At 37.8% G+C, this 144,179-nt stretch overlaps 2 protein-coding genes across 4 annotated transcripts; both read right to left on the bottom strand.

Moving 5' to 3' along the window:
* Window positions 1-31,576: 31,576 nt before the first annotated feature.
* Window positions 31,577-102,954, bottom strand: VTA1 (vesicle trafficking 1). 3 transcript variants are annotated; one of them, XM_068985198.1, is made up of 8 exons: window positions 102,843-102,954; window positions 81,431-81,525; window positions 78,618-78,745; window positions 77,872-77,947; window positions 52,379-52,487; window positions 47,419-47,595; window positions 39,908-39,988; window positions 31,577-32,988 (listed from the first exon to the last, which is right to left on the bottom strand). In XM_068985198.1, the coding sequence occupies exons 1-8, from the start codon at window positions 102,952-102,954 to the stop codon at window positions 32,843-32,845; spliced, it is 924 nt and encodes a 307-aa protein (XP_068841299.1). In that variant the 3' UTR covers window positions 31,577-32,842. The 3 variants fall into 3 exon arrangements, with proteins under 3 accessions (XP_068841299.1, XP_068841300.1, XP_068841301.1); XM_068985199.1 differs by having other exon boundaries at window positions 47,419-47,592; XM_068985200.1 differs by lacking the exon at window positions 39,908-39,988 and having other exon boundaries at window positions 47,419-47,592.
* Window positions 102,955-115,703: 12,749 nt separating this feature from the next.
* On the bottom strand, window positions 115,704-117,531 carry GJE1 (gap junction protein epsilon 1). Its single transcript, XM_068984829.1, has 3 exons — window positions 117,493-117,531; window positions 116,645-116,827; window positions 115,704-116,099 (listed from the first exon to the last, which is right to left on the bottom strand). Exons 1-3 carry the CDS (start codon window positions 117,529-117,531, stop codon window positions 115,704-115,706), a joined length of 618 nt encoding a protein of 205 aa, XP_068840930.1.
* Between the last annotated feature and the right edge of the window lie 26,648 nt (window positions 117,532-144,179).

The following is a 144,179-nucleotide window of genomic DNA, read 5'->3' as shown; positions in this document are numbered from 1 at the left end:
TTGACATCGCCTGGTGTGTGATCTTGCAGCTGCCCCCTTCACTGTCCCTCATTGCTGTGGCCACCTGCCAGGCCTCCAGTCTCAGGTCTGGAGGATTTACTCTTCCGGCCTTAGGATTTAAAACTGTGCATCAGCCTGTCAGTCACTCAGTTGTGTTCAACTCTTTGCGACCCCATGGAGTGTAGTACCCTATGTTCCTCTGTTCTTGGGATTTTCCAGGCAAGCATACTGGAGTGAGTGGCCATTTCCTACTCCAGGTGATCTTTCTGACCCAGGGATCGAACCCGCATCTCCTGCGTCTCCTGCACTGTCAGGTGGATTCTTTACCAGTGTGTCACCTGACCTTTCTAGATTTTCCATCTCATTTCAGCCTTATATGAATGGTTTATATACATATCTGTATCAATGTATATCAATTAAGCAATTAGTTACATAAGGTAAAGAAAAAAAAGCAGATTACTGAGGCAAAAGCAAAGATCAGGATGCAGTAAAATAAAAAACAAGAGTGTATCTATGTATCTATCTATCTATCTAAGCAGTCATTGATTATAGTATTTGGTTTCCACTGTTTATAAACCATTCCTTTTCTACTAGCTAAACTAAAGTTAAGAAAAAAAGTGGAGAGAAATCCTTGGCCCTCCAGTGCTTATCACTCTGCTTTAAATGCCAAGGTTTCAGATTCAATACCTAGTCAGGGAACTAAAATCCCACAACCCATGTGGCATGGCCAAAAAAGGAGGAAAAAAAAAAAAAAAGAATAAAGTGGAGAGAGATAATATATTTCATTTACTTGGCAGAGAATCCCAGAACCACAGGAAGATCATTGTGGACACTTACTGGAAGGTACCACCAGCATAAGGGCTTCTCAGGTGGTAAAGAACCTTCCTGCCATTTCGAGAAGAGCTAACACCTATCCTACTCAAACTCTTCCAGAAAATTGCAGAGGAAGGTAAACTTCCAAACTCATTCTATGAGGCCACCATCACCCTAATACCAAAACCTGACAAAGATGTCACAAAAAAAGAAAACTACAGGCCAATATCACTGATGAACATAGATGCAAAAATCCTCAACAAAATTCTAGCAATCAGAATCCAACAACACATTAAAAAGATCATACACCATGACCAAGTGGGCTTTATCCCAGGGATGCAAGGATTCTTCAACATCCGCAAATCAATCAATGTAATCCACCACATTAACAAATTGAAAAATAAAAACCAGATTATTATCTCAATAGATGCAGAGAAGGCCTTTGACAAAATTCAACATCCATTTATGATAAAAACTCTCCAGAAAGCAGGAATAGAAGGAACATACCTCAACATAATAAAAGCTATATATGACAAACCCACAGCAAACATTATCCTCAATGGTGAAAAATTGAAAGCATTTCCCCTAAAGTCAGGAACAAGACAAGGGTGTCCACTTTCACCGCTACTATTCAACATAGTTCTGGAAGTTTTGGCCACAGCAATCAGAGCAGAAAAAGAAATAAAAGGAATCCAAATTGGAAAAGAAGAAGTAAAACTCTCACTGTTTGCAGATGACATGATCCTCTACATGGAAAACCCTAAAGACTCCACCAGAAAATTACTAGAGCTCATCAATGAATATAGTAAAGTTGCAGGATATAAAATCAACACACAGAAATCCCTTGCATTCCTATACACTAATAATGAGAAAGTAGAAAAAGAAATTAAGGAAACAATTCCATTCACCATTGCAATGAAAAGAATAAAATACTTAGGAATATATCTACCCAAAGAAACTAAAGACCTATATATAGAAAACTATAAAACACTGATGAAAGAAATCAAAGAGGACACTAATAGATGGAGAAATATACCATGTTCATGGATTGGAAGAATCAATATAGTGAAAATGAGTATACTACCCAAAGCAATCTACAAATTCAATGCAATCCCTATCAAGCTACCAGCCATATTTTTCACAGAACTAGAACAAATAATTTCAAGATTTGTATGGAAATACAAAAAACCTCGAATTGCCAAAGCAATCTTGAGAAAGAAGAATGGAACTGGAGGAATCAACTTGCCTGACTTCAGGCTCTACTACAAAGCCACAGTCATCAAGACAGTATGGTACTGGCACAAAGACAGACATATAGATCAATGGAACAAAATAGAAAGCCCAGAGATAAATCCACACACATATGGACACCTTATCTTTGACAAAGGAGGCAAGAATATTCAATGGAGTAAAGACAATCTCTTTAACAAGTGGTGCTGGGAAAACTGGTCAACCACTTGTAAAAGAATGAAACTAGATCACTTTCTAACACCACACACAAAAATAAACTCAAAATGGATTAAAGATCTAAATGTAAGACCAGAAACTATAAAACTCCTAGAGGAGAACATAGGCAAAACACTCTCAGACATAAATCACAGCAGGATCCTCTATGATCCACCTCCCAGAATTCTGGAAATAAAAGCAAAAATAAACAAATGGGATCTAATTAAAATTAAAAGCTTCTGCACAACAAAGGAAAATATACGCAAGGTGAAAAGACAGCCTTCGGAATGGGAGAAAATAATAGCAAATGAAGCAACTGACAAACAACTAATCTCAAAAATATACAAGCAACTTATGCAGCTCAATTCCAGAAAAATAAATGACCCAATCAAAAAATGGGCCAAAGAACTAAATAGACATTTCTCCAAAGAAGACGTACAGATGGCTAACAAACACATGAAAAGATGCTCAACATCACTCATTATCAGAGAAATGCAAATCAAAACCACAATGAGGTACCACTTCACACCAGTCAGAATGTCTGCGATCCAAAAATCTGCAAGCAATAAATGCTGGAGAGGGTGTGGAGAAAAGGGAACCCTCCTACACTGTTGGTGGGAATGCAAACTAGTACAGCCACTATGGAGAACAGTGTGGAGATTCCTTAAAAAATTGTAAATAGAACTACCTTATGACCCAGCAATCCCACTGCTGGGCATACACACCGAGGAAACCAGAATTGAAAGAGACACATGTACCCCAATGTTCATCGCAGCACTGTTTATAATAGCCAGGACATGGAAACAACCTAGATGTCCATCAGCAGATGAATGGATAAGAAAGCTGAGGTACATATACACAATGGAGTATTACTCAGCCATTAAAAAGAATACATTTGAATCAGTTCTGATGAGATGGATGAAACTGGAGCCGATTATACAGAGTGAAGTAAGCCAGAAAGAAAAATACCAATACAGTATACTAACACATATATATGGAATTTAGAAAGATGGCAATGACGACCCTGTATGCAAGACAGGAAAAAAGACACAGCTGTGTATAATGGACTTTTGGACTCAGAGGGAGAGGGAGAGGGTGGGATGATTTTGGAGAATGGCATTCTATCATGTATACTATCATGTAAGAATTGAATCGCCAGTCCATGTCTGACGCAGGATACAGCTTGCTTGGGGTTGGTGCATGGGGATGACCCTCTGAGATGTTATGGGGAGGGAGGGGAGGGGGCTTCATGTTTGGGAACACATGTAAGAATTAAAGATTTTAAAATTTAAAAAAAAATTAAAAAATTAAAAAAAAAAAAAAGAACCTTCCTGCCAATGCAAGACATGTGGGTTCAGTCCCTGGGTTGGGAAGATCCCCTGGAGGAGGGCATGGCAGCCTGCTCCAGTATTCTTGCTGAGAGAATCCCATGGATAGAAGATCCTGGCTGGCTACAGCTCATGGGGTCACAAGAGTCAGACATGACTTAGCAACTAAACCACCACCATCACTAGCATAAAGAAGCACTTGAGGGCTTCCCCAGTGGTCCTATAGTTAATAGTCCAACTTGCAATGCAGACAAGTTGGACTATTAACTACACTGGTTAATAATCGAACACTGGTTCGATTTTTGGTCCAGGAAGATCCCACATGCAATGGAGCAGCAAAGCCTGAGCACCCACAGCTACTGAGCCTAGAGACTGGGATCTGTGGCAACTGAAGTTCACGAGCTCCTCAAGAAGAGAAGCCACTGCAATGAGAAGCCCACGCACAGCAAGAGAGTAGCCTTCACTCGTCACAACTAGAGAAAGCCTGTGTGAAGCATCAAAGACCCAACACAGCTGAAAAAGAAAACTTAAAAAAAAGAGGCATTGAGAGGAGGAGAGTTTGGATACTCCTGTCTAGAGGCAAGACCAGGTGGGCACACAGCTCTGGTCTCTCCCAGTTAGAGCTCCGTCCGGGATACGCTGCTGTTTCTTCAAATAAACATTCATAAAAAGCAACATCAAACAACTTGAAATCCATATAACAAAGGCAATGCTTTCATCCAAAGGTGAATGGCTTTGAAAACAATGTGCTGGAAATGGGAACAAATCCAAATTTCATGGGTCCCTAATGTTATACAATTCTTGGAATGCTCTTTACTGAGAAGAATGCATTAGATGTTAAAACAAATATTTATTAGTATATATTAGTTTTTAAGTTATTATTATTTAAACATAACTACAGTTTCTAAAACCTGGCAGCACAAACCAGAAAATACAGGAAAATATTTTACTAATTAACTACTGATACACTGTTAATTAACTCTTGACAATATGGAAAGATTTTGAGGGCATTATGCTAAGCAAATGGACTGAAAGTTTTATTAGGAGTTTATGACTCGATGGACGTGAGTCTGAGTGAACTCTGGGAGTTGGTGATGGACAGGGAGGCCTGGCATGCTGCGATTCATGGGATTGCAGAGTCGGACACGACTGAGTGACTGAACTGAACTGAACTGAACTGATGTTATCTTTGCTAATGTCAGGCTCTGTGTCAAGGATATAATCATTGATGGGAAGGCCAAGGTCTTGCTTGACTCCAATACTTTTTTACTGTATGTTTTTTGGTATATATAACAATTGTTATATTATTCTTTTAGTGAGAATGATAAGAAATTCATAGGTTCCATGATTATGAGAGAGTAAAATTGACAATAATTATAGTTGTTGATGTTTTAGAAAACTTTCAGCTTGAAAACTGAAATGATAATATCATGTACATTTTTAGGGTTCTTATCAAGTTTCCTTTTTCATATACAAGCTGTGGGATTTCTGACCTTTAAAGTGTTCAACAGAGAATGAGATGGTTGGATGGCATCACTAACTTGATGGATTGAGTTTGAGCAAGTTCCAGGAATTGGTGATGGACAGGGGAAGCCCAGTGTGCTTCAGTCCATGGGGTCACAGTGGGATACTACTGAACTGAACTGACTGAACTATTTAGTGACTTATTTTAAATGCTCATTAAATTGCCAACATCATTAACCAGTTTGTTATGGATGATGTCACTTATATTGGGGGCTTCCCTATGGTTCAGATGGCAAAGAATCTGCCTCCATTGCCGGAGACTTGAGTTTGATCCCTGGGTTGGGAAGATTCCCTTGAGAAGGGAATGGCTATCCAATCCAGAATTCTTGTCTGGAGAAACCCATGGACAGAGGAGCCTGGCAAGCTACAGTCCATAGTGTTTCAGAGTCAGAGATGACTGAGCAGCTAGCATGATGGACTGAACATTAGATTAGGAGTTTATGTTATCTTTGCTAATGTCAGGCTCTGTGTCAAGGATAATCATCTTGTCAAGGCCAAGGTCTTGTTTGACTACAAAATCAACGTGTTTGACTCTTAAAGTAGTAGAATTTATGGCCACCATCTAGCTTCATTTGTGAACTCTGTAGGTGGTTCTTCAAGACATAGAAACAAATCTCCCTAGACAGAATCATAGTAAGAATTGCTTGCAATTCGCATTATTTCTTTAAAGAGTGAGGTATCCATTTACACTGTGGGGAAAACACATAAAACTTCTGACTATATTAGAGCATAGGCACTACATATAATGAAAAAAAAAATTCTTTAAATCTTCCTTTTAACTAAAGCCGATGGAGAGAGAGAGGTCTGCATGCTAGAACTTAGGCTATCTCTGCCTCTTTTGTTGGCCTTTTTCTAATAATTGGAATTTCCTTTGGAAATCATTTATTGTAGGTAGTTTCCCTTCTCCAGAATTCTATTCTTAGAACACACTTATTGGCTGTAATTTCTTGCCAGCCTGTGAGTTACTTGTAATGTTTTCCATCATTGAGAATGCCTGTTGTGGTTTATTTTTAATGGGCTTATTGCCTAGTCCCACTGGGAAAATTTTATGATGGAATTTATAGCTACTTAATTACTTTCTTCACATGTTTTATATTTGTAAGCCTTCTGGGGAATAGTGCATAGAAAACATAGATTTGGCTGGGTTTCTGATTTTTTCCCTCTGTTCCCCTGCAGAAGTCTTCCAGTCTACACAGTGGCCAACCTCACCCCCTTCGTCTTTCAGTCATCTGTGCTGCGGCCTCATCCATCAGGAATTTGAGGAAAAGTAAAACTGGAAAGTTCTCCTTTACCATCAACATTCTCAGTTCATTTCAATCTTACTCCCATAGCAACTCTGAAGCACCTCAACTGCTTGGGGAAAAGGCAATTGAACTGGGACTCTTTTAAGACCTGAGCAGATGAGAAATTTTTTAAGGTGTGAATTTTCATTATCTTTAAAAAAACAAACAAAAAAAACACTCACACACTTTAACCCTTTTGAGAAAATTCTTGAAAATTTTCAGATTGAATAATGTTGACATGAAACAAATGTACTACCAGTTATTTCTCCAGCAAAAAAAAAAAAAAAGAGGCGGGGGGAGCTTACTCTGGATGCACAGAGTTTTGCAATTCAGGATATGCAACCCTGGCAAGCCACGTGCAGGTCCCAATGGACAGGGAAGGAGAACTCTTTTATAGAGAGGAAAAGGTAGTTGGAAGGACTAGAGTAAATAAAGAGTTCATGGCTTTTCATTGGCTGAATCACTGCCAGGAAAGAAAAGGAGTCCTTCCTCTTCCTGTTGGGCTCTGCTGAATTCTCAGGGCGTGAGAGTTTGCCCTTCTGGTCTCTCAACTCTGTTTAACTGAGGTTTCTGTTTAATAATTTTTACAATAATAATATAAATTTGCAACTGCTTTTCAAACTAAAAATTTATGACAACATGGATAGCCTTTGAGGACATTATGCTAAGTAAAATGAGTCAGACTAAGAAAGACAAATATGTATCTCAATTATATATGGAATCTGTATATAGGTGAAACAAACAAACAAACAAAAATCCCCAAACCAAACAAAAATCCCCAAACTCATAGATGCCATCTGCCCTCTCTATATTTGGGTTCCTCACCTTTGGATTCAACTAACTACAGCTTGGAAATAGTCAGAAAAAATTTCCAGAGTGCTCCAAAAAGCAAAACTTAAATTTGCTGTGTTGTCAACTACTTGCACAGCATTTACATTGTATTCACAAATATGTGCATGACATTTACATTGCATTAGGTATTATAAGTCAGATAGAAATGATTTAAAATATAGAGGAGGATGGACAGAGGAGCTTGGCAGGCTACCGTCCATAGCATTGCAGAGTCAGACACAACAAAAGAGACTTAGCATGCATGCACATATGTGCATAAGCTTAGCTGTAAACATTATACCATTTTATACAAGGAACTAGGGCATTCACAGAGTTTGCTATTTGTTGGAGGGAATCCTAGAATCACTTTTTCACAGATGCAGAGGGATAACTGTACAAAGAACAGACTATGGCTACAGGCAGGTTGTGGAGGGCTGGGGAAATGAGTGAAGGTGGTCAAAAAGTACAAACTTCAGTTACAAAATAAATAAGATATGGGGATGCGATGCACATCATGGTGACTGTACTGTATATTTGAAAGCTGATAAGTGCCGAAGAACTGATGCTTTTGAACTGTGGTGTTGGAGAAGACTCTTGAGAGTCCCTTGGACTGCAAGGAGATCCAACCAGTCCATTCTGAAGGAGATCAGCCCTGGGATTTCTTTGGAAGGAATGATGCTAAAGCTGAAACTCCAGTACTTTGGTCACCTCATGCGAAGAGTTGACTCACTGGAAAAGACTCTGATGCTGGGAGGGATTGGGGGAAGGAGGAGAAGGGGACAACAGAGGATGAGATGGTTGCATGGCATCACTGACTCGATGGACGTGAGTCTGAGTGAACTCTGGGAGTTGATGATGGACAGGTAGGCCTGGTGTGCTGTGATTCATGGGGTCGCAAAGAGTCAGACATGACTGAGCGACTGAACTGAACTGAAGAGAGTAGATATTAAAAGTTCTCATCACAAGACAGAAAAAGAAAGAAAATTTTGTTTTTTGAAAGATTTAGGTAATCAACTTGTCTTGCAACACAGATGTCCCAAATATGTGTTAGATAACTCTTTAAGGAGCAACCTCCCTCCACTTTTATTTTACTATTTTATTTCTAAAATTAAGGGGCAACTTTGTTATTTATCTGAAATTTAAAAAGAAAACATTGATAAAGATTAAAGCTTCTTTTCAGTAGGATAAAACCACTGACTGCACTAGAAAGTTAAAGATGAAATGGAAGTTAGCAGAGAAGTAATAAGAAAAATGTCAATAATAATAATATTCATATTTTTCACATCTTCAGATTTATTGAATCCTTATCATAGTCTTCACCAAACCACATGTAACCTCCTAGAGCAACCTCGAAATAAAGAACAGGATTCTGCTCCCACTCTTTGTGCCTCAATAACAGGAAAGAGAGAAGAAAAGGAAAGGAAAAATAGTTCATTAAAAAAATGAATGGATTTTTTAAAGGTGGATGTATTTCAAGGTCTCATTTCCTAGAAATTTTAAAACAAGGAAACTTTCTTCATTATTAATGGAAAGTTACAGTCACTTAAGGGACTTAAAATTTTGAATGTATCATTTGGGAGACCTCTCATGAGCAAGAATGTCTCACTCATTTTTCCGTGATATCACTATTGATGGTTGTAGTTCAAGTGCACCATAAAGGTTCAAAGAATTCTTATCCACCAAGAGTTAAGGTCCTGTTTTTCCTGTACACTGAAGAAAGTACATCAGAGCCAGAAGGATATGGGGTAACGGATACAGAACATTATTTCAAGTTTCTATTTTTTATTAATCCCCTGATCCTAGCATTCTTAACCTTTCTCCTCTCCCTCAGTTATCACTAGCAATTCGGAAGTGCTGGCAGAACATCTCATGGTCTTTTAGGAAGGATCTAATGGAACAAGAATAGAGTTAATAACGATCATACTTTGAATATCATCCTCTGGGACAAAGGGTAGTTCAAGTACTGGCCCATTCTGTGCAATTCCTGGGAATCTGGATACAAGGAAACAATTGGATCCTTGATTTTTTTTTTTTTTTTGGCCCTGCCCATGGCATGTGGGATTTTAGTTCCCTGACCAGAGATAGAACCTGACTCTCCTGCCTTAGAAGGTAGATTCTTAACCACTGAACTACCAGGGAAGTCCCCTGGTTCCTTAAGTTTAATTATAGTCACAATAAAGAAATTCTCTTTAAACTGTAAGGCCAATAAGAGAAAAAATAATCCTCAGTCAGAATGTAAAATTAAGCAAGACTTGACTCAACCACTTCTACAAGCCACGTATCACCCAAGGGAAGATAATACAAAACTCCTTGTGAAAGAGGGGGATGGTCAACCAAACTCCATGGCTGGAGTTTGTATTTTCCAACTCTTTGGGAATTCACTTCAGGTTAATAGATTTACCAAAGGCCACTGACATGTTAGTGATGAGAGCTAATACAATTAACAAGACACAGTTTCTTCCTGCTGAGAGCTTGGCGATTGGTTATCTGAGGAACTGAATCATAAAATCTTACCAATATGACTGTCAATGCAGTTGGGTTCACTTGGAGCCTTTTCTTCTGAAGATAAAGCAGATTCAATTTCTTATCTCCCTAATTGTAGGTCTTATAATCAGACAGATAAGAAACTGAATTTTTATGATCCAACATCAGTTGGATCACAGAAAAAGCAAGGGAATTCCAGAAAAACATCTACTTTGCTTCATTGACTACTTGAAAGCCTTTGACTATGTGGATCACAACAAACTGGGGAAAGCTCTTAAAGAGATGGGAATACCAGATCACCTTATGTGCCTTCTTGACCTGTATGCAGGTCAAGAAGCCAAAATTTGGAAAGGAGTACATCAAGGTTGTATATTGTCACCCTGCTTATTTTACTTTTATCTAGAGTGTATCATTCGAAATGCCAGACTGGATGAAGCGCAAGCTGGAATCAAGATTGCCGGGAGAAATATCAGTAACCTCAGATATGCAGATGACAGCACCATTATGGCAGAGGCGAAGAGGAACTAAAGAGCCTCTTGATGAAGGTGAAAGAGAAGAGTGAAAATGCTGGCTTAAAACTCAACATTCAGAAAACGAAGATCATGGCATCAGGTCCCATCACTTCATGGTATATAGAAGGGGAAAAAATGGAAACAGTGACAGACTTCGTTTTCTTGGGCTTCAAAATCACTGCAGATGGTGACTGCAGCCATGAAATTAAAAGACACTTATTCCTTGGAAGAAAAGCTATGACCAACCTAGACAGCATATTAAAAGCAGAGACATTACTTTGTTGACAAAGGTTTGCATAGTCAAAGCTATGGTTTTTCCAGTGGTCATGTATGGATGTGAGAGTCGGGCTCTAAAGAAAGCTGAGCACTGAATAACTGATGCTTTTGAACTGTGGTATTGGAGAAGACTTGAGAGTTCCTTGGACTGTAAGGAGATCAAACCTGTCAATCCTAAAGGAAATCAACCCTGACTATTCATTGGAGGGAATGATGCTGAAGCTGAAACTCCAATATGTTAGCTACCTGAGGTGAAGAACTGACTCATTGGAAAACACCCTGATGCTAGAAAAGATTGAAGGCAGGAGGAGAAGGGGATGACAGAGGATGAGATGATTGGATGGCATCACCAACTCAATGGACATGAGTCTGAGCAAGTTCCAGGAGATGGTGAAGGACAGGGAAGCATGTTACAGCCCATGGAGTTGCAAATAGTCAGAAATAACTGAACAACATTCCTGTATTTGGGTTAATTTTCAAGGGATGTGGTTACTGGATGTTTATGAATTCATGTGTTGCCATTTAGCTTAAGCAATTTTGTTTCTCCTGAGCCTCAGGGCCTCATCATTAAGATTTTATCCTTGTGCTTTTTCAATCAGTTATGTATTTCCTTTTCTCTTTTTCTCTGGTCCTGACACATTTGTCTCCCCCTTTCTTTTTGCTAAGGATAAATACGATTTGTTTATTAATAAATAAACATAAGTAGAAGGACATTACTTCAAAGCTAAAACCAGGTTTAAAATGTTTAAAACATTTAACAGATACTATATACAAACCCAGTAATATATTTGGCTAATAGAATTGGTAGGGAAACAGACTCACAGATATAGAGAACAAATTAGTGGTTACCAGTGTGTGTATTTGGGATTTGGGGAGGCAGTAATATAGGGGTATAGGATTAAGATAAACAAACTACTATATATAAAGTAGTTAAGCAATAAGGATATATTTATACAAGGAAATGTAGCCATTATTTTATAACTTTAAATAGAGTATAATCTATAAAGACATTGAATCACTATGTTGTACCACCTGAAACTAATGTAATATCATAAATCAACTCTATTTAAAAAAAAAAAGAATGGGTAAGGTTACAATACTTAAACTTCATCTATAAGAATTTGTATCTTAAAAAATCTAAAGCAGATATTAAAAAAATGTAAAGCATGTTTCTTTCAAAAAGGCAGATCCATCAGTTTATGCTATCTTTTGAACATTTATTTTTACTTGTTGATTTTTAGATTTTGCACACTTACCTCTGCATGCCAATGCAGGAGATGAGGGTTCAATCTCTGGGTTGGGAAGATCCCCTGGAGTAGGAAATAGCAAGCCATTCCAATATTCTTGCCTGGAGAATTCCAAGGACAGAGGAGCCTGGAGAATTACAGTTCATGGACCACAAAAAGTTGGACATGACTGAGCAACTGAGAACAAACATAAAGTAAAAACATATCCAATCTTTATGAAATAAAATACAAATTTTTAGTCTTAAAAATTAAGGTCATCCTTAAGATTTTAATAACTCATGTCCCCAGCTCATGTCTCCCTGGTTCCATCTACTGCTTACTTGCTGCTCTATGCTTTCCAGCCTTCATACGTGTGTTTACGATTGTTCCCCAGATACAGTGAGACATAGTTGACATATGACATTGTGTAAGTTTAAGGTGTACAAAGAATTGACATGATATACATATATTGCAAAACACTTACCACTCAAAAATTATTTAAATAGGAATTCTCCAATATCACTTTAACTTCACAAGGCTTGAAGGGTGAAAATATCATTGTAACTAACTGAATGCTGTTCAATATGACAGGTTCTTTTCCTCCTAAATTAATTTATTTCTTAGAGATAATTCCCTCAACAGATCTACAAGGTCACAAATCAACCTCTGTTAACCCGTGCTTCTTGAGGTTTGGGCTTCCCTGGTAGCTCAGCTGGTAAAGAACCTACCTGTAATTCAGGAGACCCTGGTTCAATTCCTGAGTTGGGAAGATCCCCTGGAGAAGGGATGGGCTACACATTCCAGTATTCTTGGACTTCCTTGGTGGCTCAGATGGCAAAGAATCTGCCTACAAGACATAGATTGTAACATTTCATTGAATCATAAATTACACCTCATGATTTCAGAGCCTTGTCCTGTGTTTCTGGTCTACTCCAGAATGCTTAGCAGGTTCCCATTCATTTTCCTTTGACTTCTGGAGAAGAACATTTGAGAAGCATCCATGTATTAATACTCTATTTTCAAACACATAATTGTCTGTCTTTTACTAATTACATCTCCCACTTTAAATATTCCTTCCTATTTTAACATCTTTTTCTTAAAATGCTACCATTTTAGATGTCAATGCAATACTTTGAATAGGGAGGAGGAGGATTCTAGGTGTATCTCTTCCACTATTGATCATTGCTGTGTTTTTCTGCTCATTGAGAAGCAGATTTAGAAGATTTTGACACTTTGTTTTTATTCAGATGTAGCTTAAAACTCAACAGGAATTAACATCTCTCCATATACAAGGACACTAGAAAGGGTACATGGGTGTCATGGGAGGGGAGCTATCAGAATTTCCTAGTGATAGGGCTTTTCTTTTTCAAACACACAGTCCGCACTGAAGCTGTGATTGATGTCCCAGGGTGCTCCTCCCGTCATCCCTTTGAGGACTGCAGTCTGGCCTGCCATGAGGAGCCTGAGAGCTGAACAGATCAAACCCTTCTTCTTCCTCTGGGTCTGAGAAGGGTGGATGCCGATGCTACCTGGGAATTTCTCAGTGTGATGGGATGAATGATGATCTTTATTATTTATACATTCTTCTGCATTTTTAAATTTTTTCAAAATAAAAATATATTTAAATTAAGAAATGAAACATTTCAAAAATTCACTCAAGGGCTTATCATACCCTTTAAACAACAAGATGTATCCCTGGAATAAACCCCACTTGATCAAGGTGTATGACTTATCTTTTTAATTGAATTCAGCTCATTAATATTTCATTGAGAATTTTTGCATCTATATTCACCAGTGATTCTGCCTATAATTTTTTTTCTTATGGCTTCCTTGTCTGGTTTGGGTCATACACTATTTTCTATTATATTAAAATTAATTTAAAAATCAGAACTGTCAAGTGCAAAACATTTGCACCACCAATAGGTATTTTCTCCCTTTTGTCATGATTTACCATACAAAGGTATGGTTGGATCATTGAGAAAGCAAGGGAATTCTAGAAAAACATCTACTTCTGCTTCATTGACTGCTTGAAAGCTTGTGACTGTGTGGATCACAATAAACTGTGGAACATTCTTAAAGAGATGGGAACACCAGACCATCTTACCTGTCTCTTGAGAAACCTGTATGGAGGTCAAAAAGCAAGAGTTAGAATCTTACATGGAACAACTGAATGATTCAAAATTAGGAAAGGAGTATAATAAGGCTATATATTGTTACCCTGTTTATTTAACTTAAATGTTTAGAATACATCATGTGAAATGTCAGACTGGATGAATTACAAGCTGGAATCAAGACTGCCAGGAGAAATAGCAGCAATATCAGATATGCAGATGATACCACTCTAATGGCAGAAAGTGAAGAGGAACTGAAGAGCCTCTTGATGAAGGTGAAAGAAAAGAGTGAAGAAGCTGGCTTAAAATTCAACAATCAAAACACTAAGATCATGGCATCTGATCCCATCACTTCACGGCATATAGAAGGAGAAAAAGTGGAAGCAGTGACAGATTTTATTTTCTTGGTCTCCAAAATCACTGCAGATGGTGAGTGCAGCCATGAAATTAAAGACACTTTGCTCTTTGGAAAAAAAGCTATGAACAACCTAGATAGCATATTAAAAAACAGAGACGTTACTTTGCCAACAAGGGTCCATCTAGTCAAAACTATGGTTTTTCCAGCAGTTATATATGGATGTGAGAGATGGACCATAAAGAAGGCAGAGCATCAAAGAATTGATGCTTTTAAATTGTGGGCTGAAGACTCTTGAGAGTCCCTCGGACTATAAGGAAATCAACCTCATCAATCCTAAAGGAAATAAGCCCTGAATATTCATTGGAAGGACTGATCCCGAAGCTGAAGCTTTACTACTTTGGTCACCTGATGCAAGGGGCAAACTCATTAAGAAAAAACCCCTGATGCTGGGAAAGATTGAAGGCAAAAGGAGAAGAGGGCAGCAGAGAATGAGTGGTAAGATAGCATCACTGACTCAATGGGTATGAATTTGAGAAAACTCCTGGAGATAGTGCCAGACAGAGGAGTCTGGCGTGCTGCAGTCCATGGGGTCATAAAGAGTCGGACATGATTCAGTGATGGGACAACAACAACCAGACACTGCACAGTGTTTAGGAATTTTTTAGTTTTATGGAAATAGCACTAAAATGCTGGTCTCAGTTGATGGTTGCTGTTAAAGATGCGAGATATTTTTCAGGTGTGAGAGTATACAATTGTTTCAGTGAAAAAGTAAGTAAAAACTCTAGGAAGCACCACTGAAATGTTTATTGATTTTTCAGCTGCATTTTATCATCACTCTCCTTTTTCTACATTTTAGAACAATCCCTGCAAGGCATTCTGAAAATCTCTTATGTGATAATAGATGTCATTTAATACAACTTTCTGTGGAGAAGGGCATGGTAATCCACTCCAGTATTCTCACCTAGAGAATCCCGTGGACAGAGGAGCCTGGTGGGCTGCTGTCCATGGGGTCGCACAGAGTCGGACACAACTGAAGCGACTTAGCAGCAGCAGCAATACAACTTTCTGTACCTGAGGCAGAGTGACTGTGCATCTCTAATAACGAGAAATATTAGTTTTGAATTCCTGTAAATGTATTGGGGTTCATAAAGCATGGAAAGCAGATGTATCACTTAACTTAGACCTTGCACAGTGGAGAGCTGGCAGCATGATAGTTTTGGCATTCCATTTTGTCCAAGGTACAGATATCATGCTTTACTATACACTGTATTTTCTTGATCTCAACAATACTAGCATGTCTGTCCTTCATTACCCCTAGAAGGGAGTCCTGGGAAATAGTGATTAGATTATTTTATGTATATTTTTAAAGGTAAATTGATCAATGATTTATAATTTTATAATGTTTGCATTGGCAGTTTTAATTTTTTAAGATTTTCTTAAATACCCAAACGTACTCATTTAAAAAGACTGTTACAAGAGCCATGTGGAGGTTGTGTTGATAAGTGTGTTTTAAGATTTTTTGTTCTTTGTTTTTTTATATTTATTTATGTGGCCTTGAGGCTTGTGGCATTTTAGCTTCTGAACAGGTATCAAACCTGCACTGTCCCTCCCTTCCTTGTAAGTCATAGCCAACAGCAGACAAATGAGGCTGCTGTGGACAAAGGTCGGCTTGTTGGTTTTTTCAAGGTGTGGTTTTCCATAACAGAAGCATCTCTTTCGAAATTATAAAGAAGGATTATTCTTTCTTTTTTTTAATTCCAAAACAACAAGTAAGAATGTAGCAGTAAAACTATGTCAGGCATTTCCCTAGAACAAATATCATTATCAATTTTAATTAACAAGATATCTCAAAAAAAAAAAAGATATCTCAAAAGGTATTTACACTTAACCAGTAGGAAAAATGGAAACTTTTAAAAGTCATTCTTGCATCAACACTTTATGCCAAGCTTAGAAACTGACCCCAAGAATTCCAACAAAGGAATTACCAGAGACCCGATCACCTCTGGGAATGGGAAACACATCTCATATATCACATTCTGGGATATATCCTCTTTATTGGGTTTGTATTTTTTTTACAGCATTCCCCTAGCATGATATTTTAGTAGCTGTTGGGTTCATTTGGAAGCTCGTATAGCAACAATGTCAATTAAATGGATAAAGATCACTCTTCCCCTGGCTTTCAGGGACGAGTTTTGTATATGAATGGAATCCAGATACGGAAATGGTGGAATCCAGGAAAAATAAGAGTTGCTGAGAGAGAAAATTGTGAAAAAAAAAAAAAAGCCAACTTTGAACATCTGGACTTGTGATTTTGCTACAAACATTTTTATTGGAAAATTTGAACAATTATCAAAAAACATATATAACACAGATTCACCTTTGGGGTCCTGTAGACATTGACTGGTGTCAGCGTTAACTATCTAAGATTTTCCTTTCAACTATAGCAACAGACACTACTACTCGGCAAGATTTTTAACCTATATTTGCACGTGCCCATCTTTGGTGAAGTTCTCAGAATAATATTTTAAATGAATAATATAAACAATATACTAGTTTTCTATTGTTGCCATAGCAACTTACCACAAACTTAGTGTCTTACGCAGCACAAAAGCACATGTTTATTATGCAACAGGTCTGAAGATCAGAGTCTGACAGAAGTGTCACTGGGCTAAAATTAAGTTGTTGACAGGACTGAGTTCCCTTTGTGGAGGATCTAGGGGAGAATCTGTTTCGCGTGTCTTTTCCAGTTTCTAGAGGCCACTCACATTCCTTGGCTCATGGCTTCCTTTTCTCATCTTCAAAGTCTGCAAGGCAAATCAAGTTCTTTCACATCACCCTTTCTCATCACAACTGGGAAACGTTTTCTGCTTTTAGAGAATGCATGTGAGTAGACTGAGCCCACGAAGAAAACCCAGGATCCTCCCCCTACCTCAAGGTCCTTAAACTTAATCACATCTACAAAGTCACTTTGGCCCTGTAAGGTAACATGTTCACCAGTTCTGGGGATTAGGGCTTGGGTATCTTTGGAAACAATTATTCTACCTAATTAAGATTATGGATAAGATAATTGTGTGGAAATCAGTAATATAAATATATTAAATATATTAAAAGCCAAACTTGTGCTATAATGATGTATATTTAATAATGAGATTTAGAGCAGGTCTAACAATGTCCATAAATTTAAAATACTGGTGAACATAAATGACTTTTTAGTATGTCAGTAACAACTGCAATGACTGTGATTAGATATGAAAATATCTAATTTTCATCGGTAACAGAGTCACTGAAAATGCTCATATTACTGTTTTTTGTTGTTAAAATTTATAATTATAGGGAATAGTAAATTTCACCTAGAGGTTAAACAGTAAACAAGGTATTTTTTTCCTCATCCAAGAGACCCTTTCCTTTCTCATTAATCTGACATTTTATCATACGTTGCCTTGAGATTCTAGCTATCTTTCTTGTGTATGTTTCTTACCATCCTGATGAACTTGGATCTCTGCTGTAACTGTTCACTCACTAAGTCATGGACTTACCCATGGACTGCAGCATGCCAGGCTTCCCTATCCTTTACTATCTCCTAGAGTCTGCTCATACTCGTGTTCACTGAGTCAGTGATGCTATCTAACCATCTCATCCTTTGTTGCTCCCTTCTCCTCCTGACCCCAGTCTTTCCCAGCATTAGGGTTTTTTTTCCAGTGAGTCTGCTCTTTGCATCAGGTGGTCAAAGTATTGGAGCTTCAGCATCATCCTTCCAATGAATATTCAGGGTTGATTTCCTTTAGGATTGACTGGTTTGATCTCCCCTCTGTCCATGGAATTCTCCAGGCAAGAATACTGGAGTGGAAACCATTCCCTTCTCCAGGGGAACTTCCGACCTAGGGATCAAACCAGGATCTCCTGCATTGCAGGCATATTCTTTACCATGTGAGCCACCTGGGAAGCCTTGGATCTCTGGAAATAGAAGTAATACACTTTTTTCCCCCCCTTAGAGGAATTTTGAGAACTTTAAAAGTAGTCCTGCATGCAGCAACAAACACTCAGAGCAGCCAAAAATAAATATTTTTTTTAAAAGAAAGTGAATAGTATCAAACACATGCCTAATAAGATTCACTTCTTCTTGTCAAAAGACTCATTTGGATTGACATGCTATTTCCCAATCTAGTCAAATTATTTCACATGTAGATAAAAGAGGGACTTGTTGGTGAGGTCCTTGGAAACTTTTTTATGAAAGCATTTTTGTGAACTTTTCAACAATTTTCTTAAGAAAACTGTAGCGTCCTAATGATTTAAGCATTTGTCAAACAGTGATTGACTAATTCATCAATTAATAATTCACACTGAATTTACAACATATTTTGGTGAAAATGACAAAGAATGTGTTTGGTAAGTTGAGTTTTTTGTTTTAACTAATCCTCAGAACTTGATATATTATATGAAAAGATTCTTGTCTGTGAGCTAGAGTTTTTTCTTGTTTCCTCTTTAACCAGGTTTGTGATCCTGAGCAAGAAAACACATCCCTCCTGGGGCCTCAATTCCATCCTTAGTAAAATGGGAGGATTGGATTAGATCACCTCTGGGGGACCTACCATCTTTCAGCTCAGTTCAGTTCAGTCGCTCAGTCGTGTCCGACTCTTTGTGACCCCATGAATTACAGCACTCCAGGCCTCCTTGTCCATCACCAACTCCCAGAGTTTACTCAAACTCATGTCCATCGAGATGGTGATGACATCCAGCCATCTCACCCTCTGTCATTCCCTTCTCCTCCTGCGCTCAATCCCCCCCAGCATCAGGGTTTTTCCCAATGAGTCAATGAGGTGGCCAAGTACTGGAGTTTCAGCTTTAGCATCAGACCTTCCAATGAACACCCAGGACTGATCTCCTTTAGGATGGACTGGTTGGATCTCCTTGCAGTCCAAGGGACTCTCAAGAGTCTTCTCCAACACCATAGTTCAAAAGTATCAATTCTTCAGCGCTCAGCTGAAGAATTGTATGTATGATCTCACATCCATACATGACCCCTGGAAAAACCATAGCCTTGACTAGACGGACCTTAGTTGGCAAGGTAATGTCTCTGCTTTTGAATATGCTATCTAGGTTGGTCATAACTTGCCTTCCAAGAAGTAAGCATCTTTTAATTTCATGGCTGCAGTCACCAACTGCAGTGATTTTGGAGCCCCCCAAAATAAAGTCAGCGACGTTTCCACTGTTTTCCCATCTATTTCCCATGAAGTGATGGGACCAGACGCCATGATCTTCATTTTCTGAATGTTAAGATTTAGGCCAATTTTTTCACTCTCCTCTTTCACTTTCAACAAGAGGCTTTTTAGTTCCTCTTCACTTTCTGCCATAAGGGTGGTATCATCTGCATATCTGAGGTTATTGATATTTCTCCTGGCAATCTTGATTCCAGCTTGGGCTTCCTCCAGCCCAGTGTTTCTCATGATGTACTCTGCATATAAGTTAAATAAGCAGGGTGACAATATACAGCCTTGACGTACTCCTTTTCCTATTTGGAACCAGTCTGTTGTTCCATGTCCAGTTCTAACTGTTGCTTCCTGACCGCATACAGGTTTCTCAAGAGGCAGGTCAGATGGTCTGGTATTCCCATCTCTTTCAGAATTTTCCAGTTTATTGTGATCCACACAGTCAAAGGCTTTGGCATAGTCAATAAAGTAGAAATAGATGTTTTTCTGGAAGTCTCTTGCTTTTTCAGTGATCCAGAGGATGTTGGCAATTTGATCTCTGGTTCCTCTGCCTTTTCTAAAACCCACTGGAACATCTGGAAGTTCATGGTTCACATATTGCTGAAGCCTGGCTTGGAGAATTTTGAGCATTACTTTACTGGTGTGTGAGATGAGTGCAATTGTGTGGTAGTTTGAGCATTTTTTGGCATTGCCTTTCTTTGGGATTGGAATGAAAAGTGACCTTTTCCAGTCCTGTGGCCACTGCTGAGTTTTCCAAATTTGCTGACATATTGAGTGAAGCACTTTCACGGAATCATCTTTCAGGATTTGAAATAGCTCAACTGGAATTCCATCACCTCCACTAGCTTTGTTCATAGTGATTCTTTCTAAGGCCACTTGACTTCACATTCCAGGATATCTGGCTCTAGGTGAGCGATCACACCATTGTGGTTATCTGGGTCATGAAAATCTTTTTTTGTATAGTTCTTCAGGGTATTCTTGCCACCTCTTCTTAATATTTTCTGCTTCTGTTAGGTCCCTACCATTTATGTCCTTTATCGAGCCCATCTTTGCATGAAATGTTCCCTTGGTATCTCTAATTTGCTTGAAGAGATCTCTAGTCTTTCCCAGTCTGTTCTTTTCCTCTATTTCTTTGCATTGACCACTGAGGAATGCTTTCTTATCTCTCCTTGCTATTCTTTGGAACTCTGCATTCAGATGCTTATAGCTTTCCTTTTCTCCTTTGCTTTTCACTTCTCTTCTTTTCACAGTTATTTGTAAGGCCTCCCCAGACAGCCATTTTGCTTTTTTGCATTTCTTTCCCATGGGGATGGTCTTGATCCCTGTCTCCTGTACAATGTCACAAATCTCCATCCATAGTTCATCAGGAACTCTTTCTATCAGATCTAGTCCCTTAAATCTATTTCTCACTTCCACTGTATAATCATAAGGGATTTGATTTAGGTCATACAGGAATGGTCTAGTGGTTTTCCCTACTTTCTTCAATTTCAGTCTGAATTTGGCAATAAGGAGTTCATGATCTGAACCACAGTCAGCTCCTGGTCTTGTTTTTGCTGACTGTATAGAGCTTCTCCATCTTTGGCTGCAAAGAATATAATCAATCTGATTTTGGTGTTGACCATCTGGTGATATCAATGTGTAGAGTCTTCTCTTGTGTTGTTGGAAGAGCGTGTTTGCTATGACCAGTGTGTTCTCTTGGCAAAACTCTATTAGCCTTTGCCCTGCTTCATTCCATACTCCAAGGCCAAATTTCCACATTACTCCAGGTGTTTCTTGACTTCCTACTTTTGCATTCCAGTCCCCTATAATGAAAAGGACATCTTTTTTGGGTATTAGTTCTAAGAGGCCTTGTAGGTCTTCATAGAACCGTTCAACTTCAGCTTCTTCAGTTTTACTGGCTGGGACATAGGCTTGGATTACTGTGATATTGAATGGTTTGCCTTGGAAATGAACAGAGATCAATCATTCTGTCGTTTTTGAGATTGCATCCAAGTACTGCATTATGCTATATATTGTCACCCTGCTTATTTAACTTCTATGTAGAGGACATCATGAGAAACACTGGGCAGGAAGAAGCATAAGCTGGAATCAAGATTGCCAGGAGACATATCAATAACCTCAGATATGCAGATGACACCACCCTTATGGCAGAAAGTGAAGAGGAACTAAAAAGCCTCTTGATGAAAGTGAAAGAGGAGAGTGAGGAAGCTGGCTTAAAGCTCAACATTCAGAAAACGAAGATCATGGCATCTGGTCCCATCACTTCATGGGAAATAGATGGGGAAACAGTGGAAACAGTGTCAGACTTTATTTTCTTGGGCTCCAAAATCACTGCAGATGGTGACTGCAGCCATGATATTAAAAGATGTTTACTCCTTGGAGGGAAAGTTATGACCAACCTATATAGCATATTCAAAAGCAGACATTACTTTGCCATCAAAGGTCCGTCTAGTCAAGGCTATGGTTTTTCCTGTGGTCATGTATGGATGTGAGAGTTGGACTGTGAAGAAAGCTGAGTGCCGAAGAATTGATGCTTTTGAACTATGGTGTTGGAGAAGACTCTTGAGAATCCCTTGGACTGCAAGGAGATCCAACCAGTCCATTCTGAAGGAGATTAGCCCTGGACGTTCTTTGGAAGGAATGATGCTAAAGCTGAAACTCCAGTACTTGGCCACCTCATGCGAAGAGTTGACTCACTGGAAAAGACTGATGCTGGGAGGGGTTAGGGGCAGGAGGAGAAGGGTATTACAGAGAATGAGATGGCTGGATAGCATCACCAACTTGATGGATGTGAGGTTGGGTGAACTCCGGGAGATGGTGATGGACAGGGAGGCCTGGCATGCTGTGATTCATGGGGTCACAGGGAGTTGGACATGACTGAGCGACTGAAATGAACTGAACTGAACTGCATTTCGGACTCTTTTGGTGACCATGATGGCTACTCCATTTCTTCTAAGGGATTCTTACCTATAGCAGTAGATATAATAGCATCTGAGTTAAATTCACCCATTCCAGTCCATTTTAGTTCGCTGATTCCTAGAATGTCGACATTCACTCTTGCCATCTCCTGTTTGACCACTTCCAATTTGCGTTGATTCATGGACCTAACATTCCAGGTTCCTATGCAATATTGCTCTTTAAAGCATTGGACCTTGCTTCTATCACCAGTCACATCCACAGCTGGGTACTGTTTTTGCTTTGGCTCCATCCCTTCATTCTTTCTGGAGTTATTTCTTCACTAATCTCCAATAGCATATTGGGCAAGTACCGACCTGGGGAGTTCCTCTTTCAGTAACCTGTCATTTTGCCTTTTCATATTGTTCATGGGGTTCTCAAAGCAAGAATACTGAATACTGCCATTCCCTTCTCCAGTGGACAACATTCTGTCAGACCTCTCCACCATGACCCATCCGTCTTGGGTGGCCCCACACGGCATGGCTTAATTTTATTGAGTTAGACAAGTTTGTGGTCCGTGTGATCAGACTGGCTAGTTTTCTGTGAGTATGGTTTCAGTGTGTTTGCCCTCTGATGCCCTCTTGCAAAACCTACCGTCTTACTTGGGTTTCTCTTACCTTGGATGAAAGATGTCTCCTCACACCTGCTTCTCCTGACCTTGAATATGGAGTAGCTCCTCTCGGCCCTCCTGCACCTGTGGAGCCACTGCTCCTTGGCACTGCACCATCTTTAATAGTTTTTAAATCAAAAGTTTACATCACCTTCATTAGCATTCCTAAAGTTTTGTACACTTCATTAGGACTGAATTCAAGTTCCTAGGATTATTACGCTTCCTCAAGTAGTGTAAGAATTGAAATGCCTAATACTGAGATGTTGTGCTGAAAAATATGGGCTTCACTGGTGTTCCAGTGATTAAAGAATCTGCCTGCCAATGCCCGGGATACCAGTTGGATCTCTGCTTGGGAAGATCCCACATGCTGTGAGGCAACTAAGCCTGTACCCACAACTACTGAGCCTGTGCTCTGGACCAGCAGCAACTACTGAAGCCTGGGCATCTAGAGCCTGTACTCTGCAACAGGAGAAGCCACCAGCCCATGCACCGCAACTAGAGGGTAGACCCCAATCTCTGCAATTAGAGAAAGCCCGCATGCAGCAACAAACACTCAGAGCAGCCAAAAATAAATATCTTTTAAAAAGATATTGAACAGTATCAAACACATGCCTAATAAGATTAGTTCCTTCTTGTCAAAAGACTCATTTGGATTGACACACTATTTCCCAGTCTAGTCAAATTCTTTCACATGTAGATGAAAGAGGGACTCATTGGTGAGGTCCTTGGAAACTTTTTTATGAAAGCATTTTTGTGAACTTTTCAACAATTTTCTTAAGAAAACTGTAGCGTCCTAATGACTTAAGCATTTGTCAAACAGGCAGCCATGGCAACAGAATGGCCAGTGATCCTCTGAGCAGGACTTTAGCAACATTTCATGTCAGTTGTTGGGACTTATAAGAGCTACACCCTTACTTTTGCCTTTTAAAGTTCTGGGTAGAATAGTCCACTCCTTAAGCTGTTTCCCATTTTCCTCCTCCGCTTTATTCTCTTTCTAGCCCTGTCTGGCCCTTTCTGCTCTACTTGGCAAAACTTTCTCTCACTTTGATCTCTAAGTGTCTGAGAGACAATGTCTGGATTAGGGCAGGGTGTGTGAGGATCATAAGGAGAGCTAGAGTTTACAATGCCGGGATTTACAAGTAAGTAGGTACATATTCAGCTTCAGAAAGAATACAAAGATTTCTATTGGAAATTACTTTTCCATCTTTAAGAAATTGTTATCTATCTCACAGGGATCAAGTGACTATATTTACCCTATTAAGCAGTTTCTCCTTAGGACTTATACATGGCTATTAATATTTTGCTGTAATTGAAAAAAGTTATCATGTACTTTCCTACAATTATTTCTCCCCTCAGATGCTTCCCTTTTATCTTAATTACTCACCTTATTTTCTCTATTGGAATAAGGTCACCATGCAACGAAATGTCAGCTCCAGTTCCCTCAGTCTGGAGAAAAAAAATTAAGTTCAATAGCAATTCATGAATGTTTTCTTTCTGGCACTTTATGCTTCCAATTTTCTTTATTTGGGTACATCTGCATCACTAAGTAGATTTTGAGCTTCTAGGGTTCTGGGATTCTGAGACTTCTAAAGAAACTTTGTGCCTTCTGATTACACAACTCAGTACCTTGCAACTTCTTAAGCAAAGCCGAAGAAGCTCCAATACTTTGGCCACCTGATGTGAAGAACTGACTCATTGGAAAAGACCCTGATGATGGAAAGATTGAAGGCAGGAGGAGAAGCGGATGACAAAGGATGAGGTGGTTGGATGCCATCACTGACTCGATGGACCTGAGTTTGAGCAGGCTCTGGGAGTTGCTGATAGACAGGGAAGCCTGGTGTGCTGCAGTCCATGAGGTTGCAAAGAGTCGGACATGACTGAATGACTGAACTGAACTGAAAAAGAGCTTGTTGAACTGAAGTAGACTGGAAACCTGCAATATCTGTTCATCAGCTCAAACATCCTTCATTAGAAATGTTTGGATTGTCTTTCTCAGTCCATTTGGAGGTGAAATAACTACTCTCTAGGGTAGGAACAAAAACTCATTTCCAGTCTTAGCAGATGAGGATAATTTTAATAGAAAAATTATAATGATTTTCTTTGCTTTTTAGATCCAAATAATTCCAAAAATAATTTTCAAAAGGATTACTGTCATTCAATAAACAATCTCATTTGTTTTCTAACATTGTCTTGAAACACTGTTTATAAAGATCCCTTGACTTTCTGTTTTCAAGTCTGTCAACTAAATAATTTGGAAAAAAATGTATTCTGAATCACTATAGTAGAAACTCTCGGATTTTGTATACATATGTAATATATGTAATTATATATGTAATTTATATAAATATAACTACATATTACATAAATTGTTGTTGTTTCATCACTAAGTTGCGAATGACTCTTTGCGACCCCATGGGCTGGGGCTCCTTTGTCCATGGAATTTCCCAGGAGGGAATACTGGAGTGGGTTGTCATTTCCTTCTCTAGGGGATCTTCTTGACCCAGGGATCAAACCTGAGTCTCTAGCACTGGCAGGTGGATTCTTTACCACTAAGCAACCAGGGAAGCGTCTTCAGTGTCTCAAGAAAATACTAAAAAAATAATATATATATATATATATATATATATATATATATATATGTATGTATGTATGTATGCATACCCATTTATAAATAACATAACACACCATATATTTCCCTTTAAATTCAGCATCAAAGAAGGCAGATGCATTGCTTGCAATCTTCACACTTGTAGAAATAATATCTCCAGTTATGAGAAAAAGAGTCAGAAATTCATTTTCATATCATCCTATGTAAGAGTCACTCCAAAAGAAGAAAAGCAAACAGAAACCACTGCAGGAAGAAAAAAGATATATTGATTTGATTCAGGGTCATAGACCAATTTTAAGGGCCATATTTTCTTATTATTCCATCAATTAACAAGATGGGAATTAAAATCTCCAATTATAATTTTGAATTTGTCTATTTCTCCTTGAAATTATGTTAGCTTTTGCTTCATTATTTTGAAGATCTGTTATGTCCTCTTGATTGAGCACCTTTTCATCGTCCCTGTTAATATTCTCCATCAGATTTTTGCTCACTGGCAATCTTTGCAATGGCAGCAGAAAATTCCCTGCCCAGAGGAACAGCAATATTCCAGTAATCTTCCCCTCCACCCCCACCCCCCGCTCCAGGTTTATAGATAGCTGCCTTTTCATTGTGCCCTCACATAGCTTCTCTATGTGTGAAAGTGAAAGTTGCTCAGTTATGTCCGACTCTTTCTGACCCTATGGACTATACAGTCCAAGGAATTCTCCAGGCCATAATACTGGAGTGAGTAGCCTTTCCCTTCTCCAGGGGATCTTCCCAACCCAGGGATCGAACGCAGGTCTCCCGCATTGCAGGCAGATTCTTTATCAGCTGAGCCACAGGGGTTGCATGGAGAGAATTCTGGTGTCTCTTTTCTCTAAGAACACCAACCCTGCGGACCTAGGGCCCCACCCTCAGGGCTTCATTTAACCTTAATTACCTCCCCAAAGGTCATAGCTTCAAATATAGTCACATTAGGAGGCAGGGCTTCATCCTGTGAAGTGTTAGTTGGGGTAGGGGAGGACTGTTCAGTCCATTGCCAGCAAAGGTCCGTCTAGGCAAAGCTATGGTTTTTTCCAGTAGTCATGAATAGATGTGAAAGCTGGACTATAAAGACATCCGAGCACTGAAGAATTGATGCCTTTGAACTATGGTGTTGGAGAAGACTCTTGAGAGTCCCTTGGATTGCAAGGAGATCCAACTAGTCTATCCTAAAGGAAATCAGTCCTTCATTGGAAGGACTGATGTGGAAGCAGAAACTCTAATACTTTGGCTACCTGATTCGAAGAACTGACTCACTAGAAAAGATCCTGCTGCTGGGAAAGATTGAAGGCAAGAGGAGAAGGGGACGACAGAGGATGAGATGGTTAAATGGCATCACTGACTCGATGGACATTGAATTTGAGTAAGCTCTGGGAGTTGGTGATGGACAGGGAAGCCTGGCATGCTGCACCCCATGGGGCCAAGAGTTGGACACGACTGAGCGACTGAACTGAACTGAATGAACATCTTCCCACATGTGCAATCTCACATTTGTTATTTTTGGTGTTGACAGGCCATCTGCCATGGCAACACTAAATTACTCAAATTCCCTGAACTTCTAACATTTTTTTCCTCCATGCAGACACTTATGTTTTAGTTTTGCTAAGTTCTTCCTGCTTCTCTGTCTGGCAAACCTGTAGGTCAATCTCTTTTCCGAGGACTTTTCTTTCTTCAGGAAGAATGAGTATAGTCTCATACATAACCTCCAGTATAGCATTATAACATTAAACTTTAATTGATGGGAGATGCTCAATACATATTAATATTTTTGAACAATGAATGATACTAACATTTTTATAACATCTCTCAATATTGCTGAGCTGTTGAAACCTGGAGTGGGTAGGGGGAGGTCCTGGGGTGGATTTCTTTATTCTACAGCTACTACTCTAGTAGGCAAGACTCAAGACTCCAGCCTCCATGACCTTGTGTGTGTTCCAAAGGGTGGATTCGAACAGTTGGTAATAAAATGAGCAGTACACAAGAAACCATCTGAGGTGCATCAAGATTAGGAGACTGATCATTCCAGCCCTGCACACAACCTACTCTTGTCAGCAACCCCATCTTTGAACCATTGTTATAAAATTTCTCATCAAATCCTCCCTGGTTGAGACACATAAATTATCAAGGCAAGAACCTGCTTTCCCCCTTCACCTGGCAATAAAGCAATAAAGCTATCCTTTTCTACTTCACCCAAAGTTCTGTCTGAGATTCAGTTCAGCTCCAGTGCAGAGAGGTTGAGCTTTCAGCATCAATATGAAGATAGTTCTCTAGAAAGTTGTCTTCATGGATTATTGTTATGCAATCGAGTCTTTCCTCCCAACTTTAAGGGATTACCTAAAGTAAGGGATAGGTGTTCCTGTCTCAGACTTTCAGGCAGAAATTTAATTTGAAGAACCAACTGATAATAAACATTAATTTATTTTGAAGTCCATATATTTGAAATCTGTGTAAGTGATGGCTACATAGTTAGGAAAAATATTTTGTTTAAAATTAAGAAAAACTGGCATGCCTGGGAAACCCAGGACTTCCTAAGTGATGTGGGACTCTCTCCAGGATGACACATAAATTCATCACATCAGTCATCAAATCTGCCTGTTTTCTCCCTGGACTCAAAGTCTATTTGCTTTCAGGTCACAGGCTCACCCACAGTTACTAATAATTGGAACATATTGTCCAGGAAAGTCTAGTTGCTACGCTTCTCACTAATAAAAGGAATTGTCCAGTGAACTTGATAACATCTCGCTTTTCTCACAATTTAACTGATCCTGTACCTACATGGGTGATAATATTATTGTCTGAAATAGGCAGTGTGAGCTTAGAAAATTTCAATACTAGCTGTGTGTATATGTGTGTGTGTGAGCTTAGTCATGTCCGACTCTTTGCAGCCCCACAGACTGTAGACCGCCAGGCTCCCCTGTCCATGGCATTTTCCAGGGAAGAATATTGGAGTGGGTTGTTATTTCCTGCTCCAGGGTATCTTCCCAAATCAGGGGCTGAACCTGCGACTCTTAATGTCTACTGCATTGGCAGGTGGGTTCTTTACCACTAGTGCCACCTGGGAGGCAAATTTACTATCCTGTGGTTGTTTTCTTATTTGTAAAACAGGACTCACCTCTTAGGATCACTGGCAAGATTAAATGAATACATGTAAAATACTCAAATCAGTGCCTGGTATTTAGTAAATACTCAAATGTTAGTTATTATATTCACTATTATAAAAGTGTCACTTGGTTGAAATGTCCTTCATAAGAATACTCCATTAAATGAGCTGTTAGTCTTAGAATCCCACACAGATATCAAAGATTACAACCAACCAGGTACGCTTACCCTCCTTACGAAGGGTGCCTTAAAATTTTATGATCTAAGAGAAAACTTCTCTACTGCTGGAGGTTTACGTACGATCCAAACTAGGTATCTGATCCAATTGCTTTGGAACATAAAATGAGTCAAGTTAAAAAAAAAATGGGAATGGGGTAGAGAGAAAGCTCTGCAGAGAACTATTCAACCCCAAGTCATTGTTCAACACCCAGTTATTGTTCTTTCAGAGGTGCAGATGTTAACACTGCTATTAAGATTTACATTTCTTTAGAAAGGATAGTACATAACCTTTTCTGAACCAACACACAGTAACATCAGATTTCTAGAAGTCATATATAAGTAAATTATATGAACACTAGACCTGCAACCAGGGTCTTTTGCTTGGTGTAATCTTGAAGCCTGTAAATTTCCTTGACCATAGGCTTGGGAACCATTCTTGGCTTCTAGCTCCAGTTCAGCAGTGATTTGGTGAGATGTCTGTTGACAATCAATGTAGACAGAACTTATCTTATTTTTCCTTCCTCCTCTGTCTGTATCGACAAAACAATGTTATCAAGTAGTTTTACTTGGGATGGTCACAAGAACTTGGGAACATTGCATTTCAGCCTTAAATGTCAGCAGAATTCGGCCACTTTCCCCACTGCTATTAATGACTACTCACTCCTTCCAAGCACTTGTTAAAATCTTGCGATCAACCTTCATTCCTTCTATGCCTATGTGTCAGATCCACTTTACCAGAAATACTGTGGCTCTCCTTTAAAAAAAAATAGCCAGAAACCTATTACATCCTATAACCTCCACTTCTATCCTTGATCTAAGCCATTGTGACATCTCACCTTAATTATTACAATACTCGCTTACCTATGGTTGTGCTGGGTCTTAGTTGTGATGAGTCGGGGCTACTCTTGGTTGTGCTGCATGGGCTTCTCTCTGTGCCGGCTTTTGCTGTTGTGGAGCAAGGGCTCTGGAGCATGGGCTCAATAGCCTTAGCTGCCCGTGGCATGTGGAATCTTCCCAGACCAGAGATTGAACCCGTGTCTCCGGCATTAGTAGGCAGATTCTTAACTAGTGGATCTCCAGGAAGTCCCATAATACTTTTAACTCATCTTGCAGTTTCCACCCTTGTCCACATTATGGTCTTTGTCTCGACGCAGTTGGCAATATAATCCTTTTTAAAAGTCTCACCAGGTTACTCTTCTGTCCAAATCCTTTGGCTCCGTATCTTGCTCAGAGGAAAAGCCAAGTTTTTCACAAAAATCCTGTGTGATCCTGAGCTTCTCACTCCTTCACCAGCCTTCCTCACTGTTCTCCTCTTACCTCTTCTCTTGTGACCTCCCTGTGCCATGAATGCTCTTCCTTTCCTTTTTCACTCAACAGTCACCTCAGTGAGGCCTAGCCTATCTTACTTAATTGTGCACAGGCCCACACACACACCCAAGCATTTCCCATTACATACTCTGGTGTTCTCCAGAGGATTTATCACTGTCTAATATGGAAGTTCCTAAAATGTGATTCCAGAACTTTCAAATTCCTGTTGTGAGGCTGATGGGGTCCAGTGACCACACTTTAGGGGAATCTTCCTCCTAGACTCAATCTTTCTGATAGGAGTAGGGGTAGACTACTCAAACTTGAGGGGCCACCAGATTACCTAAAGTGTTTCTTTCAAATGAGACTGGTTGAATATAATATATGATATTCTTTTTTTATCTATTTCCTCCCTATTAGAATACAATTCTGAGACAGGGATTTTTTTTTTTCTTTTCTGTTTTCTGCTGTTTCCTCGTGCAAAGAACAATACCAGGCACATAGCAGCTGCTCAATAAATACATGCTGATTGACCAAATGAAAACTACTTAACCCTAGTGATATATCAGAAAATTTCTTTCTCCTGTCAGATTTTATATGCAGAATCACAAAGTTAAAAAACCTTTATAGATCAATCTCTTCCTGCAAAAAAGCATTTTAGAGTAATGGGCTGCAGAGACAACTGGGATTTCCTGATATTCAGGAAATTAATTATCAATTTCATTATCATTGCAACATTAATGTTAGTAACAATAAACATTTATGGAATGCTACTATTTGCTGAGTATTTCATGTGTAGTATTTCACTTTTCATATTGAACTCTAAGGTGGCTAGTGGTGTCTCCTCCATTTTACAGATAGGAGTTGCTATGACAAAGCCCACTTCTCTATGGTTTTCATACCATCTTCTCCTCTCCATGCGCTCTCCCAACTGGGAGCAACAGGTAGTGTGTGAAATAGGAGGAGACAGTTTTATTCCCAGTGGCCAGACATGTTAGGATCTGAACAAAAATTTGCTGAGCTATACTTTACATTTACCTTTTATAACATAAAAGATCATCCAAGTCATTTTTCTATTTCAATAAAGTTCCAAAGAGCTGTATCAGAACCCTGGAATTGCACATGCAAATGTTGTACTCTACAAATGTTCTAAGAATTTAGCTGTGAAAGATACGAAAATATTTTTCAGGAGGCTTGTTTATGGGGGGCTTGTTTTTATAATAATTTAAAACTGTTTATTCTGCATATTCATTCTATCAAACTCTATACAATAGCACTATACTTATGCAAAGAAAAACAGAAAGACATTATGAGTTAATGATTCATTTTCTTCCAAATAGCCTGTTAGAACAGGGGTCAGCAAACTTTTCCATAAAGGAGTAAGTAGTACGTATTTTGGACTGGCAGGCCGTATAATTCTGCAGTCATGGAAAGCAACCAAGCACAAAAAATAAATAATTCAGTTTCAATAAAACTTTATTTATACAAGTGGCCAGCCCACAGACCACAGTTTGCTGACCCCTATGTTAAAAGATTCCAAATATTAGTGTAATGAATGAAATATATCAGATAAATTTCAGGTAAATCTGCCAAATTTTTCTCATTTTAAAAACTGTCTGACTTTAAAAATGCGACAATTTCAGCATGCAAAAATGATATCTGGCTCTGCAACAAGTCAAACTAGTTAAAAGAAACCTTGTATTTATTTTTTACACAGCACAAATGCAGGTGACACAGTAAGTTCATAATTCCCCACAAAAAACTTATAAACTCAACAACTGAGAATCATGTTCTTATAATCTGCATCATTCATAGCTATATACTCTATGGAATCCATTCCATAGCAGCAGAGAACCTTAACTCAAAAGCACCAAGTTTCCAGGCATTACTACAAACATCTTGTTTTCATTCTCTAATACATGCAGTCAAACTGCCTAGGAAGCAAATACCAATTCACCTTAAGCGTCAATGGGTAAGGGAAAACAGTTGAGCAACCAACATTATTCTTATGTCTAGAACTGATGCTACCTCTTTACGTCATTATTTTTTCCTTTCACGAACATTTTATTTTTTAGCGTAGCTCCATTTGAGTATAAACTGAAATTTGAATACAGTCTCTTTCAGATTCATCTAACAGTTTAGAACATTCGTATCTGTTTAATCTTGAGGAAAACTGAAATATGATCTCTAATCTAGAATATTCTGGCAGTCTATTAAAAGTCAAGTTCAGAATTTTATAGCAAAGTGATTATGGTCTGTTTGCTCAAATTAGAGATTATAAGATTCCTTCATTTATTTAGATTAAGATTCAAAGCTAATTCCCAATACATTTTATAGAAGTGTTTTCATGTTTTGAACAAGCAGGGTTCAGTGGGCATTTATAGGACCTTGCTCACATTAGAGAGCTATACACTCAGAGACTACTGGATCCACTAAATGGACAATGAAAACTGGTTGAGGCTGCTGATGAATACTTCAATAGGAATCTGATACACAGACACAGATTTCATTGTTAAAGTCAATGGAACTGAAGTCTTCCTTAAAACTGTGCTCCTGATAGGCTGAAGATAGACTAGTGGACTGTTAGTTCTTTAAGCCAAAAATGCATGGATGTTGTACAAAGGCTTCATTCTCTGCCTGTAGTCAGTAACTTGAGGGCCTTCTGCAGATTCTGCACTGCAGTGCTGACATCTTCATACTGCAAAGCACTGCCAGCATACTTGCAGTATTTCTGAGCCCTAGCAAAGTCCTCTGGTGTTAGTCGGATATCTCCTAAGAGAAAAATAGAGTAATGAAAACATTTATAAAGAATAGAAAAAGTGTTATTTAGGTTAGGTAAATGCTTACACTCAAGATTACAGAAAATATTTAAGTTTATATAAAAATATGAAGGTCTTTCCCCAACCCTTAGTTGTATCTGAATAAATTTTCTTTATGCTTTTAAATCTAATTATTAATATAAACTATATGTATGCCAATGCATAATGACTTATATGAGCAAGATTTTCTTTCCAGAAGTCATAAACTGGAAGCCTTTATATATTGGCAAATTAACTGCAAAAAATTATATATTCATATTCTGTATAAAACAAGGAAAGCAGCTTTGGTATTTATGTCAGAATTGTTGAGACTCTCTTTTTATGGAACAATATACACAGTCTAAGACATTCAAACCTCATTTGAACTAGAATATACATATAAATAGAAAATTAAGTAACAAACTTTATGCAAATATTACATACATTATCTAAATTTTTTAAAGCATGTAAAGGGTTAAGGATTAACTAAAACATATCATTAAACTACACAATCAAACCTAAACAATTCTTATTAGTTCTTTGTTTAAAATTGATTTTCATCAAGCTTTCTATCTAGATACACATATATTTAACCTGGATAGACCCAGCCAAATAATTTGGGTAAAAAAAAAATTATATTGAAAATATTTAATCTAAGATTTAGATTTGAATATACATTCCTAAAAGTGAAATTAAAAACTTTGTATCTTATCTTTGGAAATAAATATCATTTTCTTTAGAAATTTTTATGAGGATTCTTAAGAACTGATCAGAAGGTTGGGGGTACAGAATACAAAGAAAAGATAATATATTTTGATTCCCTTTCTAAATGAACATATATAAATATAATTGCTTTTCTTTTAGTTGCTTTTAATTTTGCCAGAAAATAAAGCATAAAATGAAAATTTTGACATATGAAGTCCTACTTCAAAGTTATGTAGCAGTTCTAGGTACTCTGATACTAAATTCGTATCCAAATTAATATTTTCTAAAATTTTCAAAAAAGAATGCTGAAGTAATATATCCTAGAGTTTCTAACCCAGTTTTCAGGCACTTGTAAGTGTTGAATAACTTCAATGAATGACTATAAAAAAGCCATATTTACTTTATTTCCCACTTAAAAATATATTAAGTTCACACAGAATTAAACATTAAATTTAAGATTTTAAAATAATGTACTTATACATCTACATACAGTAACTAGACCAGTGTGTTACATATACAAAGCCTCCAAATACTTGTTGAGTATTAAAGATTACAATCATAGTTGGTCCTCACTGTTGTGAATCACAGACTGTTGTTGTTGTTCAGTCGCTAAGTCGTATCTGACTCTGCAACTCCATGAACTGCAACATGCCAGGCTTCCTGTCCTTCAATACCTTTGGGAGTTTGCTCAAACTCCTGTCCATTGAGTCAATGATGCCGTCCATCTCATCTCTGTCCCCTGCTTCTCTTCCTTCCCTCAATCGTTCCCAGCATTAGGGTCTTTTTCAATGAGTCAGCTCTTCGCATCATGTGGCCAAAATACTGGAGCTTCAACTTCAGTCCTTCCAATGAATATTCAGGATTGATTTCCTTTAGGACTGACTGGTTTGATCTCCTTGCAGTCCAGTGGACTCTCAGGAGTCTTCTCCAGCACAACAAATGGAAAGCATTAATTCTTTGGAGATCAGCCTCTTTTATAATCCAACTCTCACATCTGTATCTCAAAATCACTGTGGATAGGGACTGCAGCCATAAAACTAAAAAATGCTTGCTCCTTGGAAGGAAAGCTATGACCAGCCTAGACAGTGTATTAAAAAAGCAGAGACAAAAAAAAAAAAAAAAAAAATGCAGAGCCATCACTTTGTGAACAAAGGTCCATATAGTCAAAACTATGGTTTTTCCAGTAGTTATGTATGGATGTGAGAGTCGGTCCATAAAGGTTGAGTGCTGAAGAATCGATGCTTTCAAACTGTGGTGCTGGAGAAGACTCTTGAGTGTCCCCTGGACTGTAAGGGGAGCAAACCAGTCAATTATAAAGGAAATTAACCCTGAATATTCACTGGAAGGACTGATGCTATAGGTGATGCTCCAATCCTTTGGCCACCGAATGAGAAGAGCTGACTCACTGGAAAGGATGTTGATGCTGGGAAAGATTGAAGGCAAAGGAGAAGGGGTTGGCAGAGGAAGAGATGGTTAGATATCATCACCGATGAATAGACATGATTTTGAGCAAACTCCAGGAGACAGTGAAGGACAGGGAAACCTGGTGTGCTGTAGTCCACGGGGTTGAAGAGTGAAACATGACTTAACAACTGAACAGTCCTCTGTCAAGATCAGATATAGCAACCTTGGAAAGGCATAGTTTTATCAACTGGGTATACAGGGATTTCTCTTTAAACCAAATAATGATTTTGTTTTCTCTAGATTATTTCCCTAACTCCAAATGATAATCTTATACCATTGTTTCTTGATTTATAAGTTTTTCAGTTCAATTCAGTCACTCAGTCGTGTCTGACTCTTTGCAAGCGTATGGACTGCAGCACACCAGGCTTCCCTGTCTATCACCAACTCCTGGAGTTGACTCAAACTCATGTCCACTGAGTCGGTGATGCCATCCAACCATCTCATCCTCTGTCCTCCCTTTCTCCTCCAGCCTTCTATCTTTCCCAGCATCAGGGTCTTTTCCAATGAGTCAGTTCTTTGCATCAGGTGGCCAAAGTATTGGAACTTCAGCATCAGTTCTTCCAATGAATATTCAGGACTGAGTTCCTTTAGGATTGACTGGTTTGATCTCCTTGCAGTCCAAGGGACTCTCAAGTCTTCTCCAAAATCACAGTTCAAAAGGACCAATTCTTTGGTGCTCACCTTTCTTTACAGTCCAACTCTCACATCCACACATGAAAGCTGGAAAAATCACAGCTTTAACTAGATGGACCTTTGTTGGCAAAGTAATGTCTCTGCTTTTTAATAAGCTGTCTAGGTTGGTCACAGCTTTTCTTCCAAGAGGCAAGCGTCTTTTAATTTCATGGCTGCAGTCACCATCTGCAGTGATTTTTTGGAGCCTAAGAAAATAAAGTCTCTCACTACTTCCACTGTTTCCCTATTTATTTGCAGTGAAGTGATGGGACCAGATGCCATGATCTTAGTTTTTTGAATGTTGAGTACTGAGCCAGTTTTTTCACTCTCCTCTTTCACTTTCATCAAGAGGCTTTTTAGTTCCTCTTCACTTTCTGCCACAAGGTTGGTGTCATCTTCATATCTGAGGTTATTGATATTTCTCCCAGCAATCTTGATTCCAGTCTGAGCTTCATCCATCCCAGCGTATCCTATGATGTACTCTGCATATAAGTTATATAAACAGAGTGACAACATACAGCCTCGATGTATTCCTTTCCCAATTTGGAACCAGTCTGTTGTTCCATGTCCAGTTTTTCCTATTGCTTCTTGATCTGCATACAGATTTCTCAGGAGGCAGGTAAAGTGGTCTGCTATTCCCATCTCTTGAAGAATTTCCCACAGTTTGTTGTGATCCACACAGTCAAAGGCTTTGGTATAGTCAATAAAGCAGAAATAGATGTTTTTCTGGAATTCTCTTGCTTCTTCTTTGATCTAGTGGATGTTGGCAATTGATTTCTGGTTCCTCTGCCTTCTCTAAATCCAGCTTGAACATCTGGAAGTTCTTGGTTCATGAACTGTTGAAACCTAGCTTGGAGAATTTAGAGCATTACCTTGCTAGCGTGTGACATGAGTGCAATTGTGTGGTAGTTTAAGCATTCTTTGGCATTGCCTTTCTTTGGGACTGGAATGAAAACTGACCTTTTCCAGTCCTGTGGCCACTGCTGAGTTTTCCAAATTTGGTGGCATACTGAGTGCAGGACTTTCACAGCATCATCCTTTAGGATTTGAAATAGCTCAGCTGGAATTCCATCACATCCACTAGCTTTGTTCATAGTGATGCTTGCTCAGGCCCACTTGACTTCACATTCCAGGATGTCTAGCTCTAGGTGAGTGATCACACCATTGTGGTTATCTGGGTCATGAAGATCTTTTTTTGCATGGTTCTTTCATGTATTCTTGCCACCTCTTCTTAATATCTTCTGCTTCTGTTAGGGCCACACCGTTTCTGTCCTTTATTGTGCCCATCTTTGCATGAAATGTTCCCTTGGTATATTTACTTTTCTTGAAGAGATCTTTAGTCTTTCCCATTCTACTGTTTTTTTTCCATTGATCACTTAGGAAGGTTTTCTTATCTCTCCTTGCTCTTCTTTGGAACTCTGGATTCAGATGTGTATCTTTCCTTTTCTCCTTTGCCTTTTGCTTCGCTTCTCTTCTCAGCTACTTGTAAGGCCTCCTCTCTGCTATAGAAGGTAAAGGATTTAGCCATGTACACTCTTTCCTTCTTTCTTACCCTGTCTCCTCCTAAATTTATTATTTTTTTTTTCAAGTTGCTTAGCTGCTTACTTCTGTCTTATTTCATCAACTCTAGAAAAAATGTCAACATTTCACTTTTGGATACTCCCCCTAAATAGAGCCTTCTTTTATTCCACCTTTCAACCTCTTGAAATACCTCTCTCTACCTTCAACTTGTCAGTGTTGATTTATATTCCGTCTTGAATAAAATACTGTTTGTGATAAGCCTATGCCATTTCAAGGAGAATGTTCTTTGTGTCCAAGTCAAACAAAATCCCTTTTCTTATATTTCATAATTCTATTATTGTTCAAAATCATGGCATATTTCAGTTTGCTTCTTACTTGAAATTTCTTATACAATTTAAAATGTTTTCTTGGATATTTCGTTCTTCTTGGCAGACAAATTCTATGGCTTCTTATCCATTTCTTTCACATTCTACAGCTTTTTATTGTATATACTGCATGGAATCCACTTCAGTTTTCTTAAAGGAGGTTTAAGAAATTGGGTTTTCTAATTTTAGAGCAACTGCTTTTCAAGCCTATGGAAAAGTTGTCAATGGAATTTTTTCTGTTAGGTGACATACGATTAATTTCACCATTTCTTATATCTCATATTTCTTTTTTTGGTTATCACTGTTCTCTTGATGGAGCATATCCTCTGGTAACTTCTTTAGAAATAGTATGTGGTAGGTGAAACTTCAGAATCCTTACATATTTAACAATATTTATTCTGCATTCACGGAGAAGGCAATGGCACCCCACTCCAGTACTCCTGCCTGGAAAATCCCATGGACGGAGGAGCCTGGAAGGCTGCAGTCCATGGAGTTGCTGAGGGTCGGACACGACTGAGTGACTTCACTTTCATGCACTGGAGAAGGAAATGGCAACACACTCCAGTGTTCTTGCCTGGAGAATCCCAGGGACTGGGGAGCCTGGTGAGCTGCCATCTATAGGGTCACACAGAGTCGGACATGACTGAAGTGACTTAGCAGCAGCAGCAGCATTCTGCATTCATACCTGACAGTTTGGTTGGGTAAGATGGCAGACTTAGCATATGTAATTTTTTCTTTTGAAACCATATTAAAATGATAAGGCAAAACACAAGGAAATAAATCCTAAAATTGAAGGAAAAGCAGTTAAGTCAAACACTATAAAAACTGAACAGGTAACTGACAAGAGATTTAAAGAAATTTCTAGGAAACTAGAAATTAAATGGAGGTATGCCGTTAGATGGGCTTCCCTGATGGTTCAGACAGTAAAGAATCTGCCTGCAGTGCAGAAGACTTGGGTTTGATCCTTATGTCAGGAAGATCTCCTGGAGAAGGGAATGACAACCCATTCTAGTATGCTTGCCTGGAGAATTCCATGGACAGAGGAGACTGGTGGGCTACAGTCCATGGAGTTGCAAAGAGTCATACACGACTGAGTGGCTAACACACATGCTGTTAGATAAGAGTGGAAAAACATTCCAATTCAAAACATGTTTATAGGAGGCCTTTATGTGGAGCTTACCTAGAGAAACTTCAGAGATGGTCTAGCTATATGAGGAGTGGGGTTAGGGGTCTTTACACCATCAGTCTAACCTTCCTCACTCTATCACCCTCTGCATACGTGCACATCCTTTGCCCTACTGCATTCCCATCTCTCACATGGCACCCTAGGTTAAAAAGATAGAGAATGTCTCTCTAAAATCACGGAATTACCCTCCTAGATAGAGCTAGGACTGACAAGGTATGTGTGGTACACCCCTTGCCATTCCCCTCCAAGAAAAAATTCTCTTTATCCATGGCTGAGATGCAGGAGCAAGCTGAATAGCCTGTTTTCACAAGGGAGAACAGAAAAATCAAGTGGGAAAACAGACCTGCAGATATAACATCAGGGGAAATTCAATGACAGCTACTGAAAGTAACCAATCAAGGTCTTCATCTTACACATAAAAAGATTAATCTCATCAAACATATGAAGAAAATTCTGAAAAAGACTAAATTAAACAAACAGAACACCCAAGTTGTTCTGTTTCTTTCCAGAAAAGCTAGAAAGATTGGAATTAATAAAGTAATCACTTAGTCTATGAACCAATCAATCAACATAACAATCCTCAGAGACTTCTATCTTCAACTATGGTTAGTTTCTCTCTTCTTAGATAATCTACTAACTTAGTGCAGGTAAAGAAGATTGTAATCAAATCACGAGGTAATCTTGAACTAAACTAACAGAAGCTTCCACGATAGCTTTGGTTACATGTTTGTACCACTATACCCAGCAGTACATAAAAAAAGGAATTGTTAAAAAAAGGGGGGGGGGGGAATGCCTTTGGATTTAAGTATTTTTGATCTAAGAAATAATCTTGGTTTATTGGAGAATTTGGTGAATAAAGGCATTTAAAGAAGTGTATTTCAAATTACCTAGACATTCAGATACAGTCATCCCAAGATAAAAGCACAAAACAATGACCCCAAATAGGAGATACATGATACCTCATAAAACAGCTGACTTACCCTGGGAAACTGTACTGAAGAGTGCAGGATCAATGGCCGGAATAGTCTGTGGAGTAGGCTGGATAGTGTTACTTGTTACACCTGCAAATCAGAAAACCACAAATGAGTACAGAAGTGTTACACCCTCAATCCTCTTAATTATATATTAGGAAAGCACTCAGAGAATCATGGAAGAATCTCATTAGTTCACTTGATTACTTTCCTGAAATCTCAATGGACTGTAATTTGATATACACTTATTTGATGTTGGAGGCTGGTATAGGAAATATGCAGAAAAATATATTTTGAGCATTTACATAGATGTTATGAGGTAATATATATTCTTATTATATATTTTTCATTTTCTATCACATCTACTTCTTCAAGATGCTTCTCAATAAAGCTTACCATGTATCTGTAGAAGTAACAGATTCCCTTCCCATCTTTTAATTTCTTAAATAATTGAATAATTTTGAGGACCAGGTCGGATATAATTATGATTTAGTTTAACTTATGGAATGAGTCCCATTTCATCTCTGTCAATGAAATTTACAAATTACATATTCCAATTTTACAGTTTATATGTTTTTAAGATAATATTTTACATACCCAAGAAGCAATTAGTTATGATTTCCTATTAGAACTTGTCATGAATATCATATTCAGTGGATAACTAGCATTCTTGATTAATGCTAAGTAATACACTAAAGACTATTAAATCATCTAAAAAATTAACATAAACTGTGGAAACTTCCAAAGAGTTTCAATTAACAAAAATTATTAAATTAACAAGATGATTCAATCAACAAGAAAGCAAATGAAGAAGAAAAGCTGATTACTCTCAATCAACAGACTCAAATGGAAACCAGGATTCTGCTGCCCCAAGCTAAGAGGTTCAATCTGCATAGGCAATGTGTAGTAGGGGGCTTCCCAGGTGGCTCAGTAGTAAAGAATCTGAATGCCAAGCAGCAGATGAGAGTTCGATCCCTGGGTTGGGAAGATCCCCTGGAGAAGGAAAGGACAACACATTCCAGTATTCTTGCCTAGAAAATTCCATGGACAGAGGAGCCTGGCTTGCTATAGTCCATGGGGCTGCAAACAGTCAGACTATAACTTAGTGACTAAACAGCAGTAGCGTAAAGTAGTAAAGACACTAGGACAAAAAAAAGGAACAGGAGAGAGAGAGAAAACAAACTGGGAAGTTTTTAGGGGCAATGAGAGTTCTAGAGCTATGGTTTGACTTAAGTTCTCAAATGTATTCTGCAGGCACGAATTTTACTTGAAAGACTTCTTGACTTTGAAGGACCTTATTATTTCCCATCCAACGGAAAAACAGTTTAAACATATACTATTTTATATCATTCAGTTTTGTTTTGGCAAACTAGTTTCACTTTCACAGCCTTGGTGCTATTTTTACTAAGTCATACAAATCTTGCTTTTTAACTAAAAATGGAACAAGAATTTCCAAAGTATGAAGGGGTATGGATGAAAAGTACAAATTTTAAATAGCCAAAGAACAAACAAAACCCCGAAAAGGGTGGAAAAAAGTGAAAAGCTTTCCTCTCATTCTATTCCACTTGAGGGATATCACTATTTTTAGGGCACCCTTCTATTCACATAAAAATATGTGTATTTTCAGACCAGTGTATGCATGTATAATAAAGAAATGTACTTTGCTAAGAAATCTGCTAAGAAATCTGTGTTCTTGCCTAAATCAAAATCTTCTGGTCAAACTCCTCACTCTGTGGAGAAGGCATACTTCAGCATGTGTTATTAATATATTAATATTTTGCTAATGGTAATATGTCTGCATACTGTACTATTCTGTGCATTTTTCACATAATATGCCTTAGCAATAATTCCAGATTAAAATATATAAACCTGCCTTGTTCTTTTAATGGGTAAATATAGTAGTGTTCCATTACATACATGAACACACATTCTATAATGCTATCCCTCACTGAGGACATTTAGGTTGTTTCCAATCTTCTGCTATAGCTAATACTAACCAACAATCTTATATAGTGTATACATATATATGTATGAATTTATTTATAAGAAAAATTATATAACTGCAAAGTCAGGAGACATAAAAATTTAAATTGACCAATTCAACGACTATGTTTTGCTTGATTAAAAAAAATGCTAACAAAATATGCATATGTGTGTGTGCTTAGTAGCTCAGTCCTGTCCAACTCTTTTCTGCCCCAGGGACTATAGCCCACCAGGTTTCTCCGTCCATGGACTTTTCCAGGCAAGAATACTGGAGTGGGTTGCCATTTCCTCCTCCATGGGATCTTCCTGACCCAGGGATCAAATCCATGTCTCCTGGGTCTCCCACACTGGCAGGGTGATTCTTTGCCACTGTGCCACCTGGGAAGGCCCTAACAAAATTTATTAAGTTATAAACATACGACATAATTCTCCCATGAAACTTGAACTTTCAAAGGCAAATAATTACACAATATAATTTTTTTTTTTTTAACTTAGAATGCAAGATTCAACAGGGCTCTTTAGAAACTACCTAGTGAAGTCCAGGCAGTTGAAGCAGCTGAGCATAAAAACACAGGTAGGTGACTACATATATTTTTCACACAGATCTTTAGGGAAAAGAGGGTAAATTGACAACTCTTCACAGATAATCTGGATATCAATGTCATTTCTTACTAAGTAATTTGTGTTTCTGAGTACATTAAAATCCTCCTAACAAACCCCTTTCTCTGTGGAGAAGGCAAGGTTTCCTTGGTCAGCATCCTGCATTAATTTTTAAATGCTTCCTTGCACATCTCCAGATGATTAAGTAGGCAATATTACTGAACAAGAACAAAAGACAATTTACAGAGATGATCTATTATGTATTTTGTGTGTGTGTGTGTTAAGTCACTTCAGTCATATCCAACTTTTTGTGACTCCATGGACTGTAGACTGCCAGGCTCGTCTGTCCATGGGATTCTCCAGGTAAGAATACTGGAGTGGATTGCCATTTCCTCCTCCAGGGGATCTTCCTGACATTGGGATCGAACCTGCGTCTCTTATGTCTACTGCATTGGCATGTGGGTTTTATACCACTAGCGTCACCTGGGAAGACCATTATGCATTATAATAAAATTTTATTTGAGTGATACTAAAAAAAGAAAAACCCACAAACAGTCAGCATTTATTAAGAACTCTGATCAGAGTCATTCAACCAAACCTTGAATTGACAGTATAGGCTGCTCAACAAGTCTTATGCAGCAGTGAGAAGACATGGCTTCTCATCTGTCTCCATGTACAGGGACCAAGGCCTATGTTCTTGGCAGTTACATGTTCCTGTGGGGGCCTAGCACAGAGGCTGAACTAAGTGTATAAATACCAGTTAAATCAGTAAGAATGGTTTTTAGTTTATGTTAATCTATCTTTTTAAAATGCCCTAAGCTACTTATTTTTCCTTCTTACCTCAATTTGTAAAGGTTTCATTTGTTATTCTGCAAACTGGCTGTAGCCTGTTACATTACAATATGTTGGAGTGATGTCACCATAAAAACAATCCTGGGGAAGGCAGAAGTGTGTTGGAAATTTCTATCACTTAACAAAAAAGAAATGTTAACAAGTAACTTCTGGCTAATTATTTTTAGCAGATGGTTTTTACATAGCCTATTTGATGAGATTATATACATTCAAAATTAAATACTTTATGACTTCTAATTAAGTACTAAATTGTTCTCCTGACGGAACTCTAGAAAAAGAGAAATGAGTATTGGTAAGAAAACTCGAGAAGATGATGCAAGAAGTATAATTAAACAGAACCCTAAATGGCAGTAACATTTGAAGAGGCAGTGAAAGAGAAAGACATGATAACTACGAGGAACATTATAAGCAAATGTAGGATCACTGGGTTGAGTAAACTTCAGAATAATCATGGAAAATAGTGCTGACAGAAACAGTCAGCCAGAATACAAAACAGTTTGAAGGCTGGACAGCACAGCTCAAATGCAGTTCTTCTGTCACTTAAAAAAATAATAAAAGAGCTAAGTTTTTGATCTAGATATGAGGTGAGCTGCCTTTATAATTAAAAGGTTTGCATTAATTCTAAACTAATTTTTCATCTATTTAGATTTACTACTGAGATGTTCTTCCTCAATATTTACAGACTGTAGAAAGCATATTTCAAGAGAAGGAAAAGACAGTAGGCTGTATGACCTCTATCTGATAGTACACAGCGGTAAAAGCACAAAGAGCCAAACACTCGGCTGTTTAATCACTAAACCCGCCCTCTTTGCACCCTCTTTGCTTTTCTGTGGAAGAACTAAACACTGTATATTAGTACATACTATTCTTTTCAGCTATCTTAAGGATTTCCCTTTGATAAAAGTACATCCTGGACCTTTATATGAGAGAAAGTAAATCATTCTTGAAGTGAGTAAGAGGGGAAACATCTGCTATATTTATAAACTGAAAATGTTATTTCATTTTCTATTGGGTAATTATGAACTAATTTTTAAAAACTGTTTTAAATGTAATAGAAAAATTTGCCAGCAAACAGGTGATTTCCATATCTAAGCTCTTAAGGAGAAAAATATTATGAGAAATGTAGGTTTTAATCTGATAGAACTTTAGTTTTTCAGAGGAAGGGAAATAGAAGGGAGGTGCCAAAAACACAAAATCTGAAAGACTTGGGTTCAAATTCTAGGACTGTCACTTATTAGCTATGCTAGTATGTATATTTTTTCAGGAAAATGGCTTTTCTTTAGTTTGAAAATTAGGGATAGCACTATCTAATACAGTTCTGTTAGCCTAAGTTTATGAAATAGACACAATAATTATTTAAATGCTAAGTCTGTAAGAACATATACCTGATGCCTTAAAGCAATTCTAAGATTTTCAATTTTATGCCTCATGCTAAAGAACATAAGTGGGAAAAAAAATAAGGCTAATGCCACATTTAAATGGATCAAAATGAACTATTTATGCCAGAAAACTTCCTAAAATAAATAGAAGACTACTTCTTGATATCTATCTTTATGTCTGGATATTCTAAGCAGGAATCTGTTAGTTTGAATATATGAAATTAATGTTCTACCACCTCCGTTGTACAAAAACAGACACGTGGTTTGTGTCTATTCTGTCCTATGAACCATAGTCATATGGTTCAACCTGTTACAACCCTCCTACTAGAAGTATACTTTCCATCTCATATGTTTGATATATAGACACCCTGTAAATACGTAAAAATGGCAACCCACTCCAGTATTCTTGCCTAGGGAAAGCCCTACAAAGTCTGAGCCTGGTGGGTGATAGTCCATGGGGCCGCAAAGAGTCGGACAAGACTTGGCAACTGAACACACACTGTAAATATATGCATATATGCCTATACCATAACTCTGCCCTAAGATACACTGAGCAATAATACCCTTTAGTCAATCTTTTTGTAAGGTCAATACCTTATCCACAACTGTGATACTTTTTCTGATTCACAAAATAATTTTAAGTGTTCATTAACTTGCTATTAAATATCCTTTCTTTGGCACACAAATAGGAAGGAAGGTTAAAAAAAAAAGGAAGCTAATTTGCTGAACACTGATTTTGTGTTAGGCACAGTAATCAATTTTCATAGTTTTTCCTCTTTAATAATTGAAACAACTGTAAGAAGTATGATTAATTTCATTTTGAAAGAAGAAAAACCTAGAGAGAGAAAAGATGAGTAACAGCAGTTTGTGGTTTAACAAGGAGCAGAAACTAGTAACAAATACTACGTGATTCCCAAGTGCATTTTATTTTCACTTTGTCCTTCTGTAAGGATGACAGTGTTGGAGGCTCTAGGTCAGTGTTTAAACTTACTAGCATATTCGAGCAGTATTTATTGAAGGCAAATACATCTAAGTATGTAGCTGGTTTTGCTTAGTTTGTTCTACAATGGAAATACTGAACATTCCTAAAAGATAATAAAATATTTAAAACAATGTTCCATGAAATTTTACTTACAAAACTAATGCAAATTGGTCTATTAATGCCATTACATAGACCATAGTGCAATGAAAAGTCAGGCAGGGTAAAATTTAGAGAATGATGATACAAAAGAGATCAGCATTAAAACAACCATGTTCATCAATAGGCTTAAGACAAAAATGTTTGTGGTATTTACAGATGAAAGGAAGTTGACAGTTTTAAAATAGAAGGGAAGAGAAAAATAGGAGGGAAGAGACTAATCACACACCTACAGTGGTCAAAATAGAAAACTTAAATGTTGTTCAACGCATGCAAAATAACCTAAATGGTTTGGGTAAATAGAAGCTGAAAATCTGGAAGTCAATGAAGTAATGGTGAATAACAGAAATAGTAGAAAGCAAGGCTCAAAGGCAACTTTTATTCTACTAAACATTTTGAAATACATAGTTTACTACCATAGATTACTCATAGGCTGAGATAAAAGTAAAAGTTTAAAAACAATTTTTGGAAAAAAATTTTATTAAAGTTAAGCTTTATTTAAATTACGGGTTTAAACGCCCTTCTATTTGGAAGTAAAGGTGATTCTGTCAACAATACAAGAAAACCAAAGAGTAGCTGTCTGCAACTTTAAACAGTTTATCTACTGACACTGACTTATTCTTGGAGACTAGTTTTGTCAGATTTTTTTTTTATGAAAATAAGGTATATAGTACTAATTTATTCAAAGACAGTAGATATCACTTCTGTGGTTTATTTTTAGACATGTTTGTAATATTTAAAAAAACAAACAAACCTGAAACTCCTCCTTTCACTTGTCTGTAAATCCACTGCTACTGAGGTTCTGTGCCTCAAAGCCGGCTCCTTCATCAATAATACCCATATTGAAGGTAGAGGCAGGGTCTTAGGGAAATGAGTCAAGAGAAAAATGGATCTTGTGATCACAGTAGGAGTCTGACTGACACTCCTATAAATAAGACCCACTCACTTCAGTGCTATTCTTGAACAACAGTGAAAAGGAAAGAAAGGGAGGGGAAGAAAAAGAAAAGGGAAACACACACGAGAAGTACAGGCACTATGCGGCCCGGTGGTGGTGGCACAAGTTGCATCTGACTCTTTTGCAACCCCATGGACTTAGCTCACCAGGCTCCTCTGTCCATGGGATTTCCTATACTGGAGTGGGTTGCCATTTACTTCTTCACGGGATATTCCCAAGCCAGGAATGGAACCTGGGTCTCCAGTTTGGCGGGCAGATTCTTTACCACTGAGCCACTGGGGAAGCCCATAGACACTATACTTATTAATAAAATATAAAGTAAATGGTAATCAATTACACATAAATATTCTGTCATTTTTTAAAAAATTAAAATACAACTAGTATTAAAATTTCAATGAACACAATATTGTAAGGCAAATATCTTTCAATTTAAAGAATATATAAATCAAAGAAAACTTCAGTGAAAAGGATTTACTTTTTTTTGTGGGTTCGCGTGGAATTTAAAGACCACTTCGTGCTTTAGGACCATCATTATGAGGCAAAAATAAGATAAGAGGAGCAGTTGTTATTTATGAAAGGAAGAATTCAAATCTGTTAAGCTTCAACTTCCTACCTGTGCTGTGAGGCACTTCTGCTGGGGTATTAGCTGGAGCGTGGGCACCAGGGGGAATCTGGATTCCAGTATAGCCGCTCGATGGCATGTTGCTTGGGTCATATGTGGAAGATGACGGCTGAAGTGGCTGAGTGGGCAGAGAGGTGGCTCCAGCATCTTCATTTTCCTCAACATCTACTATATGATATACATGAAATGTTAAACGAGGTCCAGACAGTTCCTGATTTATGGTTTTATCTTTTTTTTAAAAAAACAGTAGTGTAAAAGTGATATGGCTTTGGTAGAAACTATACTTTAAATTTTGATCTTTTCCCAGGCAGCGATAAGTGGTATAGTATTCTCTTTGATGCTGGGCAGTGGGAGCCACAGCTCCTAGTCAGCCACGAGATCACAAAGGTAAACAACTGATACACTCACAACCATTCTCTTTTTCACTTTCAGTATACTAGTCAATAAATTACATGAGATACTCAACACTGTATGACAAAATAGACTTTGTGCTAGATGATTCTGCCCAGCTGTAGGTTAAGGTGGGCTGGGCTAAGCTATGATGTTTAGTAAGGTAGGTTATTAACTGCATTTTCAAATCATAGTTATTTCAAATTTATGATTGGTTTATCAGGATATAACCCCATTGTAAGTTGAGGAAATCGGTATTTTGAAATAAAAATGCCAAATATTCTTTTGATATATGAACATGACAAACCTTCAAGTGCAATTCTATTTAATGCAGTTGATAAGCAGCTTCTCTTAAAATAATTGTTCTAATTGTTTCCTTTTCTTACAATACTTAGCTGTCCCTGGCATGAATAACATTTCTTTAAATTAATACTTTCCAACTCTATAAAATCTATGCATATATTTTTCTTAAAAGTAAATTCTTTAAACTCATTCTTAAAATTTATGAAAAAAAAAGAGGAGGACTTCTCAGCAAACATACCACATTTATGCTTTCCGTAAGAGCTCTATTTTCTGACAGCTGCCTTTTACTCAAGATTTATTGTTTACTAGCTATTAAATGATTACCTGTGTGTTTGTCACTCAACAAATTAATCAACAAAAACAAAGGAATGGAATTTCACATTGAGCTGTCTATGTAGAAAGGAGTAATAAGAGTTAGCCACTTTGGGGAATTTTACTAAGTGAACTTGTAGATGTTCTATATACTAACATAATTTTTTCCCATATTAGAGAACTCTAACACAAACATCCTGGGAAGGAAAAAAAAAATCGAAACACTTTTTAAAGACACTGGAGAGTGAACAAAGGACAGTTAGAGTGTTTGGGATAGACATGCACACTCTGCTAGGTTTAAAATGGATAACTAACAAGGCTCAATGTTATGTGGCAGCCAAGATGGGAGGGGAGTATGGGGGAGAAGGGACACATGTGTATGTATGGCTGAGTCTCTTCCTTGTTCACATGAAACTATCACAACATTGTTAATCAGCTCCACCCCAAGACAAAATAAAATATTACCAAAAAAAAAAAGTTGGTAGAAATTAGAATGAAGATGAGCCTTGACAGAAGAAATCTCACCAGGAAAGGATGGCTTTCATGTCGCTTTTCACCTGAGGGCACCCAAAAGTCTATGCAAAAAAAGGAGTTGCAGAGAACTGAGCCTTGAAATGCTTGTATGAACCTCAACTGAATACCTATGTGGCCCTTGAATTATGCAGGCAGACTCAGGGAAGGGTCTAAGGAGCCCTGAAGAAAGCAACAGCCTTAAAGCTGAAAGAAAAGAGGGGCAGTTTAGGCAAGTCAACTGTCTGCTAGAACAAGAATCAAGACTTTTCAAAGGAAGTTAAGTGAATGCAGAGGAACTACAAAGGTTATTGATAACAAAAATTAGAGATATGGGGGGAGGGATGAAAATGTGACCAGAGGCAGGTGAAAAAGAGACATAGGAAAAGACCCTGATGTGACCCAGATATTGAAATTAGTGGAAAATAACTCTAAAGCAAACACTATAAATAAATTCAAGGCCATGGAGAAAATTGTAGTCATAATGAATAAAAGAAAAAAAACCTCAAAATTACCTTCATTAGTTTTTATTGCTGAAGTATAGGTTAATGTTGACCATTTAAAAAGAATACCATTTTGCATATACTGAAACCAAGTGGATGTGGAAACTCAAGAGTTTGAATGTTAACAGATTCCCCTTCAGCTACGCCTAAATTTTTCCTAGAATGCTTTTTTGTATCAATTGTATGACTTCCTTCTGTACTTTTAGACAATATGGTAATACAGTACTGCTTTCAAAAATAAGAATACTTTTTTTTCCTCTTCCTCTAAACTAACAAAGGTATAGTATTTATTTTTTGGCTGCATTGCACAGCATGTACAATCTTAGTTTCCCAACCAGGGATTGAACACATGTCCCCTGCATTGGAAGCTCAGTGGAACCTTCTACTGGACCACCAGGGAAGTTCCTAGTATCTATTATTTTTTACTAGCTTTACTAGACTTACAGAACAACAGAAATTAGACTTTTATTAAACATAGTATCTTTTATACCTAGAATATCTTGTAAAATTTAATAATACAAGGAATACAATGCTACATTGGGAAAAAGAAAAGTCAGTTTTAAAGAAAAGGTTTTGGATACATATTCAGATTTCATGACATCCTTTTTTAGACCCATAAGCCATATCTAAGCAGACACTGTTAGATGTTATGACATTAACACCTAATTATGACACCAGGCTACATTTTAAATTATTTAATAGGTTGAAAGTATATAGTGAAAATATTCTTTTTTATATTTTAAAGGATTATTAGTGTTCTATAGCTAACAATTTTCTACTATCCAGAAGCTCTATAAAATGGAATGAAAATAATGAATAAAAACTATAAGCTCAATTTAAGCTAATTTTGGGAAATTAAAACAAAAATTATACAGTATATATTTAACAATATACAATATTATAGAAGACCTAAAATAACCATTTCAGAACAAATGAGACCATGATAATGATCAAGATGTACTACTTCCTACTTTCAAGAGAAAAGGTTAAAATGTTTAAGATGAGAGAAGTCATTGATACTCAGAGTACCTGAAAAACGAAATTGATCATTAGGTATTTCAATGTGTCTAGAATGATACCTCTGAAATACTACTGAAAAGTATAATGATATGTTTAAAACAGCAAAGATATTTTCATTTTCAATGTGTATTTAAGAATTGAGACATAAATGTCTGAAATTATGAATATTAAATGTCTTTTTACATTTACTACATGTATGTGTAAGTACCTTACTTAAAATAATAGAAGTGCCTCTGCTTCAGTTTCTAATCTAACGCGATTAGCAAAGGTTAAGAAAGGCTGGTTCCATCTTTGCTTTTAATTCTTATGCAATCCATTCTCCCTGGGTTATTCAATATTTTACTTTAGCTTCACTTCTTCCTTTTAAACCGACAACTCCAAAATACCACTTTTAGCCTAGACCTTTCTTCTGAAATCTTGGGTAGAATATCTAATTGCCCTTGAACTTCTTCAAGGAGTAATCACATTAACATCTCACTGGAAACCAAACTGCTGGACCTTGATCTTGGATTTTCCAGCCTCCGTAACTGTGAGAAAATAAACACCTTTTGTTCAAGCTGTCCAGTCTATGGTACTTTGCTGCAGCAGTCCTACCAGACTAAGCCAATGTGAGACAGAAGGAGGAAATAAAGCCGGCAAGGTAGGCTGGTGCCACATCATGGTGAGTCTTTCTTGTTAGGCAAAGGATCTCAGATCTTTTCTCTTGGACAACTGGAAATGACTAGTCGTTCTGTACACAGCGGTACTGACATATACCATTCTGACTATGGAAAGCATTAAAGCAGGGAGAAAAGTATGCAAAACATTCCAAAATATTAAATGAAAAAGTGAGATATGAAGTTGTGGCAATAAACTTTAAAAAATCCAATTTCACTGTTGTGATGTAAGTAAGCCCAAAACTTAATCATACTTTAGAACAGTCCACTTTAAACAGTTAATAACAACTTAGTATTACAGTATTCAGACTGTAGTGTTAGTGAAAAGAGCACAGGACTTAGAGTAAGAACTCCAGTTCTGGTTCCCCTCTCTGTGGGTCGAATAATTAGGACAGCTAAAACCTGAAACCTCAGTTTCCTCTTCTGCAAACAAGAATAACATCAAGTGTCAAAGATTTCTAAGGGTGTGCTATATATAAAAGGCTATCTAAAGATAAACAAGTGTTCTTCAGAAATAGCAAAAATTCACTTGAAATGCTGTATGAAAGCCTGCATCTCTAGAAGAGCTGCAAGAGTTTACATGTAGTAGCTACATGTACAACTATAGTGTTTCTTTTTTTAACTGAATGGTATTATAAAATTCTAAATAAACATCTTAAGTGAATGCGTAAATAAGCCAACCACCCAGATGCATCAATAGAACAGTGTGTATTTTACCAACTGTGTTAAGAAAGTGAGGATATATATTCCTATTTACTAGTAATTTATAAAAAATAATTTCCATAAAGATATACAAAATACTAAAAAAATATTCACTTCTTTTGCTTTCAGTAGAATCTGGGGTGATAAAGACTATGGTGGAAATGAGAAATTCACTTAATATTTTTTACATACTCTATTACAAATTTTGTGAAAGTATTACCTACCCCTCTTTCCCCTCCAAAACTCACCTTATTAAAAAGTAAGTTTTCAGTTTTCTCTATGGTTTGGAAACATTTTATAGATTACAAAAGGACTGCCTGTCCCATGTAGCAATGAAATCTGATCAGATGCAGGAGAAAACCAAGCCATTCTGTTGTTGACACAAACAGATATTAGAGCAGTTTTGCCTTAATTTTTCACTTGTCCCTAAGTTTATAATTTTACTCCTGATTTTGGACCTGATGAAGGAAATAAAATGGTTTCCAAAAATTCTGAATAATAATATATTGAACAGTTATGATTCCACTAAATCATTTTACTTATATAAATACATACCATTATCTTCTTCAATCCCAACAGGCCCTGCTTGAGGGGTCTCTCCATTCTTTAAACAATTATGAATATATGTTGCCTTCCACCTTGCATACTTTCTGTGTTTCACATTCTAAAAGAAATATTTTTATGTCAATGTTAGACTGCAGTAAAGAAGTCAAATAAAACTATACATTATGATGACCTATATCACACTTCTAGATAAAACCTATTTTTGCATGGTACAGCTCTGGAATATTCTGGCAATCTCCCCACCTCATCACTGGATTCTACCAACTGCCTAGGGCATGACAAACTTCATGAAAAGCCATCTTCCTCAAGACATGTAACTTTTTAAGGTTTCATGTTTCAGAAAAGGACTACAATGGAACTATGGGAGTGTCCCTCCAGTGAAACTTGCAACTCTTAATGCCTAGGAGAGAGGTCAAATGGAATTTAAAACTAAATATAAAAGAAAACAATTTTCACTGAAGAAAAACTGATCTGTACAAATCTACAAAAACAAAAACTAAGATGCTATAGTGGCCAAAGCAAACACATGAACAACTGACTGACAGCTAGGCAAACTTTACCTTTCAACTTGGGTTATTTAACAGCTTTAATTATCATAAACCTCAGTTCTAGAAAGGGGGAAATAATACATCATAGGGTAGCTGGAAAGAGAACTGGAAAATTGGTGAAAAAGCTGCTAGTTACCTCTTCTTTCTTAACACTTTTTCTATATTCATGGATCAGTGGTATTGCTATCACCTGGGAGCCTGTTAGAAATGCACTCTTCAAGTCCAACTGAGACCCACTGAACAAAAATCTGTACTCTAACAAGACACCCTCCCCATACCCCTCAGGTGATTTGTATGTACAGGAAAGCTGGAGAGGACACAAGACTTTGTCATGTTGAAAACAAATGTAATTAGTCTGTTGTAAAGATCCATTAAGTCATCAGTAACTACAAGTACTGCATACAGTCCAGATGCTCAGTTGAGTTTCTGTAATGTGAGATTCTTTACATACTGCTATAGATAAGTGCATCTCTGTAGCTAAAACGGTAAAGAATCTGCCTGTGATGCAGGAGACCCAGGTTCGATCCCCAGGTCAGAAAGATCCCTTGGAGAAGGGAATGGCAACCCACTCCAGTATTCTTGCCTGGAGAATTCCGTGGACAGAGGAGCCTGGCGGCTACAGTCTGCGGGGTCGCAAAGGGTCGAACATGACTGGGTGACTAACACTACCCTACACTATAGACTAGTAGTATTTGTGTCTGTGTACTCAGTCGCTCAGTCAGAAGGGACTCTTTGTGACCCCACGGCCTGTAGTGCGCCAGGCCCCTCTGTCCATGGGATTTCCCGGCAGGAATACTGAAGTGGGTTGGTATTTCCTACTACAGGGGATCTTCCTGGCCAGGGATCGAATCTGTCTGGCGTCTCCTGTATTGGCAGGCGAATTCTTTACCACTGTGCCACTTGGGAAGTCCTAGGTAAGTAGTATATAAAAACCTAAAAAAAGGTAACCCTCCAAATAACTGAGTTTGCATATTTAATTTTTCTTCTCTTAGTAATTCTCTCATTTATTCAATTCTTTAAAAAGTTTCATACTTTGATTCTCATTTTCTTCCAGGTGCAATTATATTTTGCTCCACTTTCACAAAGAAGCTTTTCAGAAACATCCATATTTAAAGTCTTCAGTTCTTTATCATTCAATTCACTCCCCATAGTGAATTACTTAATTCACATTACTTAATTCTACATTACTTAATTTTAAGTAGTCAGTTCTACTGAGGAATTGTTCTTGCTAATGTCACCAAAACCCTATTCCACACGCTAGTAAATCCAACCAACACTTTCAGGCATCATCTTACCAAACTTGTCAGCAGCATATTAAACATGAGACCATCCAAACATGAGACCGTATTAAACAGGAGACCTTTGTGAAACATTCTATTTTTGGTTTTCATGACACTATATTCTGGTTTCCCTAACATCTCTTCTGGCTGCTAATCCTTTATCTGATCTCCAAATAATCCTAAGTACCCTGTCCAAGCAGAGACTGTAATTTGGTGGGCTAAATCAATGCTGACTCATACAATTTTAAATATGAATTATATTTTCCACATAATTCAATACTAGAAAAGACACAGAAAATCCAAATTCTTAACTTCTTGTTTAAAAAAAGATCAAATAACATTAGGGCCATATTTATTTGGTACTAATTATCCTAGCAGAGTTTATTTGGTACTAATTATCCTCAGTTCAGTTCAGTCGCTCAATCGTGTCCAAATTATCCTAGGAGAGTTTATTTGGTACTAATTATTCTAGTCGAGTACCAAATATTTAAAATTGTATGAGTCAGTAGAGGCAACCCCTTTCAGATGATGCACATATGTTCAGATTTACCTGTTCTCTCTATAGCACCACCCCCTCCCCGACCTCCCTCTCTAGTTCCATACCCTTATCAGCTGTCATTTATCATCTCACAGTGGGCTGTCTTCATCCATTGCATTTCCTGCCGGATTTCTGCAGGCCTCAGGACTCCCGTCCTACAGCTTATTTTCTTACCTCTCCATATTTATTCTCACGGTTTTAAATACTACCTTTATCTTTATTCCTAAATTTATGTATCTAGCTAGAATTTCCTTCTGACAAATATCCAGTGACTACACCTGGATGTCTCATGTACAACTCAAATTAACTTGTCCCCAACTGTTCTCTTGACCCGCTCCCCCACCCCCAACTCCTTTCTCCACAGAATTTCATTCTCCCAAGTCAGAAGTCTTTGGGAATTAAGTTTTGCACCTTTCTCTTACCCTGTGTCTCTCTACTGACTCCCTCATCTAATTTATCAGGACCCCAGTTGATTATGCTTCTGATAACTATCTACAACTGGTCTTATCTCCCCATTTTCTCTGTAACAGCCCCTTAATCTGTCTCCTTTCTTGTATTCTTGCCTTATCCCCACTACACCTCTATCATTCAGTCTTCAGAGAAGAATGATCTTTCAAGATATAAATCGATTCATGTTAGTTTTTTTTAATGGCTTCCAGTGTACTTAAAATACAAAACAAACTGTAACTCTAGCTGCAGATCCTACTTTACTTGGTACTTGACTGTTCAATTTCCTCTAATGTTCTTATCTGTTCACTTGCCACCAACAAGCTACCCTTGCAGCTTTTCTGTTCCTAAACACATGGGTCCCACTCACTGTGTTCCCTCTGCCTTTTCCTCTTTTCTCACCTAGCTAACTCTTAAGCTCATTCTTTACAGATCAGACTGAACATCATTTCCTCTGAAATCTTCTCCTGATTTCCCCAAAATTTTCTCACATTTTAGAAAATATTATTTACCACAATTTAGTTACATTTAATACGTATGCTTATGAAGCCCCCCACACCACAACAGGCATACTCTAAAATATAAGCTCTTCAAAGGTAGGGTCTATGTCTGTCTGTTGTTAATGATACATTAAGCACTTAGTTTGGCGACTAGCATATAGTCGCTACCCAACAAGTATACGCATCTCAGACACAGGATAGCTTAAATGATTAGGATGGCAGTTATTCTGTTTAATATATAGATTTATTATTTGTGGTGGCATAGTGGCTTCCCTGGTGGCTCAGACGGTAAAGCGTCTGCCTGCAATGCGCGAGACCTGGGTTCGATTCCTGGGTCAGGAAGATCCCCTGGAGAAGGAAATGGCAATCCACTCCAGCACTCTTGCCTGGAAAATCCCATGGACAGAGAAGCCTGATAGGCTAAAGTCCATGGGGTTGACAAAGAGTCGGACACGACTGAGCGACTTCACTTTCACTTTCAGTGACTATTAGGTTTAGGATGTTCAGTTAAATTTATTATATACTTAGGTAGAATGATTTGAAATATTCAGTGTTTGACTATTTTTGGCATATAGAAACAGCACTATCATCTGGTTCAACTTTTTTCCCCCTCCACTCCCATTCTTTCAGAATATTCTCCAGGCAAGAGTACTGGAGTGGGTTGCCATTTCCTTCTCCAGGGGATCTTCCTGACCCAGGGATCAAACCTGGGTCTCCCACATTCCAGGCAGATGCTTTAACCTCTGAGCCACCAGGGAAGCCCTTCAGAATAAGCAATGTGTGTTAAATAAAACCCTGGGTTTCCTCATTAGTTTCACTGTTTCAAAATCCTAAACAATAGAGACTGAAGCTCTGCAAAGAGTGAATTCTTCCCACACTTACAAGTCTCTAGGTTTGCATGTTTACTTGAATTAAGTATCTGTAAAATAACATTATTTTAAAACTATTACTATTAACCTATACTCCAGCAAAAAAGTCAATATATTATTTCTGTTCTTGTTATGGATACAGAATTAAAATATAAATGAGAATTACTATAAAAAATAGAGTAGTGAGGAAGTACTACAGATTTTCTTGGAGTAAGTAAAGCAAAGAGTTCCCTGAATGAAGGAAAAAAAAATGGAATAAAGGATAACTGGTAAAGCAAAAAGTACTTCAGTTTGGTCTTGCAGAATGGATAAGATGTGAAAAAAAGGTAGAAAGCAGTAAGACTATTCTATGGAGAAGTATGAGCAAGGTCAGAAACACAGAAACATACAAGGTGGACAGGGAATGAGGGAGAAGAAATAAATTTTGCCATGGGTATAAGATATATATTAGAGACTACTGGAGTAAGTAAGCTAAATTCAAGATAAGATTAAAATCTTGGGCAAAAGTGTTTAGTCTATAGGTTATAAGTAGGGAAATCCACTAGACCATTCAGGTATGACCTAAATCAAATCCCTTACAGTTATACAGTGGAAGTGACAAAGAGATTCAAGCAATTAGATCTGACAGACAGAGTGTCTGAAGAACTATGGACAGAGGTTCATGACACTGTAAAGGAGGAAGTGATCAAGACCATCCCCAAGAAAAACAAATGCAAAAAGGCAAAATGGTTGTCTGAGGAGGTCTTATAAATAGGTGAGGAAAGAAGAGAAGCTAAAAGAAAAGGAGAAAAGAAAAGATATACCCATTTGAATGCAGATTTCCAAAGAATAGCAAGAAGAAATAAGAAAGGCTTCCTCAGTGATCAATGCAAAGAAATAGAGGAAAACAACAGAATGGGAAAGACTAGAGATGTCTTCAAGAAAATTAGAGATACCAAGGGAACATTTCAGTCAAAGATGGGCACAACAAAGGAAAGAAATGGTATGCACCTAACAGAAGCAGAAGGTATTAAGAAGAGGTGGCAAGAATACACAGAAGAACTGTACAAAAAAGATCTTCATGACCCAGATAACCACGATGGGACTCACCTACAGCTAGCCATCTTGGAATGTGAAGTGAACTGTGCCTGAGGAAGCATCACTACGAACAAAGCTAGTGGATGTGATGGAATTCCAGCTGAGCTATTTCAAATCCTAAAAGATGATGCTGTGAAAGTATTGCACTCAATATGCCAGCAAATTTGGAAAACTCAGCAGTGGCCATGGGAGTGGAAAAGGTCAGCTTTCATTCCAATCCCAAAGAAAGGCAATGCCAAAGAATGTTCAAACCACCATGCAATTACACTCATTTCACACACTAGCAAAGTGATGCTCAAAATTTTCCAAGCCAGGCTTCAACAGTATGTGAACCGTGAACTTCCAGATGTTCAAGCTGCATTTAGTAAGGCAGAGGAATCAGAGATCAAACCGCTAACATCCGTTGGATGACAGAAAAAGCAAGAGAATACCAGAAAAACATCTACTTCTGCTTTATTGACTACGCCAAAGCCTCTGACTGTGTGGATCACAACAAACTGTGGAAAATTAGAGAGAAGGGAATATCAGATCACCTTACCTGCCTCGTGAGAAATCTGTATGCAGGTCAGGAAAGCAACAATTAGGACCAGACATGGAACAATGGACTGGTTCCAAATTGGGAAAGGAATACGTCAAGGCTGTATACTGTCACCCTGCTTATTTAACTTATATGCAGAATACATCATGCAAAATGCTGGGCTGGAAGAAACACAAGCTGGAATCAAGATTGCAGGGAGAAGTACCAATAATCTGATATGCAGGTAACTCCACCCTTACGGCAGAAATCAAAGAAGAACTAAAGAGCCTCTTGATGAAAGTGAAAGAGGAGAGTGAAAAAGCTGGCTTAAAACTCAACATTCAAAAAACACGGCATCTGGTCCCATCACTTCATGGCAATTAGATGGGGAAACAATGGAATCAGTGACAGACTTTATTTTGGGGGCTCCAAACTCACTGCACATGGTGACTGCAGTCATGAAATTAAAAGATGATTGCTCCTTAAAAGAAAAGCTATGACCAACCTAGACAGCATATTAAAATGCAGAGACATTACTTTGCCAACAAAGGTCCATCTAGTCAAGGCTATGGTTTTTCCAGTAGTCATGTATGGATGTGAGAGCTGAACTATAAAGAAAGCTGAGTGTCAAAGAACTGATGTTTTTGAACTGTGGTGTTGGAGAAAACTCTTGAAAGTCCCTTGGACTGGAAGAAGATCCAAGCAGTCAATCCTCAAGGACATCAGTCCTAATTATTCATTGGAAGGACTGATGTTGAAGCTGAAACTCCAGTACTTTGGCCATCTGATGTGAAGAGCTGACTCATATGAAAAGACCCTGATGCTGGGAAAGATTGCAGGCAGGAGGAGAAGGGGATGACAGAAGATGAGGTGGCTGGATGGCATCACCGACTCAATGGACCTGAGTTTGAAAAAGCTCCGGGAGTTGGCGTGCTGCAGTCCATGGGATCGCAAAGAGTCTGACACGACTGAGCTACTGAACTAACTAACTGTGGGTTAAAAGCACTTTCACATGTCTTCCCTTTAATTGGTCCTTACCATAACCATGAAATTTAAGCAGGTTACATTTTACTCACACTAAGGCTCTGAGACATTAAAGCCTGACCCAATGTAAAATACAGATTAACCCAGCATTCAAGGCCTTCCACTTTATGGACATGGCTTAAGTCTCATTTCCTCCCCTTACCCTCACTCCAATTGGGATTCTGTCTCATTTTCAGTCCTTCTCATTCTATTCTTCCTCTAATGAGAGAGGTTTCCTCTTATGTGAAAAGTCTCCTCTTCTCTTAGGCTCATATTCCCATATGACACCCTGTTCCCAGGAAGTCCACAGGTATCTGGCATTTACTCAAGTCATTTACCACGCTAAGTGCTAGAGGTAACGGGATGAACTGTTAGCCACGTGCTTTGGAGTCCAATGTGAAACTCAGGCAAGAACTCCCATCATTAAATGTGATGCCTGAATTATCTAAAGTCCATAATATTTCCTTCATGATTTTCTCTTAGGAATTTACAATTCTATCATCATAAAAATGAGGAAGTGGCATTACAAACGTAAAATGACTCACCTAAGGCCACACTAGCAGTCAACTCAGCTATCCCATTTCAAGGTGCTCTGGTTAGCTACAATTAGCAAAATGCAGTTTGCAATTTAGACAGGAATATATAAAATGCAGGAAAATGGGCTTTTAAATAGTCAAAGGTCAGATACTTAATGTGTATTTATATGGGACATATTTTGGTAAATATAGAAAATCACTGTAAATGAATAAATTGCTTAGGAAAGTTAAGTTACTTTCTTTTGGAATCTTTTAAAAATGAGACATATTTTCTTTGGCTTGAAATAATTTAAAATTGTCTAAAGACTTAGTTAAGTAAGTCATATTGTAATGATTTTAGAAGGTTACTTCATTCCTAATTTCATAGTATGAACAGTATAGAGATATTTAAACCATCTTGGGTTCCTTCATTAGTACGTGAGATTTAAAAAATATTCACCTGAAACGGGGTAATTTTAATAAATAGAGTAAGAAAAATTCCTCCAAAGCAGATAAATAAATACAATAGTTTAATTTTTAATCCGCACTATTTCCAAGGTGCCTCTAGAAACTGGTGGTTACAGTTTGAGCAGATTTTGGCAGTTGTAACGCAAAGCTAATTCACTTTTCAATTGTTTTAAAATAAAGGATGCTAAATATAAAACAATATTTGAAAAGAATTTCAAGATGTCAATATTTTTGAAATCTTTTAATTCCTTTTGGCTGATTACAGACATCCTTTCAGGGAAATAGGAATTACTGGAAAAAAAACAAATTTTTTTTTTAACTTTTGTCCCTGGCCTTTAAGTACCTGTTTTGTGACTAGGTTGATGAGTCGCTGACATCTGCAAATTTTGGCCACTGGAGTCAGCAGTGGTTAAATAAGAATTTTCATTTATTTTTAAATCACTTGTACTTGCTATACTGAAGAATGATTGGTAGCAAACACCAATCATATGTTACAAGAGGGGTTCTCAAATCTGGTGCATACAAAAATCATATTAGGGTATAATAAAAAATAAACTCCTGGTCTAAAACTATAGAAAATCTGATACAAATCATTCTCCATTAGGAAACCAAAAAGCCACTCTGAAAGAAAATGCTTTATATTATCTGTCTACAGTTGCTCCTCTTGAACCCATCCTATGCATGTTTTATCTCCAGTATGCACTGGAATTGCTTTTGTCAACGTTGAGGATTACTCCTCTCTTGCTAAATTCAAAGCTTAAATGTCATCTTACTTGTTCCCACCAGCAAGGAAAGCGGTGCCCCACCACCCCAACCCCCCTCCATTCCTCTCACTCTCGATTCAGCTACATTGTCTTTCCTGTTATGTCTTGAACTTTAATGGGTAACTCTGCTGTTCACAAATCTTGGCACTTTTTCTTGTCTCTTCCTGGAACATCTGTATGATTTACCTCATTATCTTCTTCAGGGCTTCTTAGTAAGACCTTTCCCAAATACCGTATTTAAATTGAACTTCCTATCCCCACCATGAGAGACCTCCCATGGTGTTTATCATCTAACACACTATACATTTTATTTATTTGCTTAATGTCTATCCTTACCAGAGAAATGTGATTCCTATGATGTCAGGGATTTAATCCACTGCTGTATTACTAGTGCCTAGAATGGTGTCTGGAATATAGTAGAGATTAACAAATATTTGGTGAATGAATGAATGGAGAACAGATTCTGGAATCCATGTTTTTTTAAAATCAAGTACTGCAAATGATTCTGAAGCTGTTTGTCCTAGAATGGCATTTTGCTAATGAATACATGTGAACATTAAACTTGAGTGCACAGTTTGACTTGGGCTTCCAAGGAAAAGTCAGGGGATAGGGTGAAGGGTATCCCTGAAACTCCCTAAGTTATATGCAAAAAAAAGCAATACATGTATGGATGGAAGATAAGTCACAGTTTTCATAACATTTCAAAGTAGTTAGCGACATGAAAGAAAGTAAAAATCTCTTAACTTGGTGATATCATCACAGATAATACATTTGCACCCTTAGGCCCACAATTGTCCCAAGTATCAGTCAGTTCAGTCGCTCAGTCATGTCCGACTCTTTGTGACCCCATGGACTGCAGCATGCCAGGCCTCCCTGTCCATAATCAGCTCCCAGAGTTTACCCAAACTCATGTCCATTGAGTCGGTGATGCCATCCAACCATCTCATCCTGTGTCATCCCCTTCTCCTCCTGCCTTCAATCTTTCCCAGCATCAGGGTTTTTTTCAAATGAGTCAGGTGGCCAAACTTTGGCCTGAGGTGGCCAAAGTATTGGAGTTTCAGTTTCAACATCAGTCCTTCCAATGAACACCCAGGACTGATCTCCTTGCAGTTGAAGGGACTCTCAAGGGTCTTCTCCAACACCACAGTTCAAAAGCCTCAATTCTTCGGCATTCAGCTTACTTTACAGCCCAATTCTCACATCCATACATGACCACTGGAAAAGCCATAGCTTTGACTAGACAGAACTTTGTTGGCAAAGTAATGTCTATTCTGTCTAGATCGGTCAGAACTTTCCTTCCAAGGAGTAAGTGTCTTTTAATTTCATGGCTACAGTCACCATATGCAGTGATTTTGGAGCCCCCCAAAATAAAGTTTTCCAGTTTCCCCATCTATCTGCCATGAGGTGATGGGACTGGATGCCATGATCTCCCAAGTATATTATACACAAAAAATAAAGGCTATATATAACTCCCATTAACACTGGACATAGCACAATGAGAATCACTTTAAAAGTACATATTCAACAAATTTACTATCACAATGATTCAAATATTGAAGTTTATAATCACAAATTACACATTTCATAGATTTATTCAAAATTTTATGCCTTTATATTTTTCAAAGCAACTAGAATTTTACAAAAAAACAAAAGAAAAATGAGAATAAAACTGTAGCAAAAAATCTTAACTAAAATATACATTTAAATTTACTCTATTTTTATGATATGTGAAATGTATACTCCAATTAGCCAAAAGATATCCAAAGTCAGCTTTCCTGGTAGCTCTGCTGGTAAAGAATCCATCTGCAATACAGGAGATCCCGGTTCGATTCCTGGGTCAAGAATATCCCCTGGAGAAGGGATACGTTACTCATTCCAGTATTCTTGGGCTTCCCTGGTGGCTCAGCTGATAAAGAATCTGTTCGCAATGAGGGAGAGCTGGGTTCTATCCCTGGGTTGGGAAGATCCCCTGGAGGAGGGCATGGCAACTCACTCCAGTATTCTTGCCTGGAGAATCCCCAGGGACAGAGGAATCTGCCTGCAATGAGGGAGACCTGGGTTCGATCCCTGGGTTGGGAAGATCCCTTGGGGAAGGGAAAGGCTACCCACACCAGTATTCTTTCTGCCCTGGAGACTTCCAAGGACTGTATAGACCATGGGGTCGCAAATAATCTGACATGACTTTCACTTTCACTTTTTACTTTCATCCAAAGAAGGTATGAGCATTAACCATATAAAACCTAGTCCACCAAGGCAGGAAAAGAAGCTAGTATTATTTTTTGGGGGGGAAAAAGAAAACACCTTTCTCTATATATATACAGATATATATGTTTTTGGAAGTAATTTATTTTATATAATTTCATTAAGCTGGAAGAAAAGTTTTTAAGACTAGTATAGAATCTTTCACTCAGATCACCCAATTGTTTACATTTTATCAATCTACTTACATATGCCTGACTTCTTAGTATGCAAAATATTAACTGCATTTTTATCAGTACTAATTTAAGTCACTCTGTCCTCTTACCCTTTCATTAAGCATTTTCCAAGATGAAGGACAATCTCATAGACAACGGTTATTAAAATCAGGAAATCTAACACTTACACAAGAGTACTATTTGATACACAGTCCCAATAAATTTTATAAATGGCCCAATGATGTCCTTGGTAGTTCCTCCCTTGGGTCTATTTATAATAACTTAAAAAGCAAACATTATTTAGTTGTCAGGTCTCTTCAGCCTTTAATCTAGACAGCCTTTGTTATTAGTGTTTCTGGACATTGACATTTCAGTTTGCATTTGTCTGATGTTTCCTTATGATTAGGTTCAGGTTGTGAGATGTTTGTCTTTCTTATTTCAACTCATTAAGAGACACATAGTATTAGCTGGTCCCATTACTGGTTGTATTAAGTCTGATGACTTGGTTAAAGTGGTTTCTTCATTGCTAGCTTAATATTTTTCCTTTTAAACTTAATAAATAATTTGAGGGGAGATATTTAGATACTAATGTAAATATCTCACTTTTCACCAAATTTTCTACCCACTAGTTTTAAACCCCATGAATGATTTCTAACTTTATTGTTATTTCTCTACTTCTTACTTATTAGTCAGAACTCTACTGTAAGAAGCTTTCTCTATCCTTCCATTATTTATTTATTTCATTGTATCCTTCAGTAGGGAGCCATGAATTCTTTTCAATGGGTTACCTATTAATGCCATATTTTGATAGTCAAATTGTCCCTGATACAGACAGTAGGAACACTTTCAAGTTGGCTTCTGGATCTTTCTGATATGTACTTGTGATTATGTGAACCACTTCTTTATTTTCTGGCAGAATAAGAAGGCCCAGCTTCATCTAGGACTTTCCCTGACCCAGCCCAAGAAATTCAGTCCTGTGAGACCCGAAGGGTATTTAGAACCCAAACTCAGGCACTACAGGTGCTCACTGTTATTGATGCATCATTGCTTCTAGGTCCTTTCAGTACAGAGATATGGGTATTATGTTTTATGTGCATGTGTACACAAATCTATGTATATACACTGCATGTACATAAATACATGCATTTATTGTCTATACACATATTTATACATATATAACTATTTATATACATATATCTAGTTTGTCTTATTTGTATATTTAAAAGCATGAGTTAATATGGACATAGCCAGTTTGAACCCAACACTATAACACAATCTAGTCTTCTCCCATCCCCCAATGTACCTTCCTTTCCCAGAAGTAAGAAACCTGGCTCCCTCAATATATTTACTCAATTGCACAATTCTTGAATACAGAGTAAGCAGTTTTAGAATTGCTAACCAAATACCATCAAGAAAAACCAAACCTACTAATAATAGTTCAATATTCAGCATTTTTTTGTATAGTAAAATTAATATACCTTGATATGTACAAATCTTAAGTGTATATAGTTTGCTGAGTTTTCCCAAAAAGATTCATAAGTGTAAAATGTATTCTTATCAAAATACAACATTTCTACTTTTCTAGAAAGTTCTTTTATATCCCTTTCCAGATCAACTTTCAACTTCCCCTTCAGTTCAGTTCAGTTCCGTTCAGTTGCTCAGTTGTGTCCGACTCTTTGCGACCCCATGAATCACAGCACGCCAGGCCTCCCTGTCCAACTTCCCCTTGCCACACACCAAAATACTAATTTTCTTCACTAGAATAAAATTATCTATTGTAATACTTTATATGAAGGGAATCATATAGTTTGTATTCTGTCTTTTTTTTTTGCGCAGCATAACGTCTACAAAATTGAAGCATGTTTTAGGGTATATCAGTAGCACCTTTTTATACCTTAATAACAGCACAATTTATTTATCAGTTCCTCTGTTGGCGGACGTTTGGGCTGTCTCCAGCTTTGGGCTATTATGAATAAAGTTCCTATGAGCACTCTTGAACAAGTCTTTTCTGGACATGTTTTCATTTCTCTTGGATAAACACCGAGGAATGGCTGGATAAAAGGTAGGTGGATGTTTAACTTTATAAAAATCAGCCAAATCTTTTCCCAAAGTGGTTATTACATCTAACATTTTCACCAAGCAATGTATGAAAGCTCTTGTTTGCACTCTCTAGTCAATATTTGAGATGTGGCCAGTCTTTATTCATTTTAGTTAATCTGTTTTAAAATTATTTATCCACCAATGACTGAGAGGATCATGTTAAAATCTCCAACTATAATTTGGATTTTTTATATATTTTCTTTATTTCTATCACCTTTTTTTTCCCCATAGTCTTACTAGATACATAGGCATTTATAACTGGTATCTTCTTAAGGAACTATAACAATTGATGAACAAAATGTCCCATTTTACCTTTGGTAAAACACCTTAAAATTTACCTTATCTAACATAATATGACCACTTCCAATCTAACTTAGTATATTTACATTGATTATTATTTTATCACTTCATTTTCAAAATAAGGATGACTCTTATAAATAGTATAAAGTTAAGGCTTGCTCTTTTATAAATCTCTACTTTTAATTTGGAGTGTTATTTTATTTACGTTTATAGTATGTACTCATACACCTATATGTAGGCTTAAAATTTGCCATTTGTTTTATATTAATTCTATCTATTCCTGTTTCTCTCTATTCCCTTTCTCTGCTCTCTTCTGGGTTTACCAAATATATATATGTATAGTTATAATAATTTTTACTTAAACAGGCATATATTTATTTAAAGAAATGAACAAAAAATATATAGTTTTAAATGTATCAATATTATACACCATATCATTATACTTTACTCCTTCCTATAAATTCAAGTTGTCATCTGGAATCATTTTCTTTCATCCTGAAAAGCTTCCTTTCTGCTGTTTTTTAGTTCTTTATTGCAGAACATCTAGTCATGAATTAATTGATTTAAAAATGCCTTTTATTTTACCTTCATTATTTGAAAGTATTCAGTTCAGTTCAGTCGCTCAGTTGTGTCCGACTCTTTGCGACCCCATGAATCGCAGCACGCCAGGCCTCCCTATCCATCACCAACTCCCTGAGTTTACTCAAACTCATGTCCATCAAGTTGGTGATGCCATCCAGCCATCTCATCCTCTGTCATCCCCTTCTCCTCCTGCCCTCAATCCCTCCTAGCAACAGGGTCTTTTCCAATGAATCAACTCTTCGCATGAGGTGGCCAAAGTATTGGAGTTTCAGCTTCAGCATCAGTCCTTCCAATGAACACCCAGGACTGATCTCCTTTAGGATGGACTGGTTGGATCTCCTTGCAGTCCAAGGGACTCTCAAGAGTCTTCTCCAACACCACAGTTCAAAAGCATCAATTCTTCGGCACTCAGCTTTCTTCACAGGCCAACTCTCACATCCATACATGACCACAGGAAAAACCATAGCCTTAACTAGATGGACCTTTGTTGGCAAAGTAATGTCTCTGCTTTTGAATATGCTATCTGGGATGGTCATAACTTTCCTTCCAAGGAGTAAGCGACTTTGAATTTCATGGCTGCAGTCACCATCTGCAGGGATTTTGGAGCCCCCCAAAATAAAGTCTGACACTGTTTCCCCATCTATTTCCCATGAAGTGATGGGACCAGATGCCATGATCTTCGTTTCTGAATGTAGAGCTTTAAGCCAACTTTTTCACTCTCCTCTTTCAGTTTCATCAAGAGGCTTTTTAGTTCCTCTTCACTTTCTGCCATAATGGTGGTACATATCTGAGGTTATTGATATTTCTCCCGGCAATCTTGGTGGCTCAGACGGTAAAGTGTCTGTCTACAATGCGGGAGACCTGGGTTCGATCCCTGGGTTGGGAAGATCCCCTGGAGAAGGAAATGGCAATCCACTCCAGGACTATTGCCTGGAAAATCCCATGGACAGAGGAGCCTGGTAGGCTACAGTCCATGGGGTCGCAAAGAGTCGGACACGACTGAGTGACTTCACTTCACTTTAATCTTGATTCCAGCTTGTGCTTCTTCCAGCCCAGTGTTTCTCATGATGTACTCCACATATAAGTTAAATAAGCAGGGTGACAATATACAGCCTTGACATACTCCTTTTCCTATTTGGAGTATAACCTTCATTATTTGCTTTGCTCTACACAGAATTCTGAGTTGTCACAGTTTTTTGCTCATTTGTTTTTTCTTTCAGTACATTCAGTTCAGTCACTCAGTCATGTCCGACTGTGACCCCACAGACTGCAGCATGCCTGGCTTCCCTGTCCATCACCAACTCCTGGAGCTTACTCAAACTCATGTCCATTGAGTTGGTGATGCCATCCAACCATCTCATCCTCTGTTGTCCCCTTCTCCTCCTGCCTTCAATCTTTCCCAGCATCAAGGTCTTTTCCATTGAGTTAGTTCTTTGCATCAGGTGGCCAAAGTTTATTTAGTACTTTAAATATGCCAATTTCATTATCTTCTTGCCAGAATGTTTAAAAGAAAAAGAGAAATCAACCATCTTTCAAAGCACTGTTACCTTGTGTGTAATCCGTTATTTCCCAAGACTGCTCCTTCAAGATTTCTTTCAAATTCCATCACTGATATTTACAGGTTGGACCATGATGCTCTTGGGTATGGTTTCTTTGTGTTTATTTTAGTAGAGATTCACTGAGCTTGTTGGATCCATAAGTATTTTTTCACCCAGTTTAGAAAGTCCAGTTATTAAGAATCTGCCTGTTAATGCAGGGGACACAGGTTTGATCCTTGGCCTGGGAAGATCCATATTAGTTCATTGTCAGTTCAGTTGCTCCGTCATGTCCAATTCTTTGAGACCCCATGGTCTGCAGCACGCTAGGCCTCTCTGTCCATCACCAACTCCAGTAGTTTACTCAAACTCATGTCCACTGAGTCGGTTATACCATCCAACCATCTCATCCCCTGTGGTCCCCTTCTCTTCCTGCCTTCAATCTTTCCCAGCATCAGGGTTTTTTCAAATGAGTCAGTTCTTCGCATTAGGTAGCCAAAGTATTGGAGCTTCAGCTTCAGCATCAGTCCTTCTAATGAACACTCAGGACTGATCTCCTTTAGGATGGATTGGTTGGATCTCCTTGCAGTTGAAGGGACTCTCAAGAGTCTTCTCCAACATCACAGTTCAAAAGCATCAGTTCTTCAGCGCTCAGCTTTCTTTAGAGTCCAACTCTCAGATCCATACATGACTACCGGAAGAACCACAGTTTTGATTAGACGGACCTTTGTTGGCAAAGGAATGTCTCTGCTTTTTAATATTCTGTCTAGGCTGGTCATAACTTTTCCTCCGAGGAGTAAGTGTCTTTTAATTTCATGGCTGCAGTCACCATCTGCAGTGATTTTGGAGCCCCAAAAATAAAGTCTGTCATGTGCCACAAAGATCTGTCATATGAAGATCTATATGCCACAGGTCAACTAAGCCCGTGTACCACAACTACTGAGCCCAAGCGCCTAGAGCCCATGCTATGTAACAAGACAAGAAGGCTCTGCCATGAGAAGCCTAGCATGGCAATGAAGAGTAACCCTACCTCTCCCCAAATAGAGAAAGCCTGCAGCAATGAAGCAATGAAGACCCAACATAGCCAATAAAAACAAAAAAAGAAAAACTCATGATTTTGTAAGGAGATGCATTTCTCCTGATCTACCATGGTTTTCCAGGCTAGCAATAAGATTTTACTTAATTCCAAACTTTCCAGTGCAAATGAATACCTTAAACAGACCATCTCCTTTGAAGCCAGCTATTCATGTACATGATCATTCCAGTTATGTTGCAGCTCTGTTTTTTAAGTAGGGAGAGTTCCAGATTAAACTATAAACAGGATTCTCTAGGAGCTCCAATAGAGGAAATGTAGATTAGCGCCAATCAAAATATGGTCTGAGAACCAGAGCTGGCTCGCAAACTGTTTACCGGTTTTGTGACAAGATAGTATAGAAATTGAGAGCATTTAGCAGACAAAACAAATCTGGCTTGTATTTTATATGTCTTCTTTAAGTGCTATTTTTCTAGATAATCATAACTTGTATTTTACAAAACAATCAGTCTGCAACAGAATGGTTATTAAGAGGGAAACAAAAAAAGAGGCTGGACTTTATCACAGAGAGTTTGTGAATACTGTACTGGGGCATAGCATCTGGGCATAAGGAACTTATATTTTCTGAGTCTGTTTTCTAACTGTAATTCAGGGCTGTGAAAGTGAAAAAAGCATCTAAGTACAGTGCCAGATCAATGGTAGGAGTATATCCCTTTACTGTATTTTGCTCTTATTACACCATATATCATCACAATCAGTTATTCTGCTTCTCTTTCCAAGTTGGAACACAAACTCCATGAGGGCAGGAAAACATACCATTTGATTCCCTCAAATTAGCAGAAACTCAACAGATAAAGGCAAAATGGTATCTGCTCCTCAAACATTGCTAGAAGTGAAATAAACCTAAAATACAATAAAAGGAAGTCTATCAACACTGGCCATAAGTAGTTAACACAAGATGTTCCAGTAGGAATATAACCTGTTTATGGTTTGAACATTGCTTGCTTCAAAAGAGAAAAGTAAAAAATTCAACATATACTCTGCTGACTCTACACCTAAAACTGGGACACTGATTCCAAGACAGCTATAGGAATGGTAAAAGTTTACATGACTATAAATTTAATCAAATTCTGAGATGGAATTATATAAAGCACAGTTAAAAGAGTTAAATGAAAGTTGCTCAGTCATGTCTGACTCTTTGGGACTCCATGGACTAAACAGTCCGTGGAATTCTCCAGGCCAGAATACTGGAGTGGGTAGCCTTTCCCTTTTCCAGGGGATCTTCCTGACCCTGTAATTGAACCCGGGTCTACCAAACAGATAGGAGAGTTCAGAAACAGAATAGCAACAGATAAACCATTTTATTTTTTTAAAGCTAAAGACTAAAGAAAATGTAGACTTTTAAAATTTTGGGCAACTATGAATACTGACATCAAATTAAAGGGAAAAAAAGTCAGAAAATAGACCAAGAAAAATTATATCTGTTGCATTTTATAAGAACTATGAAAGAAGTTCTGTGTAAACAAGTCTGAACCTTATCTTCATCTATAGATAGAAAAATGAAAAGCGAAACTAGAGCAACTTTTGAAATAGCTATAGCTAAACAGCTACTGAATAGCTTCTGTTTGTACTCTGAGATTTTAACCAATGTGCAAATTTATAGTTACTGCCAAAAAAGATTTAAGAGTAGAATGAGAAAAAGTCCCTCCTTTGAGGATGTGCAGTATCATTTATTCCAAAATACAATATATAAACCTTAAGTTAATGCACTTATAGTTTAACAATCATATAATCTCAATCATGGAAAATTTGAGAGAATGGAAAAATGCACATAAGGGCTAGAATAATGTAGCTAAGACTTGTAGAGAAGGCAAGACCTAGACAAAGCAGGCTAAAAAAAACCTAGTTTACAACAGTGAAAGCAGAGATGGAGGTAAGCAGATTGGTCTGACAAACGTAAAAAGGGACTTGTAAGAAGTACCAAGAAGGAGCCTGGACTTGCAATACCAGGAAAGGAAAAGTCTCTTTTAGGTTCTTCACTAAAACAATGATTGGGGAGAACATGGAAAAAGAGCCTAAAATAGGAAAATTCATTAGGTTATCTGTAGTAACATAGCTTGTGAACGACTGACCTTTAAAAAAAAGGCTGAAATGTTAAATAAATTTAATTAGCAGACTTCACATCTTTATGTACAAATGCCATACAGATGCCCCAGATGTTCACCCTATTATCTCCTATACTGATAACCCCCACAATGCCATGTCAGGTTTCTTCTCCTTTTTTATTACTAGAGATTAGTTCTTTGCTGTCATCATTTCTGGTGGCTTTACTTTTCATTATCATTTATACAACTTATATGGGTAATTTCTCATCCCTCCTTTTGGAACTTTTAATCAAAAACGATATTTGCTTCTCTCCTCTCCCTTTTTGTTTCCTTTCTCATCCCTGTTTTTTATTTGCCCTCTCCCGTCTCTTCTTGTATGCTTGGCACATATAATCATAGATTTGGATAGCTGCAAAGGACCTCAGAGATCTGCTCAACCATGCTTCCCATTTTATTTACAGAGGAAAAACCAATTCCAGAGAGGTAAAATGACCTCTTGGTTGGGAGTTCAGTAAGGTTTGGCTCTGACAACTACCTTTCTGTTCTTCTCAAAAATTTTCAGAGTTGATAGAAAAAAAAATACTATTTTTTAAACTTTAGAAAATATAATTAAAATGTTTAAAGATAGCATTAAAAATTTAATGCTAATTAAATCATTATCTTGATTATAAAGATGACAAAATTAAAAGATTATTTTTAAATATACAAATAAAAATTATAAGATAATCATGACTTTCCCTTCCCTGTTTTTTGTTATTGTAGGCTTTAATGTTTCTCAACTAGCATTCTTTGAGAAGCAAGAGAAACAAATCTTTTTGAAGAGTTTCAGTTTTATCAAAAAACTATGGGATACTATGCAGTTAATAACCACTACATTTCCTTTATAAATGAACAAATAAAATATATCAAGTCCTGAAATCTACCTACAGGAGTATATATTAAGAAAAAAAAAATCTGCCTACCTGAAATCCTTAAACTCATTCTTTCCCCATCTGTTTCCTGTCTTTGTCTCTGCTAGTGTTTTTAAAGTACAGAATGAACTGAAGTGAAAGTTGAAAGAAGGGAATGAGTTACAACTGTTATAAGTAACCAGTTATATACCCAGTTTTTAAAACATCTCATGGGATTAATAGTTATTCTGAAATAAGAAATGTTCCAATAGTTTGCATCTTGATTTGGGCATTGAGTGCTTAAATCATAAGTTAATAAATACAAGGCTTAGATTTCCTGAGACAACAGTGAGAACCTACAACAGAGAGTTAATGCTGATGATCACCTTATTTATCTGTTTTGGTAGCAGCTGCTAAAGTGGAGCACTGTTTAAAACTGTTTAACACTTTAAATAATTGTTTTGAAAAAGCTATTACCTCAGTGATAATGATGGAGATGCCATTTCTAGAAATGGAAAATGATGGAACAAAACAACATTAAAAGTAAGAGAAAGTAGAATTTGAAACTAGGGTGATCAAACCAGTTGGCTGGGGGATTATGTTACTGATGCATGGACAATCTTGCCAGTATTTTACTTTCCTTGTCAGTTGCCTTTATTTAGTCAATCTTCAATCATGGCCAAAAACCCATTCACTAGTCATGCAAGGATAAGAATTATCGCTGTGTAATAATGGATATGAGAAATGTCAGTACTGTATGCCAAAGAAATTTTTGGTATATACAACTTTCACTGGATATACAAATTTTGCATGCTGTAACAAACATATGTAAGGCAGTGAAAACTACCTACTCATACTGACACATTAATTGTGTGTACATTCCTTTTCTAATTTAAAATGCAGGATTTACATGAAGACCCAAAGAATAAATCTCAGCCCAATAAAACAACTTCAGGGACTTCCTTTCCACGCTGTCCCTACAATGCCTAATTTTCTCTATACTACTTCAGACCACGTCTGATTTCTTGATCCTTTAACCACCAAAACAGATGCTGATTTCCTACTTTAGTGCATATGCAAGGCAAAAAAATTATGTAGCAGGTTAGGTGATGAGATAGGGAAAGAAAATAGTATAAACACTTTGGGAAAATGTTGCTTTCATGCTTATACTACATACATTCTTTAGTATCCTCAGTAGCTAAACAAATCTCCCCCAACTCCTCTTGAAGTCCTACTGTTTGTCCTATTAGGTAGTCCTGGCTTTAGCTGCTACTGCTGCTGCTGCTAAGTCACTTCAGTCATGTCCAACTCTGTGCGACCCCATAGAGGGCAGCCCACCAGGCTCCCCCGTCTCTGGGATTCTCCAGGCAAGAACACTGGAGTGGGTTGCCATTTCCTTCTCCAATGGATGAAAGTGAAAAGTGAAAGTGAAGTTGCTCAGTCGTGTCCGATTCTTCACAACTCCATGGACTGCAGCCTACCAGGCTCCTCCACCCATGGGATTTTCCAGGCAAGAGTACTGGAGTGGGTTGCCACTGCCTTCTCTGGCTTTAGCTACTATGTTCAAATAACTAAGGAAGCAGTTCCTTGTTAAGGGTTCTACAGTTTAGTCGCTCAGTCATATCTGACTCTTTGTGACCCCATGGACTGCAATACACCAGGCTTTCCTGTCCATCACCAACTCCTAGAGCTTTTTCAAATTCATGTCTATTGAGTCAGTGATGTGATCCAACCATCTCATCCTCTTTTGTCCCCTTTTCCTCTTGCCTTCAATCATTCCCAGCATCAGGGTCTTTTCAAGTAAGTTAGTTCTTCCCATCAGGTGGCCAAAGAATTGGAGTTTCAGCTTCAGTATCAGTCCTTCCAAAGAATATTCAGGACTGATTTCCTTTAGGATGGACTGGTTGGATCTCCTTGCTGTCTAAGGTACTCTTAAGAGTCTTCTCCAAAATCACAGTTCAAAAGCATCAGTTCTTCGGTGCTCAGCTTTCTTTAGAGTTCAACTCTCACACTGATACATGACTACTGGAAAAACCATAGCTTTGACTAGATGGATCTTTGTTGGCAAAGTAATGTCTCTGCTTTTTATATATGCTGTCTAGGTTGGTCGTAACTTTTCTTCCAAGGAGGAACTGTCTTTTAATTTCACGGCTGCAGTCACTATCTGCAGTGATTTTGGAGCCCCCTCCAAAAAAAGTCTGTTACTGTTTCCATTGTTTCCCCATCTATTTGCTATGAAGTGATGGGACTGATACCATGATCTTAGTTTCCTAAATGTTGAGTTTTAAGCCAACTTTTTCACTCTCCTCTTTCACTTTCATCAAGACGCTCTTTAGTTTTTCTTCACTTTCTGCCCTCAGGGTCGTGTCATCTGCGTATCTGAGGTTATTGATATTTCTCCCAGCAATCTTGATTCCAGCTTATGCTTCATCCAGCCCAGCGTTTCTCATGATGTACTCTGCATATAAGCTAAATAAGCAGGGTGACAATATACACCCTTGACGTACTTTTTCCTGATTTGGAACCAGTTTGTTGTTTCATGTCTGGTTCTAACTGTTGCTTCTTGACCTTCATACAGATTTTTCAGGAGGCAGGTAAGGTGGTCTGGTATTCCCTTCTCTTAAAAAAATTTCCACAGTTTGTTGTGATCCACACAGTCAAAGGCTTTGGCATAGTCAATAAAGCAGAAGTAGATGTTTTTCTGAAACTCCCTTGCTTTTTCGATGATCCAATGGATGTTGGCAATTTGATCTCTCATCCTCTGCCTTTTCTAAATCCAGCCTGAACATCTGGAAGTTCACGGTTCATGTACTTTTGAAGCCTGGCATGGAGAATTTTGAGCATTACCTTGCTAGCGTGTGAAATGAGTGCAGCATTCTCTGGCATTGCCTTTCTTTGGGATTGGAATGAAAACTGACCTTTTCCAGTCTATGGCCACTGCCGAGTTTTCCAAATTTGCTGGCATATTGATTGCAGCACTTTCACAGCATCATCTTTTAGGATTTGAAAGAGCTTAACCGTAATTCCATAACCTTCACTAGCTTTGTTCATAGTGAGCTTTCTAAGGCCCACTTGACCTTGCATTCCAGGATGTCTGGCTCTAGTACCTAAATGTAAACTTAGATTCTTTTTTCTTTTGAAATACAGATGAATTACATGCTAAATAGAGATATTTATATATCCATTAATTAAAACAAAAACAAAACAAAATCTCCATTAGTCACTTAAGATTTGTGAACATTCTGTTCTCTTTCCTGTATCTGTCACTTTACCTATTGTCTGGGTTCCCCACTGTTGGCAGTTATAACTTCATGGAACTGTGTGCGTGCTTCTGAGATATGTGAGCAAAAGCAGTTCCTCCAAGTAAGAAGTAGGAGACGCCTCTCAGAAGGAAGAGACACTCAGAACGATATGGCAAACCGATCTGCTACTTTGCCTCATTATGACGTTCTCTTCTGACATCTGACATTTCCATCCTCTTCTCTGTGTTTCTTTATTCACTTCTTCCTCTAGCCTTTTATATGCAGGTGTTTATCAGGATGTTTATCTAACCATATTCTCTTTTAAAACTATCTTCTTAACCTGATAGTTTGTCTACTCTCCTAACTCGAATTTTCACCTCTCTTTTGCATATTTCTCGTCTTTTGACTTCCAAGAGTCTTGTGGCAATTTATTTTTGGTTGATATACCTGCATTTAAAATTTTAAATCTAAGTTTAAACATATTATTATTCCTCAGGTCAAAGACAACCCACTTAGTATGAAGTTCCACAGTAATCATTAGCTAGTTCTTTTGCTCAAAGTATAGCTCTTTATTCAAAAAAGTCCCCTTACTGAAGATGCCAGTCTTTTTATCATCTGTCTAATCTGACTTTATTTTTTTGGGCTCCAAAATCACTGCAGATGGTGACTGCAGCCATGAAATGAAAAGATGCTTACTCCTTGGAAGAAAAGTTATGACCAACCTAGATAGTATATTCAAAAGCAGAGACATTACTTTGCCAACAAAGGTCCGTCTAGTCAAGGCTATGGTTTTTCCTGTGGTCATGTATGGATGTGAGAGTTGGACTGTGAAGAAGGCAGAGTGCCGAAGAATTGATGCTTTTGAACTGTGGTGTTGGAGAAGTCTCTTGAGAGTCCCTTGGACTGAAAGGAGATCAAACCAGTCCATTCTAAAGGAGATCAGCCCTGGGATTTCTTTGGAAGGAATGATGCTAAAGCTGAAACTCCAGTACTTTGGCTACCTCATGCGAAGAGTTGACTCATTGGAAAAGACTCTGATGCTGGGAGGGATTGGGGGCAGGAGGAGAAGGGGACGACTGAGGATGAGATGGCTGGATGGCATCACGGACTCGATGGACGTGAGTCTGAGTGAACTCCGGGAGATGGTGATGGACAGGGAGGCCTGGCGTGCTGCGATTCATGGGGTCGCAAAGAGTTGGACACGACTGAGCGATTGAACTGAACTGAACTGAATCTCGCTTATGACTTACTTTTCTAATCAGGTCTCTTTTTCTCCTTCACCCACCAGGTACTCTCCAAAAAAATCCCATGGACAGAGGAGCCTGGCTGGTCTACAGTCCATGGGGTCAGAAAAGAGTCAGACATGATTGAGCAACTAGACAACAACGCATACTGGTAAAACAGGAAAAGAAATCTAGATAAATAGTAACAGGAGATGGGAGCAGAAACGGAGCCGAACATTAGATTTATAGAACCTTTAAAATATAAGTGAGTGAGAAGCATCTCTGATTTTCACACTCCAGGTCTCAGTTTTCTCTTATATTCAGTACTTCTCCATTTCAAGAAAATCTGACAGAAGTGGTCCTCGATGGGCACTGCCCCATATCCTAGAGGGTGTTTGGAAATATCTGCTGGTGGTTTCCAGTCATCTGACTGATGGAGGAATGCTCTGTGGGCAAGGGTCAGGAATGCTTTGAAATAAAAGGGACAGTCACACTCAGTAAAAGGTGTCCCTCATTTAGCAGTTTTGAACTGTACTGCACATTTCTGCCAACTCAAAAACTTAGCTTATGATCATCAACCCTACAGCTTCACTTCATTTTACATATAAACAAAGAATATTTTGCACAGTTTTGATACACTGTTTTATGAAAATGTAAACTATCTCATAGACTGTTTTGTTTGGAATTTTACTCTGAACAGCTAACCATTTTGAAAAAAATCATTTTTCATAAAAAGCAATCTCTCCAGAGATTGCGTATCACTAATAAGACATTCCTCTATCAGTCTCATTTGTAACTCCCTTTTCTTCTTTCTCTTTCTAAATTAATCTCTCTCCTCTCAGAAAACAATTCTTCCAGGTGAATGGTAAAGCCCATTACAGTAAAAAGAACAACACTGGAACTAATGGCAATAAGTTCATCACTTAGCCTCAATTTGCTCATACATAAAATGAATATGTGCTCAACTTATTTCAGAGTGGTTTTGAGAAACAAACTGATAAAATGGATAGGAAGCACCTCATAAAATATCAAGTTATATATGCATTTTACAATAGAAACAAATCTCTAACAATAGTATTTCTGGCAAGAAATAAAATAGGAAAGAAAAAAAAAAACAGTCCTAAAAAGTTTCTCTCTCCAGTAATGTTTACCAAATAACAATAAATAAATTTAACAGCATCAAGGATCGGTACTATTCAAACACTCAATAAAATAAAACTATGAACCTGGGGTTCAGAGACCAATATAGTAGCCATGCACTCACTGAAGTGTTAAAAACATGCTGCATTTAAAGAACCTACTACAAAAAGAGAACATTTACTGTTAAAAAATAATTTCACCTTTTGTTTTTAACTTTTTAAAATGTAGCTAGTATATAATTTAAAATTACACGTTTTGCTTTTACTACATTTCTGATGGACAAGTGCTCTAAATAAACAATGCAATAACAAAACTAATAAAAAGCAACCAATACTGATTTCTAGCTAATAAGGCAATAAAGAATATACACTCACTTCATCAGTGAGTTCTCCAAACACTGTTATGACATCTATTAAAAGACTTGCAGTATAGAAGGACTTGATCATGTTTCTGGAAGAGAAAAGAGAGTTTGTCTAATTGAAATGAAAAATGTAAGATGCAGAATTAGTCTTGTAGCTATGAGAAAAAAACTTCCAATGTTTTAAAAAGCACTCTGAAGTTCACGTTTTCAATAAAATTAGATTTTAGGAACACAATGGAGCTCCTTCTGTAATCTGTATTAGGAGGAAGTGAGAACACATATTACAGGTGAATATGGTACAATAAGGTTTTCACAGTATGCTTTTCTCTTTAGAAAGTGTAGTGACAATATTATCTGAATTGATATTATGCTATGTGTATTTCTTTGTATTTAAGTTTTACTGTAACGACAAATCATTTGAATCTGTGGGGTTGGAAACTTTTAAAATCAGTATCACTGAACCAGGATGTTTTGGCTAATAGTAACTCAGATTTTATTCAACTGCTAAAGAATGGCTAGTTAGAGTGTATTTACTGAGGAAATGAATCTGCTCTGGGTACTTGTCTTTCAGCCATGTTATCTAAAAAGCCAGGATCACTCTTATAACCCAGACTTATTCTAAGATTCAAAAAAAACAGAACAAAACAAACACCTAAATAATTAATCAGGAATCCTGGTACTTTTTAAGAAAAAAACTGGATAAATTCTGGTTATACAGTAATAAAACTTGTCATTTTTATTTGATCTTTCTTTACTTACTTGTGAAATCTCCCAGCACGATCTTCATTATCTGCATACAAAAACATTTTCAAAGCGTAATTCTCCAAATGTGCAGAACCAACTATTTCTTGAGTAATAGCTTCATTATCACCCAACTGTTTCTTAAGCTAAAATGAAATGAGATATAGAACTTATGATTCTGGACTCAGAGAAGTGTATACCAAGTATAAGAAATCCTAATAATCAAATCCAATGTTTACAAAAATTTGAAGAAAGTTACTCATGATAACCTGAAAGTATAATTTAGTTCTAAATATCAAAACATGTATGAGCATGCTCAGTTGTGTTCGCCTCTTTGCCATCTTATGGACTACAGCCCACCAGGCTCCTCTACCCGTGGGATTCTCCAGGCAAGAATACTAGAGTGGGTTGCTATTTCCTCCTCCAGGGGATCTTCCTGACCGAGGGATCAAAATTGCATCTCCTGCGTCTCCTGCATTGGCAGGTGAATTCTTTACCATTGAGCCACCTGGGAAGCCAAAATATCAAAATAATAAAGAGCAAAAAAAAAGATAACATGCCCAACTATCTATGTAAAGCATCAGACAAAAATTTCAAATGTACAAAAAAAATGGAGTTAAGAAATTATTTCTTAGCCGTATAATTTAAATTTTTAATTTACTCCTATTTCAATACCTCCTATCAAATATAGAAAAATACAAAGTATTTCTCAGAGCACACTGTTAAATTTAGCCAAATATACACCTCAAATCAACACAATTTACACCGATGTAAATTTCCAGTCAGTATATCCCTTCCCTACACACAGAAAAAGTATTTTAAAAACAACAAATTAAATTACTATATTTTACTGAGACTGTCATATTGGACTAACATGACCTTCTAGAATATTAGATCTGAATTATCACACAATTGTAAAGAACATTATAAAGTAAAGAATTAAATTTAGAAAAAGCCACAGAATTTTTCATACATCAGCAAAGTAAGTACTCTCATAATTAAGGCCCAGAAGAGACTGAATATTGGAATTTAAAGACATCTGGGCATCCTTACCCCCAAAAGTCCCACATGTAACACTAGTTTACTGTACCCACACTGTGAAATAATTTAATTGGAGAGGCAATTTATTTCTAGAAAAATTTAGTGGGAGTAAGCCATTTAATCTCATCCTTAACATAAAATATCTCTCAGCAAAAACATAATATACCTGAAGTGAACCAAATATAAATATAAACATTATAATACAAGCAGATACGTTCTCACCATGGAATAAACTTCCTTGTTATTTAATGTAGATAATAAAAAATTCCTGGTAAGTCCCTTTATAAATGTGATTTTACATTTTGTGTATTATAAAGAACCATTTAAGTTTTGCCTTATCCATAAGCTATTGTTATTTCACCTATTATTGTTAAGCTGTAAAATTAATAGAGGTTTATTCTATATTAATGTCTGTAAGAGAAGGTATTTTACAAAGTATTGCTACCTGTCAGCAATACTGTTTCATCCACCTCCTAACCTCACTCTCAAAAAGAGTACTCAAGCCTTTTTTGCATTCACAGAAGCAGTGTTAGAAGTACAAGGCCAGACAGGTTCCAAGGGCAGCTGAGTGGTCATCAGTAGTGCCACCAGGCCTACCTTGGGTGGATAATAGCAGAAGATGACAGGGTTCTGGCTCTGAAGGTCAAATACCCATACAAGGTTAAAGAGAACACTCTTATCCATGGCTGCTTCATACAACTAACACTTTGATCTGAATAACTTTCAACATTTATAAAAGGTTCTGGACTGACTGGTATAAGTGTTTTGATTTTTAATGTTTAAGTTTTGTTTCTCTAAACAAAATAATGCAACTGGTCAAATAAATATTTAGGTTTCTAATTCTCATGTTAGGTACTCAGTCGTGTCTGAATCTTTGTGACCCCATGGATTGTAGCCCACCAGGCTCCCCTGTCCAAGGTACTCTCCAGGCAAGAATACTGGAGTGGGTTGCCATGCTCTCCCCCAGGGGATCTTCCCAACCCAGGGAGGAGATTAAGTAATGAGTAGACCTTGACATTGTTAGAAAAGAGTCTGGGGCACAGGGTGGAGCCCCTATTACTAAGTGAGGTTACTATAGTTTAGCATTGCCTTCCTGATATATTGATACCCAGTCAAATCCATTCAGTTTTCCCTGGATTGGTGCTTCTACACAATCTGTGATGTTACATCATAGTTCAAGATGATTCATTAGTCACCTACCACATTTCTGTTAGCAGAGGAGAATGCCTGGACCGTAAGAGTATCCTGTCACAGGACTAAGAGTGGGAGGAAGAGACAATAGGAAACTTGGCTTGTCTTTTTCACTAAATAAACAGCCCATTTCTTTTCTTTTTTTTGATGTGCCTTGTGGCATGTGGGATCTCAGTTCCCTTACCAGGGATCAAACCCACCCTCATGCAGTAGAAGAGCAAAGTCTTAACCACTCGATTGCCAGGGAGGTCCCCCATTTTATTATTATAAGAGCTATTTAAGAATTTCTAAATCAATCATCCATGTGAGTGCATGAAGGAAGGTTAGAAATGATTTGTTACTTATGAAATAATGATTCAAAGGTCTACAATAACCTGGAACAAGAAATAATGTATAGGCAAAGATATTGAAACCAACTTTTACTTACAACTCCCTAAGCACTATAATGTAGATGTAAAAAAAAATCGTCTAATTTTTCCTCAGCTATAATGACACTGCTGATTGCCACCAACAGTTAGAGCTACAATAACAAACACACACAAATGAAATAAAATGGCATTATAAACATTAATCAGAAAAATGTTCAGTGTTCAACTTACAGCTTCTAACTGATCCATTAGCCTTGATAGAAATTTACGACATTCAGGAGTTTTACTATCAATCTTCATTCCAGTTTGCATCGCATACAATCGACCTATAAAGAAAAATACAATGATGTGAATAATTCCCAGGACTGAATGTTTAAAATATGTTGTCTCTAATAATTTAAAATTTAAGTGAATTTAGAAATAAAACTTTGATTTACTGTGGATCTTATTCACAAATATAAAAAACGCGAAACACTATCCAAAGAATACAAGATTCATGATGATGATAACAAATTTCTATGAAGGAAGGCCTTCTCTTTTGACATTATATTTAAAATAAAAGGACCAGTTTGAGGTTGTCAAAAGAACCTGCAATTTAAATTTAGTAGGTAAATGAGGGCATTCAGAAAAACAACCTTGTGTATAGGAGCACTTGCCAAGGGCCAGATATGTGATAACTGATAAAATACACAATATGTGTTGGGAGAGAGGAAATGCCACTTGAGCTGAGGTTAATGGGGAGAATTGTTTTGGTCATTTTTATGTATACACGTAAAAATAAACATACTGAAGGAGGAAACAGACAGAACAGGCTCTATCTTGAAAGCAAGACTCCATCTTGGGCCAGATTGTGGACTCTGAGCTATATGCCCAGTATCTATGGAAACGACATACCAACTGGAAAACAAGACCCCCGGATGGAAGAGCCCCAGGGCTCGTACCTAGAGTCTCCATCGCCTAAAAGAATACCCTAATTATCTGTGTAACTGAATAGAATCATAAATTTTATTATGCTTATTGAGGTAAGGCCACAGGTCTATTGATAATTGTCCACTGTTAACTACCTAGGCTTAAGGCATATGAATCATGGGTTTAAGGCATACGAATCACTCACGGGTTAACTTTGATTGTATCCTTCTTTTCCTTTGTTCAGACTAGTTTCAGAGAATCTGGGGAGGTGGGTTTGAGCATGTACACTTAGGGTATGTAAGGTTTTCACAAAAACTGGTTGGGGTCCTTGGCTAAGAGGAGACTGCCTTGGGCCCACCGGTGTAATAAACTGCACTCCACTATCTGCATCGTCCTTCTGAGTGAGTTTGTTTGGCTACAATAATACTATCTCTTGGAACGTGTGGCTACAATAATACCATCTCTTGAAAAAAATAATAAAAATATTACAGATAAGGCTGAAGCTAAAAACTTCTCTGAAACCACAACCCTAAACAGCTTTCTCAGTGATGAAAGCTGTGAAGTTTGGTGGCAATTATTACCACTGGTGTGTACACATATTGCCTGTAATTTTCCTCTTAGTTTCAACAACATGCTCTGAAGAGTTGCGTAGCCCTACAGGGCTCCACAGTATGGACACGACATTTGAACTAAAGCACAATGAGGTATTCTCAGATTTTCATCATTACAAGCCATGCTGCACTACCAGACCTTCTTGAGTGCACACACATGAGTTTCCGGTGGGAGACACCAAGGAGAACTGCTGGCTTGTAGTATGTGTACCTTTTTCACCTGAAGAGCTACTCTTCAACTGTCCTTCAAAACAAATTACCACTATGCAGTTATAGTTACAACACCACATGCAAGCAGTCATTTCTCCCAAACTCACAAAAAGCTGACATTAAATTAAAAACTGGTATTAAACTTCCTATCAATCTCAGGACTGTGTTATCTCACTTTTGATTTTGCATTTTCACTACTCAAAAGATCTTAGAGATGTACTGAAGACCTCTATATTCTCTTTTATGAATGCAGAATAGCTATCAAAACAAAAATGCTTTTTAACAAACTGTTCTTTATACAGTAGGAAAGAGGGCCCTCACACCCCCAAGTGGAATCTTGTGAACACTATCACCTTTCCTGCTCTAGTCTTTTCTCCTCAGTAGGGAATCATTCAACCTATTTCTTCTCAGATTCTGCAACTCCAACTTAAACTCCATGATAATGGCAACTGTAGTCTACTTGGTTTGCTGATGGATCCCTGGCATCTGTGACAGTCCTTGGCCTTCAATAAACATTTTCTGAATAGATAAAATACATGAATGAAAGAACAGTTCATTCTGCCTGATGGTTTTAAATGCCACTTTTGTCATTCATTATCATATATTAAATTTTCATGGGACAAAAGGCCCCAACTCTATATTGTCTATCTTCCTTTGTTACTTGTTAGTCTACTATCTATCGTAGCTTTATTTACTACAGCTTTAAGCATGGCAAGCTGTTAGTTACACTTACAATTTCCAATTCACACCTTCTTTAAAGACGTGTTAATATACTAATACAATCGTGTATTCTGCGTGTGTTTAAATTCAATATCTGTGTCTGAAGGAACTACTTTTAAAGGCTTAGGCTTTTAGGGTTATCTCACAGAGCTTGAAGTTTAATTTATTAATATATTTATTTCTGTATCAAATGTAGGGGTTTGATTCATCCAGTTATCAATGAGAACAAAAATGGAGTTTCTTAAAGACCTGTACTGATTTATACTGACTCACAATGTAAAAAGCATGATACTTTCATTTTTACTGTACAATATCCAGCACTGGATACTAATCTGACAAAAAAAATCTAATTTGGAAGCAAAAATAAAAACCCACTTATTATATTCATTGCTTTGATCACAATGTGACAAAATTTCCTTTTTCTCTTTCTTTTAACCAGTCATATTTAATAACATGCCCAGGTCGTTTGAGAACTAGGTTTGAATCACCTCTCCCCATTTAAAAGCATGGCTGATCACCCTCCCCTTTTTAAAGCAGTCATCTCTTGAGTTGTTCAAGCTTCATGTCTATCTCAGTCAGCTCTTCTTTTGTCATAACTGTGACGGAACTCCCCAACACATCCTCTTAGTGAGCTGTCCAGGTCTTTCCTTCTAGCACTTTTGCTGTATTTCTTTTATTAAAAGTACATCACATGAGCTCTTTGGAAAATAAACATTTTGGATGAAAATTAGGCCATCTTTCAATTTTTGAATGTTGTTTTAAAATACAGAAACTTAAAATATTTATGTACCCAAAGTGATTTTTCTATCAATTCTACGCTTGGAAAGCTATTTATTTCCTAGAAACTGTTTATTCAGCTACATGATTTTTTCAGTTTTTCCTCTGGTTTTTCAAATTTAACTCTTTAATAACTTGCATCTACCTCAGTTACTGGTATCTGTCCCAAATGCAAGTGGTAAAAAATCCTTTCCTTCTCTAATGATTTGTGGTTCATCTTTAGTATGTTTTTACTTTTTATATGTCTTGGCTATTTGATTTTACTGTGATTACAGATCAAATGTCATCTCCTCATATGATAATACCTGTAACTGATAATATGCTTTTTCTTCCTTGAAATTTAATCTTTGTATTTCTTAATGTATTACCAATTTTTTTCTGAAGACTTTTAAGTGTTCTTGCTCTTATTTTCAAGGGCAAGGCTTTTAGCTGAGCGTAGGGATCAGTTCTGTGCCAGGCTGCTTCTATTTCCCCTAACAGTTTTCACCCTAAGCTATACTGAGGCTGCAGACTTTGAGACCCATAAGAGTCCAGGGAATGGCTGGAGTGTGGGAAGAAAATATTAGCCTTTTATTGATATGTTTATCTCATCCTTTATACTTTTCTTTTATATGCTTCCCTGGTAGCTCAGCAGATAAAGAACCTGCCTGCAGTGCAGGAGTCCAGGGTTTGATCCCTGGGTCGGGAAGATCCCCTAGAGACGGAAATGGCAAATCACTCCAGTATTTTTGCTTCAAAAATCCCATCAACAGAAGAGCCTGGCAGACCACAGTTCATGGGGCCGCAAAGAGTCAGGCACATGTAGTATTTTTACAATAAATATATATTTAAATATATTATATATAGTATATCAATACAGAAAAATTATTTATTATGTTACATAATATTCATGTTTAATCATTTTAAACTTGAGGGTAGATAAGCAAAAGGCTGAGCATCACTGCTCATTGCATCCTTCCTCCTCTCAACTGTAAACTATACTTTTTGCCCCAACCAAGTCCATGTTTCTCCACACAGCCCTACTCCTTCCACCATACTCCCTGGAACTACTATTGAAACAGTTCTGAAGAATCAGCAAACTGTCTTACCTCTCCTCAGATGCCTTCTTCCTCTTTGTCTTAATTAAAACCTAAATGTCACTTAAGAAATCATTTTCTTTGCAGTTCTCTCAAGTAATGAGTTTTAATTCTCTTACATTCTTTCTAGCATTTAAGAGAAGAGTTGGTAAGTATGACTGGTTTTCTTTTCGCATCCCACTGTTACAGTATTCTCTCAAGGCGTTCTAAATACACTGGTCTAGCACTCATCCATTCTCTTCCACTGGACTGTTATGCTTGGAATTGCTCATGGACCTCAGGGTCTTTCCTTATCTTTCCACTATCTTAAAAATTTCGCTGTTCACGTGGATAATTAATACTTGTGACAGAGACAGCTAGCAGCCTACCTGCATCCTTTCTCCCTGTCTTCTTTACTAACAAGATTCCTATATTATTAGGGAGTTATAATATAGCTAGCCAAAACAGTACATTTCCCTGTATTCCTCAAAGCAAAATATGGCCATGCTATTACCTAAGACAAATATTATATAACCAGAAGTGGTTGAGACTTATGGAAGGACTGTAAAATGGGAATGACAGCAGGGGAAAGGAAATGACTCATTCCCCTTTCTCCTCCCTGCTGCCTAGAACAGAAATGGGATGACTGAAACTCTAGTAGGTAGCTTGGACCACAAGGCGACTTTGGTAATCATGTGCTTGTTTATACATTTGAAATCAGAAAAAGCCTGGGTCCCTGATGACTTCATGGAATTGGTACTGGGTATTGCCGATATCAGACTTTCTTTTAAATGAGGAAAGAAATCCTTATTTTACTTATGCATTGTAATTCTGAATTTTCTGCAATAAGAAAGCAAATCTATTTCTAATGCATACATAGCGCTGTGCTCTCAATTCTTATCAGTTCTGATCTCCGTAACTGTACGGACTCTCCCTTATATGCCAGTAACCTCATAACTAAATTACCATTTCAAACTGCTGTACTGTTAATATCAGTATATCATGTACTCAATCTAAACATAACTGCTCTTCTTCCAACTTTAAACTCTGTGTGTTACAATAGGCTTCCAGTTCATTGGTGTCTCCTTACTTCTTCATTACAATCAGTCTTTTTTCCTTTAACTTCCTTCTGTAACTAGCTTTGATTTTATGATAGATTTTTCTAGGATTTTATTGCCCTATGTCTAAACCCTGAATCTTTTTATTACACTCCTCTGGCAAACGTACACTCATATATATATAAGCTCAACAATCCTCTCTCCCTGCATCTACATACCAGCAACACAGACCACAGACAGATCAGCATCACTATAAACATTAGAATTATCAACCTCAGAAGAGCTTAATACTTCTTCATATTGAATATTCCAGTATTATTTATTTGAGCAAGTAAAATACACTTTCCATCACTACAAACTGAGCAAGCTACAGTTTTTTAAACATACATATTTTTATGACATGCCAACATTTTATGTCCTGTGTGAAACATCTGGTTTGAAACTAATCTTAAAGCTCTCTGTTTTGTTTCCCATCTTCTTTCCTGTTTTGGCATTCTCTGAAGACATTTTATATTAATTGTGTAAAGACTGATTTCCTTATCTTCTCAACTTCTCAAATGACTATTTCAAGCATATTTCAAGCAAACCCTCACCCAAACACACACACAGAAAATTAAACAGACATCAGTTAATTATTTACTGTCTATATATACTATTAGTCAACACAGTAACACAATGTAAGGAAACAGAGGAGTGAGCTTCATTTCCCTGGGAGGTCTTTCTCCTTATTTTATTATCAAGTGGACAGTATATGAATTATACCATCTATGGAGCGTAGTGAACTACTTAATAGAGCAACCGTGGAAATAAACGGCTATCCAGCAACGGTAAAAGTCCATTAAGCAAACACACAGAAAACTAATCAGTATTTTCTTATTATCAAGAGAAAGTTATTTATTCCTATGTATAAAGTACAATTTTGTTTTTGATTTGTTACTTTTAACTACTTCCAACATTGCTCATAATAAAAATCAAGATTATCGGTATCTCCTTTGAAGTGAGAATCAGATTTATTCCCAATTCACTACCACCACAACCATCATCAATTTTCCTCACAACACAAATATAATATAAGCTTCTTACCCTCTAAAAGCTAACCTTAATACAAGTGGCTGATACTTGAAATACAGTGCAATGACAACACAGTTTAATGGTTTCACTTATACCCATTTTCTTCTTGGCTTGCATGCATATTCAGTCTTTGCAATACAAGGACATTATTACAAAGTAACACCTTTAATTGAAGGACTGGAAAGAATCATCTCAAAATTGAAAAGATTTAAGTACAAATTTGCCTAGCTTCTATATTTCTGAATATCTTACATGGTTTACAATTTGTAAGTTGTACAACAAGACACATTTTCTAATATTAATACAGTGAAAAGATGTTAAATCTACTTATGAAAATTTATACACCAAAAGATCTTTTAGTCATACGGATGGGAAAAAGGACTACTTTCATATAAAACTCTGTTCAGGACAAGTAATTCATTGTAGAAGCAGCAGTATGAAGAAAAATTGATGTCCAACATGGAAAATTACCTAGTAAAACAGAATAAATATGTAGCTAGAATCACCTATAGGGAAATAAATTTATTTCATCAAAGAAATGTGTTCATTTTTATGAATAAATATTTTTTAAAGATGAGTAATGAGGCATATTTGCAAAAGGATTAAATACTTCCCAACCTAACTTTAATGTGAAGCATTTAGGAGACAAATATTTACTAATCCTCAAGGCATGTATACTTCAAAGTTTCATTAAATCTAAACATTAACATTCTATCACATCCTCATTTATACATGAGAAATCTAAAAATATGAAATGCATGATATAAAGACACAAAAGGCACATAAAAGTAATTGTTAAGAGTGATGTACTAGTGGGTTAAATAAATATAGCACCCAAGTAGGAATCATTATGACATACACTGATGTATAAAGCCAAATTTTATTCCAGTAAATAGAACCAAATCTATTACTCTACTCATAAGTATATTATAAATACCTGCTCTATGATTAGTATTGTCTTTGTGAAGGGAAAAAAATAAAATAAAAACAAAGTATGAATGAATGTATCCTAATAAAGGGTATATACTACACTCATTCCTTCATGAAGTATTTTTAGAGCTTCTGTCATAATATAATAGCTTTAAGAAAAGTTAGCTCCTTCTGAATTCCTACTAAAAGACTATGCTGGTACTTAGTAAATAATAGTGATGATTTGATTACTAAAATAAGAACACAGATTCTAGATTAAGACATCTGAAGAAAGGAAACATATGAGATGACACCAATATCAACCTAGCATTCTGCCTGGAGGAACATCCCAGTCTAAGGAGTAGGAAGGGAATCCTAAACCGAACACAGTCCTCTGAGTTGAGAAAATGGACTGGAGTTCAGGGAGACTGAGGCAGCTGTAAACTGAGGGGCAGAGTTCTGAAGAGTATGAAACTACACAGAAAAGAAACCCCAAAATCTGTATAGGAGTTTATCTGGAGGCTCAGGTGAACACTGCCATGTGCATGTGAAGGAGAAAACTCTACAAGGCCAAAGAATGAACAGACGCTGTGAGCTGGACTATCCCCAGTGCACACATAGGGCTGGGATGCATTACAGTTCCAACCAAAAGGAGCAGAGAGCCCCAGAGGTTTACCCAGGATATTCTGTAGACAGCCCCCAACTAAGTAATAGGGTTAACCTGTCCCTACAGCAAGGAGTACTTTAGAACTGCCCTCTAAAGCTAAAAACAAAACAAGGCACCAAAGAATTAAACTGAACAGCAATTAATTGCTGACTGCATTTAATCCCTTCAAAGAATAGACATTCAAGAACTTAAAATTCACTCTGTCCCACAATCAATCAAAAATCACTAACGATGGCAATAGTAGAAGAATGTGAACATAAAACAATAAAACAATGACAAAATAATGGAAATAGCAGATGATGACACTAAAATACTGGGAAATCATTTTGAAGTATTTTATGGAAGCCATGAATAAAATGAGGAGATAGAACATACACAAAGGAACACAAAAGGGCCATCCAGAAATGAAATATAAGAGTATCTGAAATGAAAAGTTTTACTGGACAGGATTAATAGTAGTTTAAATATCATAAAAGAAAAAATGAATGAACTTCAGAACAAAGCAGTAGAAACTACCTAAAATAAAGCAGGGAGTAAAAAGACTGAAAAGGAAAACACAAAACCAGAGTTTCAGTGAGGTATGGGGAACCATCAAATGCGCTAACATATATGTAACTGGAGGCCACCCCCTCAAAGGTGGGGAGGAGTGGCAAAAATGACTGATGAATTCTTCACCCAGCAAAAATATCTTTCAAAAATAAGGATGAAAATAAAAGCTTGTTTCACACCCTAGAAGCTGATAGAATTGGTGACAATCCTATAAAGGAAATGATAAACTTTTCAACAGGCAAAAAATGACACATTTAAAACCAACTACAAAGGAATGAAGAATGCTGAAAATGGTAATTATGTGGGAATACACTAAAAATTTTATTTCCTCATTTTATAAATTTCTTTTCTTTTTTACTTTACAATACTGCATTGGTTTTGCTATACATTGACATGAATCCACCACAGGTGCACATGAGTTCCCAACCCTGAACCCCCCTCCCCATATCATAAGAAGGACATATCAGCATATCATAAAAAGGACAATTAAAAAATAACAACATTCTAGGGTTTACAGGTTTATAACTGAAATATACGACAACTACAGCCAAAGGACAGGAGAAGGGAAAAGTAAGTTCTAAACTAACATGTGAAATGCAATTTTATATAGTAGTTGACTGTGATAGCGGTTCTCTGATGGCTCAGTTGGTAAAGAATTTGCCTCCAATGCAGGAGATGCATGTTCGATCCCTGGGTCAGGAAGATCCCTTGGAGGAGGGCATGGGAACCCACCCTAGTATCTTGCTGACAGAATCCTATGGACAGAGGCGCTTGGAGGGCTACAGTCCATGGGGTCACAGAGTCGGGCACGACTGAAGCAACTGAGCACACACATACAGCCTGTGCAAGTTACTGTAATGCTAGTGTGTGTGTGTTAGCTTAGAGAGTTTAAAACCAAAAGGACTTACTCAAAACAGGAGTAATTATTAAAATAACTATTGTACAATATAAAATTCATGTCTGCAAATATGTTTGCAAAATAAAAAAAGAAATGGAATATTAATGGATAAGTCACCAGTCCAACTTTCTGAGGTTTTTATTATTAACCTGTCATGGGTACAGTAAAGTATCCGGAGTCAGCTTACAATAAAGAAATGATATACACTTAGACAAAAGGACTATGAGCTCAAATTAGTTGCTACAGATTCAGAAATCAGCACAAAAAAACTGCTTATCTTTAATTGGTTAAAGATAATAAGCTTAGTTAAATTTATTAGTCATTAAATCAATCTCTGTGTGATTAACAGCAAATAACAGGCAACTGATTATTAATCCTAATACCCAAGTAGCTTACCACCATCAATAAAAATTCATTATTATTTAGCCTTTAAGCATTTACACTGGTGTCCTATGACATCTTGTATACGAAATATACCATATGTATTTTCAACTTCCTGAACTACATCTAATTTTCCTATGGTCATATAAAGAAATGACTCTCAAAGAACATTTATACATGTTCATTGAATGTCTATTAATTGTACAATACCACCCCCTAGAGGAAACTTTTAAAAACCAAATCTGAAACTTTGTATGTTGATATTTAATATCAGCTTTATGTGTTGATATTTGATATCTATACTAAATATCAACACATAGTTTAAAGGGAAAGAATCTTTCTAGTTTTCACTTTATCCACAACATCAAATGTCACAGAATAAAAATATTTATCATATGGTGCCTATGTTTAGTAGGAACTCAAATATTTTCTGGCTTCATTAAGGTGAAAAAAAAAAAAGAGAGAAAGAGAGATACAAAGCTCAGAAAGTTATGTCAGTAACATCAAGCCTGTCCTCATTTTCACTCTCCACTTATCAGGAATCTTCCAGATTACTGCACTGGTTCCCTTTGTTTTCCCACTGATTTAACAAGTCCCTTTAGCTTCACTCTGTAACTGCTATTCTAATTACTACCTACTCTCAACAATTTTTCATATACCCACTTCTCATCCAGCATCTGTCATTCAGGTCCCGGTTCCATCACTAACAGAAGGACCAGGATGACTGTAAGGTTCAAATCAGATACCCTGAAGAAAAGGATTGTTATGAATGCCAAAAGCTACATGAATGTTAGTTCTGGCCTCTTTACTCCATGACAACTATAAGGTGTAGCTATAGGGACCATGGCTGCCTCAAAAGTCAGGTCAATTCACCGTTTTTGGAGTACCTATTCCTTATTGTGTAAATATCTTTAGTGGCCGAGCACTACCTGGTACAGTGAATGAATCAAGAGGCCCTAGCAGGGTACAGCCTCCTTAAGTTTACACTCTAGAAGGGACTACAGGCATATGAAAAGCAATTCAGATAAAGCCATACAAGGCACAATGAGGACCGAGAGACGATGCACCTTAAAACCAGGGAGTTTAAGACAAGGCCTCCCAGAGAAAGTGGCATTTAAGCTAGAACCTTAAGGATAAAAATGGAGTGGGTTTGGTAAGGAGGGCAAGAGGTGTCAAGGGCTAGAGAACAATGTTGGAAGGTCTGGAGACAACAGAAAGTCAGTCAGGTTCTAGAAATGGAGTGAAATTCAGCTTGATTAAAATTACAGAAGATGATGCCATGTTCAAATCATGAGTTATCACTAAGTTCAGTTCAGTTCAGTTGCTCAGTCGTGTCCGACTCTTTGCGACCCCATGAATCGCAGCACGCCAGGCCTCCCTGTCCATCACCATCTCCCGGAGTTCACTCAGACTCACGTCCATCGAGTCCATGATGCCATCCAGCCATCTCATCCTCAGTCATCCCCTTCTCCTCCTGCCCCCCAATCCCTCCCAGCATCAGAGTCTTTTCCAATGAGTCAACTCTTTGCATGATGTGGCCAAAGTACTGGAGCTTCAGCTTTAGGATCATTCCTTCCAAAGAAATCCCAGGGTTGATCTTCTTCAGAATGGACTGGTTGGATCTCTTTGCAGTCCAAGGGACTCGCAAGAGTCTTCTCCAACACCACAATTCAAAAGCATCAATTCTACGGCGCTCAGCTTTCTTCACAGTCCAACTCTCACATCCATACATGACCACAGGAAAAACCATAGCCTTGACTAGACGGACCTTAGTCGGCAAAGTAATGTCTCTGCTTTTGAATATACTATCTAGGTTGGTCATAACTTTTCTTGCAAGGAGTAAGCGTCTTTTAATTTCATGGTGCAGTCACCATCTGCAGTGATTTTGGAGCCCAAAAAAATAAAGTCTGACACTGTTTCTACTCTTTCCCCATCTATTTCCCATGAAGTGATGGGACCGGATGACATGATCTTCGTTTTCTGAATGTTGAGCTTTAAGCCAACTTTTTTGCTCTCCTCTTTCATTTTCATCAAGAGGCTTTTTAGCTCCTCTTCACTTTCTGCCATAAGGGTGGTGTCATCTGCATATCTGAGGTTACTGATATTTCTCCCAGCAATCTTGATTCCAGCTTATGTTTCTTCCAGTCCAGCATTTCTCAGGATGTACTCTGTATATAAGTTAAATAAGCAGGGTGACAATATACAGCCTTGACGTACTCCTTATCACTAAACGTACTTATATTTTTTCTGATAGTCAGATGGAGCTACTATTGGTGTTTTAAAAAAATTTTTGCTTTAAGTAAAGCTTTTGTTGTTTAGTAATGATGGTATGAAACACGCCCACTTACGAGAAAATTTTTAAAAAAACAATCAAAAGAAAACCATCCAGAAACCTAAAGCTGCTATTTTTCCCTCCAAGTTTATTATGTATGTGTGTGTGTCTATGTATGTATATATATACTAAGTCACTTCAGTCGTGTCCGACTCTGTGCAACCCCAGAGATGGCAACCCACCAGGCTCCCCTGTCCCTGGGATTCTCCAGGCAAGAACACTGGAGTGTGTTGCCATTTCCTTCTCCAATGCATGAAAGTGAAAAGTGAAAGTGAAGTCGCTCAGTCGTGTCTGACCCTCAGCGATCCCATGGACTGCAGCCTTCCAGGCTCCTCGGTCCATTTTCCAGGCAAGAATACTGGAGTGGGTTGCCATTGCCTTCTCCGTGTATGTGTGTGTGTGTGTGTGTGTGTGTGTGTGTGTATATATATATATATATATATACACACACACATATATATGCATTTTTAAAAGTTCAGTTCGGTTGCTCAGTCGTGTCCAACTCTTTGCAACCCCATGGACTGCAGCACACCAGGCTTCCCTGTCCATCACCAACTCCGGGAGCTTGCTCAAATGCATGTCCATTGAGTCAGTGATGCCATCCAACTATCTCATCCTGTCGTCCCCTTCTCCTCCTCCCTTCAGTCTTTCCAACCATGTGAGTCTTTTTCAATGAGTTAGTTCTTAGTATCAGGTGTCCAAAGTACTACAGTTTCAGCATCAGTCCTTCCAATGAATATTTAGGACTGATTCCCTTTAGGATCAACTGGTTTGATCTCCTTGCTGTCCAAGGGACTCCCAACAATCTTCTCCAACACCACAGTTCAAAAGCATCAATTCTTTGGCACTCAGCTTTCTTTATGGTCCAACTCTCACATCCATACATGACTACTGGAAAAACCATAGCTTTGACTAGATGGACCTTGGTCTGCAAAGTAACGTCTCTGCTTTTGAATATGCTGTCTAGGTTTTCATAGCTTTTCTTCCAAGGAGCAAGCATTTTTTAATTTCATGGCTGCAGTCACCATTTGCAGTGAAAAGTTCAAATCATAGTATATATATATATAATTTTATATCCTGAATTTTTATATCAATCTTTCCCCACGTTACAAAAGATGCTTTCTAATTTCTAAATGATTACATCACCTTCTATGCAATGGATATACCATAACTTAACCATTTCCACTATGATATATGTTTAGGCTGTTTTGTGGCTTGCCACAAACGTATATAATTGTTCACATAATCCTAAAGTTTTTCATATATTAGTGATTATTTCCTAGGCAGAAGCTTTTCAAAACTGGAATTACTGCACATCAGATACTTTTACAATTCTATATACTCCAATAAAATGCTTTCTAAAACTTGGAACCAATTCACACAGCCATGTCAAGGAGAATTTCATCACATACTCATTTTGTATAAGTTATAACTTTAGTCAAAAAATGGTATGCCATCTTAATTTACACTTGCTACTAATTCAGCTGAACGTTAAAAATTAGTATGTTCTCTTTTAGTAGTACATACACATTTCTGTCCATTTATGGGGATCATAGTTTTCATTTTTTAAAATGGATTTGTATGAGTGTTTTCCCTATCAAGGACACTGGCCCTCTGTCTTTCATCTATTGGAAACATTCTTTTCCTAATGCAATGCTTTTATAAATTAATTGTACTGCTTGTGTAGCACAGGGTTTCTATATGCTTAGTTAACTTTATTCTTCTTTTATTCTGTGTTGTTTTCACTAAGCATTTAAAGCAGAACTTTCAATTAGCAACAGGTACTACCTGCTTGAAGTAGGGGCTTCCCTGGTGGCTCAGACAATAAAGAATCTGCCTGCAATGCATGAGGCCTGGGTTTGATCCCTAGGTTGGGAAGATCCCCTGGAGAAGAGAACAGCTACCCATTCCAGTATTCTTGCCTGGAGAATCCCCATGGACAGAGAAGCCTGGCAGGCTATAGTCCGTGGGATCACAAAGAATTGAACACGACTGAGCAACTTTCATTTAGCTTGAAGTAGAAGGTAGGAAGCTATCTCAATAGCTTAGATGTAAGGTGAGGGTATGATGGCAAAGAAACTACGAAGGTAAGTAAAAATGCAAACATTTGATAACTGGGCTGACTGTGACATGTATGAAGAAAGGAAGGGAAGGTTAAGTCTATAATTTCTTAACTAATAAATCTGAAAATCTGACAGATATGAAAGATATTCTAGAAAACTTTGACGCATCGACATTAGCTCGTTAAATTTTTTAAATGTGAGAAATTGATAAGTATATAAAAGAAAGTCCTCAAAGTATAAACTTCTGGCTGTAACAGGATTAACATGAAGGATTCTTCTTAGACAACTTCTATCTTCACTATGGTGTTGGATACATGAACCTCCACTTGAGAGAACTATTTAGAGCTACATACAGACATATACACAAATGAATGCATGGAAAACTAGGTAAGTCTAAAAGAGATGGGCAGATTGTGTCAGTATCAATATTCTGGCTGTGATACTGTACTATGACTTTGCAAGATATTACCACTGGGCACAATGAGTAAAAGGCACTCAGATCTCTTTGTATTATTTCTTGTAACTGTTTGTGGATCTCTACTTATTTCAAAATAATGTAATGAAAAAAAAAAAGTAACAATTTTTTCCAGGAGTGAGACGTTCCAAGTAAGAGTAAATTCAACAATTTGTTATTACTAATTAAAAAGGTCAAAGAAGTAAACTCTAAGCATATTAGTCAAAAAGTAATTTGATATATGATATTTTAACACTTATTCCTGACTTAAAAAGAAAATAAAAGATCAAACAACTTAGAAATATAGGAATACTAAGGTAACAAAAAATGATAAAACATTAGAGTATTCCCATTAAGGCCAGATCTAAATCATTTCTGGAAATCACAAAATACTGGAAATGAGGAAGCACAAAGGGCACACCCTATGACATATCTATGACAATCTAATAGCCACAAGCTAGGAAATACTGTGATTTGAGATTCCTTTCATTACGTTTCCTTACTGCAGTAAGAGCATGTGAAAAAACTATGAATTACCCTATATTTATTCAATCAACACATATTACATGTAAACTACATAATTTCCAATTATCTACCATGGCTTAGGTACTGTATTAGTAGTTAAGAGATTTAATGGTCATCAATTTAAGACATATTTCTTGCTCTCAGAGTGAATATTTTAGTAGGCTGGAATATTCGTAACATTTAGAACAATGACATTCATTAAATATTTATGAATGCCAATTATGTGTCAGGCAGTGAGAGAAAACAAGGTATCAGTCCCTGTCTTCCAAGAGAATCCAGGAGACTGAAAGGTCAAGAGGATCAAGAGGAGGGATGTACTTGATACCATTTCTAGACATCATATGAGCTCAGGAAAACCAATCTGCAAAAAATACTGAGTTGGGAACTCCCTGGTAGTCCAGTGGTTAAGAATCCAAGCTCTCACTGCTGAGGGCCTGGGTTAAATTCCTGGTTGGAGAACTAAAATTCTGTAAGCCATGAGGCATGACCAAAAAAACCCCACAAAAAAACCACAAACTTAAGAGATCAACAAAATATTAGAAACAAAAACACCAACCAAATATCTGAAAATCAAAACACAATGCATACTGAAAAGTGATCCAGAGGATGGAAAACCCCGATTATTCATTGAAGTGTCTCTCAATGTGTCTGAATAATGCCGCCAATGCATAGCTTACTCCAGCTACACACAGTTCAAAAGGAAAAAAAGTAAAAAGTACTGAGTTAATAAGAGTTAAGTTTGATTAAGAGGAAGTCATAGGGGATTCCAGGCAGACAGCAACATACAGAGAGGAAATATAAGAGAATATGGAAGTTTCATAAATCAGTAAGTAGCAAAATAACCTTTAGTTTTTCTTCTCACGAAAAATTCTTCCTTGCTCTAGGAATTTAGAAAATTTTTGTTTGCTCTAAGTTTACAGAAATGTATCCCTTCACACATTTTTAGGTTGACATTTACTACTTTTTATCTGAAGTTTAAACAGGTAAAAAATGCAATTTCTGTACTACAGATGTCAAGTACTGACATCTAAAAATTTTATCACTCTTTCAACTGTAAACACCATAGCAATTTGGTATCTATTACAATCTTTTCAGATAAAAAATATTATTTTTTTTAAAGAGTCAGAATACAGTCTTATTTTCTTTTAACCCATATTTCTATGTACTTACTTTATAGGATTTTATTATAAAAATGTATCGGCATGCTCAAAGGTGTTACTTGATTATCCTATCACACTGCTCTGCAACAAAAGTATATAAAAAATTAAATTTAAATTTTTATTAAATTTCCTGAGAGAAGGTGCTGTGTTAAAATGTTTCTTCTGGAATTGAGTTTTTGCAATTGTTATATATAACAATGTAACATTTAAAACAATATGAATTTAATTTATCTTAATAATCACTAAGTATAAAAAGTAAAATTTTCTTGGAAACGCATGAGTTAAACTGCCTATCTATGAATTAACATGATTTATCCTCATAATGAACCAGAGTATTGGTTCTATTCCTGCTTTCATTTTTATGAATTTAACAAGGGAGAAAATTCATTCACATAAAGCAGCAGATGAGAATGGAAGCTTTGTCACAGCAAAACCACCAAATTCTTTAAATTCCTTCTGGGTTATAGGCTGAAAACCACATCATCACTTATCATCAAACATTTTTAATAATCTTTCTTAGCTGACATTTTAATTAGGTTTGCCTCGAAATTTGTTTTAAGACTAGAAAAGAATGTGTCACCCCTTCATCAGAGTATTCGTTATCTCAATTCCTCTGAAGTATACAGAGAGGATCTTATAAAGACTCATCATTTGCTTTCAATCAAAGGCTTCTTTTTATTGTAAGAGTGAGACAGGATTGGGAAAACTGAAATAGTGTTTGTTTCAACATCCTCTGGCAGGAATAAAAAAGTTATAATATTTTAATCTTATCACTTGTTTTAAATGTATTTCTGAAAAAAGCAAAACACTTCAGAGCTGAAGATTTACCTCATTTGAGGAGAATGTCCACCAAATGGCAAAACTAACTGCTAAAGTCAAACCAATCAGCCATTGGAGGCTTACTTTTTTCAGAAAAATATGACTTCTCTAATTCAAATAAATGTTAACACATGTTCCCACACACTCTTTCTCATTTCTGGATTCTAAGACTAAAATTTTGATAACCTACAGACCTTCATATGAGCTTGTCACCCGAATGAAATAAGGTACTCCCACTTCAGCATTTCCCTTTTGCTTTTACCTCAGTCCATCCTAAAGGAGATCAGTCCTGGGTGTTCATTGGAAGGACTGATGCTAAAGCTGAAACTCCAATACTGTGGCCTCCTGACGCAAAGAGCTGACTCATTGGAAAAGACCCTGATGCTGGGAAAGACTGAGGGCAGGAGGAGAAGGGGACGACAGAGGATGAGATGGTTGGATGGCATCACCGACTCGATGGACATGGGTTTGGGTGGACTCCGGGAGTTGGTGATGGATAGGGAGGCCTGGCGTACTGCGGTTCATGGGGTTGCAAAGAGTCGGACACGACTGCACGACTGAACTGAACTGAACTTACTTCAGGAATGACACTTTAATAAGGAACAGAGAACGAAATGCTAGGATCATATAATGAAAACTCTTACCATTTTGAAACTTCAACACAGGCTAGTTTTGAACATGGCCTTACCATGTTCCCCAAGAACAAGGACAACATGCTCCATACCATCTTGCACTTGACCTTGGTTGCAAACTGCCCCTCTGCACTCCTCTGGATAAAATCCAAAATGATTGAACAATGGCTGCTAATAGCTAAGAAAAATTCCTCCTTCTTCTGAGATTCATTCTTGACTAATTATTCCTGAAAGGAGATGACTCCAGGTGACTCCCCTTATAAAAAGCTGCATGTTAGAATGTTCCTTTGAGATCCTTTCTTTCCCATGCCCAGCATTTTAAAATAAAGGTTTATTCTGTGCTCTGACTGATTTTCTTCCAATAAGACACATAAAGACAGGAAGCTCTATCTAATAGCTTAATAAATGGAGGTTTCACTAACACCAGTAATTTGTTAGAACTGTCCTTTTTTTCCTGGATACCCTGGAGGATTTTCCACCTTCTCCTCCAGAACAATACACCATAAAAATTCTAATGATGCAGGAGAGTCTGCATTTATCCTTTAAAATAGGAAGAGGGCAACTGAGAACAAGATAAAGTAATAAATACATAAATAAATAAAGGGAAGCATACTGCTTTGCCACCTTGACCAAAGGAACTTTGTCAGGAAAGAAACACAGAAGTTGCGAAATGTGAAAATGATTCCTGTAGAATTATTTGCATATTGAAGTTTAAAGAGTACTAGTTTAGTAGTTCTAGCGCCTAAGATACAAGAAAAAAACTGTCATAAGCCATTTTTTGTTACACAGCAGAATCAGACCTAAAATATAACCTATACAGAAATTATCAGACAGCAAATATAAATGCAAATATTTTTAAAGCACTTAAAGAAATGAGTGCGTTTAAAACAGTTAAAAGATTATCAGAAATGGCAAGGCTGATTTAAAAACAAAGTAAGAGAACATCTAGAAATAAAAAATGAGAATATTAATAGAAATGCAACAGATGGGTTATACAATAGAATACATGAAGGTGAACACTGACCTAGAGAAATCACACAGAATGCAGCATAGAAAGAAAATGGACACAAACTATCAAAGCATTAAGAGACAAAGAAGCTAAACGAGGAAAATGCAACACATGTCTAATTAAAATTGAAGGAATGAACAAAGATAGCAGATAAACAATCATTGAAAGTGGAGAATTTTCTAGATTTGATGAATGACACCCATCTACAAACTCAGGAAGCCAAAATCTCAAATAAGGTACATAAAAAGAAATCAAGACCTAGAAAACTGGAACATAAATCATAAGGAAGAAATTACTCAATTGGTCATATTTTAAAATTAAGAACTTTTGCACGTCAAAGGATTTCATAAATAGAATGAAAAATCAAAAATCAAACTTCTCAAATAAACTTTGAGAAGACATTTGCAATACCAAAAGATCAGTAGCTAGATTAAAACAATGAAATAGAAAATGGTCAAAAGCAATAAATAGGTATTTCAATAGGAAATCACAAATGGTTAATTACCATATGAAAAGATGCTCAACCTTATCAAGACTCAGTGAATCGCAAATTTCACTCCAGTGAGACATCATTTCACACTCACCAGATCAGCAAAAATTTGAAAGTCTAATAACAGCAATCATGGTAGATATATTAGCATTCATTTTACTGTTCCTTGAACTGTATATACACATTACATATGTTCTTTAACCTGTACATAAGAAAGAAAGAAAGTGAAGTGGCTCAGTCGTGTCTGACTCTTTGCGACCCCTTGGACTGTAGCCTACCTGGCTCCTCTGTCCATGGAATTTTCCAGGCAAGAGTACTGGAGTGGGTTGCCATTTCCTTCTCCAGTGCTTCATAACAAAAATATTTTTTAAGTGACACCTGGTTTTAGCAATAAAAATCATGGTTCTTGACCCTGCTGAGAGCAGTTTTGGTGAAATAATGGGATTGAAAACCAGACTGCAATGGGGTGAAAAAGATCTATCAGGTAAGGATCTAAAGACAACTACAGACAACTATTTCAAGCCTAGCTTTGAGGTTGGGCAGACAGGACTGCAACTCTAGGGGAATGTCACAGTGAGAGCTCCTTTTATTTTTTAAATAAAGGAAACCGGGGCAAGATTAGGAAGAAACAGCAAAAGAGGGAGGATAGTGACACAGGAAATCAAGGGTCCCAGGACAGTGACAAACGTACAGAATACAGCGCCCATGGAGGGACTGCTTCTAGCCAGAATCAAGGGTTCCCACTTTACTGTTACAAGAAATAATCTCTCTGACTTTAATCACATCGCTTTTCTGCTTGCTCTATTCACTCTAGTTACAAGAGTCACTTTGATTCTCCTTTAAGCAAACCCCTACCTCAGGACTTTTGCACTTGTTATCCCCTCTATGGAGAGCACTCTTGCCCAGGTGATGCAAAGCTTGCTTTTCACTCCGGTTAAGTTTGTTCAGATGTGAACTCAGTGAAGCTTTCCCTGACCACTCTGAAAATGAAATCCCTCCCTCATTTCCTACCATTCTACTCCTGGTACTCCCTGTTCTTTCCCAGCTTTAATTTCCTTCACAATCTTGTAATATTCTATATGACTTACTCATTTTACTGTTTAATCCCCCCACCCCATAATATGTAAGCTTCATGAATGCTGTAGCCACTGTGCCTGGTAATACTCATACAGGTAAAATCTCAATAAATACAAGCTGAATGAATGACTAATGGTCCCTGCTTGAGGAACCTGAAAAACAAGTATAACGCAAAAATGTTATGATCTGAACAAACTGAGGAGGTAAAGCCTTGAGAGTAATCATCTTAACTGCCCACAGGAGAGGTGACATTTGAGTTAGAATCTGAATTAAGGAGTTCGCCAAGTGGAAAAAAGGTAGATTTCCAAGAAAGGGAAGAATGTGGAGGTTTGAAAGGGCCTTGCACATTTGAGGAATGAAAATGGGGTACTCCTGGTTTATGGCCAGGATGACAGTGGACCATATTTTGGCTAACCTTATATTGTCTATAAGAGAGGACACATTATACTGAGCTTCTCAAAGTTAAAAATCCTTTTCAGCATACTATAGTTGCTTGGTCACTTGTTTAATTTGCAGCAAAGTTAGAATGTGGAATATAAAATACCCTATACTGGAACTACTCTCTTTAGCACAAAGGAAAAAGTGTGATCAAGTGTGATCTGTGTTTTTCATCAACTGTAGATTATATGTATCACAACCAAAGTGAGAGTATGTCACCAAATGTCTCGACCTCATTTATTACTCAAAATCAAGGCTAAAAGTTCTCATTGGTAGAAGACAGCAGTTTAAATGCAAAAGGAGAAATGGGCAAATAGAAGTGTTTGTTCTGCAGCAGCCACACTCTATTTATGATTGGGCCTGCAAGTTGTCATAATTAACCCACACTCATTACAATGTTTTCAATTAGTCTCTTCCTTTTGCCCACATCACTACTGTTTCTGGAACACGTACCTTCCTTTTAGCCCCAACTCAGTTACTTAACTACCCAGGTTAATTTCACGATTTCCTGGTGGAGACAGAAAGCTCCTTTGTGTACACACAGGGAGAAAACTTTAGAACACTGTGTTTCAGAGTCCATGAGCCCATGTATTCCGTTTAAAAATATTTAGTTGGTGGACGCTAAAGTACTTTCGAAATTTTGCCTTTCTGAGGCCTGGAGGGGCAGAGAACTTGGGGATCCCTGAGGAGGGCGGGACCCCCAGGGACTTCTGTCCCCAAGGGACCGGTCAGAGGCCAAAGCTCAGGTCTAAAGCTAGAGAGGCGGGGACGGCCTTAAGAACCAGGGGGCGGAGGCCAAGGAGGACCGCGGAGACTCGGAAGGACTCACAGTAATATGCCACCACAGGGTCTCGCTTGTCATGCTCCTGAGCCGTCCTCAGATGATGCTGTATGCTCTTAAACTGTGGGGGCAGCGGGGGGAGTGTAGCAAGAGCAGCCATCTCCTCTTCAGGAATCACCACTTCCTACTCGCCTGCCGCCGACACTTCCGCTTCCGCCTGGGAGGGTGCCCGCACGAACGCGCACAGCAAATCCCACCCATTTCCCCGTTGCTCAGCGACAGCGAGGCAACTACGGGTTGGCAGCAGGGACAACCTCAGTTCGCCTGGCACGTAGCGGTTAGAGCCGAGAGGAGGCTGAGCGCCGCGGCCATCTCGCTGCCTATGGCACCGGCGCCCTCTGCTGGCTGCTGGCAGGAGGGACGAGAGATTTTGTTTTACTTCTCTTTGTTTCGCCATCGACCCCCCTTTTGTGGCTTAAGAACCGATAGAAAGGGGAAAACAGGAATAAAATGATGTTTATTAATTGGGAGAAAAGGTAAAGAGGTGAATTGCCTTTGGCATCCTTCAGGAATTATCGTTTCCAGTTCCTCACATTATATTAATAGCGTCCAGAGAAGCCTCTCTGACTTTAGAAACTTTGAATTTAATTCTAGCATAAGAGGAGAGATGTGTTCAAAATTTTAAATTACACTTCTATATGGACACATTGGATAAAATAACCAGATGGTTTTTCAACATGAATACTGAACCATTAAACTTAAAGATAATTGGCCTTTGTTCTAAGCTGGGTTGTTGATAGCTTGTTGTGGGAGAGTAATGAACAATTTGCAAAGTTCTTTGATACTTACTATCTTGTCAATGCACAAATAAGGCATTCACGTAATAGTTCTTGCTCAATGCTGCCGACTTACACCATATTTCAGTTCAGTTCAGTTCAGTTGCTCAGTTGTGTCCGACTCTTTGCCGCACCATGAACTGCAGCACACCAGGCCTCCCTGTCCATCACCAACTCCCGGAGTCCACCCAAACCCATGTCCATCGAGTCGGTGATGCCATCCAACCATCTCATCCTCTGTTGTCCGCTTCTCCTCCTGCTCTCAATATTTCCCAGCATCAGGGTCCTTCCAAATGAGTCAGCTCTTCGCATCAGGTGGCCAAAGTATTGGAGTTTCAGCTTCAACATCAGTCTTTCCAATGAACACCCAGGACTGATCTGCTTTAGGCTGGACTGGTTGGATCTCCTTGCAGTCCAAGGGATTCTCAAGAGTCTTCTCCAACACCACAGTTCAAAAGCGTCAATTCTTCGGAGCTCAGCTTTCTTTATAGTCCAACTCTCACATCCAATGGCACCTCACTCCTGGAAAATCCCTGGACAGAGGAGCCTGATGGGCTGCAGTCCATGGGGTCAAGAAGAGTCGGACACGACTGAGCGATTTCACTTTCGCTTTTCACTTTCATGCACTGGAGAAGGAAATGGCAACCCACTCCAGTGTTCTTGTCTGGGGAATCCCAGGGACAGGGGAGCCTGGTGGGCTGCCATCTCTGGGGCTGCACAGAGTCGGACACGACTGAAGCGACTTAGCAACAGCAACAGCAACTCACATCCATACATGATCACTGGAAAAACCATAGCTTTGACTAGATGGACCTTTGTTGGCAGGGTCCTGTCTCTGCTTTTTAATATGCTGTCTAGGTTGGTCATAGCTTTCCTTCCAGGGAGTAAGCGTCTTTTAATTTCATGGCTGCAATCACCCTCAGCAGTGATTTTGGAGCCCCCAAAAATAAAGTCAGCCACTGTTTCCACTGTTTCTCCATCTATTTGGCATGGAGCTATGGGACCAGATGCCATGATCTTAGTTTTCTGAATATTGAGCTTTAAGCCAACTTTTTCACTCTCCTCTTTCACTTTCATCAAGAGGCTCTTTAGTTCTTCTTCACTTTCTACCATAAGGGTGGTATCATCTGCATATCTGAGGTTATTGATATTTTTCCCGGCAATCTTGATTCCAGCTTGTGCTTCTTCCAGCCCAACGTTTCTCATGATGTACTCTGCATAGAAGTTAAATAAGCAGGGTGACAATATACAGCCTTGACGTACTCCTTTTCCTATTTGGAACCAGTCTGTTGTTCCATGTCCAGTTCTAACTGTTGCTTCCTGACCTGCATACAGGTATCTCAAGAGGCAGGTCAGGTGGTCTGGTATTCCCATCTCTTTCAGAATTTTCCACAGTTTATTGTGATCCACACAATCAAAGGCTTTGGCATAGTCAATAAAGCAGAAATAGATGTTTTTCTGTAACTCTCTTGCTTTTTCGATGATCCAGCGGATGTTGGCAATTTGATCTCTGGTTCCTCTGCCCCTTCTAAAACCAGCTTGAGCATTTGGAAGTTCACGGTTCACGTATTGCTGAAGCTTAGCTTGGAGAATTTTGAGCATTACTTTACTAGCATGTGAGATGAGTACAATTGTGCGGTACTTTGAGCATTCTTTGGCATTGCCTTTCTTTGGGATTGGAATGAAAACTGACCTTTTCCAGTCCTGTGGCCACTGCTGAGTTTTCCAAATGTGCTGGCATATTGAGTGGAACACTTTCACAGCATCATCTTTCAGGATTTAAAATGGCTCAACTGGAATTCCATCACCTCCACTAGCTTTGTTGGTAGTGATGCTTTCTAAGGGCTACTTGACTTCACATTCCAGGATGTCTGGCTCTAGGCAAGTGATTACACCATTGTGATTATCTGGGTCATGAAGATCTTTTTTGTACAGTTCTTCTGTGTATTCTTGCTACCTCTTAATATCTTCTGCTTCTGTTTGGTCCCTACCATTTCTGCCCTTTACTGAGCCTGTCTGCATGAAATGTTCCCTTGGTATCTCCAGTTTTCTTGAAGAGATCTCTAGTCTTCCCCATTCTATTGTTTTCCTCTATTTCTTTGCATTGACCACTTAGGAAAGCTTTCTTATCTCTCTTGCTATTCTTTGGAACTCTGCATTCAAATGGGAATATCTTTCCTTTTCTCCTTTGCTTTTGCTTCTCTTCTTTTCACAGCTATTTGTAAGGCCTCCTCAGACAGCCATTTTGCTTTTTTGTATTTCTTTTTCTTGGGGATGGTCTTTATTCTTGTCTCCTGTACAATGTCACGAACCTCCATGTATAGTTCATCAGGCATTCTGTCTATCAGATCTAGCCCCGTAAATCTATTTCTCACTTCCACTGTATAATCATAAGGGATTTGAGTTAGGTCACACCTGAATGGTCTGGTGGTTTTTTACACTCTCTTCAATTTCAGTCTGAATTTGGCAATAAGGAATTCATGATCTGAGCCACAGTCAGCTCCTGGTCTTGTTTTTGATGACTGTATAGAGTTTCTCCATCTTTGGCTGCAAAGACTATAATGTCTGATACCAGTGTTGACCATCTGGTGATATCGATTGTATATACCATTGTAGGTAGTCATCAGCTTTTCCTTCCGCCATCAGTGACATTAACCCTTTTTCTTTTTTCTCCATGCATACTGTCAGGATGTGACACTTTATTTACTTCCTCCAGTAACCTTCATCTTCATTTTATCTCAGTTCCCAGTTTTGAGAGTTCATCTTAAAGCTGGTTTTCATTGAAATCATGTCACTTGAAGAAACAAGATCTCAAACTCTGAAATTTTCCTCTGCCTACTATTTTCTAATCAACACTGCCCTCTACCCTCACCCAAACCTCAGCAGAATCTGCTCAATGTCCTTGTATTACCTCCCGTGCACATCTATCTTTTTTCTACTGCTATTTGCAGAGTACATCACCTTACTCAAGGGGCTGCCTGTTTTTCAAAGGACTGAGTTCTGTGTTCTCCCCAATTTGAGCAACATATTTATTACCTCTTAAGAATGTATGTACTATGTACTGAATATTTGTGTCTCCCCCAAATTCATGGGCTTCCCTGATAGCTCAATTGGTAAAGAATCCGCCTGCAATGCAGGAGACCCTGGTTCAATTCCTGGGTCTGGAGAAGGGCTAGGCTACCCACCCCGGTGTTCTTGGGCTTTCCTGGTAGTTCAGCTGGTGAAGAATCCGCCTGCAATGCTGGAGACCTGGGTTTGATCCCTGGCTTGGGAAGATCCCCTGGAGATGAGAAAGGCTACCCACTCCAGTATTCCGGCCTAGAGAATTCCATGGACTCTATAGTCCACGGGGTCGCAAATAGTCAGGCATGACTCAGTGACTCTCACTTTCACTTTTCAAATTTCATGTTTAAAGGTAATGCTTGAGGTGATATCAGGAGATGGGCCCTTGGCATATGATTAGCTCATGTGGGCAGAGCCCTCGTGAATGAGATTAATACCCTTATAATAGAGACCCTAGAGAGCTAGCTTGCTCTTCCACTATTTGCAAATACAACAAGAGATCAGCAGCCCACAACCTGAAAGAGAGCTCCTTCCAGAACCTGATCCTGCTGGCACCTTAATCTTGATCATCCAACTTTCAGAACTGTAGCAAATAGATTTCTGTTGCTTATAAATTGCCCAGTCTGTGGTATTTTGATAAAGCAGCCGATCATGCAACGATAGTATGTTTCTTTCTCCTCTATTTACACTATCCAGTCAGAAGTTGCTAGATTCATAGAGAAATTAATGAAGCAAAGCAGAATTGTCTCTCTGTCCTTATAAATTCTGAGGCACTCTTTTTCTATTAGCTCTTGAATCTCATCTGTGATTCTCCTTAAAGTTTACCATAGAAGTTCTTAAAAAACTCATATATAGGTGTCCTTACCTCCAGACTCCCAGACTTTCAGATATAATTGTTCTGGGTTGGAGCCTAAATATTAGTGTTTTGGGATTTTGCTCCACCTGCCAACATATGCTGTCTTCTTTCTAACTACTGTACTCCCTTCATGAGAGGATAATTGATATTTTGGAGAACTTAGGTCTGTCTAGTCAAAGCTGTGATTTTTCCCATAGCCATGTATGGATGTGAGAGTTGGACTATAAAGAAAGCTGAGCGCTGAAGAATTGATGCTTTGGAACTGTGGTGTTGGAGAAGACTCTTGAGCGTCCGTTCAACTGCAATGAGATCCAACCAGTCCATCCTAAAGAAAATCAGTCCTGAATATTCATTGGAAGGACTGATATCGAAGCTGAAGCTCCAATACTTCGGCCACCTGGTGCGAAGAATGGACTTATTGGAAAAGACTCTGATGCTGGGAAAGATTGAGGGCAGGAGGAGAAGTGGATGACAGAGGATGAGATGGTTGGATGGCATCACTGATTCGATGGACATGAGTTTGAGCAAGCTCTGAGAGTTGGTGGTGGACAGGAAGGCCTGGCGTGCTGCAGTCCATAGGGTCACAAAGAGTTGGACACAACTGAGTGACTGAACTGAATTGAACTGAACAGACATTGTTAACATAACAGCACATGGAAATTATGCTGTGAAATAAATACTAAAAACATGAGGTTGAATTTTGTGGTTGATGATTTTGTGTTAAGAATTTACTGATATTTTACTATGAAGAAAGACCTAAACTCTTCTCCATCCACCCCTAATCAATTGCTGAAGGATCTGATATCCCCTTCTAGGCTGGGGTAGAATTTTTGCAAGTTAGAGAAGGGCAGAGATATGGGGTAGGAGCAACCACAGAAAGAAGAAAAGGGAGAGAGACTAGACCTGGAGGTGTTCTGATGGAAAAAGTTAAATGCTTTGCACCATTCCCTGGACTCCAGTGTACTACTCCAGTGTGGTCATCTCACAGCACAACTTTCTATTCTGATTGTGGTCACGCTTATTTTTATGGAAAATGACAGGGCTCAGCCAATGTAATTGGAGAAGGCAATGGCACCCCACTCCAGCACTCTTGCCTGGAAAATCCCGTGGACGGAGGAGCCTGGTGGGCTGCAGTCCATGGGGTCACGAGGAGTTGGACGTGACTGAGCGACTTCACTTTCACTTTTCACGTTCATGCACTGGAAAAGGAGATGGCAACCCACTCCAGTGTTCTTGCCTGGAGAATCCCGTGGACGGGGGAGCCTGGTGGGCTGCTGTCTCTGGGGCTGCACACAGTCGGACACGACTGAAGCGACTTAGCAGCAGCAGCAGCAGCCGCCAATGTAATAAGGATGGTATATACCTATAGCTGTTTCTTTAGGGTACACTCTCTATGGTAGGAATTTGGCTTCCAATATATGAGACTCACATTCTTATTGTTTATCATCTCCTCAGTTCAGTTGTTTTCCCTCCCTCTTACAGTTACTAAAGAAGATTAAAAGAGAAGACCAATGACTTGGCCAGTTCCATCTACACATCCATGGCTGAGACAGGGATAAAGGTTAAAAAAAAAAGGCTACTTATGTTTGCAGCATGGATATCTGGTTGTTCTAGCACCATTAAGTTATATTGGAGAATTAAAAAATACATAACTATATATGTGTTGAACTATTTTTGATCTATTATTCCTGTAATCACTAGGCCTATCTGCATGCCAGCCCTACACTCTTTTGATTATTGTACCTTTGTAGGGAGGTGTGTTGTTGCTGTTTAGTTACTAAGTCATGTCTGACTCTTTGTGACTCCGTGGACTATAACCCACCAGTCTCCCCTGTCCATGGCATACTCCAGGCAAGAATACTGGAGTGAGTTTCCATTTCCTTCTACAGGGCGTCTTCCTGATCCAGGGACTGAGCCCACATCTCCTGCACTGGCGGGTGGGTTCTTCATCAGTGAGCCTGCAGTGAAGCCCCCGTACCTGTGAGTTTGTTTCTATTATTCATGTGCATTCATTCGTATTGTAGAGCAAGTCTTAAGAGTTCATAATCTAAGTTGTCTACTTTTATTTTACTTTTTCAAAATTATGTTGGCTCTTCTAGGTCTTTTGTATTCCGTGTAAATGTTAAAAGCAGCTTCTTAGTTTCTACAGAAGCTTGCTGGGATTTTAACTGAAATTGTGTTGGATCAACATATCAGTTTCGAGTGACTGAGTTTTAAAAGATTAAGGCTTCCAAACCAAAAGCTCACTTATTTAAAACAGTTTTAATTTCTTTCAACATTATTTTTTAGTTTTCATTGTACAGCTTTAGCATGTCTGTTGTAAAATTTATCTCTTATCTGTTTCATGTTTATGAATATTATCATAAATGATATTTTAAAATTATAATTTCATTTTTATTACTCTACAGAAATTTTAACCTTGATAACTTCATTACAAATTCTAGTAACTTTTAGCAGGTCCTTTAGAATTTTTTATTTCATGGTTATGTCTGTGACCATATTTCTTCTTTTCTAATCTGTATATGTTCTATTTTTTGTCTTACTACATTAATGAGTAAGTATAATGTATTTTTTGTTTTGTTTAGTCTTATTGGCCTCCAGTTCAGGGCTAGACGAAAGTGGTAAAAGTACACAGCCTTATCTTTTTACCTGACTAAAGGGGAAATTATTTATTCTTCCATTATTATTAAGTGGGATATTTCCGGTAGGTATTTTTAGATGCTTTTTATCAAGCTTAGTTAACTCTCTGACAGTGAGAGATATGGGGTTTTATTTATTCCATTATGTTAATAAATGGTTATGTAATCCAGTGCTTTATCTGCATCTATTAAGATGACTAGGTGAGTTTTTTCCTTTATTCCATTAATCTAGTTGAATTGCATTAATTGGTTTTCGAATGTTAAAGCAAACTTTCATTCCTGGGGTAAATCCCATTTGAACATGATGTCTAATCTTTTATGTATATTGCTGGATTACATATGCTAGACTGTTTTTGCTAAGCATTTTTGATATCAAGGTTATACTGGCTTCATTTAATGACACGGCAAATAGTCCTTCCCAAAAGAGATTGTATTTTTTTTTTCCTTAAACATTTGATGGAATTCACCACTGAAAATATCTGGGCCTGATATTTTCTTTCTGAGAAAGCTTTTGATTTTTAAATTTAATTTCTTTAATATGTATAGAGATGTTCATATTTTCTGATTATTGTTGAGTCAGCTTTTAGTAATATGTTTCTTTCAAGGAATTTTTCCATTTCACATAAGTATCAAACTCACCGGTGTAACATTGTTCATGGCATTTCCTTATAATCATTTAAATGTTCTGTTTTGATGTCCCTTTCTTTTTTTCTTTTATGATATGAGTAATTTTCATTTTCTCTTTTATTCTGAAAGAATATCTTTCTCTAATTTATCTGTTTGGCTAACTAGAAATCGATCAATTTTACTAGTCTCTTCAAAGACCATCTTTTCATTTCATTAATTTTTCTATTATCTTTCAGTTTTCTATTTCAATGTTTTGTGCTCTTATTTTTATTTACCTACTATTTAATTAGTATTTAAACTGTTTTTAAAAATAATTTCTTGAGGTGGAACTTCCTTTTTTCCTAACATAATATTTAGAGCTTTTTATATGCTGCCAATAACTGTTTTAATTGCTTTCTACAAATTTTGATAAACTATGTTTAAAGTTTTCCATGTAATTTTTTCTTTGATCAATAGGTTCATAAAAATGTATTGTTCATTTCTAAAATATTTGAGCATATTTCAGATATCTTATTTATATTTATTTCTAGTTCAATTCCATTGTGATTTCAATTCTTGAGACTCTATCATGACTCAGAAAATGTACTCTCTTGAAGAATGGTACACATGCACTTGAAAAACTATATATACTCTGTGCTTTGCTTGGCAGAGTGTTCTCTAAATATTAATTAGTTCCAGTTATTTATTGGTGTGTTCTATTTCCTTCCTGATATTCTACTTTGTCAGCTGATTACTGATGTTGAAATATCTAATTATAATTGGATTTGTTTCTCTTTTAAGCTCTAGCAGGCTTTGCTTCTTATATTTTGGCACTTTCTAATTGGAGGCATACACATTTATAACTGTTATGCTTCCTAATGAAATTATACTTTAATCATTATGAAATGTCTATTTTATCCTTGTCACTATTCCTTACCCTGAAATCTGCTTGTGTTTTCTCATATATTAATACAACCAATTCAGCTTTCTGATCCTTAGTGTTTGCATGATATATCTTTTTCTACTTTTTATTATCTATTTAATTTCATTAAAATATTTTTAAAATATTAAATCTTTAAAGTGAGCTTCCTGTTAATAATTTCATCTGTATATTTTAAAAAATGTAGTTAGCAATCCCCGTTTTGCTTTGGAATGCTTAGACCTTTATATATATTATAATTTGATATTTTTAGGTCTAATTCTACTACCTTGTTATTGTGCTCAATTTGTCCCTTCTGTTTTTGTTCCTTTTTGTCTTTTTGGCCATCTTTTGGATTCGTTGAATGTTTTGATTTCCTTTTTTGGCTTAGTAGCCAAAATTTTGTTGTTTTTGTTTTCCTAGTTGTCTTGTATTTCATAGTATGCATCTTTAAATTATCACAGTGTATTTCAAGTGACAATGTATAACTCCATATATATTATAAAATCTTACAAGGATATACTTGCACACATGATTTGATATGCTACATTTTTCTAATTGTTATTTTCAAGACAAATTTTGGATCTATCTATTGTATATTGTTCATTTTATAATTTGTTACTCTCTGTCTTTATCCTTATTAAATTGTTTTTGTTTTCCTTAGTTTTATTTTTAAGTTCTTATATTTGCTGCTTGAATTACATTTATTGTTTCTTTTTAAAATATGAAGTGTATTTTCTGCTGTCAGTTTGCCATGCACTACAACTTTGGCAACATCTTATAGGATTTAATATGTAGTATCCTGACCATTTTTCATTTATAAACAGACTGAAAAACTTCAATTTAAATTATCTTATTTGACCCAATAACTTTTTATGCAATAACTTTAAATATATCTTTAAATATATTTTCAAGTGGTTAGTTAGTTATTTGTTTAGCTTTGACATTCTTATTCATTTTGGCGACATTTGCAGTTGTTAGAAAAATCAGTTTTTATATTTTATATAATTAAATATCTGATATTTATATGTTATAAATGCTATATTTTTTGTAGCATTTATTATCCAGGAACATATAGCTGTGTGCTAACAATCCTGATATACTCACTAACAAAATGAAATCATAGAATAATATATATCATTAAGGAATTAAAAAGACTGTCCAAACAAACTCACACAGAATCTGCATCTTTACACATATGCACTATTTACTTAAATGAAGCAGAGGTGACCAGAGTTCCTCTAGTGGCTTAGAAATGCTATCTTTCTTCCTTGTCAGTTGAGGAGAGAGAGTCCAGGGCTGAGGAGGCTAGATTGACAGGACAGACTGCCTCAGGGGGAGAAGCTGCAAAGCATGAGAGCCCAGAGATCTGTAAAGGGTCTTTGACTAAGTCCTGATCAATGTAACATCTTTGCAGGAAAAGAACTACCTGAAAGGATTAAAAGAAACGATATCCAAGAGTCACATAGAAGTGAGAATAGTTACTTTTCCCAACAGGTAGGGTAGAAATTCTCTTTAAAAGGGGCATTACTTTGAAAATGTCCTAGAATGAATCAGAATAAGAATAAATCAAAGTGTTCATCTTTGAATGGGCAATGATATTAAAGGGAATTCTGTTTTTTTTTTTTTAATGATCTTCCCTTAGAAAATTTGTAAGAGGCCATCAAGAAGAATGTCTTTTTTACCCGTTTCCCTTCTTTCCTTGGGCACAGCAAAGACCTGCTTCATGTAGCTACAGTAATTTCTGTGGCAACTGTGAGTGCAATGGGCCAGATGTTGGTGTTCCCCCCAAAATTTGTATTTTGGAAACCCTCATCTCCAGTGTGATGATTTTAGTAAGTGGGACCTTTGTCAAGTAAGTAGGTCTTGGGAATGGAACCCTCATGAATGGGGTTAGTGTGCTTGTAAAAGGAACTCTAGGGAGGCCTCTGGTCTTTCTGCCATGTGAGGCTGTGATGACAAGACTATAATGCAGAGGAGGACTCTCATCAGAACCTGAAAATGCCTGCATCCTGATCTGAGACTTCCATCTTCCAGAACTATGAGAAATAAATTTCCTTTGTTTATAACCTATCCAGCTGAGATATTTTGTAATAGTAGTCCAATTGGACTAAGACAGTGAGTCAACCAGCCTGAGAAGGGAATTCAAGTTTGAGAACGGTGGAAAAATAATGTTTTCAAAGCATCAAAGGGGTATCTCATAGGGTACTCAGAAAGGTTTTGCCTTAGTAATGGAGCAAAATTGGGCCTTTGGTGAGGGTTACCCTGCTCCCATCTCATAGAGCTTAAAAGGAAGCGCCAAGGATCAACTGTTTTCAAGTCATTTCACTGTGCCCCAGAATAGAACTTAAGAATTATTTATGTAAGGACTTCCCTGTAGCTCAAATGGTAGAGAACCTGCCTGTAATGCAGGAGATCAGGGTTTGATCCCTAGGTCAGGAAGATCCTTTGGAGAAGGGAATGGCAAGCCACTCCAGTATTCTTGCCTGGAGAATCCCATGGACAGAGGAGCCTGTTAGGCTACAGTCTGTGGGGTTTGGAAGAATTGGACATGACTGAGCGACTAACACACCAATAATTTATGTGTGTGTGTGTGTGTGTGTGCGCGCGCGCGCGTGCGTGTTAGTCAGTCAGTTGTGTCTGACTCTTTGTGATCCCATGGACTGTAGCCCACCAGGTTCCTCTACCCAGGGGGTTTTCTAGGCAAGAATACTGGAGTAGATTGTCATTTCCTTCTCCAGGGGATCTTCGTGACCCAGGGATTGAACTTCTGTCTCCTGCATTAGCAGGTGGATTCTTGGTCTTATAAAGGTGCTAAGCCTTATTTATCTTTGTGTTTGAACTTTTAATGTGGTATGTGTTTAATAATAGATACTAAGCAGCTATTTGTTGAATGTCTCGAGCTGTCATGTGGAGAAAGCATCAATGATTTAAAAATCCTTAAATGCAAAAATTCATGATATCAGCTATGGGTTGAATAATGCTTAAGAAAAAAATTGAAAACCTGTTTTTTACTGACTATACTTATTTCCTTAATAAACTGCTAGTATAAGGCAGTCATATATAAAGTTTTAAATGATATTATATGGACATGATTATTGGTAAAACAGGCAGTTAAAAAGAAATGCACTGAATTAATATGAAAATACCTTAGAAATCATTTCATAGTGATTTAGGAAGTCTAACAATATAAATATAATTTTATATCTCAGTAATCTTGTATATAGAAACTGCAGTTATAGAATATCTATGAGCACAGAGGGATTTTTTTTCCTCCAACAAGAAGCAAAGAGACCATGCACATTATTTTACATAGCATTTTTTATTTATTTAGTGGCCATATTACCATATACTTTAATATTAAAAATTTCAAGAAAACTGTATGAATAGAATATTAAAAATGTAAGTGCTCCGTTTCTTCAAGTTAGTGATCAAATTATAAAATGACTCTTTTAATAATTAACTGAAAACTGCTGTACTTCAGCAAGTCATATTTTATATGAGTGCAACAATAATTACATCCTCAAAATGTATGCTGCTTACTTAAATGCGGAGGCAAATGACTTTCTAGTTAAGAAAGCTGAATCCTGGTCTGGTTGTGTGACTTTGGATGCATACATTAACTTCCGTGAACCTAACTTTTCCACCAGTGTAAAAGAGCTGATAAAAATTTCTCTGGCCAAAATACTGTGATTGATTAAGTTGTTGTGTATGAAAGAGCTCTGTAAAAGTGCTATTTAAAAAATGAGTTATCATTAGTTCCATGTATATTTCTTAATGTGTGGAAAAAAAAAATGGAATGAAATGTTTGTTCAATAATCCCTGCCTTAGAACTTAGTCTTATATTTTATACTAGACATAAATTTCAGACACAGTGAGGTAAGTTTAAAAAACAAATATTTATGTTTGAAGTTGAGGTACTCACTGATAAAAGTAAGTAAAAATGGTTGATAAATAATAGTGGATGACAGTAGTTAATCATCCTTTTGGTCATTGACTAATCAGAAAGCATAATCTTCTAAATATTATCTCACAAATCTCAGCAACACATAATACTATTGTAATGACAGTAAATGTATACATTGCAATGAGAAAAATGGTCTTCTCAAAGTGTTCTGGCACCATGCATTTTATAATAGTAAATTTTTTCCCGAGAGACACAGCATCACACAGGTAGAGAGGTTTTACTTGGAAACCAAAAAGGTGAATCTGAAGCCAAAATGCTACCACTTCTAGGCTAATTCTTAACAAAACAGACAGGATGTAGATCACAGTGTAGATGGGTTTTTGAAGAATGCATTCTTGATTGATGCTTTTACATGCAGCATATAGATGGAAAATAGCTCCAGGAACCAGGACAATCACTAGTTGTAATGCCCAGAACACCTAAAGTGTGTCAGAAATATCTTAGTAAAATCCATCAGCATGTCATGAAAATATACACTTTCAAAATGTACTGACCCTCAATAGAGGCTAACTTAAAAATTCTAAGTTTTGTAAGTCTTATGAGGAATAAAAAATAATATAATGAAAGTAGCAATGCTGGACATATCTCATTTAATGTTCAAGATGTTTAAAGTTTAAAACTTTAGATGTCTTAATAATTGTGAAAAACTAGTTGCATTTTACTGTCATCACTTACCAATTACTAACAATGATGATATACTTTATTTTAGTAGCTACCCTATCTGCATTTTCTAATTACAAGCCTGGAGTATAATTCTAACATCAATAGATAATAGAATGCTGGACTTGGAAGAAACTCTTGATCTACTTAAATTGATTTACCTGAAATATATGATTAATTTTTAAAAACATTATTCTAGAAATAATACTCATTAGCATAGTCTACGTATTATTTACATTTAAAAAGGAAACAGTTTTATCGGGTGTAGAGTAAGGTTTATGTATGTACACACAGGAAAACTTACTTGTGGAGTGATTGGTCTGAACTGATTATAACAGAAGAGGTTTATTTCTCTCTTGTCCGGATCACAACTGAAGTGCAGAGCCTCGTTCCCGTAGACTGCAAAGCCTAAGACCCCAAGGAAGAACATTCGAACCGATCCAAAGAAAAGGGTGTGAAATTGGCCAATCACGGTGGGAGGCTTCATCTGTTACAGTTTTAGGAGGAAAAAAAAATCTTTTGAAAACAAAAATTAAAGGAGGACATTTTAAAATATGTATTCACCATCACATTTTTTAAAAATTTAAGATTTATGAAATTTTGAAGAAAGAAACTTAAAGATCACCAAGTCCTCTTTAAATCATGTGTTATGAGATTTCTTAATGCTTTTCATTCTGAAAATATGAAGTGCAACAGTCAACTGGGACCTTGTTGCTAATGAAATAAATAATTTTGGAAATTTGCAGAAAGCTTTGAATTCAATCAATATCCCTTTTGCAATACAATCAAGATAATCTTAGCATATCTAGTACCTATTAAAATAATTGGGTAACAAATCCAACATTAGACTCATTAGTATATGCACTTTCTTAACAACCAAATAGTGTTTATCTGGTTGTCATTACATCTTCTTGCCTACTTCTTCAACTATCAAATTGAGAGAGCAAGCTGCTTTAAAGCACTAACAGCTAGAAGTACTTCCTGAATTATTCTAGCTACAGTTATTTAGACTCAGAATATTTTGAAGTAAATGGTTGATATCTGTATGACTGTCCATGTACGTAGAGAACCCTATTTATCAGCACTCATGCGAATCAGGTTAAAATACACAGAGAGGACTCATACAATCGTTGCTGTTTGTATAATACTCACACATCCTTCATAGAAGTTTTTGATGTAATTTAGAGACATGTCTCAGGAGATGTTATCCTGGCATCTCTGAGGGTTAATCCTTGACTCACATTGCCAGTTTGCTTCTGCCAGAATCAAACTCTTATTTCCTGTCGTGACTTTAACAACAGAAAGCACTTATCACTGCACATTTCTCTCCCCTCCTCCTTTTCTTTTTTTTTCATAGATCTCTGGGGCCCCAGTCAACTTTCCTCTCTCCCTCCCAAAACAAAACAAAACAAAAACAAAGAGCCTGGGGTATGTAGTCGACCTAATAATCCCCTGACCTACACTGTCAGCACAGCCAACAGTCACCCAGGCATGCCAGCAAAGCAGGAGGCCAGCCCAGTAAGGGCTCTGACACACACTGCCTCTCAGTTACCTAAGAATTGCCTGTGTGCAAATCAGTGGATTCAAGTCTAGAGCTTTCTCTGAAATATTGAGTGATCTTTTTTTGGGGGGTGGGGTCTTCCTGTTAGGTAAGTCTGAAAAGATAAGTACATGGGAAACTTCCCATGTATTCATCCTTTCTTGTTTAGTTCCATGTTTTCTTGTTTACTTGTACAGAATAAAACTGATTTCTGGGAGGGATAGTTAGGGAGCTAGGGAAGGTCATATACACACTGCTATATTCAAAATGATGGATAGCCAACAAGGACCTACTGTATAGTACATGGAACTCTATTCGATGTTATGTGGCAGCCTGGTTGGGAGAGGGGTTTGGGGGAGAATGTATATATATATATATGGCTGAGTTCCTTCACTGTTCACCTGAAACTGCCACAACATTGTTAATCAGCTATCAGTTCAGTTCAGTTTAGTTGCTCAGTCGTGTCCAACTCTTCGAGATCCCATGAACTGCACCACGCCAGGCCTCCCTGTCCATCACCAACTACCGGAGTTTACCCAAACTCATGCCCATTGAGTCTGTGATGTCATCCAACCATCTCATCCTGTGTCGTCCCCTTCTCCTCCTGCCCTCAATCTTTCCCAGCATCAGGGTCTTTTCAAATGAGTCAGTTCTTCGCATCAGGTAGCCAAAGTATTGGAGTTTCAGTTTCAACATCAGTCCTTCCAATTCCACAGATCAAAAGCATCAGTTTTTCTGTGCTCAGCTTTCTTGAGAGTCCAACTCTCACAACCATACATGACTCCTGGAAAAACCATAGCCTTGACTAGACAGACCTTTGTTGACAAAGTAATGTGTGTGCTTTTTAATATGCTGTCTAGGTTGGTCATAACTTTCCTTCCAAGGAGTAAGCGTCTTTTAATAATCAGTTATACCTCAATACATTTTCCAGTGGTCATGTATGGATGTGAGAGTTGGACTGTGAAAAAGCTGAGAGCTGAAGAATTGATGTTTTTGAACTGTGATGTTGGAGAAGACTCTTGAACGTCCCTTGGACTGCAAGGAGATCCCACCAATCCATCCTAAAGGAGACCAGTCCTTGGTGTTCACTGGAAGGACTGATGCTGAAGCTGAAACTCCAATACTTTGGCCACCTAATGTGAAGAGTTGACTCTTTGGAAAATACCCTGATGCTGGGAGGGACTGGGGACAGGAGGAGAAGGGGACAACAGAAGATGAGATGGCTGGATGGCATCACCGACTCAATGGACAGGAGTTTGGGTAAACTCCGGGAGTTGGTGATGAACATGGAGGCCTGGCGTGCTGTGATTCATGGGGTTGCAAAGAGTTGGACACGACTGAGTGACTGAACTGAGCTGACACCTCAATACAAAAAAAAAGTTTAAAGTCTGAAAAAAACCCTGACTTCTGGGAAACTTAAGACATTGTAAAGCAGGTTATGATAGCTATTGTTTGTTACTGTTTAGTTGCTAAGTCATGTCTGACTCTTTTGTGACTCCATGGATTGTGGCCCACCAGGCTCCTCTGTCCATGGGATTTCCCAGGCAAGAATACTGGAGTGGGTTGCCATTCCCTTTTCCAGGGGATGTTCCCGACTTGGGGATCAAACCTGAGTCTCCTGCATTGCAGGCAGATTCTTTACCACCTGACCCACCTGGGAAGCCCAAATATATACATGTATATTTTCAGCATCTCTCTCCCTGTTCATGTCCATTTAATCTATGTGGGAGGAATGTCTTTTCCATCAGAGTCTATTACTCAGATGCCGAGACATGGACTTTTGCTCACCAAGGATTAGTGGGATTGAACCCCAGTGGGTTTTGAGTAAATTTAATTATTAAAATCTCTCTCTGCTCTCCCAGCCTCAAAGACTTTAAAAATGATTAGGGCACCTCAATGGATTTCCTGAGTAAATGGCCTAAAATTTGAGACAACTATATCAACTTGCTTGCTCAATCTTGCTTAAAGCTTTCAACTTCGGATGGAAGGCAAGCCCAGATTTAGCACTGCTGCTACCACTACTACTGTCGCTATTACACACACATACACACACACAGAAATTTCTGGCATTAATCGATCACTGCTATGTTCCAGTACTAATCTAAGCCCTAGAAGTCATGGACAATCTTTTGACAGATATTCTTGGTGTCCTAAAGATTTCTGAGACTAAAAACATTTAAGACCTTTGTGGTCTAATTCAGAAAGGTGATAAACCTCTAATTTTGTGCAGATCTCAAGACAAGACTGGCTAAAATAAAAGTGCTGAAAAGCACTATTCATGGTGACTTATGCATGGAAATTGATCCTTAGATGTTATTTATTATTATTATTTAATAATCTGTTCTAAATTAGTACTTAAAAATCAAATTATATGTATTGCTCTAGAGGTATGCTTTTCTATGTGTTTGTGCTTATTTACCCTTTTTTTCATTCATTCAGTAAATATTGAACACCTACAGTATCAACTTCTGTGTAAGGTAAGGTGCTGGGAATGTGTGAGAACGATGTGACCCCTGCCTTCATGGAGCTTAGATAAGAGCACGTGTGCTTGTGTTGTATGTATATGTATACATTTGTACATATGTATGTAGACATGTATACTGCAGCACGTGTGCATCGTGTCCGACTGTGTGTGACCCTGTGTGTTGCAGCCCGCCTGGAAAAAATACTGGAGTGGATTGCCATGCTCTCCTCCAGGGGATCTTCCCGACCCTGGGACTGAGCCCACGTTTCTTACATCTAAACTGCTTTGGCAGGCAGGTTCTTAACACTAGCGCCACCTAGGAAGCCGTATACTGCACACTGCAGAGAACTTGCTTAAAATGAGGCATGGCTTATGTTGTTAAATCCTTCAGAGTAGAGTCACAATCTATCTTGGCTTATTTTATATCTGGCAAACAAAGAGAAATGATCTCTATATAAGTTTTGAACTGTTACAGTAATTTACCCTCCTCCACAGGAGCTATGGAACGACTGTTGAATGGGATGAAATAGAGGTCAATTTAGGTGCTTGCAACAGTGTGCTTCACAGGACAGCTGAGAGAAGGCAATCTGGATAGATGCCTCAATTCATAAATCACAATCCTTAACCAATTCACATCTCACTGAAATCTCTGACCTGCCAAAATTGGGTTTGTCTTTCTGTATGAATAATTTATATTTTCTGGAATGATGCTGGGGATAGCTTAAAAGAAAGGGTCTATAACCAATGGTGTGATTTTAGGCAAGTTATTTAACTTTCTGGGGTGTGTTCCCATTTCGACAAAATGAAAAGAGTGAATTCTATGATTTGGAAATAATTTCTATGTATGACTTTTTGATTTTAACCGCTCTTGGAGTTATTGTACTAGCTCTGAGATTTACTGTCAATAATTTGTGTGATGCCAGTAATTGTTTGACCTAATGGTTAAATCAAAGGTATTGCTCTCCTTGTTTATCAACAAGTTTATATTTTAAATATTCCTAAACTGCATGGTTTCTAGTTATATAATACACATCCCTTATTTCTTCTTCAGCTACTCCATCCATATAACCAATCTCTGTAGGAGAACACAGCCTGTAAATCCAGAAGATCTGAGTTCCTATCTTTTTCTTCCATTAGTGGCTGTTTAAACATTCCATGTTAACGCTGAGTTTCACCTAACAAGTCTAAACCTTGGTTTCCTCATTTCCTTGAAATTTGTTGAATGCTTTGGATCTATGGATTTGTTTTCAACACATTTGGAAAAAATTAAGCCATTATTTCTTCAAGTATTTTTGCCTTCTCCTTCACCTCTTGTTCTGGGACTAAGAATAAATATGTATTAATTTATGTGTGATATGTTTGATATTATTATGCTTTATGCATGATATGTTGCCAAACATACCTGATTCTCTCTATAAATCCTTTTTCTCATTGTGTTTCATCATGAATAGTCACTATGTTAACAATGATCTTGTACAGAATCTCATCTGAAGTTAAGCCTGTTAAGAGCACTTATCATTTCCGATATTTTTTATCTCTAGGACAGTGGTCAGTGAACTATTTATTGTCCATGGATCAGCCACTCCTTTTGTGAAATAAGGTTTTATTGCAGCATAGTCATGCTCATTCACTTATGTACTGTGTGTGGCTGCTTTTGTGAGAATTGAATGTTTGCAACAAACATCATATGGCCCATAAGCCTAAAATATTTACTATCCAGGCCTTTAAGAAAAAAATTGCCAATCTTTGTGGGGCCAACCCTGCTCAGGAAGTTTAATTTGGGTCTGGCTATGGAGACACAAGGTACTTTCAGCCTGGTTTGTATTTCTTTTCTCTGGCCATGGGAAGTTTATTCTTTTTTTTTTTTTTCTTATTTTTTTTTAATTAAATTTTAAAATCTTTAATTCTTACATGTGTTCCCAAACATGAAACCCCCTTCCACCTCCCTCCCCATAACATCTCTGTGGGTGATCCCCATGCACCAGCCCCAAGCATGCTGTATCCTGCGTCAGACATAGACTGGCGATTCAATTCTTACATGATAGTATACATGATAGAATGCCATTCTCCCAAATCATCCCGCCCTCTCCCTCTCTCTCTGAGTCCAAAAGTCCGTTATACACAGCTGTGTCTTTTTTCCTGTCTTGCATACAGGGTCGTCATTGCCATCTTTCTAAATTCCATATATATGTGTTAGTATACTGTATTGGTGTTTTTCTTTCTGGCTTACTTCACTCTGTATAATCGGCTCCAGTTTCATCCATCTCATCAGAACTGATTCAAATGAATTCTTTTTAACGGCTGAGTAATACTCCATCGTGTATATGTACCAAAGCTTCCTTATCCATTCATCTGCTGATGGACATCTAGGTTGTTTCCATGTCCTGGCTATTATAAACAGTGCTGCGATGAACATTGGGGTACATGTGTCTCTTTCAATTCTGGTTTCCTCGGTGTGTATACCCAGCAGTGGGATTGCTGGGTCATAAGGTAGTTCTATTTGCAATTTTTTAAGGAATCTCCACACTGTTCTCCATAGTGGCTGTACTAGTTTGCATTCCCACCAACAGTGTAGGAGGGTTCCCTTTTCTCCACACCCTCTCCAGCATTTGTTGCTTGCAGATTTTTGGATCGCAGCCATTCTGACTGGTGTGAAGTGGTACCTCATTGTGGTTTTGATTTGCATTTCTCTGATAATGAGTGATGTTGAGCATCTTTTCATGTGTTTGTTAGCCATCCGTATGTCTTCTTTGGAGAAATGTCTATTTAGTTCTTTGGCCCATTTTTTGATTGGGTCGTTTATTTTTCTGGAATTGAGCTGCATAAGTTGCTTGTATATTTTTGAGATTAGTTGTTTGTCAGTTGCTTCATTTGCTATTATTTTCTCCCATTCCGAAGGCTGTCTTTTCACCTTGCTTATAGTTTCCTTTGTTGTGCAGAAGCTTTTAATTTTAATTAGATCCCATTTGTTTATTTTTGCTTTTATTTCTAGAATTCTGGGAGGTGGATCATAGAGGATCCTGCTGTGATTTATGTCTGAGAGTGTTTTGCCTATATTCTCCTCTAGGAGTTTTATAGTTTCTGGTCTTACATTTAGATCTTTAATCCATTTTGAGTTTATTTTTGTGTGCGGTGTTAGAAAGTGATCTAGTTTCATTCTTTTACAAGTGGTTGACCAGTTTTCCCAGCACCACTTGTTAAAGAGATTGTCTTTACTCCATTGTATATTCTTGCCTCCTTTGTCAAAGATAAGGTGTCCATATGTGTGTGGATTTATCTCTGGGCTTTCTATTTTGTTCCATTGATCTATATGTCTGTCTTTGTGCCAGTACCATACTGTTTTGATGACTGTGGCTTTGTAGTAGAGCCTGAAGTCAGGCAAGTTGATTCCTCCAGTTCCATTCTTCTTTCTCAAGATTGCTTTGGCTATTCGAGGTTTTTTGTATTTCCATACAAATCTTGAAATTATTTGTTCTAGTTCTGTGAAAAATATGGCTGGTAGCTTGATAGGGATTGCGTTGAATTTATAAATTGCTTTGGGTAGTATACTCATTTTCACTATGTTGATTCTTCCAATCCATGAACATGGTATATTTCTCCATCTATTAGTGTCCTCTTTGATTTCTTTCATCAGTGTTTTATAGTTTTCTATATATAGGTCTTTAGTTTCTTTGGGTAGATATATTCCTAAGTATTTTATTCTTTTTGTTGCAATGGTGAATGGAATTGTTTCCTTAATTTCTTTTTCTACTTTCTCATTATTAGTGTATAGGAATGCAAGGGATTTCTGTGTGTTGATTTTATATCCTGCAACTTTACTATATTCATTGATGAGCTCTAGTAATTTTCTGGTGGAGTCTTTAGGGTTTTCCATGTAGAGGATCATGTCATCTGCAAACAGTGAGAGTTTTACTTCTTCTTTTCCAATTTGGATTCCTTTTATTTCTTTTTCTGCTCTGATTGCTGTGGCCAAAACTTCCAGAACTATGTTGAATAGTAGCGGTGAAAGTGGACACCCTTGTCTTGTTCCTGACTTTAGGGGAAATGCTTTCAATTTTTCACCATTAAGGATAATGTTTGCTGTGGGTTTGTCATATATAGCTTTTATTATGTTGAGGTATGTTCCTTCTATTCCTGCTTTCTGGAGAGTTTTTATCATAAATGGATGTTGAATTTTGTCAAAGGCCTTCTCTGCATCTATTGAGATAATCATATGGTTTTTATTTTTCAATTTGTTAATGTGGTGAATTACATTGATTGATTTGCGGATACTGAAGAATCCTTGCATCCCTGGGATAAAGCCCACTTGGTCATGGTGTATGATCTTTTTAATATGTTGTTGGATTCTGATTGCTAGAATTTTGTTGAGGATTTTTGCATCTATGTTCATCAGTGATATTGGCCTGTAGTTTTCTTTTTTTGTGACATCTTTGTCAGGTTTTGGTATTAGGGTGATGGTGGCCTCATAGAATGAGTTTGGAAGTTTACCTTCCTCTGTAATTTTCTGGAAGAGTTTGAGTAGGATAGGTGTTAGCTCTTCTCGAAATTTTTGGTAGAATTCAGCTGTGAAGCCGTCTGGACCTGGGCTTTTGTTTGCTGGAAGATTTCTGATTACAGTTTCAATTTCCGTGCTGGTGATGGGTCTGTTAAGATTTTCTATTTCTTCCTGGTTCAGTTTTGGAAAATTGTACTTTTCTAAGAATTTGTCCATTTCTTCCACATTGTCCATTTTATTGGCATACAACTGCTGATAGTAGTCTCTTATGATCTTTTGTATTTCTGTGTCGTCTGTTGTGATCTCTCCATTTTCATTTCTAATTTTATTGATTTGATTTTTCTCTCTTTGCTTCTTGATGAGTCTGGCTAGTGGTTTGTCAATTTTATTTATCCTTTCAAAGAACCAGCTTTTGGCCTTGTTGATTTTTGCTATGGTCTCTTTTGTTTCTTTAGCATTTATTTCTGCCCTAATTTTTAAGATTTCTTTCCTTCTACTAACTCTGGGGTTCTCCAATTCTTCCTTTTCTAGTTGCTTTAGTTGTAGAGTTAGGTTATTTATTTGACTTTTTTCTTGTTTCTTGAGGTATGCCTGTATTGCTATGAACTTTCCTCTTAGCACTGCTTTTATAGTGTCCCACAGGTTTTGGGTTGTTGTGTTTTCATTTTCATTAGTTTCTATGCATATTTTGATTTCTTTTTTGATTTCTTCTGTGATTTGTTGGTTATTCAGAAGTGTGTTGTTCAACCTCCATATGTTGGAATTTTTAGTAGTTTTTCTCCTGTAATTGAGATCTAATCTTAATGCATTATGGTCAGAAAAGATGCTTGGAATGATTTCGATTTTTTTGAATTTATCAAGTTTAGATTTATGGCCCAGGATGTGATCTATCCTGGAGAAGGTTCCATAAGCACTTGAAAAAAAGGTGAAATTCATTGTTTTGGGGTGAAATGTCCTATAGATATCAATTAGGTCTAATTGACCTAATGTATCATTTAAAGTTTGCGTTTCTTTGTTAATTTTCTGTTTAGTTGATCTGTCCATAGGTGTGAGTGGGGTATTAAAGTCTCCCACTATTATTGTGTTATTGTTGATTTCCCCTTTCATACTTGTTAGCATTTGTCTTACATATTGCGGTGCTCCTATATTGGGTGCATATATATTTATAATTGTTATATCTTCTTCTTGGATTGATCCTTTGATCATTATGTAGTGGCCTTCTTTGTCTCTTTTCACAGCCTTTGTTTTAAAGTCTATTTTATCAGATATGAGTATTGCCACTCCTGCTTTCTTTTGGTCTCTATTTGCGTGGTATATCTTATTCCAGCCCTTCACTTTCAGTCTATATGTGTCCCTTGTTTTGAGGTGGGTCTCTTGTAAGCAGCATATAGAGGGGTCTTGTTTTTGTATCCATTCGGCCAGTCTTTGCCTTTTGGTTGGGGCGTTCAACCCATTTACGTTTAAGGTAATTATTGATAAGTATGATCCCGTTACCATTTACTTTATTGTTTTGGGTTCGGGTTTATACACCCTTTTCGGTTTCCTGTCTAGAGAATATCCTTTAGAATTTGTTGGAGAGCTGGTTTGGTGGTGCTGAATTCTCTCAGCTTTTGTTTGTCTGTAAAGCTTTTGATTTCTCCTTCGTATTTGAATGAGATCCTTGGGGAAGTTTATTCTTATGTATGAGCAGGTAAAGGTCTGTATAGTCAAAGCTATGGTTTTTCCAGTAGTCATGTACTGATGTGAGAGCTGGACAATAAAAGATGCTGAGTGCTGAAGAACTGATGGCTTCGAATTGTGGTGCTGGAGAAGACTCCTGAGAGTCCCTTGGGCAGCAAAGACGTCAAATCAGTCAATCCTAAAGGAAATCAACCATGAATATTCATTGGAAGGACAGATGCTAAACCTGAAGCTCCAATACTTTGGCCACCTGATGCGAAGAGCCAACTCATTGGAAAAGAACCTGTTGTTGGGAAAGATTGAAGACAGGAGGAGAAGGGGATTATAGAGGATGAGATGGCTGGATAGCATCATTGACTCAATGGACATGAGTTTGAACAAACTCCAGGAGATGATAAAGGACAGGGAAGCCTGGTGTGCTGCAGTCCATGGGGTCACAAAGAGTTGGACACAACTGAGCGACTGAACAACAACTTGGTCAAAGCCTTAAGGGGAGCCCCCCTGCAGATCTCTGGAGTTCTCTCTATTTAGCTCCTGCCTTGATAATACTCTGTCCTCCAAATTCTAGTCATCTTTGCCTCCTCAAACACTGACTCTGGTTCCTCAATTCACTGCTCTGTTAAGGTTTTCACTTTCTGACCGGTGGCCTGAAAACTGCCTATAGGTAATGAGTTCTAACAATTGAGCTTCCTATGGATCACTTCTCTCTCTGGGATTACAGTCTTGAGCTGCTTGTTTTCCATTGTCTGTCTCTTGTTTTACAATAATGGCTAACTTTTTTTGATCCAATTTTCTAGTTGTTGTTAAGCAGAAAGCAGAAAAGGACGCCTCAGTTCAGTTCAGTCGCTCAGTCGTATCCGACTCTTTCTGAACATAAAACCCCTTCACACTGTTTCTTGGCTGACAATGTTCCAAAGAGTTAAGATCATATGACCTTTGAATAAGTATAATGTCAATTTTGCAATCTTTGTAGCACAGTGGTTCTAACTTTATATTTAAAATTAAGAAGTCAACTGAGTACCAAGTATCTGCAGGGAATTAAGCAGCTGACAGGCTTTCCAGGTGGCTTAATGGGTAAAGAATCTGCCTGCAATGCAGAAGATGAAGGTGGAGGCGAGTTCGATCCTTGGGTCGGGAAGATTCCCCTGGAGGAGGGCATGCAGCCCATTCCAGTGTTCTTGCCTGGAGAATCCCATGAACAGAGGAGCCTGGTGGGCTACAATCCATACTGTAGCAAAGAGTTGGAGATGACTGAAGTGACTGAGCATGCATGCAAGCATCTGACAATCAATGATTTTTGTGAAATTATTTGCTACAAATTCAAACTCAGGAGCCCAATCTTACTATTCCTTTGTTAATGCTTATCCCTATTGTACCCCAATGTTCATCAATATAGGTTCTACAAGTGATCAGTTCTTTGTAATTTTTTAATGTTGGACATAATGAGAAATTGTAAATGCTTTTGTTGCATGCTTTAGTGTGAAGAAAATTAACAATTGTTTTATGTTTGGTGAAGCAGTATATTCCAAATGCTTCTTAATTCCAGTATATGTTGAAACATATTTTGTATTATTGAAATACATGGCTTTCCTTTAATTTATGAAGTGCTTGTAGAATCAAACTTTTATGCATGTAATCAGTCTTATGTGCATAAACTCCAGATTACTGAATTAAAATCCTGTGCTAAATTGCTGGGCTATCATTAGAACTTCCTTTCTTTATTCCCTTTGTGACATGTTACCAGGGAAAATTCATTGCTTTGAATAATAATAAGCTTGAGACAAATTTAGCTTTTGAAAGCTGATTAATGTCTTTCCCTGTTGTGAACACCTGATACATAAACCACTTTTGCTCCCCTTTAGAAACAAATTTGAATATCCATTTTTCTATGAATTCCTACTTATTAAGTATTAGGAAATGTTAATTTATCTTTAAAATGTTAATATATATCTCAGGATGCAAATGTACCAGAGCTGGTAAAATATGAAACCATATGTGAGATGATTATATAAATGTGCTACTGACTATAATTACTCAAGTTTTATGAGTCAGATGAACTAAAACCATCACACAGATAGTTTTAGAAGGAATGATTCTTCCACCTTCATATGTTCAGGGTACATACTTTTCAAGATGTAGTGAAAGGTTTTTGAATGTGTAGTGACCTTTGCTGTCCTTATCATCACAAGCATGCTTGTACATGGCAGCAAATGGAAACCAGTCCCAGCACTTATGTTATTGAGATAAAACAATTTAAGGTGAGTTTGTGTGCTGCAAGTTCCTAATAACATTTTTTATCTCTAAAATGTATGTAGGACTTACTTTGGGTGAGATGGCAGGTTTCTAATGGTGATATCAGAAGTGAATTTGTTAGAAGCAATTATGTTAATAACAAAGATAATTATGGGGTTCTTTGGCTAACTGGATAAAATTTACAATAATGATAATCTAAAAGATGACTTTATGTCAAAAGATCTGTTAAAATTATGTAACTGTTATGAATAGACATTTGATGGATAAGAAAATAGAAGAATGCCTAAGTACTACCTGGCTGCAAATTGCTTATCTATTGTCAAATGACACAAGGAGATCTGTGAAAAAACAAAACCTCAAAGTTGGTGGAGCAATTAGAATCGAGTGATATCACATGTGATATAGAGACTGTTCCCCGATTCTGGGTATGTCACAACTCAAAACAAGAGCAAGCTACTCAGATTTCAAGACAGTGGAAGTACGGTTTGAGCACAAGTCCTTCATAAAAGATTCTAAAAATAGATCCCCTTGGAGACCTTTATCTGTGTTCAAGCAGAACTTTAATAATGCTACACACTCCCTTTGAGCCAACTATTCTATGCACAACTTCCTGTAGTAATTATAGGCTGAGGATATCTTTTTGTGTAGGTGTGGGAGTATGTGTTTGGGTTGGTGTAAGTTTTTGTGAGTTAAAGAATATGCAGAGCAATGAATGTTGGAGTTCTTTCTTTGATTTAGTATTTCTATTAAATCACTATTTGATATCTTAATAACTGTACAGTCTTTCTTGACCATTATCCCTATGTCCAATTCCAAAAGATCTTGGTGGTTTAACTTGCCCACATGGACAGATATTACATCTAGGAACTTTTTAAAACTACCATTCATAGTGAGGAAGAATCAGTGTTGCCATTTCTAGTGACAGATTATCCCTCCTCTCTGCTTCTACTGTAGTTCAGTTCTAATGTTAATAGTTTCTCAATTGTCTTCTTGTTGCCATATTTAGTTCAGTTCAGTCGCTCAGTCATGTCTGATTCTCTGTGACCCCATGGACTGTAGCATGCCAGGCCTCCCTGTCCATCACCAACTCCATTGAGTCGGTGATGCCATCCAACCATCTCATTCTCTGTCATCCCTTTCTCCTCCTGCCTTCAATGTTTCCCAGCATCACAGTTTTTTCTTATGAGTCAGTTCTTCACATCAGGTGGCCAAAGTATTGGAGTTTCAGCTTCAGCATCAGTCCTTCCAATGAATATTCAGGACTGATTTCCATTAGGATGGACTGATTGGACCTCCTTGCCATTGAAGGGACTCTCAAGAGTTGTCCCCAACACCACAGGTTCAAAAGCATCAATTCTTTGGCGCTCAGCTTTCTTTATAGTCCAACTCTCACATCCACAGATGACCACTGGAAAAACGATAGCTTTGACTAGACAGACCTTTGTTGGCAAAGTAATATCTCTGCTTTTGAATATGCTATCTAGGTTGGTCATAACTTTTCTTCCAAGGAGCAAGCGTCTTTTAATTTCATGGCTGCAGTCACCATCTGCAGTGATTTGGGAGCCCCCCAAAATAAAGTCTGTCACTGTTTCCACTGTTTCCCCGTCTATTCACCATGAAGTGATGGAACCAGATGCCATGATCTTAGTTTTTTGAATGTTGAGTTTTAAGCCAGCTTTTTCACTCTCCTCTTTCACTTTCATTAAGAGGCTCTTTAGTTCTTCTTCACTTTCTGCCATAAGGGTGGTGTCATCTGCATATCTGAGGTTATTGATATTTCTGTAGGCAATATTGATTCCAGCTTGTGCTTCATCTAGCCCAGCATTTCTCATGATGTACTCTGCATATAACTTAAATAAGCAGGGTGACAATATATAGCCTTAAGGTACTCCTTTCCCGATTTGGACCCAGTCTGTTGTTCCATATCCAGTTCTAGCTGTTGCTTCCTGACCTGCATACAGATTTCTCAGGAGGCAGGTAAGGTGGTCTGGTACTCCCATCTCTCTCAGAATTTTCCATAGTTTGTTGTGATCCACACAGTCGAAGGCTTTGGCATAGTCAATAAAGTAGAAGTAGATGTTTTCCTGGAACTCTCTTGCCTTTTCAATGATCCAACAGACGTTGGCCATTTGTCCTCTGATTCCTCTGCCTTTTCTAAATTCAACTTGAACATCCGGAAGTTCATGGTTCATATACTGTTGAAGCCTGGCTTGGAGAATATTGAGCATTACTTTACTAGCATGTGAGATGAGTGCAATAGTATGGTAGTTTGAGCATAATTTGGCATTGCCTTTCTTTGGGGTTGGAATGAAAACTGACCTTTTCCAGTGCTGTGGCCCCTGCTACTGCTGCTGCTAAGTCACTTCAGTCATGTCCGACTCTGTGTGACCCCATAGACGGCAGCCCACCAGGCTCCCCGTCCCTGGGATTCTCTGGGCAAAAACACTGGAGTGGGTTGCCATTTCCTTCTCCACTGCTGAATTTTCCAAATTTGCTGGCATATTGAGTTCAGCACTTTCACAGCATCATCTAGAATTTAGGATTTGAAATAATTCAACTGGAATTCAGTCACCTTCACTAGCTTTGTTCGTAGTAATGCTTTCTAAGGCCCACTTGACTTGGCATTCCAGGATGTCTAGTCTAGGTGAGTGATCACACCATCGTGGTTATCTGGGTCATGAAGATCTTTTTTGTATAGTTCTGTGCATTCTTGCCACCTCTTCTTAATATCTTCTGCTTCTGTTAGGTCCATACCATTTCTGTCCTTTATTGAGCCCATCTTTGCAAGAAATGTTCCCTTGGTATCTTTAATTTTCTTAAAGAGATCTCTAGTCTTTCCCATTTGATTGTTTTCCTCTATTTCTTTACATTGATCACTGAGGAAGTCTTTCTTATCTCCCCTTGCTATTCTTTGGAACTCTGCATTCAAATGGGTATATCTTTCCTTTTCTCCTTTGCCTTTTGCTTCTCTTCATTTCATAGCTATTTGTAAGGACTCCTCAGACAACCATTTTGCCTTTTTGGATTACTTTTTCTTGGAGATGGTCTTGATCACTGCCTCCTGTAGAATGTCATGAACCTCCATCCATAGTTCTTCAGGCACTCTGTCTATCAGATCTAATCCCTTGAATCTATTTGTCACTTCCACTGTATAGTCATAAGGGATTTGATTTAGGTCATACCTGAATGGTCTAGTGGCTTTCCCCACTTTCTTCAATCTAACTCTGAATTTGGTGATAAGGAATTCATGATCTGAGCCACAGTCATCTCCTGGTCCTGTTTTTGTTTACTGTATAGAGCTGCTCCATCTTTGGCTGCAAAGAATATAATCAATCTGATTTTGGTGTTGACCATCTGGTGATGTCCATGTGCAGAGTCTTCTCTTGTGTTGTTGGAAGAGGGTGTTTGCTATGACCAGTGTGTTCTCTTGGCAAAACTCTGTTAGCCTTTGCCCTGCTTCATTCTGTACTCCAAGGCCAAATTTGCCTGTTACTCCAGGTATTTCTTAACTTCCTACTTTTGCTTTCCAGTCCCCTATAATGAAAAGGATGTCTTTTTTGGCTGTTAGTTCTAGAAAGTCTTGTAGGTCTTCATAGAACCATTTAACTTCAGCTTCTTCAGCATTATTGGTCACGGCATAGACTTGGATTACTGTGATATTGAATGGTTTGCCTTGGAAACGAACAGAGATCATTGTGCTGTTTTTGAGACTGCATCCAAGTACTGCATTTTGGACTCTTGTTGACTATGATGGCTGCTCCATTTCTTCTAAGGGATTCTTGCCCTCAGTAGTAGATATAATGGTCATCTGAGTTAAATTCACCTATTCCAGTCCATTTTAGTTCGCTGATTCCTAAAATGCCGGTGTTCATTCTTGCCATCTCCTGTTTGACCACTTCCAATTTGCCTTGATTCATGGACCCAGCATTCTAGGTTCTTATGCAGTGTTACTCTTTATAGCATGGGACTTAACATCCACCATCTATCACATCCACAACTGGGTGATGTTTTTGCTTTGGCTCCATCTCTTCATTCTTTCTGGAGTTAGTTCTCCAGAAAGTAGCATATTGGGCACCTACTGACCTGGGGAGTTCATCTTTCAGTGTCCTATCTTTTTGCATTTTCATACTATTCATAAGTTCTCAAGGCAAGAATACTGAAGTGGTTTGCCATTCCGTTCTCCAGTGGACCACGTTTTGTTAGAACTCTTCATCATGACCTGTCTTGGGTGTCCCTACATGGCATGGCTCATAGTCTCATTGAGTTAGACAAGGCTGTGGTCCATGTGATCAGATTGGTTAGTTTTTTGTGATTGTGGTTTTCAGTCTGTCTGCCCTCTGATGGAGAAGGATAAGACGCTTATGGAAGCTTCCTGATGGGGGAGACTGACTGAGGGGGAAACTGGATCTTGTTCTGATGGGTGGGGCCATGCTCAGTAAATCTTTAATCCAATTATCTGTTGAAGGGTGGGGCTGTGTTTGACCTGAAGCCAAACTATGGTGGAGGCAATGAAGATAATGGTGACCTCCTTCAAAAGGTCTCATGCACACAATGCTGCACTCAGTGCCCCCAACCCTGCAGCAGGCCACCCCTGACCCATGCCTCTGCCAGAGACTCCTGGACACTCACGGGCAAGTCTGGGTCAGTCTCTCGTGGGGTCATTGCTCCTTTCTCCTGTGTCCTGGTGTGCTCACGTTTCTGTTTGAGCCCTCCCAGAGACTGTTTCCCCTGTCTTGCGTAAGCTCTGGTGGCTCTATGGGGGGTTAATGGCAACCTCCTCCAGGAAGGCTTGTGCCATACCCAGGCCTACTGCACCCAGAGCCCCTGTCCTCACAGCAGTCCACTGCTGCCCGTGCCTCCTCAGGAGACACCAAACACAGTTCTGTCTCAGTCTCTGTGGGGTCTCTAGGTCCTGGTGCACACAAGGTTTGTTTGAGCCCTCTGAGCGTCTCTGGTGGGTATGGGGTTTGATTCTAAATGTGATTTCTCCCTTCCTATTGTCTTGCTGGGGCTTCTTCTTTGCCTTTGGATGCGGGGTATATCCTCACAGTTGCTCCAGCGCCACACAGCCGCCGCTCCATACCCCATGCTAGAAAAATCATTTTTGTACGTCTTTGCTGTGTCTCTCCTAAATCCTCTACTGTTCCCCAGATTTTTATGACCACAGATCCCACATCTTATTTTAACATTTTGAGAATTCCACAAGTTGGTTTTTTTCTAGTCTGATCTCCCATCCTTCTGAAAAAAATCTATGCTTTTGTTACTCAGACTGTCTCCTGTACCTCGCACATGCCTAATTTTTTTCTACATCTGAATCCTTTGCATTTTCCAAGAATGTCTTAGTTTGCCCTTCTCCTTTTCATAGTCCTAGTTCAAATTCTGTACTTTCTTCTGGCTAAATTTTAATATATGTGTTATGATCCCATTTCTGGTCAACTGAGCTAACAGCAGACTTCTCTCCCTGAAGTTTTAGAACATTTGGCAACACACAGGATGTCCTTGACATCTTTGTATGAATGGGAAGAACACACTGAATTTGGGTAGACAGCCCCACAGGCACACAGCCTGGTGATCCAACTCTGATTCTAAGTGAGTTAGAAAAGAGTGCCTCTTAATCCTAGCCTATGTAGCTCCTTGCCAGGACACATTTTTCCTAGTGAATGGAGATGCGCTAGTTTTCAGTTCTCTTTTCTGTCACCGTCTAGCTGAATGACCTGGGAGATAGATATATATATTATACTAATATATATACGTATATTAGTTTACTGCTCTAGATTTAGTTTTCTTCCTTGTGAAACAGTCATAATAGTATGTTCATAGCATCGGTAAGAATATGACATGAGATAATAAATGTAAATCGTCTAGCTGGATATTTGGCATAGAAACCCTAATCAGTAAGTATTGACCTTTATGATAATTATATTTTATGCCACCATCCTTAGTCTCAGGATTAGTCTATTTAGCCTTGAATTAAAGTTTCTGCTATGGAAATTAAAAGTATTTGTAGATGTAAGTGCATTTTGTTTTGTTTTGACTGAAATGTTTACTGATGGTCCTTATCAGGTCAGTACCTCTTAACTAAATACTAACAAGACTGCATTTTTTGAAGCATGATGTTATTTTCTTCTGCTGTTGACATTAGCTAGACACATACTGATGTACAAACCTAGCAAGAGAGAATAAATACAAAGTCCTATTAATACCCTCACCTTGATTTAAAGTTATGATGGATTTTGAGAAAGACAGTTGTTAGCATGCTTAATCATTCCCATTCAATGAATGAGAACACTTTCCCTTCTCTGAAAGACAATTTGTGCAAAAAAATAGCAGATTACTGACCACAGACTAGTTGTGTGGGAAAAAAATAATGATGGAGATGATATCTCCACATAACACCAAAGAAAAGACCCTTAGCCTTGACCCAAGGAGATGGCCTTCAAGGCGACAAGGCAATTTATTTTCCAACCTATTCTCATTCAAATTCTTGTCTTCTCTGGCAATATCGCTGCAGGTTATATTCAGTGGACCGAATTCATATCACTCTTTTAACCTCTCCAGAGCACTTTGTAACTGCATGCATTGGCTTTGGGTGGAGCTTTTCCTATGTTATAATTGGGCTCTTCGTGCTGAGAAACCTCAGGGGCATCACCAGAGATTTACAGCCAGGAAAATGTGAATATAGGAAGGAATTGGGCCACAGGAAGATTTCTGCTAAACATTCATGTTTGCATTTGGACAGTATGAGTGACTTCAATATTTTGGCTGTTTATATTTTCAAAACATCAAAGACTCTATGTGAAAAGGAAGCATTCAGACAAAACTGAAAGTGCAGGAAAAAGTGGCAAATATTGAAATGTTTACAGATATTTAGATGCTTCCAAATTTAGTTAGCTGCTTATTATATGATTGGTGACTGTGGATGAGAAAACCTGTAATAGGAGCACTGTTTGATTCTTCAATCCTGGTGTTGTTCCTGCATTCTGTATATGGTAGAAAAAAAAAGTGTGATAAATGTACTTAATCAGATGTATGAAGTTGTTTAATTTTATTTTTATTTTTTAATTATTTATTGTTATTTTATTACTTCAGACAAGCTCTACAGGAAGGTAGTGAAAGAGTTAAAGTTTGTGAGGAGAACTTATTCTAAACAGAATCATTCTGTTTTTATAAAACTTACTAACAGTGAATACTATAAACTTGATACTTAACCACATTAAGTTCTTCATTTCAGTAATTTCAGCAAAGTCAGAAGTTTGAATTACCCTCATTTTTTTCATTTGAGTCTCTATATGCCTTGTTCAGTGTATATGATTCAAAACATTTTCAGAACTGAAGAATAAAATGCGACTTTAGGCCCTTTATTTTTAGGAATGAGAAAATACCAAGAAAAAGATTTAAATGTCAAGTATAGAAATATCTTTCCAGTAAAATGAAATATTTGAGCTTTCCTAAATGCTTTGATTAATCAAGTTAAAGTAGTAGACTAGCTTAGATCATATGCTTAATTGTGGCATTTTGAAAATTTTTGAAAAAAGTTAAACTGAAAATGGCATTTCATTATGGGTTAACTTGTATAGAATTAAAAATTTTTTTTACTGTTTTGTGCTTTGGGAGGATTTTTCACATGCATTATTTTATATAATTTTTGCTATAAGTCTAATGATGGACATGGCTTATATGCTTTTGTCAAATATCTTAATCAAGTATCACAGTTATATAAATGAAATTTAAAGCTAATTCTTTTTTAACTTGACATCCCACTGCTCTGGTTACCTCACCTCTATTCTAATAGCGTTAATAAAAAGAAAATGCTGGAGATATGATCCTTCTATTATCATCCTTTTGTTACTTTGGTTTCATTTACGTTTGCTTGTAACTGAGATTTCTGAAATGTGACCAGATCTCAGTAGGTGGCGCTAATGAGACATAAAATATTGAATTGTCAACTCAAACCAGTCCATCCTAAAGGAAATCAGTCCTGAATATTAATTGGAAGGACTGATCCTGAAGCTGAAACTCCCATACTTTGGCCACCTGATGCGAAGAACTGACTCACTGGAAAAGACTCTGATGCTGGGAAAGATTGAAGGCAGGAGGAGAAGGGGATGACATGAGATGGTTGGATGGCATCACCGGCTGGATGGACATGAGTTGGTAATGGAAAGGGAAGCCTGGTGTGCTGCAGTCAATGGGGTCGCAAAGAGTCAGACATAACTGAGTGACTGGGTTGAACTGAACTGACTGAATTGCCAGTTAAGATACATTGTAGGTTATAGTGTTTTTTTTCCTCTGTTGTGTTAGTTGCTCAGTCGTGTCTGACTATTTGCGACCCCATGGACTGTGGCCCGCCCGGCTCCTCTGTCCATGGGATTCTCTAGGCAAGAATGCTGGAGTGGGTTGCCGTTCCCTTCTCCAGGGGATCTTCCCCACCCAGCGATTGAACCCGGGTCTCCTGCATTGCAGGCAGATTCTTTACCATCTGAGCTACATGGAAGATCCCAAAGTCGCTCAGTCGTGTCCGACTCTTTGCGACACCATGGGCTATAGAGTCCATGGAATTCTCCAGGCCAGAATACTGGAGTGGGTAGCCATTCCCTTCTCCAGGGGATCTTCCCAACCCAGGGATCCAGCCCAGGTCTCACGCATCGCGGGCAGATTCCTTACCAGCTGAGCCATAAGGGATATTGTAGGTTAGTGATGAGTATTTAGGGGATAAAGACATGCTAGTAGTCTTGAGTCTTATTTGAGGAGTGCTGAAACTCTGGGCTGGAAGAAGCACAAGCTGGAGTCAAGATTGCCTGGAGAAATATCAATAACCTCAGATATGCAGATGACACCACCCTTATGGCAGAAAGTGAAGAGGAACTAAAAAGCCTCTTGATAAAAGAGAAAGAGCAGAGTGCAAAATTTGGCTTAAAGCTCAACATTCAGAAAACGAAGATCATGGCATCTGGTCCCATCACTTCATGGGAAATAGATGGGGAAACAGTGGAAACAGTGTCAGACTTTATTTTTGGGGGCTCCAAAATCACTGCAGATGGTGACTGCAGCCATGAAATTAAAAGATGCTTACTCCTTGGAAGAAAAATTATGACCAACCTAGATAGCATATTGAAAAGCACAGACATTACTTTGCCAACTAAAGTCTGTCTAGTCAAGGCTATGGTTTTTCCAGTGGTCATGTATGGATGTGAGATTTGGACTGTGAAGAAAGCTGAGTGCCAAAGAATTGATGTTTTTGAACTGTGGTGTTGGAGAAGACTCTTGAGAGTCCCTTGGACTGCAAGGAGATCCAACCAGTCCATTCTGAAGGAGGTCAGCCCTGGGATTTCTTTGGAGGGAATGATGCTGAAGCTGAAACTCCAGTACTTTGGCCACCTCATGAGAAGAGTTGACTCATTGGAAAAGACTCTGATGCTGGGAGGGATTGGAGGCAGGAGGAGAAGGGGACGACAGAGGATGAGATGGCTGGATGGCATCACTGACTCAATGGACGTGAGTCTGAGTGAACTCCAGGAGTTGGTGATGGACAGGGAGGCCTTGCATGCTGCGAATCATGGGGTCGCAAAGAGTTGGACACAGCTGAGCGACTGAACTGAATTGAACTGAACTGATGCCACATCAAATGATTTTAGAGATTTATTCAATCCCTACTTGATGCTGAGTTTGAAGATAATATTTTTTTGTTTACTTCATAACATTTGAAAAAAAGAAAGCACCTTCTTCTACTGAAAACTAAGCCAAATAGTTTGCCTGTATAAGCTACTTCCCATTTATATGCCGTAAGCGGGAAAACATCAAATCACACTGTGATTATTCCTTTAAGCACAAAATATGAATTCAAGTGAAATGCTTGGGAGCTACTAACTCCTAAGAAATTATAATCCTACTTATTTTTGATAGATATATGGCAGATTATTTATCAGTTTCATATTCAGGTCAAGCGTTCCAATTTGGGATTATTTTGTTTTCTTTTGTGGTTCTACCAAACATTTAGAATGAAAACCTAATGTACTATAGTAATTCAATTATCTTTGTAGAATAAGAAATACTATTTAACTACCAGGAATTGAAATATTTATTTGCTCTGTCAAAATAATAATTTTGCACAAATTCCTTGTATGTTTGGTAGTGCCTTGGTGATTTCTGAGCAAATTATTTCAGAGATATCCCACCAAGAGACAAAGAGCTTTATCTTTCAGTAGAGTTTACTAGGAACATACTAATGCATATTCTTTGAAGTCATATTTCTACACAGATTAAAAGGTTCCTGAGATTTTCTGGTACCCTAGGTTTTTCAGTCTTCATTTTTTCCCTTCATATCCAATCCCATTCCAATTCTATGTCCTAATTTGCATAAAATGAAATTTTTGTGAATCCCATTTGAAACCAGAAGGTGGATAAAACTATTTCACTGAAGTTTCTTCTGAATAAGGTGAAGACACTGCTAGATAAATGGCAGTCTCAGTTAAGTTCAGTCTCTCAGTAGTGTCCGACTCTTTGCAACCCCATGGACTGTAGCATGTCAGGCTTCTCTGTCCACCAACTCAAACCCATGTCCATCGAGTTGGTGATGCCATCCAACTAACTCATCCTCTGTCATCCCCTTCTCCTGCCTTCAATCTTTCCCAGCATAGAGTCTTTTCCAGTGAGTCAGCTCTTCGCATCAGGTGGCCAAAGTATTGAAGCTTCAGCTTCAGCATCTGTCCTTCCAATGAATATTCAGGGTTGATTTCCTTTAGGATTGACTGGTTTGATCTTGCAGTCCAAGGGACTCTCAAGAGTCTTCTCCAACACAACAGTTTAAAAGCATCAATTATTTGGCTTTCAGCTTTCTTTGTAGTCCAACTTTCACATCCATACATGACTATCGGAAAAACCATAGCTTAGACTATATGGACCACTTTGATTAAGTGGCAGTCTAGTTAATTTTTTTACAAGTAACTATTAACTGGAAAACTCACAGAAATCACATTATTTTAAAACCAAACAAACTTTTGCTTGTTAAGAAAATGATTTATTTTTTTTGTTTTTAATCAACAAATCAGAAATTGTAACAGTTGTATTTATTGCTCCTTTCCGACAGCAATAACCTCTTCCCAAGTAGTAGATTTTGTTGCATATATTGATGTAAATCAAAGAACATACATAGTAAGTTCAGGGTACAAGTCCATGGGGTCGCAGAGTTGGACACGACTGAATGGCTGAGTGTGCACAAACATGAAAGTGAAAGTGAAGTTGTCAGTCGTGTCCGACTCTTTGCGACCCTGTGGACTGTAGCCCACCAAGCTCCTCCGTCCATGGGATTCTCCAGGCAAGAATACTGGAGTGGGTCTCCATTTCCTTCTCCAGGGGATCTTCCCCACCCAGGGATCAAACCCAGGTCTCCCGCATTGCAGGCAAACGCTTTAACCTCTGAGCCACCAGGGAAGCAAAACCAATACCCATTAGCATTTTTTCCTATTCCCATTTCCCCACAGCTCTCCAGTCCTAGGCAGCTTTCCACCTCTATAGATTTGCCCTTTCTGAACATTTCATATAAATTTCATACAATCCATGTTATATAAATGGAATCATACATTATCTGGTCCTTTATGATTAGCTTCTTTAACTAGCATAGTGTTTTCAGTCTTCATTGGCATTGGGGCAGGTGTCAGTACTTGATTACTTAACGCAATATAGGAATATTATTGTATGGATAGATTGCATTTTATTTATTCATTGCTTGATAGACATTTGAGTTGTTGCTACTTTTTGGTTATTATGAATAAAACTATATTAATTTGTGTATAGTGTGTTAGTTGCTCAGTCGTGTCTGACTGTTTACATTCCCAAGGATTAAGCTTGCTAGGATCCTCTGTCCATAGAATTCTCTAGACAAGAATACTGGAGTGGGTTGCCATTTCCTTCCCCAGGGGATCTTCCCATTCAAGGGACTGAACCTGGTCTCCTGCATTGTAGGCTGATTATTTACCATCTGAGCCACCAGTTCAGTTCAGTCGCTCATTCGTGTCAGACTCTTTGAGACCCCATGAATCGCAGCACGCCAGGCCTCCCTGTCCATCACCAACTCCCGGAGTTCACTCAGACTCATGTCCATCGAGTCCGTGATGCCATCCAGCCATCTCATCCTCTGTTGTCCCCTTCTCCTCCTGCCCCCAATCCCTCCCAGCATCAAAGTGTTTTCCAATGAGTCAACTCTTCATGTGAGGTGGCCAAAGTTCTGGAGTTTCAGCTTTAGCATCATTCCTTCCAAAGAAATCCCAGGGCTGATCTCCTTCAGAATGGACTGGTTGGATCTCCTTGCAGTCCAAGGGACCCTCAAGAGTCTTCTCCAACACCACAGTTCAAAAGCATCAATTCTTCAGTGCTCAGCCTTCTTCACAGTCAAACTCTCACATCCACACATGACCACTGGAAAAACCATAGCCTTGACTAGACGGACTTTAGTTGGCAAAGTAATGTCTCTGCTTTTGAATATGCTGTCTAGGTTGGTCATAACTTTTCTTCCAAGGAGTAAGCATCTTTTAATTTCATGGCGGCAGTCACCATCTGCAGTGATTTTGGAGCCCCAAAAATAAAGTCTGACACTGTTTCCACTGTTTCTCCATCTATTTCCCATGAAGTGATGGGACCAGATGCCATGATCTTTGTTTTCTGAATGTTGAGCTTTAAGCCAACTTCTTCACTCTCCTCTTTCACTTTTATCAAGAGGCTTCTTAGTTCCTCTTCACTTTCTGCCATAAGGGTGGTGTCATCTGCATATCTGAGGTTATTGATATTTCTCCTGGCAATCTTGATTCCAGCTTGTGTTCCTTCCAGTTCAGCGTTTCTCATGATATACTCTGCATATAAGTTAAATAAGCAGGGTGACAATATACAGCCTTGTCGTACTCCTTTTCCTATTTGGAACCAGTCTGTTGTTCCATGTCCAGTTCTAACTGTTGCTTCCTGATTGCATACAGATTTCTCAAGATGCAGGTCAGGTGGTCTGGTATTCTCTTGTATATATCCTTAGGAGTAGAATTGCTGGGTAATATGGTAATTTGTGTAATCTTTTGAAGAATAGTCAGACTGTTTTCCACAGTGAATGCACCATTTTTCATTTCTCTAAGGCTTTGAATTTCCCCACATCTTTGTCAACACTTGATTTTGTCTTTAGTTTTTAAATTTTATTTTATTCTTTGCTGCATCACTCAGCTTGTGGGATATTAATTCACAGACCAGTGGTTGAACCTGGACCCTCAGCAGTGGGAGCACGGAGTCCTAGCCACTGGACCACCAGCTTTTCCTGATGTCTTTATTTTTTAATCATAGTGATCGTAGTGAGTTTTTCATCATGGTTTTGATGTGCATTTCGCTGATGATTAATGATGTTGAGCATCCTTTCATGTGCTGATTGGTCAATTATATATCTTCTTTAGAGAAATGTCTCTTTAGATCCTTTGTGCCTTTCTAAATTGAGCTATTTACCCTTTTATGATTGAATTATAAGGGCTCTTTTTAAAGGTACAAGTCCCTTTTTAAATATATGGTTTTATAAATTCCATTGTGTGTATCATCTCACCACGTTCTTCATCGTGTTCTGCAAAGTACCAAAGTGATGATCCTTTTTCATACCTGACTTTGGTATTTTTTTTCTTTTTTCTTGGTCAATCTAACTGAAGGTTTTTCAGTTTTATCTCCTTGAAGAACAACTTTTAAAAAATTGAGGTAATGTTGGTTTATAACATTATATAAGGGTGATTTTAAATTTGGTTTAGTCCTGCCATTTATCTTTTTATATGATTGTATTTCTTTTGTCTCTTTTTCCTTCCATTTTTGGCCTGCCATTTTAATTTGGTGGTTTCCTGTTTCCTGTTTTTATGTTTTGTGTCTTTGCTCTAGATTTGTGTTTTGCGGTTATTGTGAATTTTGTGTAAAGTGTCTTGTAGATAACATAGTCCTTTTTCTGCCGATAATACCTTATCTTCATCTTCCTATGTGGGTTCCATCCTTTTCCTCTTCCCCATTTTTGTGGTCTTAAATTATCCCTTTTTATGTTGTGAGTTTGTTACCAAACTGAAGTAATTATAGTTACTTTTACTGCTTTTTTCCCCTTTAACCTTTGTACTACAATTAAGTTTTAAACAATCTATTCTGATATAGAGTATTACCGTATGTCTCTCTCATCTTACTCAAAGTTTTGTGTACTTTTTTCCCTTTCCATTTTAGATAGAAGAGCTTCCTTCATTATTTCCTGTAAAGGAGATCTATTAATAGCATTGATGAACTCTCTCAGCCTTTGTTCCTCTAGGAACACCTGTATTTCTCCTTCATATCTGAAGTATAACTTTGCTGTGTATTCTTGGCTGAGAGTTTTTTTTTTTTTCTCTTCCAATACTTTGAGTGTGTCATTCCAAAGTCTCTCCTGACCTGTAGAGATTCTGCTGAAAAAATTCTGCTGATAGCCTAATTGAGGTTCCTCATGTTCTTTTTACCCTGAGAGCTTTTAAAATTATTTCTTTGTCATTAACTTTTGAGAGCTTTTATATAATGTGTCTTGACGAAGACATTTCTGATTTTAGGCAATTAGATGTTCTCTTAGTTTCACGGACTTGGATCTCCATTTTCTTCCCCAGGTTTAGGAAGTTCTCTGCTATTATTTCTTTACATAAGCTCTCTGCTCTCTCCTCTTTTCTCCTTCTAGGATACCCATTGTTTTAACATTGCCCTTCCTAATGAAGTCACATAGTTGTCGCAGAATTTCTTCATCTTTTAACATCTTAATTCTATCTCTTCTACTTTATCATTTCTAGATTTCTTTCTTCGAACTCACGAATATTCTCTAACATATGGTCTCTCTTTCCAGTGCCTTCTAATGTTTTCATCTCATTTATTGAGTTCTTCAACTCTGGAATTTCTGTTTGGTTTGCTTTTAGAATTTTAATCTCTTTAATAAAGTATTCCTAGTATTCATTAACTTTATTCCTGAGTTTACTGAACATCTGAGCTTTCTTATAGCTTATTGAGTTTGTTCATGGTGGCTGTCTTGAATTCTTTATCAGTTAGACCATAATAGTCTGTGACTTTAAATCTAGTTTCTGAAGAATTGTCTTTTTTTTGTGTGACTGTCATGCTACCACGGTTCTTCATGGCGCTTAATAATCTGTTCCTCTTCTGGGGCGAGAGGGAGCCCTGTGTTCTTGGCTGCACCCAGTTGGAGAGGAGCAATGCCATTCTGAGCTTAGTGTGGGGATAGAAAAAGAGGATTGAGTCTCAAATGTCAGTTTGGATGTTTTCACTGATTTAGTAGATAATATTGAGTGATATTTCTTTAGTTGCTGTATGTGTCTTGAAAAATTTCTGGAGACATTAGGCGATTATTTATGTTTATTTATAATTTTCACCAATTACAGGGGTTTCAC

This window comes from Capricornis sumatraensis, chromosome 13, assembly GCF_032405125.1.
Source record: "Capricornis sumatraensis isolate serow.1 chromosome 13, serow.2, whole genome shotgun sequence".
NCBI lineage: Eukaryota > Metazoa > Chordata > Mammalia > Artiodactyla > Bovidae > Capricornis > Capricornis sumatraensis.
Note: the sequence above shows the minus strand (reverse complement) of the source record. Positions and strands in the feature narration are given on the sequence as shown.

Excerpts from the sequence above, each read along its gene's own strand:
- VTA1 (XM_068985198.1), bottom strand. The coding sequence starts at position 102,954 with ATGGCTGCTCTTGCTACACTCCCCCCGCTGCCCCCACAGTTTAAGAGC. Across the intron at positions 78,746-81,430 it reads TAATGGATCAGTTAGAAGCT|CTTAAGAAACAGTTGGGTGA; the intron begins GTAAGTTGAACA and ends ATTTCATTTTAG. Across the intron at positions 77,948-78,617 it reads CGTGCTGGGAGATTTCACAA|AAACATGATCAAGTCCTTCT; the intron begins GTAAGTAAAGAA and ends TTTCTCTTCCAG.
- GJE1 (XM_068984829.1), bottom strand. The coding sequence starts at position 117,531 with ATGTCTCTAAATTACATCAAAAACTTCTATGAAGGATGT. Across the intron at positions 116,828-117,492 it reads AAAACTTCTATGAAGGATGT|ATGAAGCCTCCCACCGTGAT; the intron begins GTGAGTATTATA and ends AAACTGTAACAG. Across the intron at positions 116,100-116,644 it reads TCAGACCAATCACTCCACAA|GTGTTCTGGGCATTACAACT; the intron begins GTAAGTTTTCCT and ends GACACACTTTAG.